The following is a 144,179-nucleotide window of genomic DNA, read 5'->3' as shown; positions in this document are numbered from 1 at the left end:
GAGGAAGAACAACCGACATATTTTCACAACCCCTTGTATCGGCCCAAGAAAATCAATGAGGGGCACGAGTCAACAAGCAAAACCAAGTTTCAGATCCCAGCAGAAGATCCGATATACGAACAACTGAGAGAAGTAGCCTATGCAGTCAAAGACTTACAAGCTCAGGATAAAAGCAAAAAGACCTACACTGGTGCGGACTTTTATGATAGCTTAGAAAGGGATGACAACTGGGAGGATCTTCCTCGCAAATTTATAAAATTTGATGGGACCGACAACCCCAAGGCTCATCTGGCCATATTTTTTGCAGAATGCAACCGGTTCAGAAGAAACAACAGGGCCCTATTTCTATGCTTTCCACGCAGTCTGGAGGGAATTGCAGCAAAATGGTATGCCGACCATATCAACCCGATTAAACTGCGAGACTTTGACAAAGTTATCAATCTATTCATCGAAAGGTTCCTTTTCAATACTGAGGCTTCGCCCACCCTCAACCATCTTTTCAATCTGAAGAAAAATGACGATGAGAAGGCAAAAGATTTCATTCATAGGTGGAGATCCACCTGCAACAGGATGAAGGATCCGATATTAGAGGGGCATGCACTGTCAATAATCTTGAATAATTTCTCTCAACCTCTGAAGAGTCTGATCTCCACTTCTCCATCTAAATCCTTCATCAAGTTAATAGAGCGGGTTGAATGACTTGTAATGGGATTAGAAAGCGGAACCTATGACGGCATCACCTTGGCAGAAGGTAGTCAGGATGTGAAAAAGAAAACCAACTTCACCTTTTTTACTAATTCCCTCAACAACAACAATTGCAAAAACAAAAAGGGTGGCAGAAAGAACTCCACCGACAGATCAAGCAGAGATGATTGCTCCAGTCAAAAGAATGGGATCAGTAGGCAGAATGACAACCCTCCCTCGAGCATCCAATTAGAATCAAAGCCCCAAGGGAGACCGAAGCACGACGGTTGGGGATACGACCGTGAATTTACCTCCTTAGAGCAACCACTTGAGCAAGTTCTTGAGTACATGATAACCAAGGAGATGGTTAAACTCTCCAAGGTAGCAGATCCTCCTGTGACTATGGGAAGGTTTAAGGATCAGTTCTGTAAATTCCATCGGGCGATGGGTCATGACACCAAGCACTGCTTTGTCTTCAAAAATATCTTCCAGGACTGCATTGATAAAAAGCTTCTAGTGAAAGACGAAGAAGAAGATTAACCAACAGTCCTGACCTAGCCTTCCCGAACCATGCCAAAGTTTTTCTGCTTTCTTTCTTTTCAGTCACCTTATAGGGGCAAGTCAGCCTCAGTCTTTTGTGACCTTTGGTCAAAAACTTGTAAATATTTCAATATTTGTTATCAATTCAGCTTATCAATGCAATGTCAATTTTCTTCATATCTTTGATATCAAATACTTTTCTCTTTTGCCACACTGGGGCATTTATTTTTGAAAAATTGAATTTTCATTCCAAAAATCCTCTTTGTCATCAGCTTCTATTAAACCACATTAAATTCCTATTCTTTTCAGGATGAGGGACAATCCCGACATTATTTCGTGAGAGAAATGAAATTACCTATGAGAGATTTTCAAAGAAGTTAGTCCAAGACCATAAAATTAGGTTAGCCACTTGGAACATAGGGTCTTTAACTGGTAAGTTGGTAGAGTTAGTAGATGTTATGTGTAGGAGAAAGATTAGTATTTTATGTCTACAAGAGACCAAATGGGTAGGTGAGAAAGCAAAAGTGATAGAACCTTGGGGATATAAGATTTGGTATACAGGAATAAATAGGAATAGGAATGGAGTAGGGATTGTTATGAGTCGTCAGTTTATAGATAATGTAGTTGAGGTCCGTAGGAAGGGTGATAGAATTTTACTTATTAAATTAGTATTAGGTACGGATATTATTAATATTATTAGTGTTTATGCACCTCAAGTAGGTTTAGATGATTCCATTAAGCATCAATTTTGGGAAGATTTAGATGGAGTAATACAAGGGATATCTTATGGAGAAAAGCTTTTCATCGGGGGTGACCTTAATGGACATGTAGGCATTAGTAGGGATGGATTTGAGAGTATCCATGGAGGCTATGGTCTAGGAGAAAGAAATGAAAGTGGAGAAAGGATTTTAGATTTTTGTTTGTCCTATGATATGATCTTAGCAAACACTTGGTTTAGGAAGAGAGAGTCTCACCTAGTAACATTTAAAAGTGGGGTTAATACGAGTCAGATAGATTTTTTCCTACTTAGAAAGAGAGATAGGGGTTGTTGCATCGATTGTAAGGTTATACTGGGAGAAAGTGTAGCTACACAACATAGACTCTTAATTTTAGATCTTAGAATTAGACAATGCCGCAAAAGGGATAGACATAGGATAGATCCTAGAATTAAGTGGTGGGCATTGAAAGGAGCTAAACAAGGAATGTTTGTAGAGCAGGTAGTTAAAGAAGTTGATTGGTGTCTCAAGGAGGATTCAAAATCAATGTGGAATAAGATAGCGGGTGGCATGAGAAAAGTGGCTAAGGAGGTATTGGGTGAGTCTAAAGGTGGTGCACCACTAGGTAAGGATACATCATGGTGGAACGAGGATGTCAAATTAGCTATTAAGGTTAAAAGAGAGTGTTATAGAAATCTAAGTAAGAGTCGAGATAATGAGAATTTGGAGAAGTATATGATAGCAAAGAAGGGATCTAAAAAAGTAGTTCGAAACGCGAGGGCTAAGGTATATAAGGAGGTATATGACAAGTTGGATACCAAAGAAGGTGAGAAGGATATTTATAGTCTTGTAAAGATGAGAGATAGGAAATCGAGGGATTTGGGTATGGTTAGATGTATCAAAGATGAAACGCAAAGGGTTTTAGTCAAAGATGAGGAGATTAAGGAGAGATGGAAAGATTATTTTGATAAGCTATTTAATGATAGTCATGCTCAAGATCTTAGAGACTTCTCCATGCCTTTTCATGAGATCAATCGTGACTTCATGCGCAAGATTCAAAAGAAAGAAATTGCAGAGACTTTGAAGAAAATGAAATCAAGAAGGGCAGTTGGCCCAGATGGTATACCTATCGAGGCTTGGAAATGCTTGGGAGAGAAAGGTTTAGAATGGTTGACAAATCTTTTTAACTTGATTTGGCGAACAAATAAGATGCCTAATGAGTGGAGGAAGAGTACTTTGGTGCCTTTATATAAGAATAAGGGTGATATACAAGATTGCACAAACTATCGTGGTATAAAACTCATGAGTCATACTATGAAACTTTGGGAGAGGGTGATTGAGTCTAGGTTGAGGAAGGTTGTCATGATATCGGAGAATCAATTTGGTTTTATGCCTGGAAGATCAACTATGGAAGTTATACATCTTCTTAGACAACTTATTGAAAGATATAGAGAGAGGAACAAAGATTTGCATATGGTTTTTATTGATTTAGAGAAGGCATACGATAGAGTACCTAGGGACGTTCTCTGGTGGACAATGATGAAGAAAGGTGTTTCTCTCAAGTACATTAGTATAATTAAAGATATGTATGAAGGAGTAGTAACCAATGTCCGCACTTGTGGAGGGGTGACAACCAATTTTCCGATAACGGTTGGGTTACATCAAGGATCTGCTTTAAGCCCTTTCCTATTTGCGATAGTCATGGATGAGCTTACGAGATCAATTCAAGAAAATGTACCGTGGTGTATGTTGTTTGCTGATGATGTTGTTTTGATTGATGAGTCTAAAGCTGGGGTTAATGCTAAGTTAGAATTATGTAGACAGACATTGGAAGCTAGAGGTTTTAAGTTGAGTAAGAGTAAGACTGAATATATGGAATGTCGGTTTAGTAAGCAACGAAGTAGTGATGGGAGTGTAGTGAAGCTTGGTGAGCAAGAAATACCGGTGAATGATTATTTCAAATATTTGGGATCCATCATTCAAAAGTATGGAGAAATTGATGGAGATGTAAATCATAGGATAAAGGTTGGGTGGATGAAATAAAAAAGTGCAACTGGAGTGTTGTGCGATCGTAGAATGCCATTGCGGTTGAAGGGAAAGTTTTATAGGACAACTATTAGACCCGCTTTACTATATGGTACGGAATGTTGGGCTGCCAAGAGACATCATATTCAAAAAATGAGTGTAGCTGAGATGCGGATGCTTAGATGGATGTGTGGAAATACAATAAAAGATAAGATTCGGAACAAGGAGATACGTAAGAAGGTAGGTGTTGCACCCATTGAAAATAAGATGCGAGAGAATCGTTTACGGTGGTTTGGACATATTCGGCGAAGGCCTAATGATGCTCCAGTTAGAAGGTTGAAGAAATGGGAAAATATATTAGTTAAAAGAGGTCGGGGTAGGCCTAGGAAGACTTGGATGGAGATGATAGGAAAGGATATGAATGCTTTGAACCTCATTGAGGACATGGCATTGGATATAAATGATTGGAGGAAAAGGATTCATGTGGAAGACCCAAAATGAATTTCTTTTTTGGTTCATATCGCTGACCCCAATTGTTTTGGGATGAAAGCGTAGTTGTTGTTGTTGTTGTTGTTGTTGTAGATTTTCAAAATCGTGAAATTTTGAAAATTTCTGCAGAATCTTCGTCATGATCACCAAAAGTTCAATACTTTGGTCCAATCTTTTTTCAAAATCAACCCTCGTGTTGATCTTCTCTTCCAAAATTGGTTTCGAACCATTGTCTTCAAAAATCAACCCTCATGTTGATCTCTCTTTAAAGTCAACCCTCGTGTTGATTCCCCTTTCAAAGATCAGCTCTCGCGCTGATCATTCTTCAAAATCAACCTTGCGGTTGATCTTCTTCCCAAAATGGATTTCTCACTTGTCTTTCAAATGAACATTCTCCTCTCACTTTAAAGATCACATATGCAGGCAGTATCAGACAAACTCTTTTTCCTCAAATCTTATCAATTTTCAGTTAATCTTGTTATCTTTATTAGTTTCAATCATTTTATTCATTTTTCAATTTGATCAAATTTTCATCAATTTACTATCAATTTTATCAAGTTTTATTAATTCTTCATCAATTTTATCAATCTTTTGCAAAACACTTTTTATCAATCTCTCTTTAATTTTATAAATTTCTATCAATTTCTCTTCATTAAGTTTCCCCAAATTCTATTCTTTCTTTTACCCTTTTAGGTTAAGGGATAAACCTGATGCCTCTTTTTCAATGAGGTACTTCTTTATTCTTAGTTCCCGCTCAGGTTAAGAGAAAAACCTGACCCTCATTCTTTGAGGTGTTCCCATTCAGGATAAGGGATAATCCTGAGGCCCCTCATAGGCGCAATAATGCTACCTATGAGAATTCTTTTGCATGAAAAATTTTCATTAAATTTTCTCATTTTTGTAAATTTCTGTCAATTTTTATCCCTTGTCATTTATTCTCCTTAAAATTTTATTCATTTCTCGCTCAGGTTAAGGGATAAACCTGAACCTCGACTTTCGAGGTATTCTTTCCCGACTCAGGTTAAGGGACAAACCTGAATTTTCCTTTCAGGTTAAGGGATAAACCTGAACCTTATCCTTCGAGGTATTATTTCTCCTTCAGGATAAGGGATAATCGTAAAATCTTTTATCATCTTTCAATTTTTCACCAATTTTTATCAATTTTCACCAGACTTTTGTCAGTTTTTATCAATTTTTATTCTTTGTCAATTTTTATCAATTTTATTGATTCGTTATCAATTTTTATCAATTTTATTGATTCTTCATCAATTTTTATCAATTTTTATCAATTTTATTAATTCTTTATCAACTTTTTATCAATTTTTGACATTTTCTATTCATCCCCTTTAAGGTTAAGGGATAAACCTGAACCTCGGCCTTCGAGGTATTCTTTTTCCTTCTCAGGTTAAGGGATAAACCTGAACCTCGGCCTTCGAGGTATTTCCTTCTTTCCCTTCAGGATAAGGGATAATCCTAAAACCCCGACAATCATTTCCGCTTTGATTCCCAAATATCTTGAGAATGTCGGTCTCCTTTTCAACTTCCAGTTGGAAAATTCAGTGCTCGTACTGATACCTTTTCAAAAATCCAATGCTCGTGCTGGTGCATTTCAAAACCCAGTGCTCGCACTGGTACATTTTTAAAATTCAATGCTCATACTGGTGCATTTTCAAAATCCAGTGCTTGTACTGGTACGTCTTTAAAAAATCCAGTGCTTGTACTGGAACATTTTCAAAAATCCAGTGCTCGTACTGGTACATTTTTAAAACTCAATGCTCATACTGGAACATTTTCAAAAATTCAGTGCTCGTGCTGGTGCATTTCAAAACCCAGCACTCGTACTGGTGCATTTTTAAAATCCAGTGCTCGTACTGGTACATTTTCAAAATCCAGTGCTCGTACTGGTATGCCTAGCGCTCATGCTAGAGTTTGACTGATTAATCAGTTGGCCCCCCAGGTTCAGTCTTTGCACTAACTATTCATCAAAATTCAAAGCTCTAATTCCAATTTCGACCTTCGGGTCATCCAATTCTCATTTTTAAGTCTTCGGGTTATAATTTCATCAATGTCTCTCATTTTCAAGCCTTCGGGTTACAATTTCATCAAAGTATATCATTTTCAAGCCTTCAGGTTACAACTCTATCAATGTCAATCATTTTAACTATTTCAACCAAAAAAAATCTTGTTTTCGAGCTGGTCAAACAATAAATCTTGCTTACGAGCTGGTCCTTCCATAAAAAATTCTGCTTTCGAGCTGGTTGAACAACAAATCCTGCTTTCGAGCTGGTCGAACAATCAAAATCCTACTTTCAAGCTGGTCAAATTATCAAAATCCTGCTTTCGAGCTAGTCGAACAAAAAAATCTGCTTTCGAGCTGGTCGAACAAAAAATCCTACTTTCGAGCTGGTCGAACAAAAAAACTCACTTTCGAGTTGGTCGAATAATCAAAATCCTGCTTTTAAGCTGGTCTTTCCATCAAAATCCTACTTTCAAGCTGGTCGGTCAAAAAATCCTGCTTTTGAGCTGGTCAAACAACAAAATCCTGCTTTTGAGCTGGTAAAAAAAAAAATCTAACTTTCGAGCTGCTCGAACAATCAAATCCTGCTTTCGATCTGGTCGAACAACAAAATCCTGTTTTCGAGCTGGTCGGTCAATCAAAATCCTGCTTTCGAGCTGGTCGATCAAACAAAATCCTCCTTTTGAGCTGGTCGAACAAAAAATCCTGCTTTTGAGCTGGTCAAACAACAAATCCTACTTTCGAGTTGGTCAAATAATCAAAATCCTGCTTTCGAGCTGGTCTTTCCATCAAATCCTGTTGGCGATCTGGTCGAACAATAAATCCTGCTTTCGAGCTGGTCGAACAATCAAATCCTGCTTTCGAGTTGGTCGAACAACAAAATTCTGCTTTTGAGCTGGTCGGTCAATTAAAATCCTGCTTTCGAGCTGGTCGAACAACAAATCCTGCTTTCAAGCTGGTTGAACAATCAAAAACTTGCTTTTGAGCTCGTCTTTCAATTAAATCTTACTTTCGAGCTGGTCCTTCCATCAAAATCCTACTTTCAAGTTGGTCGAACAAAAAATCTAGCTTTCGAGCTGGTCGAACAAAAAATCCTGCTTTCGAGCTTGTTGAACAATCAAAATCTTGCTTCTGAGCTGGTCTTTTCATCAAATCCTGCTTTTGAGCTGGTCTTTTAATCAAAATCCCGCTTTCGAGGTGGTCGGTCAAATAAAATCCTGCTTTTGAGCTGGTATTCCAAAAACAAAATCCAGTTTTGCTGGTAGAAAAAAAAATGCCAAAATCTCATTTTCATTTCATTTTCTCAAAATTTCAGCTAAAGGTCCTATCAAAATCTATATTGAGTGGTTATTTCACAAAGGATTCTCGAAAAATTTGCCAATTTGCTAAAAGTATTTGTTGATTTCAATATTTTACTGCACAAAGGAATCACCTCAGACTACCTCTAGTATTCTTTCCAAAAAAGTGAAGCTTTTTGTGAAAAGGGATAAAATTCAAATCTCTCCCCTGTTGATCAACCAAAAGGATGTAAGAAATATCATCGGTATGATTAGCGAAAGAAATATTCAATGATGTTGAAAAGCCAGAAGTGAATCGATATTGATCATAGCTATGGTGCATGTTTAAAGACGACTATCTGACAATCAGGCAGTGGAAATATCCTGAGCTATAAAAAGAATCCACTCAATCCATATCTTCTCAGTCATCTAAGCTGCAATCAATTATCTGCAAAAGGGATCTCTCAATTGTCATCAAGTTGAAGATGAATATGCGAGCTAGACCCCCAGAGCCAAAGAAGATTTGAATCATCTCCAAGATGAAAGAATTTGTGACAGATCCTTCTAGGGAAAGTTCAGATCACCGTCGAGATGAAGGCGAATGTGATGAACCTCCCAATAAACCCTAAAAGATATTTGATTTCTGCTATCATTAAAAGATTTTTGACCAATGAGCCAATATCATCAGTATAATTCTTGAGAAAAAGAAGGATCAGAGCATTCTCCAAGATGAAGGATTTTATGACGTACCCTTCCCAGAAAACAGAAAAGTCAGGACATCTCTAAAATGAAGGATGATGTAATAAACTCCTTCGTCAAAAAACCCAAGAACGCTCGATGACTCAAAAAGAGTGTAAAAAGATCATCATGGGAAAACACCCAGATATCAAACTGCCGAAATTGCTAGAAATCATCTTTTTGTATGCAAAATTCTTTTATCAATACCTTTTGACTACTTGCTTTTATGAAATTAAGAAAATTTCTTCCCTTCTCATATCAGGGAAATAGATAGCTTCCTTGAAGAAAATCATCAGTGCTAAAAATTTGAATTTAACTCTTAAGACCGAGGAGTTAACCTCGTTAGAGGAAATACTCTAGGTAAAAGAGGAAATGTCTTTTGCACATACTTGCACATTTTTTAGCTTTTTGAATCAACTACAATTTTATCTTATTGGCAAAATTTTCTAGCTATTAAAAAATGAAATAAATACCCAATATCCATTTTGATGCAACCTGGCGTTGTTTTAAAAAAGAGTTGCCTCATTCAGGAGAGGTATCTCTTCCTGTCCCATCATAGTTTCCTTGCTCCTCGAGGATTTTGTATCCATTCAAGATAAGGATTAAACCTGCTGCCTCGCTCCTCGAGGTATCACCAGCTCAGGTTAAGGGTCAAACCTGAACTGTTTCTGCGAAAGGTCACCTATTTTAAAAGCTATTTTAGTATCAGCAATGAGACGCCAAAGATCAATCCCTTTTCCAGCTTTATGGAACCCCATTTTTCTCCTTTTGCAAACCCCTCTCGAATTTGTTCGTCTAAACTCCGAAGGTCTCATCATGGTCTCTTCGTTCGAGGATTTTGTATGGTCATCCCTTTCAGGTTAAGGGTTAAGCCTGAACCTTGCTCCTTGAGGTATCGTCCCTTTCAGGTTAAGGGTTAAGCCTGAACCTCGCTCCTCGAGGTATCGTTCCTTTCAGGTGAAGGGTTAAGCCTGAACCTCGCTCCACGAGGTATCTTCTATTCAGGTTTGGGTTAAACCTGAGCCTCATTTCGACAAGGTTCCTCGTTTCGATGAGGTAGTTCTCTCAGTCCCATCATGGTTTTTCCCGTTGTGGAATTCATGTTCTTCACATCCATCCAGAAAGGATCATACTTGAGCTTCATCTCATGAGGCGTTTTTCTCAAAATGTCCCATCAAGGTCTTCGTGTATTCCTTTCCCATTCAGGTAAGGGTAAAACCTGAAATTCATCTTGATATATCTTTGTCCCATCCAGGTTAAGGGTTAAACTTGTGTCATTCAAAAAAGTTGATTTTGTCTCACCCATGAGACTTGATCAAAATTCTTATTTTCTACCATTTTCGGCACCTTCACCGAAAATCCCATCTCGATTTTTTCATTTTCTATTATCTAGTTATATCATCTTTGAGGATTTCGTCTCCTCAGAGCCATTCAGGATAAGGTTTTAAGCCTGAAAAACCATGTTTTCAAAATAATTCTTCCACACCGAGTTCAGATCTGCTGACTGGGGCATTTTTCAAAATTTAGAGTATTTTCTTTGCCACTAAGCTTGGCTTTCAACTGACTTAGTAGCAAAGAGGGGCATCTGTGAACACCTTAAATTTTTCAAATTTGTGTAAATATTCCCCTTTTGCCCCTGACCCCATTTTCTGAGTAAATTGAGTCATTTTTACTAAAATTCTAGTTTATTTATCAAAATTAGTAGAATTAAATCCATTTTCTATACCTGACTCAATTTCAGATCCGAATCTAGTTCAGAACCCAAATCTGAGCCTCATTGTCCAATTTTCAAATTAAATTCAAAAAACAAAATATATACTAAAAATAATTTCTGAAAAAAACTCAGACGGTCCATCCAGTATCTAGTTGGATCTGCGGTTCTATATTTCTCGATTCGAGGTTAAAAACTCAAATATTTCCTAAAAACCTGGATCTGAACCCGTTTTTTGAAGAAATTTCAAAAATTCAAACCCGAATTCTCAGAAAACCCTTATTTTATAAATATTTCTCAAAAATTACAAAATGGTTTTTAAACCCCTTATTTTCCCATAGTTTCATAGTTTTTATGTCAAAAATACAAAAAAATCAAAAAATACATTGAAAAGAACCAAAAAATAAAAATAGAAATACTAAAAAATAGTTGGGAAGCCTCTTTTTATAAAAGTTATTTTTAGTGAAAACACTTTTTAGAATTTTTTTTACGAAAGCGCCATTGTTTTGAAAAAACTTCAAAATAGAGGGGGCCATTTTTATAAATTTTTCTAAACGACTTTCTGTTACAGAAAGCCTCTCTCTCTCTCTCTCTCTCTCTCTCTCTCTCGATCTTTCTCGATTCTTCTCCAAGGGTCTACATAAACAAGCATCGCCTTCACTGAAAGGGCATCCGTTTTCACCATCGCACCCCTCTTCCCTTTCAGGATCACGCTCCACCCCTCCATCCTTCTTGCATCTGCTTCTACACTTCTCTCTCCTTTTTCCCATTACCTTCTCCCTGGAGCATCTCCTTTGGTAAACCAAAGGGTCTTCAGCTATCAGCAAAAGCTGTGGGGAGGTAAGTGATTTCTCCGCTCTCTTTTGCTTTATTTGAGTCTCCTTGGTTTACCTATGCTCCAATTAAGTGGATACACCCTCCATCTAGATCGTTTTTAGCATCTCTTTCTTTTCTCTCATCCTCAATTTTCTTGTTTATAATTTCTTTTGATTTCGTTTTCTGGTTTTCATTACCTTTCTTTCTTTTTTAGATTATTTGGCAGTTCATATTTCCATTTTTTTTATTCCCCATCTTTCAGAGGTTTTCTTAGTTTTCTAAATTTTCTTGTTTACTGCCCCATTAAAAGCACGATAGGTGATATTGAGTTGCTCATATCAACTTCAGTCGATCCTTGTGCAAGATCAACGGAGTGTCACATTAACAATTCCTTTCATGATTATTGAATTCCTCTGGTCTTTCAATTGAATGTTTTGATTTTCATGCTTTATTCTCGATTTCTTATTCACGTTCTCCCATTTTTTTTTCTTCCCTTTCTTTGATGTTCGGTTCATATTTTCTTTCGGGTTATGATTTCTTAAGTCTCACCATGACTCCCTTTTCTCATTTCAATTAGTATATCACACTCAAAATTCTCAATTCTCCTATGCTAATTTGCCAATGTTCTGATCATTCTCATTTTTTTTATTTTTAATTACTGAGTCCTTGTTTTATATTGTCTCGTTGACTATATTTGCATTCACACTGCCTATCGTATTTCACTCATTTTATTCACCTCCCGCTTCATCGCATTTGGTTGTTTCACAGCATGCATTCCTTGACGTTTCATAATAGCGCATATCCATGCTCCCCTACTACATCACCACGCACTTTTGGTATCCATTTCAGTCCTATTACCAAGCACGCCAGAATATGATTGTCTTGGAAGGATCTGGTGCCTGCAGGGGAAGTTTCCAAACTGGCTCTAGGCCTAGCGTCGACCTTCTCTTTTATCTCTTTGTGTATATTCCTGTAAGCGTCCTATTCAATAATAGGAGACACTGCCTCTGTCTATATTGGTCCATTCAGGTACATTGATAAGTGCCTCCTTCTTGTTTCCATTGAGGTGTATGGCAGAGGGTTTCTTGTCATCCTCATTGTTCAATCGGTAGAATTGTTCAAATTGCTGACGGTTAAGAAGCATGTTTGAAGTTAATGATATTCTGTTATGATAAACTAACGAATTTCTCTCAGGTTTATGAATTGTCCTGGCTTGTTATTGTTGTACCTATGCTTATCGCAAACCTGGTGCCCATAGGAAGAAGGAAGTTTGGTACAAATTTCCAATCAATGTGTAGACTACTATAACTCTTGTTATTTGTTGGATTTATAGGATAGGCACTATTACAGATCGCACAAGCATACAAGCCCCTGATGAAGACTCACTCACAAAGGGGGGTGGAGGATCCTCGGTTGCATTCAAGGAATAGGGAGCTAGGATCTTTCCCCTTTTCTCTTTTATAGTAGTATACAATGCTAAGGAAGAATCTATGGTTTTACCAGTACCAGAGCAAGTGGTCAGGCCAATAGCAAGCTTTCATCGCTGATGCCAACTCTCTCAAGGCATCCATGTTTGCTCATGACCCAAAAGCACAGAATTGGGTAAGTTTCAAAAGCTAACTGCCTTACCTGCTAAAGAAAGAGCAACGCCATCAAGAGAAGTCATCTTGCGAGCTCATGTTCAGGAGAATATCATATATGTCGTCATAAGCAGGTAAGTTTTACACCTTTTTGTGCACTTTTACACCCCACCATACAGCGCACTATTGTATCTACAGCATGTGCAACACTTTTCATTTCACGTTGCTTCATTATTTAACATCTGCAAATGGCACTATTCAAGCCCTTGTGCCATCTCTTCATCCAGCAATGCTGCTGGAATTCCTATGTGCCAACCTTCATTACTTACTTGTACACTCCATCCTCTGTGTTCCCTGTACACACATGAGCACAACAGCTCAAGGGTTGTTGTAGCTTACAACACCTTCCTCCACTTAACCCACTCCTTCCCATCATCTATCTGCTACTCAGCACCTGCTATAAGTTCCTATAGCAATATCACTCAGCACCATTTACACCCATCACGCATCTATTGCATTATTCACCTCTGCTACCATTTTCACAGTGTATGTACATCACTACTTACCCATGCATGATGTCTTCATAGCTGCACCTATTAATTCACTGTTCTATTCCCACCACACTAACCTTACAGCATACCTTCACTTGCATTTACCTCACTTACACTTTCACTCATATTCCTCACTATAATTCTTGCACATTACCTGCGTCTTCTTCACCTCACATTGTATTTCTTCAGAAGTCCCATACAGCAACCCTATAACTGCCATGGTAGCAAATACTGCAGTCTCATAACAATAGCTATCCATCCCTTAAACGAGACCATCAGTCACCTTTAGTTGATTCAAGCTCACTACCTAAGGGAACGACATGTTAAATTTTCCTGGTGATATTTCTGCTAAAATTGTAGTAACAGGAGGATATGCAACAACATTTGAAAAGATTAAGATTGATTGTTGTCACAGTGGCTATTCGCTGCCAAACAAGTGGTCACGTAAAAGTTGCGAAATGAGAAGGGATCTATAGAGTCCTACTATGAAATGGACCAAGGAATTCTTTCGTGAAATACAAAGGAGGGGTATCTCTTCTAAGGTGCCAACATACCACTCAGTATTGGTGCAACAGAGATGAAAAGATCAGCCTCATTTACTGCAAGATTCATATTTGAATTCTCAAAGAATTTTCTGCTGCATTTCCTATAGATGTACTTGTATGCACCTCGGCATCAGCCCATTGTTGTGTGTCTTCCTGATCCTATGCACATTGATTTGTTTATCTCCCGGCTGAGACTTGTCTAGGACAGAAAGTCACAACAAAACCTTGCTAGCTTAGTCTCCTGTCTCCCTCATACTTCACCTCTCTTCAACACAGCCAATAGTCTCACAATCATTACTGTCCATTTACAACAAGTACCCTGTGCACCATGTTATAACAACACTCCCTGCACCACTATTAGCACCTACCATCATCAACCTTGCATTTTTCCATCACTATCCACAACACAAAATCACCTGTGCACCTCATAACACCTTCATAGGATTTCACAGCATTCCTTCATTATAAATTATAGTGGTGCATCTTGGCTAAACAACTCATTTACAACATCATTTCATAGCACATATCATCCACCCCTTTATTGCGTCTTCACATGAACATTAGGTTTTGGTTTCCATGTGCATTTAAGCAAATGCATTCTCATGTGCATCAAGATAAATGCATCCTCATTTCCATTTAGACAAGATGCATTTGCATTTAGATAAATACATTCATATGTGCATTTTCCATCTAGTATGAGCATGATATTTAGACTTTGCTTAATATTTTCCATCATCCTCCATATTTGGCAATTTTGTTTTGTGCTAACTCTATTCTTGCAGGAAAGTTGTAAATCGTTGAATTTCTTTTTCTAGATTAGGAATTTGAATGCCAATGCAATTTCAAAGATGTAATAGCTAGCCCATAATGAGAACTTTATATTTCAAGCACTAGATTAGAATGTATGTGCATATAGATCTCAAAATCATGTGTTTCATCTCATTTTTCCTCTTTTATTTCAAAATTCACTATGGTGAAACACGAATGGCACGTGCATCATTCTAATGAGAGGTAATTAATCCTAAGCAAATGACTCACATTGATAGCCATAGTGAAAATGTAGACAATGCTTAGGATTTTTATCTTTTATGGAATAACATTGGATCCACACTAGATCTCTTTCCAAAAATCATCATATTTTTCTAAATATCTTCTTTCTTTATCAAAGTTTAACTTAAAATTAACTCAAAATATATATCAATGGTCATAGTCATAATATATTGAGAGTTAATTTTATTTTAAAATCTATAAAGGCACCAAAATGTATTTTATTCCTCATGTGAATATAAATAAAAATTATTATATAATACATTCAATGACCATAGTCAGAAATGTATTATATCTTCAATCTTGTTTCAATTCACTTAAAAAAGGAAATATGCTTTTTCACTATCCAATTTCAAATTTCTTTTAAATTCATTTATCATTTAGGATAGAATTACATCATATTTTCAAAATTCTTTTCATATCATTTTAAAATGCAAAGTGATTTTGAAATAATTCTTCAAATACCTTCTTCACTTCTCAAATAAATTTTCAAATTCTTATTCATAAATTCAAATTCATCTTCATATTCTCATTTCTATTTTATTTCAAAATCTAAAATTCAATATCTCAATTTCAAAGTTCAATTTAACTTTGAAATTCAAAAATTCAATTTCTAATTCAAATCAAATTTCAGAGTTCAATTCAACTTTGAAATTCCAAATTCATTTCCAGATTCAAGTTTAAATTCAATTTAATTTCAAAGTTCAATTCAACTTTGAAATTTCCAGATTCATCTCCTGATTTCGAAATTCAAGTTTCATTCTCTATCCTTCTTTCCAATTTTCGATCTAGTATCTCTAAAATCTAATTCCAAGTCCCATCTGGATTTCCAAAAATTCAATCCTATCTTCAAATTCTATGTGGATTTCTCAAATCCAATTCAGATTCAATATGGATTCTTAAATTCAATTCTGGATTTCTCAAAATCCAATTTTCCACTTTTAAATTCAACTTGGATATTTTAAAATCCAAATCCAAATCCAAATCCAAATTCAATTTAGATCTTGAAATCCAAATACATGTTCAAAATTCAGATTTCGAATCCAACTCCATTTAGGATTCCAGATTCCGAATTCAACTCCATCTTGGATTCCAGACTTTGGATCCAATTCCATTTAGGATTCCATATTTCAAATCCAATCTCATCTTGGATTCCAGACTTCAGATCTAATTCCATTTAGGATTTCAGATTCAAATCCATCCTGAAATCCAGATCTAAAATCCAATTCTATTTTCAAATTCCACCTAGACCCAAGATTCATTCTAGTTTCAAACTTTAAATCCAGAATTCAATTCCCTTTCAAAATTCCATCTCAAATTCGAATTCTAGATTCAAAATCAAATTCAAAGTTCATTCTGACTTTAAAAATTCATTTTTACTTTAAAAATTCATTTTTACTTTAAAAATTCTATCTCAGTTTCAAAACTCCCATTTTCCTTCATTTCTTTAAATTTAGATTTATTTCCAAGTCTCTGATTATTCTAAGATTTGAAACTTCAAGTCTTCTTCCAGATCTATTTTAAAAATTCTGAGTTAGATTCAAAATCTAACTTCTTAAAATCAAGTTCAACCCTTTGATTCATTTCTCCGAGTATCTCCAAATCTATTTCAGAATCACTTGGGAAATCCCAGAATTTCTATACTATTTTCTCAAAAGCATATATTTCTACATTTGCATTACACAAGCATGATTCTTTGTGCATTTTTTAGACTTAGAATAAATTCTTAGACAATATTTAGGCAAAAGCAAAAGGCATAAATTTGATCCTTGGTTTGATTACCTCTGGTAAAGGTGGCAGGAACAGTCGAACCTCGTATCGACGAGTGAATCCTATCTCTCCATTTTCCCACAAATTTTCAAAATTGAGGCGAGTAATTTCAAATATTTTCAAAATTAAGGTCAAGTGAGACCTTCGCAAAAGAGTTCATCTCTCCTTTTCTTTCTTTTCTCTTCTCTCTTCCTTTTCTATCTTTTATTTTCCCCTTCAAAAAGGGAAATAGAGATTAGAAAAGAAAAGAGAAAGGAAAAGAGAGAGAAACCAAGAGGAAAAATTTTGCGATGATCACAAGATCCCGAAATGGTGAAAATAGGAATTTTGATCATGTCTCATGGGTGAGACAAGATAAGCTTTTTGGAATGATTTCAAGTTTAGCCCTTAACCTGGATGGGACGAAGATATATAAAGATGAATTTCAGGTTCTATCCTTACCTGAATGGCAAAGAAATACATGAAGACTTTGATGGGACATTTTTGTGAAAAATGTCTTGTGAGATGAAGCTCAAATATGATCCTTTCCTGGATGGATATAATGGGCATGGATTTCTCGATGGGGAAAACCATGATGGGACTGGGAGAGACACCTCGTCAAAATGAGGAACCTCGTCGGAATGAGGCTCAAGTTTAACCTAAACCTGAATGGATGATACCTCATAGAAAAATAATGTTTAGGCTTAACCCTTAACCTGAAAGGGATGACACATCGAGGAGTGAGGTTCAAGCTTAACCTCTTAACCTAAAAGAGACAATACCTCGAGGAGCGAGGTTCAGGCTTAACCCTTAATCTGAAAGGGATGACCATACGAAATCCTCGAATGAAGAAATCATGATGGGACCTTCGGAGTTTGGACAACAAATCCAAGAGGGGTTTGCAAAAGGAAGAAAGGGGGTTCCCTAAAGCTTGAAAAGGGATGATCTTCATCCCATCAAAGTCCTTATATATTTCTTTCTCCATTTAGGTTATTTTGATATATCTTCATCCCATCCAGGTTAAGGGCTAAACCTGAGTCATTTCAAAACATTGATCTTGTCTCGCCCACGAGACTTGATCTAAATTCTTATCTTTCATCATTTTGGGATCTTCGCCCAAAGTCCCACCACGATTTCCTCATCTCTATCATTCAATCATATCATTTTCGAGGATTTCGTCCTCCCAAAGCCATTCAAGGATAAAGTTTTAAATCTGAAAAACCATGTCTTTTAAATCAAATTCTTCCACACCCTGTTGAGATCTACTGACTGGGGTATTTTTTTCAAAATTTGAAGTGTTTTCTTTGCCACTAAGCTCGGCTTTCAACCGGCTTAGTAGCAAAGAGGGGCATCTGTGAACACCCCAAATTTTTCAAAATCTTTTAAATATGCCCTTTTTGCCCCTAAATTCATCTTTGAGCAAATGAAGCATTTTAAATCTAAATTCCAGTTCATTTCTCAAGCTTTATTGTAATTAAATTCATTTTATATGTTTAAATTGATTTCAGATCTGGATCCATTGTCCAGATCCAAATATAAGTCTCATTGTCCAAATCCTAAATTAAAATTATAGAAAATACCAAAAATAGTTTTTAAAATAGCTCGGACAATCCATCCGACATCCGTTTGGATCCATCACGTGTATTTCTCGATTCGAGCTTCAAAAACTCGAACATTTTCTAAAAACTCGGGTCCAAACCCACTCTTCTGAAGAAATTTCTCGAAATGGTCTGAAATTCTCAGAAAAATACTTTTGTAAATATTTCTCAGAAAAATACAAAAAAAAGTTAGTGTTTAATCTTTGTTTTCGTGTAAAAACTTAGATTTTTGTTCTAAAAATACAAAAAATGAAAAAATCATGCAAAAAACAAAAAAAAAATAGGAAAAACTACGAGAAAAATAAGTGGTTTTTGAAGATTTTGCCGAAAAACTCACCTTGAACCATTTTACAAAAAAACTTTAGAAAAGGAGCCCCCTATTTGTAAATTTGGGAAAATGGCAAACCGCCATCTCCTGCGCATCCTCCCTCTCGCTTGCCTACCCTCCATCTTCAAACGGCTTCTTCATCCCTCAACCTTCCATCTTCAACCAATTCCTTCCCGAATCCTCCTCCTTCTCTTTAAAAGAATCTCTCCATCCTCTTCTTCAGGATCCGTCCCCCACCCCTCCATTTGCCTCTGACCGGTCTCCTGCCTCTCCATTTCCTTCTCCTTCACAACGCCGCTTCTACAACATCCTTGCTCTTCACACAATCGGCTCTCCTCCTACCTCCTTCAGAGTTTCTGCGAAACTAAGGTAAGGAATCCCTTCTTTCTTATTCTTCTTTTGTGGATCTCTTGGAAGTTTAACGTATATTCAGAATCAGATCCCTCCTGTTTTCAATTTTTCTATGCCATTCCTAAATTCGCATTTTGATTTCTAAATATTTATTTCTATAGATCTTAAATTTCGGGTTGAATCTTTTTCCCATATGTTGATGATCGACGATGCCTCGCAATGGCATCGTCGATCCATCTAGATTTCAGTTCCATCTCCGCATTTGCTTTACTACTTTCTCTTTTTTTTCTTTCCTGTTTTCCCCTCCATTAACGCACCATGGATGAACGATGGGTTGCTTATAGCAACCTCGATCTTCTCCTGTGCAACAGCAAAAGAATCTCTGATTCTGATATTTTTTTTTTACTTTTATGCACATTTTCTTCTTTTATTCTCATTTCAGCATCAGTGTTACATTCAATATTTTCGTCATGTTGCTATAATCGACACCATCTGGGATGTCTACTCTAATGGCGAATTCCCATTTTTGCTTATTCGTCGGTTTTTAGGTTTCTAGTTCCATGTTACATTGTATACATAACGATGCATATGGTTTCATCATGCATCGATTCACCCAAAATCCAGCCCAATCAGCCCTTGCTTTGATTCATTGACCGATAGATTGCCCCAGGTGGGGTTTATAAATCCCTCATGCTGGAAGGGTCTTGATAAATGATATTGAGATGAGCCATAATAGAAACATCATCTGTATAGCTTTAATATACATTGCCCTTGGATTATACTTTGAATTTCAGATTTCTCTGCAACAGGTAAAGCTGATCTGAAGGTAAGTGTTCGATTTATTTCAAATAACATTCTAACATTCAAATATTTTTCACTATGCTTCATATTAGGTTTGCATATTCATGCACCTCAGTTTTGCCCGATCACTCCATTACTTTTCATCTTGACTAATTGCTATTTTTTTTATTTTCAGCATCTATTTCCTATATTTCGTTAGTTCAAAATTCCTTTATACATCACGTCGTAACATCTGTAGATACTAGTCACTCTCCATGTTCCATCATCTGGTCTAAATCTGCTATATCAATAGGCTTTATTTCATTGTTTCATCAAATTGGATGACAATCTTTTAACAGGAGGAATCCAAATGCTAAGTGCTGAAGATGTCAGCCATGTGGCCATGCCTCATGAGCTGAATATCAGCAGTTGACATGGAGGTGCTAATCCATAAAATCTTTGGATAATGGGAGCATCGGTGGCACATACTTTGAATATGATTGATGGGCTCAAAACATCAGCTGCTCCTGCAACAATAGTTGTTGCTGCATCACTTGTGATAATTTTTGCCATTGAATCAATTATCACAATTAATTTTCTGTAACAATTACAATAACTACGGCTAAGAATAATACTCAGAAGGTCTACAGTTAGGCCAAGTCTATGCTATACCATGGGCCTTAGAATCTATATATTCTCTGGAATCATGTATGAATCTGTGTAAAATAATGCATATCTATTTGTTATTTGACAGGTGAAATTTAGAAATACAGATAAGGATGCTTGAGGTAAGTGAAATGGGTTTTGGATGATAGTTGACTTTGAGGCATATAGCTGACATGGGAAAGTCTGTTACTAGCTCTCTAGCCCATGAAAATTTGAGATGATTTATTCAAATCGGAGGTTTCATTTGTTGTCCCTGCCCAAATACCTATGATTGGATCAAGCAAGATTTTGATAGAATGCTGTGAATTGGTTGTTACTGTGCTTCAGTAAAAAAAAAAAATTCTAAGTGAGAGGCATTGTTGTTTAGAATGATCTGCAAAAGTTGTGTTCTATTCTCAAAAACTTTGCAGATCTGTTATCGTCGCAAAATTTTTCCCGTCTTTCCTTCCTTGCGGAAGAGAAAGGAAAATGCTTTCGTGATTCAAACTTGACCGGATTTTGGAAATTATTTTGAAATACTCGCCTCCGTTTTTGAAAATTGCGGGAAAATCCATGGGATGGGGCTCGACCTGTCGGTACGAGGTTCGACTGTTCCTGCCGCCTTTAACAGGGGTAATCAAACCAAGGACCAAAATTGTGCTTGACTTAATTAAATCATCGAAATTCTGTTCTATCCTATATGCACATAGAATTCAGGCATGTGCTATGAGATTTTGGGAAATGCAGCTTGGGAAAACATGATGTATGTTTGGAAAATATTTGGAGTTGAAAAGAATCTCTCAGGAAAAAGATGAAAGTCAATTTCTCAGGAAACTCAGATGAAAAGGGGTTTTTGGAAATCACGAGAAAGTTCATAAAGATGTAGGAAAATCATGAATAGTTGAAAATCCTATGAAAATGGAGGTGATTCTTGAGAAAAGGGTGAACTTTTGAAAAGGGAAACACTTCTTAGGAAAACTTGAACTTTGAGAGTTTTCATAGGAAAATGATGGAAATTCATTGGAAAGCCCTTGTGGAAAAGGAAAATTGAAACTTGGGAAGTTAAAAACCTAAGAATCTTAACCTTGAAATACTTGGAAATCGATTTTGACTTTGAGAAAGGTGAGAGACTTCTCTTGAAAATCTTGGGAAAATGACCTTTTCCCCTGGAAAACTGTGGGAACTTGACTTGAGAAAACCGATTTTGAAAGATTCTTAGAGTTTCTTGAGAAATTGATTTCTTTGAGAATGAAACTTTCTTAAGAAAATCGTAGGAAAACCAATGATTTCATGATGCGAATGACATGAGTAAATGAATGCCCTTTGAAAAGATTTTCTGAGGAATTGGTTGGAAAAATGTGCATTAAGTCCAAATAAATCCTTCACATATCCTGACTGTGGCCATGAATATGTTCAGAACTTAATTGATTTAATGCACAATGCTTTGAAAATATTGGAAATATGATGTGCATTTTAAGATAGCCTAAGAGTATAGGCTCAATGTGACTAATAGAAAGATGATGGATCTGGGTCTCGTCCATATTCCGACTAGGGCCGTAAATATGGATTTCACCGAGTTCATCAACTCCCTAAGAGTTGGTGCACGTGCCATTCGTGAACATCCATAGTGCTTTTGAAATAACAATGCATGAATCATATAAGCAGGATATTGCATAAATTCAAACTATATGATATGCATCCTAGTCTAAGCAGGAAATTAAAATCTTATTCCAAAATTTACATTATTACATCACTAAGTAAATGAAATAAATGGAATTGCAGACTTCAGCTCCTTCTTTTGAAAGTCTCTGCCAATCTTAGAATAAGGTTAGCTTAAATATGTGGGTTTTTCCAAGATTTCCCAATAATATTATGAAATTATTGGATTAAATTGGACATAAACCCTAATCTCATGCTTCCTTGATATTTGAAATGATGTAAATGCAGGAAATTCAGTGGAAAATAGTTTGAAATTCGGAATTGGGGTTAAAATGACCAAAATACCCCTAAAATCAAAGTTATACCTTTAAAATCAGGGTTTTTTGAAGGAAAACTTGGTAAAATTGAGATTTCGAAATTCAAATTGAAACAAATGATGATGAAATGCAGTATGAGGCATAATGACATGCTGCTAAACATATTAAGACTGTAAAATCAGAATTTAACATTTTGCAATTTATACAAAATAACGAATTTTGCTTGTTTTTCACTTGGATTCGGGTCCCGCGGGACCCTGTTTTGGTATTATGGCTAATACGAATCTCAAATGGATTCCAAATTGCACCAAATTCGGTATGAAGCCTCTACCTACTCTGATAAACAGTCTAGCATGCTAAAAATCACGAAATAATATGATTTAAATGCTAGAATTTAAAGAAAGTCCTAAAATGGTGGATTTTGCCTATGGATCCGAACCAAATGCAATGCCTAATATGATAATGCAAGATTTATACCATGAAAACTTCTGATATTTTTCAGACTGCTAAAGGACCCGAAATTGAACATTTTTGGTTTTTACAGCCTCGGTATTTGAGCCTTGATGAGTTCAATAACAGGGATTTATTTCTGACAGAGGTAAACGTCACCCTAATCTGATGTAAAATGCCAAAAAAATAGAAAACGGCTATGGAAATTTATGATATTTAACAGAGCTACTCAAGACATCTATATGAACAACTTTCATGTTTGTGACTGTGGCATTTGATTAACATAAACATGGATAAAAATATAACTTTGTGTTCCTAAATTGATAGAACAGACCAATGTAACCAAACAGGGGACTAAAAAGAAAAATCCGAATAACGTATCAACACTGTTCTAAAAATCACAGGCTTTCCGATTCAAACAGAGGACACCTCGGACATAACTTTCACTTTTTATAGTTTTGGATGTGGAGCAACACACAAAGATAACCCATCGACCTAAGTCGATCCAAACTCTCAGAGGCCCAAATCAGGCTCTGACACGTATCCCGCATTCTCGGATTTTTGTCAGACATTAAAAAAATCATAAAAATCTGAGAAAATCAGGTTAAAAACTATACATTCTCCCAAGTTCCGAACATCTTTCGGATCAAAAATCGGATCTCCCATGAGGGATATCTGGATTTTACAAGTCGGCAAATGATTTTCAAAACGCATCCCGGGTAACAAAACCCGACTTTCCATTTTAAATGTTTACCACAGTAAACAAATTCAAATGCCTACGAGTTTTTGGCACAATTCTAGGGACACCTAAGGGCGCATTCCGTGATTTTTTTGAGATTTTTAATAAAAACTAAATGCATGAAATGACGTGTGGACTGACTGACAAAAACAGAGAACTACTGAAACTGAGCAGAATTGAAATAAATGATAAATTAATCCTAATTAATTCATGAAACGTGCTAAATGAATGAAATAAAATGCAAATTAAATCTAGCTAAATGCGTGAATGTTAAAAATCATCAAAGAAGCATAATTGAATATTTTTATGTATGTCGTTTTATGAGAATAGCTCAATCCATCTCTTGGATGAGCTCTTTCTTCAAACGACTCCCGAATCGAATTATGAAATCAAATCAAGGGGAAAAGAAGTGCACCTTGCTTCGTTACGCAGCGTAGAAGCTCTTGAAAGGGGCGGCTATCACGAGCTTTCTTCGTCCTTCGCTCCGGGCTTCGGATGGTTCACCAAAATCGACCCACTACACCTTCTTCACTGAGCCAAAGGGGCGTGAATTCCAAAGTGCAAAAATTGGATTTTCAGGAAGGCTAGGTCGAATTTTCAAGTTCACAAAAATGGTCTCAAAAGATGGTCCCCCTATGCTGGGCGTGGAGCCTTGTTTTTATAGATTTTCTGAAAAAAAATTGAATTTCAAACAGGCTCAATCTGAGCCCTCCATGTGGCGCCATCTCAGGGGGTGCTATCTAGGGGTTTGAAATTTGAATCTGGATTTTGCAGGGAGCCCTCAGGTGGCGCCACCTCTTGGGGCTATTTTTATAAAAAAAATATATTAAATAAAAGAGAGGAAGCCAAGTGGGTCTCTGGATTGGCGCCACCTCAAAAGTGTTTGACACATGTCAGAAGAACAGAGCAGTGGGCTCAGAAGGTGCCACCTCAGAGGAGTTTGAATTCTACTTTTTCTGATGAAAGGAGATCTGGACATGTGGCGGACAAGCGTCAGCTGTCTAGAGAGGCCTTCTCAAATGGCGCCACCTCAGAGGAGAATTTGAATTTCAAATGGAGGTTGGCTCTGGAGGAATGAAGGATGGACATGTGGCGCCACCTTAGGGTGGCTCCTACAATGCCATGTGGCAAGAGGGAGGAAAAGGGACACGTGGCACCATCTCACACAAAATAGAAAAGGTGAAGTTCAGGATTTGCGCCACCTCAGCCTGGAGTTTGAACATTTGAATTCTAGCTTTCTCTGAAGGAGGCAGAAAGTGACATGTGTCACTTGCTTTTTCTGAAGAAAGCAGAGAGAGACACGTGTCCCTTGCTTTTTCTGAGAAGAGCAGAGGGTGACATGTGTCACTTGCTTTTTCTGAGAAAAGCAGGGAGTGACATGTGTCTTCTACTTTTTCTAAAGGAAGCTGGAGATGACATGTGTCATCTACTTTTCTGAGAAAAATAGGAGAGAGACATGTGTCCTCTGCTTTTTCTGAAAGGAGCAGAGATTGACACGTGTCACTTGCTTTTCCTAAGGAAAGGAGTGAGTGACATGTGTCACCTGCAGGAGACATAATTCAGATGGTGCCACCTCAGGGGAGACAAGTTCTACTTTTTCTGGACAGGACAACACATGACACGTGGCATCTCATGGTGACCTTGGAATGACACTTGGCACAGGGTGAAGATGGTAGACATTGACACGTGGCATAAAATAAAGAGGATGACTAATGACATGTGGCGGCATCTTAAGGTGGTCCCACACTGACACGTGTCAAAGGGTGGCAGAAGAGAAAAGGTGACATGTGGCGCCAACTCTAGGTGAACCCTATGCTGACACATGGCGGGTAAATGGGAGGAGAGAGAAAGGACAAGTGACACCAATCCAGGGGACAAGGCTCCTATATTTTTGGGTTTTTCAAAATTCAAATTTTTAAAAGAAAAGCCTGTGTGACACCACCTCAGTGTGGGTCCCACATTGTTTCTTTATTGAAATAAGGATAAAACAACAACTTCTTTTTGGAATTTTCATAAAATCTGGACTAATTGGTAAAACAGGAATTTTTGGAAAGAGTTGGCCCCTGTAGGGCGATTTTGTAAACGGAAGATATTTGAAATAGCTAACAAAAGGGCAAAATCTGAGTTGAAGTGGCTGAAATCCATATTGAAAACTATCCAAATTATTTTTCTGAGGAAATATTTTGAAATTCAGAGCCCTGGGGGTAAAATGGGAAGAATTGATAATTTTAAAGACCCAGGGTTTTGAAATCAATTTTGAAAAGAGTTGAAACTTGAATTTGGATTGAAAATTTTGAAATCAAGAGTTCTGGACCTCGAAATGACATGCTGTGCAGTGCAGTGATATGAAATGCTCATGCAATGATATGCAATGCCATGTCTTATGAAATGTAATCCCGAACCAAGACTTGGAGATGCCTGTCAATTGTCAGGAATAAAATTTTGAACATCTGAGCTAAAAATAGAGAAATTTTGAGAGCTCTAGATGAAATTTGGACTTTTGCAAGGTCCGGGCTCAGAAAAAGACCATTTTGCCCTCCAGCGATTTCAGAGGCTGGATGATGATGCTTGGTGGAACTGTCGGGGAGGTGAGTGAAAATTTGGGGTGTTTACAGATGCCCCTCTTTGCTACTAAGCCGGCTCATGGCCGAGCTTAGTGGCAAAGAAAAACACACCAAATTTGGGCTATACATAAAAAAAATGTCCCAGTTAGAAGGATCCGACTGGGTGTGGAGAAATTAGCCCGAGGAAGATGGTAGATATGGAACGAAGAATGAAGAGGAAAGATTTGCTCTATGAGAGCGAAGTTCAGGTTTATGCCCTTGACCTGGATGGGACAAAAATACCTCGCATGGAACAAAGCTCAGGTTTTGACCCTTGACCTGATTGGGGATGGAATATCTCATAATCATGAGACTCAGGTTTGTACCCTTATCTTGATCGGGCGGAAAATGAAGTACCTCTTTGAATGAGACTCAGGTTTGTACCCTTATCCTGATCGGGCGGAAAATGAAGTACCTCTTTGAATGAGGCTCAGGTTTGTACCCTTATCCTGATCGGGCGGAAAATGAAGTACCTCTTTGAATGAGGCTCAGGTTTATACCCTTATCCTGATCGGGCGGAAAATGAAGTACCTCTTTGAATGAGGCTCAGGTTTATACCCTTAACCTGATCGGGCGGAAAATGGATGGAATCCTCGAAGGAAGAGACCATGATGGAACCTTTGGATTTTGCACAATAAACCCCATAGGGTTTTTGCAAAAGGAGGGAAAATGGGGTCCCTAAAGCTTGAAAAGGGATTGATTTTGGGCGTCTCATTGCTGAGACTAAAATCAGCTTTTGAAATTGCCTTTTGCGGGAAATGATCGGTGGTTCGACCTTGAACCGAAATGGGATTGTCTATGGTGGGACAGTGGGGACACAGGGAAGTGTGCAAATCTGAGAGTTCATGCTCTCAAAGAAGGGAAGGAATCAAGTCCTTAAGAGGGATTTAAAATTGGTGTCTGGATGTATCAAAGACGGATATCAAGCTCTCACTTCACGTCAGGATAGCTAGAAAATATTGTCAAAATGTTGGAAATCTTGCTGTTGATTTAAAATTTTTGAAAATGTTGCATATTTTTGCAAAGATGTTCTTTCTCTTCTACACAAAGCATTACCTCCAAGCAAGGTTCACTTCGTAGAATCGAGATTTGAAATCCAAATTGCTCGCAATTGACCTTCTTCAAGGAAGCTATCAATTTCCTTGATATGAACAGGAAGGAGAATTTGATATTATGAAAGCAATTGATGAAAGAGTATTGATAATAGAATTTCACAAGATTAAAGAGGATTCTTGATAGATCTGGCCGCTTGATATCCTGAGAGCTTCTCTCTTGATAATCTTTCTGCACTCTTTTGGCTCTTTGGTGTTTTTTTTGGCTATATTCTTCTTCATTTTGGAGATGCTCTTACTTTTTCTCTCTTTCTTTTTCCTCTCTTTCTCTCTTTTGGAAAGGGTACATCACAAACTCCTTCATCTTGGAGATGTTTCGATCCTTCTTGGGCGATGGGTTTGGAGATCTTTGGGTGATAGCTGAAATTAAATATCTTTTAGGGATTGTCGAGAGGTTCATCGCATCTGCCTTCATCTCGACAGTGCTTTGGACTTTCCCTGGAAGGATCCGTCACAAACTCCGTCATCTTGGAGATGTTTCGAATCTTCTTTGGCCCCGGGGGTCTACTCGCCTAATTCGCCTTCATCTTGACGACAGGTGAGAGATCCCTTTTGCGGATATTTAATTGCAGCTTAGGTGACTTTGAGGAGACAGGGCTTGGATAAATGCTCTCTTTTCTAGCACTCAGGATATTTCCACTGCCTCATTTTACAAGAATAGCCTTTAAAAATGTGCCATTGACTGCGATCAATATCAATCATCTATGGCTTTGCAAAACATTGAATTTTCTTTGCTGGCCATATCGAGGATTTATCCTTCATCCTTTTGGTTGGCCAAATAGAATGAATTTGAAGTTTGAATCTCTTTTCGCAAAAGCTTCACTCTTTTGGAAGTAATGCTGAAGGTAAACTGAGGTAAAGATTTATGCGATAAAATTTTGAAATCAACAATTAATTGATTGACACATTGACGAAATGTTCTTGAAATCCTTGGTGAAAGAGAGCATTTAACATCCGGCTTAACACATCCGTGATGAAAATTGAGTCCTGAAAAGACTCAGTAAAAGATCAATTCGACAGTTGAGTTTTGTTTTGACTTACCAGCTCGAAAGCAGGATTTTATCGAAGTACCAGCTCGAAAGCAGGATTTTATTTGTTTGACTAGCTCGAAAGCAGGATTTTGATAGAAGTACCAGCTTGAAAGCAGGATTTTGATAGAAGTACCAGCTTGAAAGCGAGATTTTTGGGAATACCAGCTCGAAAGCAGGATTTTGATTGAAGTACCAGCTCGAAAGCAGGATTTTTGGGAAAAACAGCTCGAAAGCAGGATGTGGGTTGACCGACCAGCTCGAAAGCAGGATTTGTTGACCGACCAGCTCGAAAGCAGGATTTGGGTTGACCGACCAGCTCGGAAGCAGGATTTTGATTGTTCGACCAGCTCGAAAGCAGGATTTGTTGACCGACCAGCTCGAAAGCAGGATTTTGATAGAAGTACTAGCTTTAAAGCAGGATTTTGATTGTTCGACCAGCTCGAAAGCAGGATTTGTTGACCGACCAGCTCGAAAGCAGGATTTGATGACCGACCAGCTCGAAAGCAGGATTTTGATTGTTCGACCAGCTCGAAAGCAAGATTTTGATTGTTCGACCAGCTCGAAAGCGGGATTTTAATTGTTTGACCAGCTCAAAAGCAGGATTTTGATTGTTCGACCAGCTCGAAAGCAGGATTTTTTGACCGACCAGCTCGAAAGCAGGATTTGGGTTGACCGACCAGCTCGAAAGCAGGATTTTGATTAAAAATGATTGTCATAGATAGAGATGTGACCCGAAGGTTTGAAAATGATAGATATTTGATGAATTTGTAACTCGAAGGCCTGGAAAGTTGGAACCTGCAGGCGGGAAAATGACTGATGTTGGCAAGATTGTAACTCGAAGGCTTGAATTGAGAATCTGATAAAGTGGGTGGTCCAGAGGTTGAAATTGGAAATTAAGTGACCCGAAGGTCGAATAGAGAATTGGGTAACCCAAAGGTCAAAATTAGAAATTTAGAATTGGAAATTATAAATTATAAATTATAAATTATAAATTATAAATTGAAAATTGAAAATTGAAAATTGGCTGTTAGAAATTTGGAAATTGGGAATTTGGAAATTGAAAATTGGATGTTGGAAATTGGAAATTGGAAATTGGATGTTGAAAATTGGATGTTGGAATTTGGGTGCAGAATAAATGCAAATGGAATGCAAATGCACATGACAATGAAAATGAAGTGCAAATGAACGCAAATGGGTGCATATATATGCAAAATGAGAGGTTGGTTTATCCTGCCTGCATACAGGATGTTTTGAAGTAAAGATAATTTTTCACAAAAAAATGCCCCAGTGTAACTAGGGAGGAAAATTTTGAATAAAAGAAGGATAATTGGTGAATAAGGCAACAAGCTCCTTGACTGACAGGCGTCCTCAAGATCATTCCTCACAAGAGAGACATTGTGAAAAGGAAGGATAAGCAAATAAGATGGTGCCAAGCTATTGAAAAAAATTCGATGACTTTATTGATGCTTAAAAATCAAGGAAAGAAAATGGGATTACATTATTTTTTTGAAAAGCAAGAGGAGAAATGGAAAAGTGTCGACATGGTCATCTTCTGGAATGATTATAAAAAAAATCTTAGTCGGGATGACTAGTCCTCCTTTTCGTCTTCAACGAGGAGCTTCTTGTCAATGCAGTCTTGAACAATGTTCTTAAGGACGAAACAATGCTCGGTATCATGACCCATTGTTCGATGAAACTTGCAGAACTGATCTTTAAACCTTCCCATGGTCACAGAAGGATCTGCTATCTTGGGGAGTCTAACCATCTCTTTGGCGATCATATATTCCAGAACTTGCTCGAGCGGTTGTTCTAAGGGAGTAAAATTGCGGTCGTATCCCCAACCATCATGCTTTGGCCTCCCATGGGGCCTTAATTCTAGTTGGATGCTAGCGGGAGAGCTGTCATTCTGCTTGTTGATTCTGTTTTCTTGTCCTGTATGATCATCTTTGCTGGAATTTAGACTCCCTGACCCGCCGGTGTGGTTCTTTCTGCCACCCCTTTTGCTTTTGCCATTGTTGTTGCCAGGGGCATTCACGGAGAAAGTGAAGTTTGACTTCTTCTTGATATCTGAATTGCTCTTTGAGAGTGTGAGGCTCTCATATACTCCATTTTTTATTCCCATCTCGAGCCATTCAGCTCATTCTATTAATTCAATAAAAGATCGTGCTGGGGAGGTAGAGATCAGGCCCCTCAAAGGTTGAGAGAAATTATTCAGGATGACCGACAATGCGTGTCCTTCTGATATTGGGTCCTTTATTTTGTTGCAGGTCTCTCTCCATCTGCGAATGAAGTCTCTGGCTTTTTCACTATCTCCCTGCTTCAGATTACAGAGGTGATTTAACGTTGGTAGCGCTTCAGCATTGAACAGAAATCGCTCGATAAATAGATTAACCATCTTATCGAATTCTCGCAGCTCGATTGGATTGATATGCTCGGAGTACCACTTGGCGGCAGTGCCTTCTAGGCTACGAGGAAAACAGAGAAATAGGGCCCTATTGTCTCTCTTGAATTTGGAGCATTCGGCGAAGAACATGGCGAGATGGGCTTTCGGGTCGCCGGAACCATCGAACTTGATGAATTTACGGGGAAGGTTCTCTAGATCTTCATCTCCTTCTAAGCCATCATAAAAATGATCGCTGGTGAAGACTTTATTGCCCTTGTCGCGGGCTTGCAGATCTTTAACCACTTTGGCCATTTCCCTGAACTGTGTCTGCAAAAGCTTTTCTGCAACTTGACCTTTTGATTTGTGACTCCTCCTTTGTTCTCGGCTATGTTTCTGAAATGCTGGAGGCACTTCATATCCTTCATCGGTGTCTTCCTCTAATTCTGATTCATCTGAAATTTCTTCTGGCTGAACTTGCTTCTTGGAAGTCTTCTCATCCTTGTGCCCATGGAACTTCTCTCTGAATGGGTTCTTCTCTGCACTGGTCCCAGCCTGTTCACTCATCATTTTGGTCATCATTTTCTGGAACATGGCATACATCTGCGGGTCTATGCCATCCTCCCCTTGCTGCTGCTCTTGACTCCTCTCGGATCGCGGGGAGACCATCTCTTCTTCTGAGGCTGAGGAGTACTGTGGTGATGTGGTTCTTCTTCCTGACCTTGTTCGAACCATCAAATGTTATGGATGCTCTCTGCAGGATGAAGTCTTGATTAGACTCTGAGGGAATTTTGGATTGGGAGGAAAATGATTATTGACGATATGGTAGACAATTGGAAGAATATCCCATTGCTAGGGATGGAGTCGCCGCTGAAATTACGACAATTGTGTTGTCATTCTTTGAAAGAGAAATAACAACGGAAAATGTGCCTTGTTACCTAGGCGAGGTCGTCAACCACGAGGAAAAACACCATTTTGAAGGAAAGAGATATCTCTTGAAAAAAAACAATCCGCAAACGGATTTAGAAAAAGGAGAAGGCAAGTGGGTAAACAATTTCCACCGCAATAGTCAAGGTATACACAAGGAAAATAAGGTGAAGAATTTTTTGCAAATAGACAAAAGAATTGAAAATCCAATGAGAGAAAACCTATGATTTTGAAAAATTGCAGGCAGGATGAAAATGCAGTTGGAAATTCGAGATCTAGTAGAAAGGGAGAATGGAAAATCACTTGGAGTTTTGAAAGAAATGGGATATTTGAGTAAATCATCCAAGGTTTTAGGAAATAAAGGAAAATGTGAGAAATATGGATATTTTAAAAATATTATGGGAAAATGTAAGGAAATAGAGGTAACATACAAACAATCACATCCTGCACAAACATTTATGCACATACAACACTCCCTAAAAGGCTGACTCTAAATGCATCATTTTGAAAACAGCTGTAGGACCCTAATCCTAACTCTAGGTTCAGATTATCTTTGTCCAATCCAGTTATACTGATATACCCGAACTGAAATTCGAGGTACGTGGCATATAATTTTAACTCCGGTTCTAAGGTAAGGTTTTCCAACATCCTTGAGCGCCTACCGATATACTTCGGACTGTGGCCCGCGGTACGTGGTAGGGGGGTGTTAACCCAAATAATTGGCCCAGTTGTGAGGCTCTATCCCGAACTAGGGTTCTGGAAGAGAGCCCAGCAACGTGAAGACCGGGTAATAGTAGGTAATGGAGATTTTGAAAAATGATAACATGCAAGAAATAGAGGGCTCTAGATCCTAGAGAGATAGATTTTGAAAACTTTTAAGAAGCATACATTGTTTGCATTCAGATCCTAAATTGAGGAGAGTTATATTTAGACCTAAGTCTATGTGAACATGAAAATTTCTCCTCAATCTGGTCCTACCAAACCATGCCTAGTCTATATGCAACCAATGTCAGCTAGGTCAGAATCTAGGCTCCTAGGTTCACATGATATTGAAAGTAAAAGAGCTGACATTTTGGAACATAGTTTCAATAATTGAACTAAGTCAAGCATAATTTAAGTCAGACAAAGACAGGTCCCATCACGGTCGCCAAACCTGTTATCGTCGCAAAATTTTTCCCGTCTTTCCTTCCTTGCGGAAGAGAAAGGAAAATGCTTTCGCGATTCAAACTTGACCGGATTTTGGAAATTATTTTGAAATACTCGCCTCCGTTTTTGAAAATTGCGGGAAAATCCATGGGATGGGGCTCGACCTGTCGGTACGAGGTTCGACCGTTCCTGCCGCCTTTAACAGGGGTAATCAAACCAAGGACCAAAATTGTGCTTGACTTAATTAAATCATCGAAATTCTGTTCTATCCTATATGCACAGAGAATTCAGGCATGTGCTATGAGATTTTGGGAAATGCAGCTTGGGAAAACATGATGTATGTTTGGAAAATATTTGGAGTTGAAAAGAATCTCTCAGGAAAAAGATGAAAGTCAATTTCTCAGGAAACTCAGATGAAAAGGGGTTTTTGGAAATCACGAGAAAGTTCATAAAGATGTAGGAAAATCATGAATAGTTGAAAATCCTGGGAAAATGGAGGTGATTCTTGAGAAAAGGGTGAACTTTTGAAAAGGGAAACACTTCTTAGGAAAACTTGGACTTTGAGAGTTTTCATAGGAAAATGATGGAAATTCATTGGAAAGCCCTTGTGGAAAAGGAAAATTGAAACTTGGGAAGTTAAAAACCTGAGAATCTTAACCTTGAAATACTTGGAAATCGATTTTGACTTTGAGAAAGGTGAGAGACTTCTCTTGAAAATCTTGGGAAAATGACCTTTTCCCCTGGAAAACTGTGGGAACTTGACTTGAGAAAACCGATTTTGAAAGATTCTTAGAGTTTCTTGAGAAATTGATTTCTTTGAGAATGAAACTTTCTTAAGAAAATCGTAGGAAAACCAATGATTTCATGATGCGAATGACATGAGTAAATGAATGCCCTTTGAAAAGATTTTCTGAGGAATTGGTTGGAAAAATGTGCATTAAGTCCAAATAAATCCTTCACATATCCTGACTGTGGCCATGAATATGTTCAGAACTTAATTGATTTAATGCACAATGCTTTGAAAATATTGGAAATATGATGTGCATTTTAAGATAGCCTAAGAGTATAGGCTCAATGTGACTAATAGAAAGATGATGGATCTGGGTCTCGTCCATATTCCGACTAGGGCCGTAAATATGGATTCCACCGAGTTCATCAACTCCCTAAGAGTTGGTGCACGTGCCATTCGTGAACATCCATAGTGCTTTTGAAATAACAATGCATGAATCATATAAGCAGGATATTGCATAAATTCAAACTATATGATATGCATCCTAGTCTAAGCAGGAAATTAAAATCTTATTCCAAAATTTACATTATTACATCACTAAGTAAATGAAATAAATGGAATTGCAGACTTCAGCTCCTTCTTTTGAAAGTCCCTGCCAATCTTAGAATAAGGTTAGCTTAAATATGTGGGTTTTTCCAAGATTTCCCAATAATATTATGAAATTATTGGATTAAATTAGACATAAACCCTAATCTCATGCTTCCTTGATATTTGAAATGATGTAAATGCAGGAAATTCAGTGGAAAATAGTTTGAAATTCGGAATTGGGGTTAAAATAACCAAAATACCCCTAAAATCAAAGTTATACCTTTAAAATCAGGGTTTTTTGAAGGAAAACTTGGTAAAATTGAGATTTCGAAATTCAAATTAAAACAAATGATGATGGAATGCAGTATGAGGCATAATGACATGCTGATAAACATATTAAGACTGTAAAATCAGAATTTGACATTTTGCAATTTATCCAAAATAACGAATTTTGCTTGTTTTTCACTTGGATTCGGGTCCCGCGGGACCCTGTTTTGGTATTATGGCTAATACGAATCTCAAATGGATTCCAAATTGCACCAAATTCGGTATGAAGCCTCTACCTACTCTGATAAACAGCCTAGCATGCTAAAAATCACGAAATAATATGATTTAAATGCTAGAATTTAAAGAAAGTCCTAAAATGGTGGATTTTGCCTATGGATCCGAACCAAATGCAATGCCTAATATGATAATACAAGATTTATACCATGAAAACTTCTGATATTTTTCAGACTGCTAAAGGACCCGAAATTGAACATTTTTGGTTTTTACAGCCTCGGTATTTGAGCCTTGATGAGTTCAATAACAGGGATTTAGTTCTGACAGAGGTAAACGTCACCCTAATCTGATGTAAAATGCCAAAAAAATAGAAAACGGCCATGGAAATTTATGATATTTAACAGAGCTACTCAAGACATCTATATGAACAACTTTCATGTTTGTGACTGTGGCATTTGATTAACAGAAATATGGATAAAAATATAACTTTGTGTTCCTAAATTGACAGAACAGACCAATGTGACCAAACAGGGGACTAACAAGAAAAATCTGAAGAAAGTATCAACACTGTTTTAAAAATCACAGGCTTTCCGATTCAAGCAGAGGACACCTCGGACATAACTTTCACTTTTTACAGTTTTGGATTTGGAGCAACACACAAAGAGAACCCATCGACCTAAGTCGATCCAAACTCTTAGAGGCCCAAATCAGGCTCTGACACGTATCCCGCATTCTCGGATTTTTTTCAGACATTAAAAAAATCATAAAAATCTGAGAAAATCAGGTTAAAAACTATACATTCTCCCAAGTTTCGAACATCTTTTGGATCAAAAATCGGATCTCCCATGAGGGATATCTGGATGTTAAAAGTCGGCAAATGATTTTCAAAACGCATCCCGGGTAACAAAACCCGACTTTCCATTTTAAATGTTTACCACAGTAAACAAATTCAAATGCCTACGAGTTTTTGGCACAATTCTAGGGACACCTAAGGGCGCATTCCGTGATTTTTTTGAGATTTTTATTAAAAACTAAATGCATGAAATGACGTGTGGACTGACTGACAAAAACAGAGAACTACTGAAACTGAGCAGAATTGAAATAAATGATAAATTAATCCTAATTAATTCATGAAACATGCTAAATGAATGAAATAAAATGCAAATTAAATCTAGCTAAATGCGTGAATGTTAAAAATCATCAAAGAAGCATAATTGAATATTTTTATGTATGTCGTTTTATGAGAATAGCTCAATCCATCTCTTGGATGAGATCTTTCTTCAAACGACTCCCGAATCGAATTATGAAATCAAATCAAGGGGAAAAGAAGTGCACCTTGCTTCGTTACACAGCGTAGAAGCTCTTGAAAGGGGCGGCTATCACGAGCTTTCTTCGTCCTTCGCTTTGGGCTTCGGATGGTTCACCAAAATCGACCCACTACACCTTCTTCACTGAGCCAAAGGGGCATGAATTCCAAAGTGCAAAAATTGGATTTTCAGGAAGGCTAGGTCGAATTTTCAAGTTCACAAAAATGGTCTCAAAAGATGGTCCCCCTATGCTAGGCGTGGAGCCTTGTTTTTATAGATTTTCTGAAAAAAAATTGAATTTCAAACAGGCTCAATCTGAGCCCTCCATGTGGCGCCATCTCAGGGGGTGCTATCTGGGGGTTTGAAATTTGAATCTGGCTTTTGCAGGGAGCCCTCATGTGGCGCCACCTCATGGGGCTATTTTTATAAAAAAATATATTAAATAAAAGAGAGGAAGCCAAGTGGGTCTCTGGATTGGCGCCACCTCAAAAGTGTTTGACACATGTCAGAAGAACAGAGCAGTGGGCTCAGAAGGTGCCACCTCAGAGGAGTTTGAATTCTACTTTTTCTGATGAAAGGAGATCTGGACATGTGGCGGACAAGCGTCAGCTGTCTAGAGAGGCCTTCTCAAATGGCGCCACCTCAGAGGAGAATTTGAATTTCAAATGGAGGTTGGCTCTGGAGGAATGAAGGATGGACATGTGGCGCCACCTTAGGGTGGCTCCTACAATGCCATGTGGCAAGAGGGAGGAAAAGGGACACGTGGCACCATCTCACACAAAATAGAAAAGGTGAAGTTCAGGATTTGCGCCACCTCAGCCTGGAGTTTGAACATTTGAATTCTAGCTTTCTCTGAAGGAGGCAGAAAGTGACATGTGTCACTTGCTTTTTCTGAAGAAAGCAGAGAGAGACACGTGTCCCTTGCTTTTTCTGAGAAGAGCAGAGGGTGACATGTGTCACTTGCTTTTTCTGAGAAAAGCAGGGAGTGACATGTGTCTTCTACTTTTTCTAAAGGAAGCTGGAGATGACATGTGTCATCTACTTTTCTGAGAAAAATAGGAGAGAGACATGTGTCCTCTGCTTTTTCTGAAAGGAGCAGAGATTGACACGTGTCGCTTGCTTTTCCTAAGGAAAAGAGAGAGTGACATGTGTCACCTGCAGGAGACATAATTCAGATGGTGCCACCTCAGGGGAGACAAGTTCTACTTTTTCTGAACAGGACAACACATGACACGTGGCATCTCATGGTGACCTTGGAATGACACTTGGCACAGGGTGAAGATGGTAGACATTGACACGTGACATAAAATAAAGAGGATGACTAATGACATGTGGCGGCATCTTAAGGTGGTCCCACACTGACACGTGTCAAAGGGTGGCAGAAGAGAAAAGGTGACATGTGGCGCCAACTCTAGGTGAACCCTATGCTGACACATGGCGGGTAAATGGGAGGAGAGAGAAAGGACAAGTGACACCAATCCAGGGGACAAGGCTCCTATATTTTTGGGTTTTTCAAAATTCAAATTTTCAAAAGAAAAGCCTGTGTGACACCACCTCAGTGTGGGTCCCACATTGTTTTTTTATTGAAATAAGGATAAAACAACAACTTCTTTTTGGAATTTTCATAAAATCTGGACTAATTGGTAAAACAGGAATTTTTGGAAAGAGTTGGCCCCTGTAGGTCGATTTTGTAAATGGAAGATATTTGAAATAGCTAACAAAAGGGCAAAATCTGAGTTGAAGTGGCTGAAATCCATATTGAAAACTATCCAGATTATTTTTCTGAGGAAATATTTTGAAATTCAGAGCCCTGGGGGTAAAATGGGAAGAATTGATAATTTTAAAGACCCAGGGTTTTGAAATCAATTTTGAAAAGAGTTGAAACTTGAATCTGGATTGAAAATTTTGAAATCAAGAGTTCTGGACCTCGAAATGACATGCTGTGCAGTGCAGTGATATGAAATGCTCATGCAATGATATGCAATGCCATGTCTTATGAAATGTAATCCCGAACCAAGACTTGGAGATGCCTGTCAATTGTCAGGAATAAAATTTTGAACATCTGAGCTAAAAATAGAGAAATTTTGAGAGCTCTAGATGAAATTTAGACTTTTGCAAGGCCCGGGCTCAGAAAATGACCATTTTGCCCTCCAGCGATTTCAGAGGCTGGATGATGATGCTTTGTGGAACTGTCGGGGAGGTGAGTGAAAATTTGGGGTGTTTACAAGATCCCCTTTTGACAAGCAGAGAATGTAAATTCATGTGTAGATTATCGTTTTGATCAAAATAAGTTAAAACTAAGGAGAGTGGAAAACCTCCATCACCTGTGATAATTTATTGTAATTAAGTTTCTGGAACCACTGCCACATTGGTTGTACCTTTCCATTCTAGCCATGGCACCCATGGCTGTCACTAACTTTCAGCCCTGCATACACGGTTACCTCAGTAACATTAACTGTTACCCATCACCTACAACCAGTTTCAGCTCCCTCATTTTTTTCCTACAGCAGCCCCTGTTGTTGCTTCACCCACTGCATTAAAACCTCTAGCATACTGCATCAAATCACCTTCCCCTGCACTCACTAACCTGTAGTGTCATCATGTAGTCGTTGCTTCATTTGCTGCCCTTGCAACTCATAGCAGCTGCACCTAGGTACATTTGCTCACCTCCTGTTGTTAATACAGCCCCAACCACCTCTATCTCCCACAAATGTGCACACATGCTGTGTATACACTCCACTCACCACCAGTTTTATCACCAATATACAAGCATGCAAATTGTCTCCAATCACCTCATCTTTTCATCGGCATTGTTACTCCAGCAACACATATCTTCACGTCTTAGCTGCTACCTGGTCATTTACACATCCATAGCCATATCTTTCTTCATTTCACTAACCCTATCCACCAATCCATTGTATTGGCCCATTGGCTGTAGCTTTGTCCTATACACCCCCTTTCTGCACAATTACCCCTGTCATGCTCTTCATAGCAGCCCTCTTGATTTGTTGTTGCCTCTAGGATTCTTACAGATGTTCATTCCAAATGACAGCAACCTCTGCTGCCACTTATACCAATTCATGATAGGCTGCATCCTCTCAAACACCCCTTTGCTGTTGCCATCAACAATACTTCTTCACACCCCTTACCTTCCAGCCTGCACCAGCTACTACTGTAGTTTTCCCAACCCATTGCATACTATTACTACCACCTTCACCCAGCCTCATTACCTACAGTCCACTAGCTCATTATCTCTCTCATGTCATATATATTTATATGTATATATATATGCATATATATACCTATATATATATATATAACATATGAATGTATATATACATATATATAAGCATATATATCATCTTTCCATCATTCATGTCTTGGTATATAAACATTTTTTAGATATTCATGTGATATATGCAATTTCTTTCCATTTTTTTCATTATTAATCAAGTGTTTTGCAGGGAATGTGAGGAGAGCATCATCATTTGAGATTTATATTCTCAAATATAAACCTTGTAATAATTTAGATCTTAATGAGAATCTACATTTCCTACTTTAAGTAGAATGAATGAGCACTGTAAATACCATGAATTACTTGTTTTCATGCTTCTTACCTTTATTTTCCAAAATCTCACAAATGGCAACACGAATGGCACGTGCACCATTTCGTAAGAGGTAAATTAATCCTAAGTTGATGTTTTACATTAACAGCCATAGTCGGGATGTAAACAAGACTTAGTATTTTTATCTTTTACGAAATAACATTGGATCCACACTGGATCCGTTTTCAAAATTCATCATATTTTCCTTAAATATTTTCTTCTTTTATCAGAATTTAACTTAAAATTAATTCAAAATATATACCAATGGCCATAGTCAGGGTATATTGAGAGTTAATTTCATTTTAAATTCTATAAAAGCACCAAATGTGTTTCATTCTTTTCTTGAATTTAAATATAGATTATTATATAATACATTCAATGACCATAGTCAAGGATGTATTATATCTTCAATCTTATTTTAAATTCATTTAAAGAATGAAATAGCTTTTCAAAATCCAATTTCAAAGATTTAAATTCATTCATCATTTAAGATAGAATTGCATCATATTTCCGAAATTTCCTCTTCAAAAACTCTAAGTAATATAAATACTTTCCTCAAATCTATCTTCAATCCTTATCAAATCTAATTCATTCTTTCAATTTTCAAAATTCTATTTCATTTTCAAATCTCAAAGTTCAATTTAACTTCGAGATTTCAAATTCATTTTATATTCAAATTCAAATCAGATTTCAAAGTTCAAATTTGACTTTGAAAATTCCAAATTCATTCAAAACTCCAATCAAACTCAAAGTTCAATTCATCTTCTAAATTCCAAATTCAAACTTCAAAATTCAGGGTCTAATTTGACTTTGAAATTTGTATATTCAAGATTCAAATTCTAAATTTCATTTTTTTTAAAGTTCAAATCAAATTTGGAAGTTCTTGATTCATCTTCTGAATTTAACAACTCCAGTTCTCCTTTAGGATCCAGAATCCAATTTCACCTTGGGTCTCTGACTTCAGATCCAATCCCATTGTAGGATCCAGAACCCAATTCTACTTTGGATCTCAGACTTCCGATCCAAATCCATCTTAGGATCCAGGATTCAACATTCATATTGGATCTCAGGCTTCAGATCCAAATCCATTTTAGGGTCCAGAGTCCAACTCTACATTGGATCTCAAATTTCAGATCCAATTCCCACTTAGGATCCAGAACCCAATCATACTTTGGATCTTAGACTTCAGATCCAAATCCATCTTAGGATCCATAACCCAATTTTACATTGGATCTCAAATCCCAGATCTTAAATCCATTTTAAGATCCGATTCCATTCCCAATTCTAGATTTCAAATCCAAGTCCATTTCCAGATCTCATTTGAACTCCCTAAATCCATTTCTATTCTTAAATACCATTTGATTTTCTCAGACCCATTCTAAAGATTCAAATTCAATATCACTTCAAAACTTCATCTTCTTCTCTTAAATCCATGATTAAATTCAAAGTCCATTTCTGACTTTGAAACTTCATTTTTCAAAGCTTCAAATCATTCTTTCTCAAAGTCAAGATCTATCCTTCCAAACTCTGATTTACTTCAAAAACTTGGAACTTCTATGATCTATCTCAAGTTCTAAGTTAGATTCAATCATTTCTTTACTCCTTTACCAAGTTCATCTCAGAATACTTGGAAATTTCCAAAAACATTCTTTTCAAACGAGCATACATCCTTGCATTGCACAAAGTATGATTCTTTGTGCATTTAGAGTTAGAATAAATTCTTAGATTATATTTAGGCAAAGCAAAAGGCATGGATTTGATCCTTGGTTCGATTACCCCTGGTAAAGGCGTCAGGAACGGTCGAACCTCGTACCGACGAGCGAATCCCGTCTCTCCATTTTCCCGCAATATTTTCAAAACGGAGGCGAGTTAAATTTCTAAATATTTTTCAAATCAAGGTCAAGTGAAACCGCGCAAAAGAGTTCCTCTTCTCTCTCTCTTTCTTTCTTTTCTCTTCTCTCTTTCTTTTTCTTTCTTTTATTCTTCTCCCTTCAAAAAGGAGGAAAATAGAGGTTAGAAAAGGAAAAAGAGAAGGAAGAGAGAGAAACCACAAGAGAGGAGAAATTTTGCGATGATCACAGTACCAAAAAGAAGTTTTACTTGATTTTTTGCAAGCTCTAAAGAAGAAGAACAGATGGATATTAGACAGTGGATGTTCAAAACATATGACGGGACATCTAGATCTTTTTGTTGTTCTTCATCATAAAGAAGGGAGAACCGTCACCTTTGGAGACAACAACAAAGGTTTGATAATTAGTATTGGCAATATTGGTAATATCGATAAACCTCTTATCAAAGATGTTCTCCTTGTTAAAGGTTTAAAACACAATCTCTTAAGCATCAGTCAAATGTGTGACACAGGTTATAATGTTAGCTTCAAACATGATGCATGCCTTATAGCAGACACCAACGAAAATATTATTTTAAAAGGTATTAGAAAAAATAATATATATGAATTATACCTAGAGAATATTACTGAACACTTCTTATAGCTAATAATGACTCTCAAAATTTATGGCATATGAGAATGAGACATGTTAACTCTAAATATATGTCTAAATTAGCTAAGAACAACTTGGTACGTGGGTTACCTAAAATTTCATTTAAAAAGGATTATTTTTGTGATGATTGTCAATTAGAAAAATTGTCAAAATTATCTTTCAAATAAAAAAATATTGTGTCAAGTAAAAGACCTTTAGAGCTTCTCCACCTAGATCTTTTTGGTCCTTCTAGAGTAGCTAGTCTTAATCATAATAAATATGCTTTTGTCATTGTAGATGATTACTCAAGATTTACTTGGGTAATATTTTTGAAAAATAAAAATGATACGTTTTGTGAATTTGAAATTTTATGTAAAAAGTTACAAAATGAAAAATCTTTTACAATTATCAAAATTCGTAGTGACCATGGAGGAAAATTTGATAATGATCTTTTTGTAAATTTTTGTAACTTGCATGGTATCTCTCATAACTTTGCCTTTCCTAGAGCTACACCTCAAAATGGTGTAGTAGAAAGAAAGAATAGAACCCTTCAAGAATCTGCTAGAACTATGCTCCAACATAATAATCTTGCTAAATATTTTTGGGCTGAAGGTGTTAACACTGCATGCTATATCTCAAATAGAGTTCTTATTAGGCCTTTATTGAATAAAACTCCCTATGAACTATTCTATGACAGAACTCCAAGAATAGACTACTTCAAAGTCTTTGGGTGTAAATGCTTTATCCTTAACACAAAAGATAGCCTTGATAAATTTCATGCTAAATCTGTTGAAGGCATATTCTTAAGATATTCAAGTCATAGTAAAGCATACAGAGTTTTTAATAAGAGTATAAATACTATTAAAGAATCTATGCATGTCAGTTTTTGTGAATCTATTGATCAATCTGTTCATAAACAGACTAACGATGATGATCTTGAAAGTACATATTTTTTCTTAGATAACACAGCTAAACCTAATGAAGATGATCTTCAAAGAACATTTGCTGAAATCAGAGATCATCCTCAAAAGCAAATTTTGGGAGACCTGACTAAGGGGGTTCAAACTAGAGCTCAGCTGGAACGTATTTCAAATATGACATTCATTTCTCAACTTGAACCAAAGAAGATTGAGGAAGCCATCATTGACGAGTTCTGGATGCTAGCCATGACTGAAGAACTGAATCAGTTCTAAAGAAATGATGTATGGGATCTTGTACCAAGACCAAAAAATCATCAAATCATTGGGACAAGATGGATCTTCAGAAACAAGCTGGATGAAACAGGTAATGTTATAAGAAACAAGGCAAGGCTAGTGGCTCAAGGATACAATCAGGAGAAAGGTATTGATTTTGATAAAACATTTGCTCCTGTTGCTAGACTTGAATCTATAAGAATGTTTTTGGCATATGCAAGCTATATGGATTTCAAACTATACCAAATGGATGTTAAAAGTGCTTTAATAAATGGTTTTATAAATGAAGAAGTTTATGTAAAACAACCTCCAAGTTTTGAAAATGAATAATTTCCGGATCATGTCTTTAAACTAAAACATGTTTTATATGGTTTAAAACAAGCACCTCGTGCTTGGTATGATAGACTTAAAACTTTTTTATTAAAAACCGGATTTTCTGTAGGCAAAGCAGATTCAACTTTATTTGTAAAAATAGTGAATGATCATACCTTAATCGTTCAAATATATGTGGACGATATCATCTTTGGATCTACTAACAACAATCTTTGTGAAGATTTTTCTAAGTCCATGCAGAAAGAATTCGAAATGAGTATGATGGGAGAACTCACCTACTTTCTTGGACTGCATATTAAGCAAACCAAGGATGGAGTCTTCATCAATCAGTCTAAATATGCTCATAAACTTCTGAAGAGGTTCAACATGAACTCAACTGCTTCAAAGAATACCCCTATGAGTACAACTACTGTATTGGACAGAGATGAAGATGGTAAGGCTGTTGATACAAAGTTATTCAAAGGTATGATAGGATCACTACTTTATTTAACTGCAAGCCATCCAAATATCATATTCAGTGTTTGCTTGTGTGCTAGATATCAATCAACTCCAAAGGAATCACATCTTAAAGCTGTAAAAAGAATAATGAGATATCTAAAAGGAACAGTTGATTTTGGGTTATTTTATTCAAAATCATCTATATTTGATTTAATCTCATACAATGATGTTGACTTTGCTGAAAGTAAATCTGACAGAAAAAGCACAAGTGGAACATGTCATATGCTAGGGCACTCACTAGTTTCATGGTTCAGTAAGAAACAAAATTGCGTATCTTTATCAACTACTGAAGCTGAATATATAGCTGCAAGTCTAGCATGTATACAAGTTATCTGGATGAAACAGACATTAAAAGATTTTGGTTTAAAATTTGAAAATACAACTATTTTGTGTGATAATACAAGTGCCATAAATTTATCTAAAAATCTTGTTCTTCACTCACGAACTAAGCACATTCAATTTCGACACCACTTTTTAAGAGAACAAGTCTTAAACAACATAATCAAACTGGAATTTATACCCACTAATAAACAATTAGCAAATATTTTCACTAAACCTTTAAAAAATGAAGACTTTATAAGAATTAGAAGAGAATTAGGAATCTGTAAACTAAGTGACTTATAATTAATCACACTTATTTATAGTTTTAATTAGATAAAACTTTACAATATCTTATGATTTTTTATTTTAAGTTTTGTTTTAATCCGATTTCTTCTTGTCGATTCTTATTTTTTATCTTTCATCTATTTTTATCATTTTTACTTTTCTTGTCTCATCATCACTTTTACCTCTTTTCAAAGTCAAAAAGAGTCATTCACATATTTATGTACACCACAAACTTTTAATACAAAACAAATGCTTTATGTCACTCTTTTATCTCAAAATGTCATATTTTTCAAAGTATACTCAACTTTATGTCTAATCGCCTCTTTTACACATCTCTACAAGAATCTATACAAAACTCATTTTCGACAATCATGTCTCTCTTCTTATATTTTTTACATAGCAAATCAATTAAGTATTAGTTGTCCTTTTTTGTTTCATTGGCCCCATCCTTCTCTCTTTTTCACAAATTTTAAATTCACCTTTTGTCATCTCAAAACCGTGGATTTGGCCCTATGACAAGATTTTAAAACGTCACTTTTTATTCTCTAAAACAATGGACTCTCCCATGTCAAGTTTCTTTTGTCTCTAAAACTATGTCTTTCAACAATATGTTTGTTATACCTATATGAGCTACAAACATTAATTCAAGACAATCATGAAATTTCTTTATGTCTTTCATCTCATGTCACTCATTAATTATTTTTGTCCTCTTCTCTATCCATGTCTTATTTAAAAATCCATGTATGTCATCACTCTTCTCTTTTATTACTCTTGCTCCTTTCACGCCTATCCATAAAAACCACTTTTACATAAGCAATCATAACTCTTCTCTCATACGTCTCTCTTGTCTCTTTCTCAATGCATCCTTTACGAATATTGAATCTATCCTCTTTAAGTAAAAATCATTTTTTTATATATATCAACTTGTTGTTTGTCTTATTAGGCCATTATTCATCTTCTGTCTCGTTCTTACACACATCCCTTTTCATGATATATTTTTTCTCATTCCAAGGCTCTTCATATCTCATCACCTCTTTAATGGAAATTTTCAAATCCGTGGGTCATTATTTACATCGTGCAACACACTTCCTTGTTTCTATTCATCTCTCCTCTTTTGTCCATCCGTTTTCAATCACACATAATAATTCAAACAAGCACTCCATACTCAAACCATGACTACTCTCACAATACGATGGACTCTCCTATATCAAGGTTTCCTTATAATGAAAAATAATTTTCGAAACTATGTTCCTTTTGTCATCTAACATAATATAATAAATTTTCATCCACACACTCTTCCAAAGAGTGATTTGATCTCTCATTCACGTGTGCTTTAAGATACAAATTGATATTCACGAGTGATCCACTCAACTAAAATCCAAACTTCCTTCACTTCAATTGTCATTCACTTGTTATTATAATAAATCTCATCCTTTTATTTAATAAAATGATTCACTCTTCACGAATTCATTTGAAAACTTCTATCAACCTACATTCTCTCCAAGTTCTTATTCTCTTAAGTTACTTGCCATGACCTCCTCTTCAAAATCTTTCTCGGATGATGTCAACATGATTGAGTCTGCAGAATTGAGATATCCTGATCTCATTCACCACTTCCACTATGTTAACTCTCTTCCAATCCAAACAGGTAGGTTAGTCCACTTTCAAGCATTCACCTTCTTTGATCTTGAAACCTCCCTACAAGACTTTGTTCAAATCTTAGGATTGTCCAACAATATGTCTTATTATCCCCATCTCATCAAAATTTTTTATACCAACCTCTCTGTAAACCATGACCAAACGACTATCACCACCATGGTCCATGGTAAAATAATTTCCTTTGACATTCACTCGTTAGGCTGCATTCTTAACCTTTCATCCTATGGAATCGAACTACCAAACATAGTACCTATTGATCGTACTGTGTTTAAAAAGGTACTTCACTCCACACGATCCACCCACTTTCTGTGGCATATGAGCAATCTGAAACCTCATGCTCTGCTTTTGTCACAAATCCTTTCCCACAATGTCTTTCCCAAACAACCATCCAAGGGATTCGTCTCAAACGAAATCTCTCTTCTAATCTATGCAATTTTTTGTTCCTTCCCAATAAACTGGTCGAGCATCATATTTAACAATATGATTAATTTTTATGCTTTTCGTTCACTACCATTCATATATTTTATCACTCATATTCTTAAGTACTTCAATGTGCCACTTCATAATGATGTCGTCTCTTATTCTTCGCATGCATTTGATGACACCTACTTCCCCGAAGAAGGGTCACCCCCATAACATTCTGACAACGAAGGCCCTGGTGAGGCAGATCTGGCGCCAACATCTGAACTAGACATATTCTCATCTCTTGTCGATGTCCAGAACACTCAGGATCTCCTACTGAAGAATCAAGCTTCTCTGCATCAAGCCTTTCAATCACTGAAGATTGGCCAAGATGCTCTACTTCAGAAATTTCATCACTTATTTGATTCTGAATGAATAATTTTTTGTCTGTAATAATACTTTTTTACTCTGATCCCTCCTATTTGTCTATGACAAAGGGGGAGAAAAACCTATCTCTCCTATGTTGGAGAAATTCGTTTTCTTAAACTTAAACTTTTACTTTTTTTTATGCATTTTTTATGATATCATATTCACATTATTATTATGCATATGGCTTATTGACAGGGGGAGCATATATTGTCATCATAAAAAAGGGGGAGAATGTTGAGAAACTATGTTTTGATGATACATAATATGATATGCTGTCATACATGATAAATATATGATATACTTTAATATGATATGATAAATATAATATTTTTTCATGAATATGTTATATTATGACTGAATATGATTTGTCATGCATTTAACGAGTATTTGATGCAAGGTTATTTCATCTAAGAAGAATGGAGACAACCTGATCAAGTACAACTATTTGATGCAATCATACTCTCTGAAGAAAAAGCTTGATGGGCCATACATTCATAAAGATTATCCAAGAAGATCGGCTACTTCAAGATGAAGACTTTTTTCTTCTTTAGAGTCATATGTAACAGAACCTTCAGAAGCATGCATATTGCATATTTCATGTTACACTATATGCTTTAAATATCATACAAGCCATCTATTTACAAAAAAACTAAGCTTTTCATAAAAGGATACGATATTTCAAAAAACACCTTTTTTGAAACAAATCATTGTACTTTCTTACAAGCATTTATGAAAAAGACATTTTGACAAGATATAATAGCTCATGATTTCAAAAGCATTAATTATACCTTCTAACATGCATTTATGAAAAAGACAACTTGAAAAGATATAAAAGCTAATGATTTCAAATATGAAAGAAAAAGACAAAATGAATTTACTCATAATACACAATCATCTATCTTGAATTGACAATTTGAGAAAACAAATATTGTTTTATATACAAAATTACTTATTGTTTAAAAAGACAATTGAGTTTGGAAAAGACTTTATTTATTTTTTAATACACACTCAAGAATGTCGACTTATACTTAAAGCCATCATTCTTTCTGTAAACATTAAATGCCACCTCAAAAAGCATTTAAGAAATAACCCTTTATAAATAAAGTACTTAACAAAGCATTTATTGTACTTACATACATTTAACCAAAGAAGTGATGATTTGTAAGAAAACTATTAATATACTACAAATCATTAAATTGAGTAAAGACAAAATTACACTTCAATGTTCAATGTACTACAAAGCATTTATTTTGAGAAAAGACTCATTACAAATTAAATATCATTTTTTTATTACAACAACGTATAGTGTACCTCAAATAGTTAATTTATGAATGATGACTTTTTGAAAAAGCAATATAGTACACATATCATTTCACACAAAAGTTGTTTTTGAGATGACCTGACACCTTATATCTCAAAAGGAAAATTATTTCAAAAAGCAACGACTATTTTCTTAAGACTATATATATACAAACAAAATAGTATTTCATAAGACACATGTGAGCTTTCAAAAAGAAAAACTCCTATTCGATATTCTGAAAAAGAGCTTAGAAAAAAAAATAGAAAAGAAAGAGAAAAAGTCAAGAAAAGCTTTTTGACAAAAGAATCAACTGTGTGTGAAAAGAAAAGAACATTATGTTCCTCTAAGAGATTATTCTATCCATTTTTCAAAGAGAGAACATTCTGAGAATCTTCATAAGTGCATTCATATCATTCTGAAGGTTCTTTAGGAAAGTCTTGTAACTTTCTGTTATCTACTGTATCCCTTCTCTGTTGAGAGAAGTAGACCTCTATGAAATAGGGTGTTTTCCTTCTCTGTTGAGAGAAGTAGACCTCTAAGAAAGAGGGTGTTTTCCTTCTTTGTTGAGAGAAGTAGACCTCTAGGAAAGAGGGTGTTTTCCTTCTCTGTTGAGAGAAGTAGACCTCTGGAAAAGAGGGTGTTTCCCTTCTCTGTTGAGAGAAGTAGACCTCTGAGGAAGAGGGTGTTGTACTATTTATCCCGTAACACAGATGTTATAGTGAAATGCTCAAGTGTTTTACTTGGGGACTGGATGTAGGTCAGTAACTCGACCGAACCAGTATAAATCCTGTGTTTATTGTGTTGTGCCTTATTGTCTTTAATTTTATTTTATCGATCTATATCATATTCCACTATTCACCCCCCCCCCCCTCCCTCTAGTGGAATTTCAGGGATGTCCCTGACACACATAGGAACAAATCCTTCTTTGACAGTTTTGCCATTGGACCTATGGTTATATAGGACACAAGGGGTTATCAGACCTCTAATTCTAATAAAGTTAGGCTAACAAGGATTTGACAGACAGACTTATAAAATCTATAAATGGTAGAAACCTAAGTCCTAAAATCCTAAAATTTTGGAAAATGATAGAGGAGTTCATGAGGAACTACTTCTTTTTTGATAGTTGGAGCATCCGACTTACGGATTGGAGTGCCACAGCAGACTAAGGCTGATCTAGACCCTGACAAACATATAACAAGATTTTCACAAGGGTCTGCAAAACCTGAATTTTGAAGGATAGTAAATTTTATTCAAAAAAATACAATAAAATCTAGTAAAATACTAGATTGCATCATGAGTTCACTGTATTTTACAAAGAGTGATTCGGATCTCTCATGAGGGAGATCTCAATTTCACAAGTCTGCTAAAGGGGAATTCCAGGTTTCCACAGGGTTTAAAACCCGATTTTACATTTGATTTATTTAATAGGGTTGGAAAACCTAAATTAATTCAAGATTTTGGCAGGAGATTACAAACAAAAAAATATAACTATCATAAATATTTCAGGATTTATGAACGAAAAATCATGCATGAAATAATGATGGGACTGAATGTCTAAAACCAAGACCTACAAACTAACAACCTGATTTTAATGAAAATAACTAGGTAAATGAAAATTTGGGGTGTTCACGTATAAACTGATAAAGTGTGAACACCCCAAATTTTTCAAAATGTTATAAATATCCCCTTTTTGCCCCTAGCCCCATTTTCTAAGAAAATTGAGTCAATTTCAAAGTAAATTTCAGTTGTTCCTCGAATTTTCTAGAATAAACTCCATTTTATATATCTGACTCAATTTCAGAGCTGGATCCAGTGCCAAAATCTAGATATGAGCCTCGTTATCCAAGTTTTAAACCAAAATTTACAAATATAAATTTTGACAGGCTCAGATCGATCCATCAGATATCCATTTGGATCCGCTATCTCATATTTCTTGATTCGAGATCCAACACTCGAATATCTCCTCAAAATCTGGACCCAAACTCGTTGTCTGAGAAAATTTTAAAAGTTTTTCCCTAGGAAACTCCTATTTTTTTTAAATATTTCTCAAAAATACAAAATAGCTTTTTAATCCCTCATCTTGCCTAGATTTTAGAATTTTATTCCAAAATAACAAAAAAATAGAAAATATGAGGAAAAAGAACAAATTTTTTTTCAAAACATATAGAAAATTACAAAAAAATAAAAATAAATAAATATATAATGAGTTTTAAAACCTTTTTTTAAAAAAAAATTCTTTGTTTTTAGGAAAACCCTGGAAAAACTTACTCTCTCTCTCTCTTGCTCGCTCTAGATTGGATTGGGGCAGAGGTTAAGACTAGGGTTTTTCGGCATCAGACAGTAGGCAGCGCCGGGGGGTTGTTCGATCAAGGGAGGCAATAAGCCGATCTCTGAAGCTCTCCTCGTCGACCCTTGATCCCCAACCGTTTTTCTTCCAGACTCTTCTTCCCCCTCTTTAAAAATGGGCGAAGGGGAAGCCCTCAAGTCATCCGTTTTCCACCCTTCCATTACTTATCACGCTCTCCAGATCCATTTTCCACCTCCGCATCTTCTTCTTCTCGATCAAGTCTCCTCCCTTTTTTTTCTCTTTTCTCCCATTTCTCCTCCTCCCCTGGTCTTTTTCCATCATCGACTGAAGCAAATCGGTTTACCATTGGGCATCAGAAAGAACCATCATCATCCATTGCTCGATTGCTCTCCTTAGCCTTCAACTGAGCTCTCTCCTTTAGAATTCGTGTGAACAAGGTGAGAATCCCCTTTTACTCCCCTTCTTCTTAGATTTTCAGTTTTTCTTTTTTTTTTCCTTTTTTTTCTTTTTTTTTTCTTTTCCTTTTATTGAAGCAATATACTGCAGTATCAGTCTACTTATTGCAACCCTGACTTGCATTTTGCAATAAAATTTCACCCTCATCGGGGTTACATCTCCTTCGTTGTCCAAATTTTTTTTTATTTATTACCTTTCGTTATGAATTTCCATTTCCTATTAGTTGTAACGGGATGTTGGCATTTCGTGGGATTCCAATTTTGGAATCAAGATGTTATGGAATTTCATTCATCGTTGTTTTAGTTTTATTTTTATTTTATTTTAGCAAATGGCATCCGTTTCATTTTCCTTTCATTTTCATCCTTTCAGCATCATAGTATGTGGTGTTATGTCTTCCTTTGCATTAATACGGAATTTCCCCTTTAATTCTCGGTTTAATGGATCCATCCCGCTATGCTTTGATCGGAGGTGGGTTTGCTGAATGGGCGAGAATCATGTTCTGAATGCGCATCAGTAGAGTTTGTTTGTTTGTTTTTTTTTTCTGCACTTCATGTTGTTACATGTATTTGTATGTCTTCGTTTCCCATTCTTATGTATATTAATTCCTGCATCATAGATAAGTTTATAAGGAATTGCATCTTCAGTATCCCACGATGCCTCTCTTTTAATCTGCATTTCGTTTTTAATTCATCATTTGGGCATTTGATTTCGTGCATTGATCTACTTCATCGCTGATCCATCTACTGTGCTAGTTTCAATTTCATGGAATCAATATTTTCCCCTGTTACTCTGTATGCAATCTCAACATTATCCCTGTATTTGCTAGTTTTATTTTGATCTTTTGCATTGATTATTGTTTATTATGCCTTTTGTCTGTTTATATACATTAGCATATGTCCTTCATTAATTTCTGTAGCATCTACTGTGCATCTAAAAGGGTCATGCGCTACATTTTTCTTCTTTTTTTTTTCCTTTTTTTTTTCTTTCTCTCTCTTTTTGTACTTTTATCATGTTGATTTCCTGCATCACCTAAGCAATAAAGAAGCATCCAATCAAATTTAACATTAGATTGGATCTACCCTACAACCATCTTTCATTTCATCTCACATTGGTTGTGGTGGGATCATTGCATCTCGTTGGATCCAATTTTCCACTTGAACCCTTTGCTGTGGAAAATCCTGAGGGTATATTTTGACATCTCTTGGAGGATGTTTTGTGCGCCAAGTATGACAGATCAAGACAAAACAATGGTTATCTGGCCTTCTTAGTCATGAGTATGAGCTGTTAGAAATTGAAATTGAGATCTTATGTATTGCTGGAGAGTTTAGTATTCTCCTTTTGCTGGAGATTTTGTTGGTCACAATATGTCCAAAGCCTTACAAGCAGACATCATTTCTGAAGACCTTGCCATTACAAAGCCATGTTTGGCTATTTTGCAGAACCTTATTTCTGAATTTTGTGTTGGTTTGAGGATTGTAATGCAGACTAATTGGTTCCAGCGCCTTGTTCTTGCTCGGAAGGATAACACCGACATACAAGAAGCAGCAAAAAAAGGTTCATGAAAATATAGTGGGCACAGTGCAGAGAAGCTCCAAATTTTTCCTGAAATGTTGCCCCGAATGCATGAAGGTAAGAACCATTCTCACAATCTGCCTATTGAGGGCATTGGGTAAAAGCGATAGTCTGGATTTGCTTATTGTTCTTTTCTTTTGGATCTTGGTCCAGAAGATGAGCTAATTTTCTTTTTCCCGCTGTAATAATTTCCTCACTCTTGCAAATATCTCACAAGTGTTTTCATGTTTTTTCTGATATGATTTTTGATATCTACATCTATATACCCACCAGTTGAAAAATACCCTTCACCATGAATTTCCTTAATGCACTTGTATTTTAAGTTGCCGTGAAACTCTCTGGTCTACAGTCGAGGGGCATGAGAGAGGCAACATACAAGGCTCCCTCAAGTTCAGCAATACGAGTGTCTGCTGCTAGTTGAACGTCATCAAGAATTCAACTCGGACTTCATAAGTATCACCTACAGTTTCCATTGTTTTGTCAAGAACATTTTCTAATGAAGATGCCTCTCGATCATTTGGGCAACCTCCTATGCACTTGTTAGTGGTAGTCACTGTATTTGAATTCACTCTATATATGCTCGACCCATGGTATTTGCACATTACTTACCAGCACAACATTTTAGCATAATTACCAGTTCAACACATAACTGGTAACACCCACTATATTTCTGTGAACACCCCAAATTTTTCAAAGATTTGTAAAAATGACCTTTTTGCCCCTGACCCCATTTTCTGAGAAAATCAAAGCAATTTCAAAGCTAAATTTTAGTCATTCTTTAGATTTTTTGGATTAAAATCCATATTGATCCATTCAAAATCGATTTCGGGTCCGAACCCAGTGTTTCAAACCCAAATCTGAGCCCCGTTGTCCGATTTCCAAATTAAAATTACAAAAACATCAAAAATAGTCCTAAATGGCTCGGGCAATTCATCTGGCACTCTGTTGGATTCCCAACCCTATATTTCTCAGTTTAAGGTTGTAAACCTCGAATATGTCCTAAAAATCCAGATATAAATCCATTTTCTGAAGAAATTTTTTCAAAAATTGCCTTGAGTTCTCAGAAAAACTCCTTTTTGTAAATATTTTTGCAAAAACACAAAAAATTAGTTTTAATCTTTGTTTTCTCGCAAATCTTAGGATTTTTTATCTAAAAATACAAAAAAATGGAAAAAGAACACAAAAACCAAAAAAAACTGCAAAAATTACGAGAAAAACAAATAAGTTTAAACTTTTAAAAATCAATTTTTGCTAAAAACCTCGGGAGCCCTTTTTTTGTAAAAACTTGAAAATCGAAGGGGGGTCATCTGCAAAACCTCTTTTTAGGGTTCGAAAGCCCTTCGTAAGCAAGGAATGGGCGAAGGAAAACCGCCCCCCTCACTCTCGCCTCTCTCCTCCTCCTCTCTCGTCCATCACCAAGTGCCTCCTCTTCCAGATTTCTCCTCTCCCTCTTTAAAAAGGCACGTAGGGTCGAGTCCCTCTTCATCCGTCTTCACCCTTCCCCTTTCGTTCTTCATCGATTATCTGTCCATCCATTATCGACCGCTTCTTCACTCCTCCACAGCCTTCTTCTCAATCCCTTCTTCCTCTCCTCGATCGTTCTCCTTTCCCCTTTCCTCCACTGCTTTCTCTACAAGAGCTGAACGGATCCTCTTTTGCAAAGCAATATCCCCCTGTCATTCCTTTTTGCATCAACGGGAGGAGATCTACCTCAACAATAAGGCTCCAATCGCTTGAAGGAGAGAATATCTCATGACACCCAGAGGAGTCATCCCTTCCATCTCCACCTCAAATCGACAAGGTAAGAACCCCTCTCTTCTATCATTTATCCCAGACATCCCCTGACCTTTATAGAAATTATTTTTTTTTTCCTTTTGAGCATGTTTTAGAGTTTATTTTCCCCTATTTTCATCTCTGTTATCTATACTTCTTTATCTACATTATAATTTATAGAATTTATCTCTGTTTCAATTTTACAGGGGATTTTTGGTCTTTTCCCCATATATTGATGACCGACGATGCCTCGCAATGGCATCGCCGGTTCATCTGAATTTTGAATTTCAAATTTACTTTTGCCTTCGTTTTCCTTTTTCTCCTTCGTATCCTGATTTCCTTTTTTTTTTTTTTTGCAGAAGCTTAGTCTTATCATTTTTTTTTTCTTCTCTTCTTTTTCTTCTTTTTTTTTCTTTCTCTTTCTTTTGTTTCTTTCTCTTTCTTCCATTCCCTTTTATCTTCATCAAAGGGGCATCGCAGGTAAGATTGACTTGCCCATAGCAGGATCGGTCTATCTCTTGCTACATAAACAGGAATCTTCTGATTCCTACATTCTTTTATATATATATCTTTTTGTAATTGTCTTATTGAATAGAATAAGATCTATCGGTACCTTCTCATTTTATTTAACTCTTAATTTCTGGCAATTCGTTACATTCATCTCCTTCATCTGAGTGTTTTCCTGTAGATTATTATGGATTTACTTTCAGTACCTATTAGCCTCCTTTTCGCATCTGCTTATGGCATCCCCTGTGCCTTGTTTGGTTAACATCTCCTTCTTATAATGTGTTGTCGTGTGATACGAGCATCCCTGTATCTAAGTTTGGTTGGATCCCCCAATAGATCAAAGTTCACCAGGTTCGTATAGAATTCATCTCAACACTCAATTTGGGTATATGGTGCATTCCAGGTGGGGCAAAAGGGTGAAATCCTCACCAGTCACTACCAAGGATGTTTTACTAGGTCATGAGAATCTCATTTGATCTGCTGAAGAACGTCTACTAGCCTAAGCCTCTGATGTCTTATCTTGTGTAATTCAACAATATGCTCGTGATAACAACCACAACCCTTGTTTCAGCTGCTTATCAAAAAGGGCTGATGAAGTTTGATCTGATGCCTCTGTATAGTTGTGGATATTAGTTTCTAACTCTGAGGCCTCAAGGTTATCATTGGTACATTGAGCGTTCATAGCACATGATGGCATCGATTATAGCAATCAACCTCCAACCTTTAGCGTCTGTTACAACAGCAAAACAACTGGAGTTTAATAGCTGCTACAAATGGCATCCACGATCCCTCATGTTATGAGGATTTCAATTTTTTTTCTCTTTTTTTTCTTCTTTTTCTCTCTCTTTTCTGTATATGAATTTTTGTTTTCTTTTTGTTATCACTAATCGCTATTCATGTCCTGCTATCCTCCTATGTACCAACGAGGCATGGTTTCAACTATTGGACCCCTCTCGAAAGTAGTTTGTGAAACATGGGAAATGGTAAGAGAGTGTCATAAAGAGGTTTTTATGAAGATCACTGTAGTTATCTGCTCAAGGACCAACTGTCAAAAACTTCAGAAGATGGTATTGTTGTGTTATTCATTCTGTTCTGGCTCCATCAGATTGAGACATGTCATGGGATTTCACTATCTAAGTTACTTGAAGAAACAGGTTAGTTAAAATTTTCTTCCCACTGAATGCATGCTCACTCATATTCAAGTAGTAACCCCTTTGCTATCCATGTTCACTCTCCTGATGCATACTCTCCATTGTTGCATTTATTTTATTTCATATATAGCTTTTAGGACTTATATTACACATCATCGTCCAATTCAATTCATTGTAGCTCATCTATCACATAGCACTTATCATTACAGCATTTCCACATCATATCATGTTCACCTCATCAGCCCCAACTTTGTCGCTGGTCAATACAGGAGCTACAGGAGAACATCCTGTACCAAAACACAGAAGTTAGAATAGGTAAGCCCAAAGATAATTAACTCAGTTGATTCCAGCTTGGTTACCATTTTGCCCTTAAGGACAATGAGTTACAGTTGTTTCAGAAAATGTCCATCAATGTTGTACACAGCTACCTACCAAGCCACCAACTATGGCTTTATCCACAGTCCCCTCTCTTACATCATTACAGTGTCAATTACTTTCACACACCACCACCATCCAATGTCTTTTGATTTATTTTCTGTACTCATTGTACACCCACTACACTACCTCTAGCATATCACACCCTCATACTGTTGCACAAGTGCTTAGCTAACAAAATTGGCAAGGAATAAGGTAATGGTGATCTATGTTGATGAGAAAAAGGCTTCATTGGGAGTCGATCAAGTCATAGATCATAAAGTCAAAGATGTTAAGGTTGTTCTGAAAAGGGAGTTTCTTAAAGGTGTTGATGTTATCTACGAATTTGTGGGTGAGAATATGCTTTATATGCTTGACTGCATTGGCAATTTATGGGCGCGTGATTGTCATTGGGATGATCTCTCAATATCAGGGAGGATATGGCTGGAAGCCATTGGGTCATGCAGAGTTGTGTGAGAAACTACTTGCCAAAAGGCCAAACTGTGGCTGAAATTTTTCTGGTCCAGCATGGCCATTTGTGTATGGAGCATCGAGAAGATTTACATAAACTCTTTTTGTCTGGAAAGTTGAAGGTATTTGTTAATCAAAAGCAAATTCTTTTTTTTTATCCAATACTGTGGTGGATGCTGTAGAATATCTACATTTTAAGGCCTTGGGAAGGTACTCATGGCTCTACAATCTACACCTTTACTTTCCTTGCATATTGTTGCTGCACCTTTACTTATTTATAGCACTCGTTCATCACTATCTTCATTCATAACCTCATTATTTTTCATTATGCACGGCATCAACAGTGTCATCTGTAAGTCACAACCTCATCACCAACACACATTTTCTGCTAATGACACTATTCATCTGCAACCCTTACATCCACTAGGCATAGCATATATATAGCATTTATGTAATCTCCACCTTAGCACTCATCCATCTTACTGTGTTCACTATACTTCATGTTGTTGCACCTTCACATTCAGCATAATTCTGCCTTCACAAAATCTTCATATCCGCCACTACTGCTGCACCTTGTCTGCCACTGCTGTACTTACAGCATACCATCTCCCATCACTTGCTGCACCCACTTGTTGCCCGACACTCTATCAACGGTACAAGCACCATTTGCATAGTATTTAGTCCACCATTTCGTTGCACTTACATCATAATAGCATATTCATTTTCTGATGTTATAATTATTCATTAAGTTCCTGTCGTGATTTCATTATGTCAGTTTACGATTCCCTGTCATTGTTAATGGTGATTTCTAACTGTTTGGCCTTAGCTGTTAATAGTTGTTAAATGCAAGTAGGTTGACTTAGTCGATTTAAAATAGTTAGTAATTAGGTATTTAGTATTAGTTCTTTGTAATCCTTTACACTAGTGTTTTAGGTTGAGTGCAGTAACGTCTGTGTGTGATTAGTAAGTAGTTGTGTATGTGTGTGTGTTCCGTAATAATCGTGTAGTGCAATTAGTCTAAGCTGTGCTAGTGGTTAGTGTATGCATTAATAGCTAGGACACGTTGGCATCCAAGCAGTGGACAAGTCTGTGTTAGTACTGGTTAACAAAGTGCGTTAAAACCAGGTTGTGTTAGCAGTCCGGTTTAGTACAATATGAGTTGGCACATTGTAATAATTTTTGTTAGCAGTCTTTGTAGTATACAATGTCAATTCATTGCTGCGTATGCTGCATATAATAAATGGATAGTAACACTGAACGTGTGACAGCAGTGAATGAACTCGTGTGAGTGATAAATATTGGGAGTTAAGCACCTTAGCAGTGAATGTATGTTAATAGATTTGAGTTAATGGGGCATGAGCTAAAGTTAACAGTCTGTGACTTAACCTTGTGTGAGTGTTATAATGTGTTAGACAGGAAAACAGTATGTTAGTCTGTGTTATCGTGTTAGCAATATAAGTTAGAATGGATCTTAGCACTGCATGAGTCACCAGCTTGTGTCATCAGTCTCTTAGGTCAAGCGTGTTACATTATGAATGTGTGTCAAATGAAGATCGGGTGAATTGTCTTGTGTGGTTAATAATAGCAGTTTATATATGTTAGCAGTTTATATGAGTTAGTTTTCCAGTTATCATATGTTGCTTATTTGGAGCAAAATATCATATGGATAGTCTATGTTTACAGTATATTAGACAATATAGTTAGCATTGTGTTAGTACGGTGTGTTATCGTTGAGTATCGTTGTGTCTTTGCCTGTTGTCGAGTACTGATTTTCAATACTTATAAGATACACTTTCTCACTAGTTCAATACATCACATGCATATGTTAATATCCATTTAGGTATCCTCACATGCATTCTAGTCTTAATGGAATTTATGAATTTCTCTTTATACTTTGTGTTTTGATAACCTTTTTTCACAGGAATATATGAAAAGCATTGCTTTATCTTTTTCTTTTCTTTAGTTTAAGGATCCTTGATTCTAATTCAATTCAATCCAATGTTATAATAACTAGATATAATGAGAATTCTTTGTATTTCCAGCTTTTAGTTTAGAATGAATGAGCATTGTAAATGTCATAAATTGCTTGTTTTCATACTTTTTGCCTTTATTTTCCAAAAATTCACAAATGGTGAAACACGAATGGCATGTGCATCGTTCCATACGAGGTGATAAAATCCTAAGTTGATGATTTACATCAATGGCCATAGTCAGGATGTGAACAAGACTTAGGATTTTCATCTTTTATGAAATAACATTATATCCATATCGGATCCTTTTCAAAAAATCATCATATTTTCTAAATATTTTCTTCTTTTATCAGGGTTTAACTTAAAATTAACTCAAAATATATATCAATGGCCATAGTCAGGATATATTGAGAGTTAATTTTACTTTAAACTCTATAAAAGCACCAAAATATATTTTATTCTTCACTTGAATTTAAATATGATTATTATATAATACATTCAATGACCATAGTCAGGGATGTATTATATCTTCAATCTTGTTTTAATTCACTTAAAGAATGAAATATGCTTTTCAAATCCAATTTCAAAGTTCTTTTGTCATTTAGGATAGTACAACATCATATTTTCAAAATTCTTTTTTTCAAAATCCAAGTGATTTCGAATATCTTTCTTCAATCTCTATTTCAATTCATTCTTTTATCTTATTTCAAGGATTTAAATTTCGATTTCAAAGTCCAAGTTGACTTTTAAAATTTCAAAATTCAATGTTATATTCAAAATTCCATTTCCAAATTCAAGTCCAATTTCAAAGTTCAATTAACTTTGAAATCTCCGGTTCATTTTCTACATTCCAAAATTCAAGCTTCAAATTCAAAGTCCAATTTGACTTTGAAATACATTTGTATATTCGAAATTTAATTCTCAAACCAACTTTGAAATTCCAAAATTCATTTTCAAGATTCAAATTCAAAATCAATTCAACATCTCAAAAATTCCATTTTTTTCAAAATTCAAAGTTGAAATTTCTGAGTTATCTTCTGATTTCACATTCGAAATCAAGTTCATCTTCAAAATCAAAATCGAAGTTTGAGATTGACTCTGAATCTCAACACTTGACTCTTCCTAAAATTTAAATTCAATCTGAGTTTTCAAGACCCAAATCCGTCTTCAAAGTCCCATTTGGACTTTCAGAATCCAAATCCAAAGTTAGATCCTAATCCCAACTTGGATCCAGATTTCCAAGTACAATCTCTACTTTGGATCTCGAACTTCAGATCCAAATCTATTTTAGGATCTAGAATCCAACTTCACTTTGGATCTCAGATTTTAGATCCAATTCCATTTTAAGATCCAGAATCCAACTTCACTTTGGATCTCAGACTTTAGATCCAAAATCCATCTTAGGGTCCAGAGTCCAACTTTATTTTGGATCTCATACTTCAGATCCAAATTCCATCTTGGATTCCAAATCTTGGATCCAATTTCATTTAAAATTCAGAATCCAATTTCATCTTCGACCCCAGAGTTCAGATCCAATTCCCATTTTCGGATTCTAAATTCAGAATTCAATTTTAATCTCAATTTAGAATCTAGACTTTAGATTCAAATTCCATCTTGAATTCCAAACTTTAAAATCAATCTTACTTCTCAATTCTATTTAGATTTTCCATATTTCATTCTGATTTCAAACTTCAAAGTTAGAACTCATTTCAAACTTCATCTCTATCCTCGTTCAAAATTCTAAACTCAAAGTCCATTTATGACTTTGAAATTTCCTTTCTTCTCCTTTTATCTCAACTTCAGAATCATTCCTTTCAATGTCAAGATTTATTATTTTCAAACTCTGATTATTCTAAAAACTTAGAACTTTAAATCTTAAGTTCTAAGTTAGGAACCATTTCTTTACTCCCTTATCAGATTCATCTCAGAAACACTTGGGAATTTTTTCAAATCATTTTCAAAATGAGCATACATCCTTGCATTGCACAAGCATAATTCCTTGTGCATTTAGACTTAGGATAAGTTCTTAGATAATATTTTAGCAAAGTAAAAGGCATGAATTCGACCCTTGATTCGATTACCCCTGGTAAAGGCGCCAGGAACAATCGAACCTCGTACCGACGAGCAGATCCCGTCTCCCAGTTTTTCCCGCAAATATTTTAAAACGGAGGCGAGTCATTTTCTCAAATATTTTCAAATTAAGGTCAAGTGAGACCCCGCAAAAGAGTTCCTCTTTCTCTTCTTTTCTTTTCTCTTCTCTCTTTCTTTCTGTCTTTTATTTTCTCTCTTCAAAAAGGAGGAAATAGAGGATAGAAAGGAAAAGAGAAGGAAAAGAGAGAATATACGAGAGGAAAATTTTTGCGATGATAACAGTTTTGGCGACCGTGATGGGACTCGTCTTCGTTCGGTCGAATTTAATGCCTTTTCTTTTGCTTTAATATTATCTAAGTCTTTATTCTATAAATGTCAGCTTCATTTTTATGCAAAACTTAGGAGCCTAGACTCTGTCCTAAGCTGACATCATTTCATATAGGATCTAAGTATGGTTCGGTAGGACCATATTGAGGAGATTATTCCATGTTCACATTAGACTTAGGTCTGAAATACAACTCTCCTCAATTTTAGGGATTGCATGAAAACAATGTATGCAAGTGTATGCCTCTCTTCATTTTAATCTATCTCTTTAGGACTTGCATTAAAGCCATCTGATTTCTTGCATGTTGAGCATATTTTTGAAAACCTCCCTACCTATATTGTCCCGGTCTTCACGTTGCTGGGCTGTTTCACTGAACTATAGTTCGGGAGAGAGCCTCATAACTAGACCACTTATTTGGGTTCGCGCCCCCTACCACGTACCTAAGGGCCGTAGTCCGAGGTATATCGGTAGGTGCTCAAGGATGTTGGGAAACCATTACCTTAGAACCAGAGGAATATTTATATGCCACGTACTTCGAGCTTCGGCTTGAGTATATCGGCGTATCTTGATTGAAATCAGATGATCTGAACCTTAGAGTTAGGTTTAAGATCCTGCGAGCCATTTCAAATTATTGCATTTTAGAGTCAGCTTCTAGGGAGTGCTATTTTGTGCACCATTGCTTGTATAAATTGATTCTCTTGTAGATATTATCTTAAAAAAAATTTATTTTTCAAAACCCTGGATATGTATTTCATAAAAATTCTTTTATTTTCTCAAGCCCAGGATTGTATATTTCTCATTTCTTTATTCTTTAATTTCTTAAAAACCTGAACATGTCTTTTCAGTTTTCCTATCTTTCAAAAAGTCCAGGCATATTTCTTTCTTTTTCTTCTAATTTATTTATATCTTTTGATCCTGCCTGCAAATTTTCAAAATAGTCAAGGTCTTGTCATTCATCTTCAAAATACTCCTCTTCGTACATTCTATCTTCTCCATATAAAATCCTTGTCATCTAGAGATCTTTTAAAAATTCTCTTTCACTATCCCTCTTCCTTTCAAAAAATTCTTTGCTCTGAACCCTTCATTTATTTCTTCAGAAAATGTCAAACATTTCATCATGGTTCAAACAAGAGCGGGAAGAAGGGCAGCTCAGCGGCACAATGACAGCGAAGTGGAAGAAATAAACTCTTCCAGATTGTCCCGAAAACATAATTCAGAGGAAGATGATGTTGACCCGACAATGTATAAGATCTTTCAAAAGATGATGGCAAAAATGATGTTTGAGCAAGCTGGGGCAAGTTCAAAGAAGACATCCTCTAAGAGCAAGATCAAGAGAAAGCCAGTAAAGAAGCATGTTAGGATCAACAAAAGGAGGGTCCAGCAGGACAGCACATCTGAGGCACGGAATCAGTAGATGAGGACTCCGAAGAAGAGCAGTTTGTATTCATCCCAAAACATATGCGACAGCCCAAGAAGATGACAGAAGAGCCCGAATCAGTCAACAAGCCTAAAGATGGAGCCCCGGGAGAAGATTCAGTTCAAATATTGACTAAGATGGTCAAAGATCTGCAGATTCGAGATAAGGGAAAGAGGGTATATACCATACAGGACTTCTACCTTGGTTTAGATGGGGACAGCAGCCAGGAAGATCTCCCCCGAAAGTTTATTAAATTCGATGGGTCCGGCAATCCAAAGGCCCATCTCGCGATGTTTTTCGCCGAATGTGCCAGATTCAGTGAAGACAATCGGGCCCTCTTCGTGTGCTTTCCTCGCAGTTTGGAGGGCATAGCAGCTAAGTGGTATGCGAAGCACATCAACCCTGTCGAGCTGCGAGATTTCGATAAAGTTGTCAACCTGTTTGTAGAGAGATTCATGTTCAATACTGACGCACCGTCAACCCTCAATCACTTATGTAATTTGAGGCAGGATGACAAGAAAAAGACCATAGATTTCATCCGTAGGTGGAGAGATACCTGCAACAAGATGAAAACCCCCATCTCAGAGAAGCATGCCCTTCAACTCATCCTCAATAACTTCTCTCAACCCCTGAAAAGCCTCATTTTCCCATACCCTTCCAAGTCATTTATTGAGTTGACTGAGTGAGCTGAATGGCTCGAGATGGGAATAGATAACAGAGTCTATGACGGTACCACCCTGGCAAGGGGCAATCAAGATGCAAAGAAGAAAGCCCATTTCACTCTTTTCGCTGGTCCCTCATCCGACAACATGGGTAACAAGGATGATCATGTCAGCAATTCAGAAGGATTCAGAGGTCAAAAAGGAAGGTCTTCCAACAACAATAAGCCTTCTCAACCCAATTCTCAGCAGCGGGAAAAGAATCAGGAAAAACCAAAGCGCAAAGATTGGAGTTCTGACCACGAATTCACCCCTTTGGAGCAGACACTCGAGGAGGTTCTGGAATATATGCTCACAAAGAATATGATTCGTCTGCCAAAAGTTGTCGATCCTTTAGTAATCTTGGGCAGCTTCAAGGAACAGTTCTGCAAGTATCACCGAGCGGTGGGGCACAACACAGAGCACTGCTTCGTTCTGAAAAATATCGTCCAGGACTGCATCGATAAACACCTTCTGATAGAAGAGAAAACTGAAGAGCAGCCCGTCGTCCGGACATAGCCTTTTCCAGATCATTCAAAAAGCCAATGATACTAGAGTCTTTTCTGTTATCCTCCCTTTTCTTTACCAAACCATCCTGTAAGGGCAAGTCAGCCCAAGTCTTTTGTGACCTTTTGGTCAAAAATACCTGTAAATATTTCAGTCTTTTCTATCAGTTTTGCTTATAAATGAAATGTCAATTTCCTTCCTATCTTTGAGGTTCAATTCTTATTTCTTTTCGCAATATTGGGGCATCTTTTACTGGTTAAATTTTTATTTACACTTCAAATATTCTTTTGCCACCAAATTCCTATTCTTTTCAAAAATACAGGACAATCCTGACATCATTCATGAGAGAAATGATATTACCTATGAAGGTCTTTCAAAAATCATGAAAATTTTTCATATTTTAATCCAACCTTTTTCAAAGATGAACCCTCGCGTTGGTCATCTTTTCCAAAAATTGGTTTTTAACCATTATATTCAAAGATCAACCCTTGTGTTGATCATATTTTCCAAAATTGGTTTTTTAAGCCATCACATTCAAAGATCAACCCTTGTGTTGATCATATTTTCTAAAAATTGATTTCGAACCATTGCATTGAAAGATCAACCCTCGTGTTGATCATATTTTCTAAAAATTAAATTCGAACCATTGCATTAAAAAATCAACCCTTGTGTTGATCATATTTTCTAAAAATTGATTTCAAATCATTGCATTGAAAGATCAACCCTCGTGTTGATCATATTTTCTAAAAATTAAATTCGAATCATTGCATTCAAAAATCAACCCTTGTGTTGATCATATTTTCTAAAAATTAATTTTGAATCATTGTATTCAAAGATCAACCCTCGTGTTGACCATATTTTCTAAAAATTGGTTTTTAAATCATTGCTTCAAAAAAAATTAACCCTCATGATGATCTCTCGTGAATGATTCTCTTTCAGAGATCAGCTCTCGCAGTTAATCTTTCTTTCAAAAAATGATTTTCTCATATTCTTCTCTCATTTTAAAGATCCCACATGCAGGCAGGATCAAACTCTTTTTTTTTCAACTTTTTGTTTATCAATCTTTATCAGTTTTATCAAATTTTTATTCATTTTTATTTTGATTGTTCATCCATTTTATTAATTCTTCTTGATTCTTAAATACCCTTTCAGGTTAAGCGATAAACCTGATGCCTCTTCCCCATGAGGTATTTCTTTTTCCTTCTTTGCCTACCCTTTCAGGTTAAGGGATAAACCTGAAACCTCATCCTACGAGGTCCTTCTTTCTTCAAGTTAAGGGATAGTCCTAAATGACTTTCTCTTTTAAAGCTTCATCAATCTCTGCCAAATCTTTTTCTTTATCCAATTTTATCAATTTTATTTCTTTATCAAATTTTATTTCTTTATCAAATTTTAATTCTTCCAATTCTTTAACAAAGCTTTTTTTTTAATTTTATTCCTTTCTCATTCAAGATAAGGGATAATCCTGAGACCACTCATAGGGGCAACAATGCTACCTGTGAGAATTCTGTTACAAAGATAATTTCCATAAAATTTTCTTGATTCTTCTCTTTTGTCAAATCTTCCATCAATTTCTATCTTTTCTCGCCAGTTCTTCGCAAATCTTATTTCTTCCCCATTCAAGATAAGGGGTTAATCCTGAAAATCAGGCCACATACAGCTTAACTATGATGGTCTATTTTAAATCCACAAGTTGAATCCTTTCTTCTCAAATTGAGATCTTTAGGTTGAATTCCTGTAGAATCAAAAGCCCGTAGGTTGAACCCCTGTCAAACCAATATGGCTCACTGGTTAAATCCCTCCTGAACTGAAATTCCTTCTTAACCCGATCGATCTTTAGGTTGAAATCCTACTGATCAACGAACTTTAGGTTGAAATCCTTTAGGACCATTTCTTTCGATCTTTAGGCTGAACTCCTACTGATCAGCGAACTTTAGGTTGAAATCCTACTAATCCGCAGTCCTTAGGTTGAAATCCTATAGGACCATTTCTTTCGATCTTTAGGCTGAAGCCCTACTGATCAGCGAACTTTAGGTTGAAATCCTACTGATTCGCAGTCCTTAGGTTGAAATCCTTTAGGACCTTTTCTTTCGATCTTTATGCTGAACCCCTACTGATCAGCGAGCTTTAGGTTGAAGTCCTACTAATTCGCAGTCCTTAGGTTGAAATCCTTTAGGACCATTTTTTTCGATCTTTAGGCTGAACCCCTACTGATCAATGAGCTTTAGGTTGAAATCCTACTGATTCGCAATCCTTAGGTTGAAATCCTTTAGGACCATTTCTTTCGATCTTTAGGCTGAACTCCTACTGATCAGCGAACTTTAGGTTGAAATCCTACTAATTCGCAGTCCTTAGGTTGAAATCCTTTAGGACCATTTCTTTCGATCTTTAGGCTGAACTCCTACTGATCAGCGAGTTTTAGGTTGAAATCCTACTGATTCGCATTCCTTAGGTTGAAATCCTTTAGGACCATTTCTTTCATCGATCTTTAGACTGAACTCCTACTGATCAGCGAGCTTTAGGCTGAACTCCTACTGATTCGCAGTCCTTAGGTTGAAATCTTTTAGGACCCTCTTCTTCCATCGATCTTTAGGCTGAACTCCTACTGATCAGCGAGCTTTAGGTTGAAATCCTACTGATTCGCAGCCCTGAGGTTGAAATCTTGTAGGACCCTTTCTTCCATCGATCTTTAGGCTGAACTCCTACTGATCAACGAAGCTTTAGGTTGAAATCCTACTGATTCGCAGCCCTGAGGTTGAAATCCTTTAGGACCCTTTCTTTCATCAATCTTTAGGCTGAACTCCTACTGATCAGCGAACTTTAGGTTGAAATCCTACTGATTCGCAGTCCTTGGGTTGAAATCCTTTAGGACCCTTTCTTCCATCGATCTTTAGGCTGAACTCCTACTGATCAGCAAGCTTTAGGTTGAAATCCTACTGATTCGCAGTCCTTAGGTTGAAATCCTTTAGGATCACTCCTTCCATCGATCTTTAGGCTGAATTCCTACTGATCCGCGAGCTTTAGGTTGCAATCCTACTAATTCGTAGTCCTTAGTTTGAAATCCGTTAGGACCATTCCTTCAGTCGATCTTTAGGTTGAACCCCTACTGATCCGCGATCTTTAGGTCAAACTCCTACTAATTCGCAGTTCTCATTTTGAATCCCCTTCAGGCCATTCATAAGTCAATCTGTAGGCTGAATTCCTACTAATCCATATTCTTGTTACGGTTCTTAGGATGAATTCCTATCGAACCGCATTCATCTTTCAAAAAGTAAACCTGTAGGTTGAAAACCTACCGATCTATATTCTTTGGCAGTTCTTAGGTCGAATTCTTACTGAACCAAAATTCATTTTTCTCCAAAATTTCAGTCTGTGGGTTGAATTCCTGCCAATCCATATTCTTTTTATGGTTCTTAGGTTGAATTCCTATCGAGCCACATTCATTTTTCAAAAAGTAAATCTGTAGGTTGAATTCCTACTAATCCATATTCTTTTTATGGTTCTTAGGTTGAATTCCTATCAAACCACATTCATTTTTCAAAAAGTAAATCTGTAGATTGAATTCCTACTAATCCATATTCTTTTTATGGTTCTTAGGTTGAATTCCTATCGAACCACATTCATTTTTCAAAAAGTAAATCTGTAGTTTGAAATCCTATTAATCTATATTCTTTTACGGTTCTTAGGTTGAACTCCTATTAAACCAAAATTCGTTTTTTAAAATTTAAGTCTGTAGGTTGAATTCCTACCGATCAAATATTCTTTTACGGTTTTAGGTTGAATTCCTATTAAACCAAACTCATTCTTCAAAAATTCAGTCTATAGATAAATTCTTATTAGTCAAAAAATTCTTTTGCAAATTCTTAGGTTGAATTCCTATTAAATTAACTTCATTTTTCAAAAATTTCATCTGTAGGATGAATCCCTACGGATCCAAATATTCTTTGCGGTTCTTAAGCTGAGTCCCTGTTGAGCCAATGTTGTTTGATAAAACCAATATTTTCATATTTATTTCTTCCAAAATTTCAGCTAAAAGGAGGTATCAAAATCTATATTGAGTGATTATTTCACAAAGGATTCTCGAAAACTTTGTCAATCTGCTAAATGTGTGTTGATTCTAATATTTTTACGCAAAAGAATTTCCTCACATTACCTCTAGTATTCTTTCCAAAAAGGTGAAACTTTTTGCGAAAAGAGGTAAAATTTAAAGCTTTTCCTGTTGATCAACCAAAAGGATGTAAGAAATGTCCTCGATATGATCGGTGAAAGAAATCTTCAATAATGTTGGAAAGCCAGAAGCGAATTGATATTGATCATGGCTATGGCGCATGTTTTAAAATGACTTTCTGGCAATCAAGCAGTGGAAATGTCTTGAGCTATAAAAAAGAATCCACTCAATCCATGTCTTCACATTCATTTAAAGTTGCAATCAAATATCCGCAAAAGGGATCTCTCAATTGTCGTCAAGATGAAGACGAATATGCAAGCTAGACCCCCGGGGCCAAAGAAGATTTGAATCATCTCCAAGATGAAGGAGTTTGTGAAGGATCCTTCCAGGGAAAGTTCAGATCATCGTCGAGATGAAGGCGAGTGCAATGAACCTACCGACAAACCCTAAAAGATATTTGATTACAGCTATCATCTAAAGACCTTTTGAGCCAATGTCATCAAATAGAATCCCTGAGATAAAAGAAGGATCAGAACATCTCCAAGATGGAGTTTGTGACGTACCCTTCCCTGAAAAAGAGAGAAAAGTCAGGACACATCCAAATGAAGGATGATGTTAAGAACCCGAGAAAGTTCAGTGACTCAAAAAGAGTGCAAAAGGATCATCATGGGAAAACACCCAGATATCAAATTGCCAAAGTTGCCAGAAGTCATCTTTTCTCATGCAAAATTCTTTTATCAATATCTTCTCACTACTTGCTTTTATGAAATTAAGAATATTTCTTCTATTCTCATATCAAGGAAATGGATAGCTTCCTTGAAGAAAATCATCAGCGCTAAAATTTTGAATTTGACTCTTAGAATTGATGAGTTAACCTCATTGGAGGAAATACTTTAGGTAAAAGAGAGAATATCTTTGCACATACGTGCACATTTTCAATGCATTTGAATCAACTATAAATTTATCTTATTGGCAAAATTTTCTAGCTATTCAAAAATGAAATAAATATTCAATATCCATTTTGATGCAACCTAGCGTTGTTTACATCTTCCAGAAGAGTTGCCTCATTTAGTTGAAGTGTCTCTTCCCGTCCCATCACGGTTTTCTCATTGAGAAATCCCTATGGTAGATTTCCACTCAGGTTAAGGGTCAAACCTGAATTTTCTGCGAGAGGTCATTGATTTCAAAAGCTATTTCAGTCTCAGCAATGTGATGCCCAATTTCTTCCCCTTTTCAAAAGCTTTAGGGAACCCTATTTTCCTCCTTTCGCAAAAACCCCTTTCGGATTTGTTCGTCCAAATTCCGAAGGTCCCATTATGGTTTCTCCATTTGAGAAACCCGTATGGTAGATTTCCTATTCAGGTTAAGAGTTAACCCGGAAGATACCTCGCTTCGCGAGGTATCTTCCTTATAGGTTTGGGTTAAACCTGAGTCTCGTTCCAACGAGATTCCTCGTTCTGACGAGATGTTTCCTTCAAGTCCCATCATGGTTCTTCCCATCAAGGAACCCATGCTTTGTATATCCATCCAGGATAGGATCCTACTTAAGCTGAATTTTACGAGGCATTTTCCAAAAAATGTCCCATCGAGGTCCTCATGTATTCCTTTCCAATACATTTTTGATATATCTTCGTCCCATCAAGGTTAAGGGCTAAACCTGAATCATTCCAAAAAGAGTATCTTGTCTCATCCATGAGACCTGATCAAAATTCTGATTTTTTTCACCATTTCAGGATTTTCACCCAAAGTCCCATCATGATTTCCTCATTTTCTACTCAATCATATCATTTTTGAGGATGTCATCTCTCCAAGACCATTCAGGATAAGGTTTTAAGCCTGAGAAGTTATATTTTCAAATTAATTCTTCCACACCCAATTCAGATCTGCTGACTGAGGCATTTTTCAAAATTTGGAGTGTTATCTTTGCCACTAATCTCGGCTTTCAACCGGCTTAGTAGCAAAGAGGGGCATCTGTGAACATCCCAAATTTGTCAAAGATTTGTAAAAATGACCTTTTTGCCCCTGACCCCATTTTTTGAGAAAATTAAAGCAATTTTAAAGCTAAATTTCAGTCATTCTTCAGATTTTTTGGATTAAAATCCATATTGATCCATTCAAAATCGATTTCGGGTCCGAACCCAGTGTTTTAAACCCAAATCTGAGCCCCGTTGTCCGATTTCCAAATTAAAATTACAAAAATATCAAAAATAGTCCTAAATGGCTCGGGCAATTCATCTGGCACTCTGTTGGATTCCCAACCCTATATTTCTCAGTTCAAGGTTGTAAACCTAGAATATGTCCTAAAAATCCGGATATAAATCCATTTTCTGAAGAAATTTTTTCAAAAATTGCCTTGAGTTCTCAGAAAAACTCCTTTTTGTAAATATTTTTGCAAAAACACAAAAAAATAGTTTTAATCTTTGTTTTCTCGCAAATCTTAGGATTTTTTATCTAAAAATACAAAAAAAATTGAAAAAGAACACAAAAACAAAAAAAAACTACAAAAATTATGAGAAAAACAAATAAGTTTAAACTTTTAAAAATCAATTTTTGCTAAAAACCTCGGGAGCCCTTTTTTTGTAGAAACTTGAAAATCGAAGGGGGGTCCTCTGCAAAACCTCTTTTTAGGGTTCGAAAGCCCTTCGTAAGCAAGGAATGGGCGAAGGAAAACCGCCCCCCTCACTCTCGCCTCTCTCCTCCTCCTCTCTCGTCCATCACCAAGTGCCTCCTCTTCCAGATTTCTCCTCTCCCTCTTTAAAAAGGCACGTAGGGTCGAGTCCCTCTGCATCCGTCTTCACCCTTCCCCTTTCGTTCTTCATCGATTATCTGTCCATCCATTATCGACCGCTTCTTCATCCCTCCACAGTCTTCTTCTCAATCCCTTCTTCCTCTCCTCGATCGTTCTCCTTTCCCCTTTCCTCCAGTGCTTTCTCTACAAGAGCTGAACGGATCCTCTTCTGCAAAGCAATATCCCCCTGTCATTCCTTTTTGCATCAACGGGAGGAGATCTACCTCAACAATAAGGCTCCAATCGCTTGAAGGAGAGAATATCTCATGACACCTAGAGGAGTCATCCCTTCCATCTCCACCTCAAATCGACAAGGTAAGAACCCCTCTCTTCTGTCGTTTATCCCAGACATCCCCTGACCTTTATAGAAATTATTTTTTTTCCTTTTGAGCATGTTTTAGAGTTTATTTTCCCCTATTTTCATCTCTGTTATCTACACTTCTTTATCTACATTATAATTTATAGAATTTATCTCTGTTTAAATTTTACAAGGGATTTTTGGTCTTTTCCCCATATATTGATGACCGACGATGCCTCGCAATGGCATCGCCGGTTCATCTGAATTTTGAATTTCAAATTTACTTTTGCCTTCGTTTTCCTATTTCTCCTTCGTATCCTATTTTTTTTGCAGAAGCTTAGTCTTATCATTTTTTTTTCTTTTTCTTCTCTTCTTTTTCTTCTTTTTTTTTTTTTCTCTTTCTTTTGTTTCTTTCTCTTTCTTCCATTCCCTTTTATCTTCATCAAAGGGGCATAGCAGGATCGGTCTATCTCTTGCTACATCAACAGGAATCTTCTGATTCCTACATTCTTTTATATATATATCTTTTGTAATTGTCTTATTGAATAGAATAAGATCTATCGGTACCTTCTCATTTTATTTAACTCTTAATTTCTGGCAATTCGTTACATTCATCTCCTTCATCTGAGTGTTTTCCTGTAAATTATTATGGATTTACTTTCAGTACCTATTAGCCTCCTTTTTGCATCTGCTTATGGCATCCCCTGTGCCTTGTTTGGTTAACATCTCCTTCTTATAATGTGTTGTCGTGTGATACGAGCATCCCTGTATCTAAGTTTGGTTGGATCCCTCAATAGATCAAAGTTCATCAGGTTCGTATAGAATTCATCTCAATACTCGATTTGGGTATATGGTGCATTCCAGGTGGGGCAAAAGGGTGAAATCCTCACCAGTCACTACCAAGGATGTTTTACTAGGTCATGAGAATCTCATTTGATCTGCTGAAGAACGTCTACTAGCCTAAGCCTCTGATGTCTTATCTTGTGTAATTCAACAATATGCTCGTGATAACAACCACAACCCTTGTTTCAGCTGCTTATCAAAAAGGGCTGATGAAGTTTGATCTGATGCCTCTGTATAGTTGTGGATATTAGTTTCTAACTCTGAGGCCTCAAGGTTATCATTGGTACATTGAGCGTTCATAGCACATGATGGCATCGATTATAGCAATCAACCTCCAACCTTTAGCGTCTGTTACAACAGCAAAACAACTGGAGTTTAATAGCTGCTACAAATGGCATCCACGATCCCTCATGTTATGAGGATTTCAATTTTTTTTCTTCTTTTTCTCTCTCTTTTCTGTATATGAATTTTTGTTTTCTTTTTGTTATCAGTAATCGCTATTCATGTCCTGCTATCCTACTATGTACCAACGAGGCATGGTTTCAACTATTGGACCCCTCTCGAAAGTAGTTTGTGAAACGTGGGAAATGGTAAGAGAGTGTCATAAAGAGGTTTTTATGAAGATCACTGTAGTTATCTGCTCAAGGACCAACTGTCAAAAACTTCAGAAGATGGTATTGTTGTGTTATTCATTCTGTTCTGGCTCCATCAGATTGAGACATGTCATGGGATTTCACTATCTAAGTTACTTGAAGAAACAGGTTAGTTAAAATTTTCTTCCCACTGAATGCATGCTCACTCATATTCAAGTAGTAACCCCTTTGCTATCCATGTTCACTCTCCTGATGCATACTCTCCATTGTTGCATTTATTTTATTTCATATATAGCTTTTAGGACTTATATTACACATCATCGTCCAATTCAATTCATCGTAGCTCATCCATCACATAGCACTTATCATTACAGCATTTCCACATCATATCATGTTCACCTCATCAGCCCCCAACTTTGTCGCTGGTCAATACAGGAGCTACAGGAGAACATCCTGTACCAAAACACAGAAGTTAGAATAGGTAAGCCCAAAGATAATTAACTCAGTTGATTCCAGCTTGGTTACCATTTTGCCCTTAAGGACAATGAGTTACAGTTGTTTCAGAAAATGTCCATCAATGTTGTACACAGCTACCTACCAAGCCACCAACTATGGCTTTATCCACAGTCCCCTCTCTTACATCATTACAGTGTCAATTACTTTCACACACCACCACCATCCAATGTCTTTTGATTTATTTTCTGTACTCATTGTACACCCACTACACTGCCTCTAGTGTATCACACCCTCATACTGTGGCACAAGTGCTTAGCTAACAAAATTGGCAAGGAATAAGGTAATGGTGATCTATGGTGATGAGAAGAAGGCTTCATTGGGAGTCGATCAAGTCATAGATCATAAAGTCAAAGATGTTAAGGTTGTTCCGAAAAGGGAGTTTCTTAAAGGTGTTGATGTTATCTACGAATTTGTGGGTGGGAATATGCTTTATATGCTTGACTGCATTGGCAATTTATGGGTGCGTGATTGTCATTGGGATGATCTCTCAATATCACGGAGGATATGGCCGGAAGCCATTGGGTCATGCAGAGTTGTGTGAGAAACTACTTGCCAAAAGGCCAAACTGCGGCTGAAATTTTTCTGGTCCAGCATGGCCATTTGTGTATGGAGCATCGGGAAGATTTACATAAACTCTTTTTGTCTGGAAAGTTGAAGGTATCTGTTAATCAAAAGCAAATTCTTTTTTTTTTATCCAATACTGTGGTGGATGCTGTAGAATATCCACATTTTAAAGCCTTGGGAAGGTACTCATGGCTCTACAGTCTACACCTTTACTTCCCTGCATATTGTTGTTGCACCTTTACTTATTTACAACACCTGTTCATCACTATCTTCATTCATAACCTCATTCTTTTTCATTATGCACGGCATCATCAGTGTCATCTGTAAGTCACAACTTCATCACCAACACACATTTTCTGCTAAGGACACTATTCATCTGCAGCCCTTACATCCACTAGGCATAGCATATATATAGCATTTATGTAATCTCCACCTTATCACTCATCCATCTTACTGTGTTCACTATACTTCATGTTGTTGCACCTTCACATTCAGCATAATTCTGCCTTCACAAAATCTTCATATCCGCCACTACTGTTGCACCTTGTCTGCCACTGTTGTACTTACAGCATACCATCTCCCATCACTTGCTGCACCCACTTGTTGCCCGACACTCTATCAACGGTACAAGCACCATTTGCATAGTATTTAGTCCACCATTCCATTGCACTTACATCATAATAGCATATTCATTTTCTGATGTTATATTTATTCATTAAGTTTCTGTCGGGATTTCATATTCTCATTTTTTTTTCTTACTTTATTATGTCAGTTTACAATTCCCTGTCATTGTTAATGGTGATTTCTAACTATTTGGCCTTAGCTGTTAATAGTTGTTAAATGCAAGTAGGTTGACTTAGTCGATTTAAAATAGTTAGTAATTAGGTATTTAGTATTAGTTCTTTGTAATCCTTTACACTAGTGTTTAAGGTTGAGTGCAGTAACGTCTGTGTGTGATTAGTAAGTAGTTGTGTATGTGTGTGTGTTCCATAATATGCGTGTAGTGCAATTAGTCTAAGCTGTGCTAGTGGTTAGTGTATGCATTAATAGCTAGGACACGTTGGCATCCAAGCAGTGGACAAGTCTGTGTTAGTATTAGTTAACAAAGTGCGTTAATAACAGGTTGTGTTAGCAGTCCGGGTTAGTACAATATGAGTTGGCACATTGTAATAATTTTTGTTAGCAGGCTTTGTAGTATACAATGTCAATTCATTGCTGCGTATGCTGCATATAATAAATGGATAGTAACAGTGAACGTGTGACAACAGTGAATGAACTCGTGTGAGTGATAAATATTGGGAGTTAAGCACCTTAGCAGTGAATGTATGTTAATAGATTTGAGTTAATGGGGCATGAGCTAAAGTTAACAGTCTGTGAATTAACCTTGTGTGTGTGGTATAATGTGTTAGACAGGAAAATAGTATGTTAGTCTGTGTTATCGTGTTAACAATATAAGTTAGAATGGATCTCAGCACTGCATGAGTCACCAGCCTGTGTCATCAGTCTCTTAGGTCAAGCGTGTTACATTATGAATGTGTGTCAAATGAAGATCGGGTGAATTGTCTTGTGTGGTTAATAATAGCAGTTTATATATGTTAGCAGTTTATATGAGTTAGCTTACCAATTATCATATGTTGCTTATTTGGAGCAGAATATCATATGGATAGTCTATGTTTACAGTATATTAGACAATATAGTTAGCATTGTGTTAGTATGGTGTGTTATAGCTATTGTTTTACATCTGGGTTCTATATCTAAGTCTTGCAAACAAGTTTAAGTTGAGTATCGTTGTGTCTTTGCCTGTTGTCGAGTAGTGATTTTCAATACTTATAAGATACGCTTTCTCACTAGTTCAATACATCACATGCATATGTTAATATCCATTTAGGTATCCTCACATACATTCTAGTCTTAATGGAATTTATGAATTTCTCTTTATACTTTGTGTTTTGATAACCTTGTTTCACAGGAATATATGAAAAGCATTACTTTATCTTTTTCTTTTTTCTTTTCTTTAGTGTAAGGATCCTTGATTCTAATTCAATTCAATCCAATGTTGTAATAACTAGATATAATGAGAATTCTTTGCATTTCTAGCTTTTAGTTTAGAATTAATGAGCATTGTAAATGTCATAAATTGCTTGTTTTCATACTTTTTGCCTTTATTTTCCAAAAATTCACAAATGGTGAAACACGAATGGCACGTGCACTGTTCCATAAGAGGTGATAAAATCCTAAGTTGATGATTTACAATAATGGCCATAGTCAAGATGTGAACAAGACTTAGGATTTTCATCTTTTATGAAATAACATTATATCCATATCGGATCCTTTTCAAAAAATCATCATATTTTCTAAATATTTTCTTCTTTTATCAGGGTTTAACTTAAAATTAACTCAAAATATATATCAATGGTCATAGTCAGGATATACTGAGAGTTAATTTTACTTTAAACTCTATAAAAGCAACAAAATATATTTTATTCTTCACTTGACTTTAAATATGATTATTATATAATACATTAAATGACCATAGTCAAGGATGTATTATATCTTCAATCTTGTTTTAATTCACTTAAAGAATGAAATATGCTTTTCAAATCCAATTTCAAATTTATTTCGTCATTTAGGATAGAACAACATCATATTTTCAAAATTCTTTTTTTCAAAATCCAAGTGATTTCAAATATCTTTCTTCAATCTCTATTTCAATTAATTCTTCTATCTTATTTCAAAGATTTAAATTTCGTTTTCAAAGTCTAGGTTGACTTTTGAAATTTCAAAATTCAATGTTATATTCAAAATTCCATTTCCAAATTCAAGTTCAATTAACTTTGAAATCTCTGGTTCATTTTCTACATTCCAAAATTCAAGCTTCAAATATAAAGTCCAATTTGACTTTGAAAATCATTTGTATATTCGAAATTTAATTCTCAAACCAACTTTGAAATTCCAAAATTCATTTTCAAGATTCAAATTCAAAATCAATTCAACATCTCAAAAATTCCATTTTTTTCAAAATTCAATTTTGAAATTTCTGAGTTATCTTCTGATTTCACATTCGAAATCAAGTTCATCTTCAAAATCAAAATCGAAGTTTGAGATCGACTCTGAATCTCAACACTTGACTCTTCCTAAAATTTAAATTCAATCTGAGTTTTCAAGACCCAGATCCGTCTTCAAAAGTCCCATTTGGACTTTCAGAATCCAAATCCAAAGTTAGATCCTAATCCCAACTTGGATCCAGATTTCCAAGTACAATCTCTACTTTAGATCTCGAACTTCAGATCCAAATCTATTTTATGATCCAGAATCCAACTTCACTTTGGATCTCAGATTTCAGATCCAATTCAATTTTAAGATCCAGAATCCAACTTCACTTTGGATCCCAGACTTTAGATCCAAAATCCATCTTAGGGTCCAGAGTCCAACTTTATTTTGGATCTCATACTTCAGATCCAAATTCCATCTTGGATTCCAAATCTTGGATCCAATTTCATTTAAAATTCAGAATCCAATTTCATCTTCGACCCCAGAGTTCAGATCCAATTCCCATTTTCGGATTCTAAATTCAGAATTCAATTTTAATCTCAATTTAGAATCCAGACTTTGGATTCAAATTCCATCTTGAATTCCAAACTTTAAAATCAATCATACTTCTCAATTCTATTTAGATTTCCCACATTTCATTCTGATTTCAAACTTCAAAGTTAGAACTCATTTCAAACTTCATCTCTATCCTGGTTCAAAATTCTAAACCCAAAGTCCATTTATGACTTTGAAATTTCCTTTCTTCTCCTTTTATCTCAACTTTAGAATCATTCCTTTCAATGTCAAGATTTATTCTTTTCAAACTCTGATTATTCTAAAAACTTAGAACTTTAAATCTTAAGTTCTAAGTTAGGAACCATTTCTTTACTCCCTTATCAGATTCATCTCAGAAACACTTGGGAATTTTTTCAAATCATTTTCAAAATGAGCATACATCCTTGCATTGCACAAGCATAATTCCTTGTGTATTTAGACTTAGGATAAGTTCTTAGATAATATTTTAGCAAAGCAAAAGGCTTGAATTCGACCCTTGGTTCGATTACCCCTGGTAAAGGCACCAGGAAGGTTGAACCTCGTACCGACGAGCGGATCCCGTCTCCCAGTTTTTCCCGCAAATATTTCAAAATGGAGGCGAGTCATTTTCTCAAATATTTTCAAATTAAGGTCAAGTGAGACCCCGCAAAAGTGTTCCTCTTTCTCTTCTTTTCTTTTCTTTTCTCTTCTCTCTTTCTTTCTGTCTTTTATTTTCTCCCTTCAAAAAGGAGGAAATAGAGGATAGAAAGGAAAAGAGAAGGAAGAGAGAGAATATACGAGAGGAAAATTTTTGCAATGATCACAATTTCCCACACATCACTCGGTATCTTAGGTGAGTATGATCTGTGTTGACCTTTTAGTCACAGTCACAACTCCTTAAGCATGCATAGTACCCTATGGGTTGTTGTGTTTACTTAATCGTCACATCCACCTTCCAACAATATCCCATTGCATGGTAACATGCAAAACCCACTATTCACCTTCACCCCTCCTATAGTCATACTCCATCTTCTGTACCCAACCACCACCTTCCCCTTCTCTACTACACAGCAGCACCACCTGCTGCTTCCAGCATCCTTCTCCATCTATCACCCGTACTACACTACTAACCTGAATAGTGGCATATACACCATACCGCTATAACTGCTGCAACACATTGCTCCCCTTTCCAGTTCCATTATATGCCCATCCACTATAAACATTGATTATAGTAACTGTACTCCACTGTCACTCAGTCAGACCCTGCATCTATATCACTATTACATCCCTTCACTCAGCATCCCCTGCTGAAGCATTTGCACCAACCCCTTTATTTATTCCCAGCCATAGCATCCAACTAATCATCACCAGCTACCTACCATTGGCATACACCTATAACTTCATCAATGCCACTACCAACATTTCCACCATACTATGTATATATATATTTTACCTGCACTCCACACCTTTGCATTCATAACTCTCAGTATATCACCCCTTCAGCCCACCTATGCACTATTTGCACCGGTTGGCGCTCCCTTTACAACACATACATGTTGCATTACCCTCCATCGACACCTTAGTCATCTCTTACTATACTTTACACTTCAATCACACCATCATTATTGCATTCATGTTTTATCTTCTCTGCAATTCATATTCATACCTTGACAATGCATTTGCCTAGTTGTTTGATATTTCTCAATTTTGCCTTTGTATAACCTCCTACCTAACATTTCCACATTATGTTTATATCATCATCATGTCTGCATTTCCACGAGTATATACATATCATATGCATCTAGTTTAAGCATAACACCTTAATATTTAGCACATTATTCTATGCTAACCTCATTTTGCAGGAAATGTTATTTCCTGTCTTAGCCTAGAAATTGTAAATTCGATTTTAATCTCAATTTTGTGATAATTAGACATTAATGAGAATTTTATCTTTTCTTGCACTAGATTAGAATGTATGAGCATGTGTATATCTTAAAATTTGCTTGTTTTCATATTATTTTCCCCTTTATTATCTCAAAATTCACAAATGGGAACACGAATGGCATGTGCATCATTTTATAAAAGGTGATTAAATCCTAAGTTGATGATTTGCATCAATGTCCATAGTCAAGGTGTGAACAAAACTTAGGATTTCCATCTTTTATGGAATAACATTGGATCTACACTGGATCCCTTTTCAAAAATCATCATATTTTCAAATATTTTTTTTCCTTTATCAGGGTTTAATTTAAAATTAACTCAAAATATATATCAATGGCTATAGTCAGGATATATTGAGAGTTAATTTCATGTTAAACTCTATAAAGGCACCAAAAATGTATTTTATTCTTCATTTGAATTTAAATATGATTATTATATAATACATTTTATGACCATAGTCAGAGATGTATTATATTTTCAATCTTATTTCAATTCATTCAAAGAATGAAATACACTTTTCAAAATCTAATTTCAGATTCTTTTTAATTCATTCATCATTTAGGATAGAATTGCACCATTCTTTCAAATTATTTCAATTCATCTTTAGAATCCAAGTGATTTTGAGATATATTTTAAAAAATTCTTCTCATTTCTCAAATCAAATCCCCAATTCTTGTCTGTAAATTCAAATTCATCTTTTTTTTTATTCTCAATTCTATCTTATTTCAAAATTCAATTTCAAAGTTCAATTTAACTTTGAAATTCCAAATTCAGTTTCAAGATTCAATTTCAAATTCAAATTCTATATCAAATTTCAAAGTTCAATTTAACTTTGAAAATCCCAGATTCATCATCTGATTCCAAAAATTTGGATTTCAAATTAAGTTTATTCTCTCTTCAAATTCTCAAATTCTTTTTATAATTTTTTGAGTTTAGATCTTCAAAATTCAATTCATTTTGGAAATCAAGAATCAAAGCTTTTGAGGTTGACTCTAAAAATCGATTTTCTCTGAAATTCAAAAATTAAAAATCAAAATTCAATCTGGATTCTCAAATCCCAATCTTCAAGATTTATCTGGATTTCTTGAATCCGATTCCAATTTTCAAAGTTTCACCTTAAATTCTGGGTTTTTTAGATCTAATTCTATCTTGGATTCTAGATCCAATTCTATCTCAGATTCCGAATTTTGGATCCAATTTCTTATTTATCCCCAGGGATCTAACTCGCATATCAGTCTTCAACTTGATGATAGTTGAGAGATCTCTTTTGCAGATAATCAATTATACTCGCTTTATTAGGAAATCTAATGAACTCTTTATTGCTTAGAATACTTCCATTGCTTTTCTTTGCTAGAAGAATCATCTTTTAAAATGCACCATAGCTATAATCAATATCATTTCGCTTCTAGCACTTCGACATCATCGAAATTTCTTCGCTAATCATACCAAGGATATTTCTTTCATCCTTTTGGTTTGATCAACAAGGAAAAAGTTTTGAATTCTGCTCTTTTTCACAAAAAGCTTCACTTTTTTGGAAAGAATACTAGAGGTAATCTAAGGTGATTCTTTTGTGCAGTAAAATATTGGAATCAACAAATGTTTTTAAGCAAATTGGCAGTGTTTAAGAATCCTTTGTGAACTATTTACTCAATATCAAAGTTGATGGGACCTTGGGCTAAAAATTTGGAAGTCCCGACCAGTAAAACTGGATTTTGATTTGAAAAGACCAGCTCGAAAGCAGGATTTTGTTTTGATCGAACAGCTCAAAAGCAGAATTTTGTTTGCCCGACCAGCTCGAAAGCAGGATTTTTTTGTTCGACCAGCTAGAAAGCGGGATTTTATTTTGATGGACCAGCTTAAAAGCAGGATTTCATTTTAATGGACCAGCTCGAAAGCAAGATTTGATTTTGATGGACCAGCTCGAAAGCATGATTTAATTTGAAGGGCTAGCTCGAAAGCAGGATTTGTTTGACCTCACCAGCTTGAAAGCAGGATTTGTTTGACCGACCAGTTCGAAAGCAGGATTTGTTTGACCGACCAACTTGAAAGCAGGATTTGTTTGATCGACCAGCTCAAAAAGCAGGATTTGTTTGACCGACCAGCTCAAAAGCAGGATTTTGTTTGACTGACCAGCTCAAAAGCAATATTTGTTTGATCGACCAGCTCGAAAGCAGGATTTTGATTTTAATGGATCAACTCGAAAGTAGGATTTTGTTTGCTTAACCAACTCGAAAGCAGGATTTTGTTTGACTAACCAGCTCGAAAGCAAGATTTGTTTGACCGACCAGCTCGAAAGCAGGATTTGTTTGACCGACTAGCTCGAAAGCAGGATTTGTTTGACCAACCAGCTCGAAAGCAGGATTTGTTTGATCGACCAGCTCGAAAGCAGGATTTTGATTGACCGACCAGCTCGAAAGCAGGATTTTGTTTGACCGACCAGCTTGAAAGCAGGATTTATTTGATTGACCAGCTCGAAAGCAGAATTTGTTTGACCGACCAGCTCGAAAGCAGGATTTGTTTAAAGGGTCAAATTTGATGGTTTGAAAATGATTGATATTGATAAAGTTATAACCCAAAGGCTGGAAAATGACTGACATTGGTAAGATTGTAACCCGAAGGTTTGAAAATGATTGACATTGATAAAGTCGTAACCTGAAGGCTTGAACATGATAGACATTGATAGAGTTGTAACCCGAAAGGTTTGACAAGATTGGTCAAAATGAGGTCTGTTTGTAAAAATTTGGCATTAAGCATGAGATTAAACCATTATAGAGAACCACATTACTTCTATGAATGGTCTCAGGATTATCCCTTATCCTGAATGGGAAATGAATAAAATTTGAGAAAATTTGATGAAAAGTGATAGAAATTGATGAAAATTAAAAAAAATGGATAAAAATTGATGAAAAATGGATGAAGATTGATGAAAATTTTGAATTCGATAGACCATCATAGTTAGTTGTATGTGGCCGTCTTTCAGGATTATCCCCTTATCCTGAATGGAGAATGAAAGGAATACCTCGTTAGAAGGAGGCTCAAGTTTATCCCTTAATCTGAATGGAAAGCTTGAAAAATTGATGAGAATTTGTGATCATCGCAAAAAAAATTTCCTCTCTTGTGTACTTCTCTCTCTTCCTTCTCTTTTCCTTTTCAACCTCTATTTCCTCTTTTTTGAAGGGAGAAAATAAAAGACGGAAAGAAAGAGAGAAGAGAAAAGAAGAGAAAAGAAGAGAAAAGAAGAAGAACTCTTTTGCGGGTCTCACTTGACCTTAATTTTGAAATTTTTTTAAAATAACTCACCTCCGTTTTTGAAATATTTGCGGGAAAACTGGGAGACGGGATCCGCTCGTCGGTACGAGGTTCGATCGTTCTTGGCGCCTTTACCAGGGGTAATCGAACCAAGGGTCGAATTTTATGCCTTTTGTTTTGCTAAGAACTCATCTAAGAAATTATTCTAAGTCTAAATGCACAAAGAATCATGCTTGTGCGAATGCAAAGATGTATGCTCTTTTTGAAAATGTTTGAAGAATTTCTAAGTGAATCTGATAAAGTGAAGAAATGATTTCTAACTTAGAACTTAAGATTAAAGTTCTAAATTTTTAGAATAATCAAGAGCTTGGGAAAATAAATCTGGATTTTGGAAAATGATTTTGAAGTTTTGAGATAAAAGGAATTTTCAAAGTCATAAATGGACTTTGAATCAGAATAGAAATGGAATTGAATCAGAAGGAAAGATAGAATTAGGAAATTTGAATAAAATTGAGAAATGGAATTGATTTAAAAGTTGGAATTTCAAGATGAAATCTGAATCCAAGATCTGGATTCTGAATAGAGTTCAAAGTTGAATTTTGAATTTAGGATCTGAAATGGAAACTTGATTTGAAATCTGGAATGAAATGGAATTGGTTTTAAGGATTGGAATTAAAGTGTAATTTGGATTTAGAATTTTGAATGGAATTGGATTCAAGATCTGGAATCCGAGGTGGTATTTGGATCTGAAATCTGAGATCCAAGATAGAGCTGGACTCTGGACCCTAAGATGGAATTGGATCTGAAATCTGAGATCCAAAGTAGAATTGGATTCTGGATCCTAAAATGGATTTGGATCTAAAATCTGGGATCCAAAGTGAATTGGGTTCTGGATCCTAAGAATTGGAATTTGGATCTGAATCTGAGATCCAAAGTAGAATGAGGATCTAGATCCTAAATGGAATTTGGATCTGTAATCTAAGATCCAAAGTGGAACTGGGTTCTGGATCCTAGAATAGATTTGGATCTGAAGTCTAAGATCCAAAAGTAGAATTGTATTTAAAAAAACGGATCCAAGTTGATCTAACTTTGGATTTGGGTTTTGAAAGTCCAAATGGGACTTTTGAAGATGGATCTGGGTTTTGAAAACCCAGATTGAGTTTAAAATTTAAGAAGAGTCAAGATTCAAAATCAATCTCAAACTTGTGATTTTGAATTGGAAGATAAACTTGATTTTTGAATTTGAAGATAAATCAGAAACTTCAAAGTCAAATTGAACTTTGAAATTGAATTTTGAATTGAGTTGGAAATTTGAAGTTTGAATATAAAATGATTTTAGAATTTCAAAGTCAAATTGGACTTTGAAATTGAATTTTTAAATCTTGAAATGAGATAGAATTGGATTTGAATAAGATTTGATCTGAGAAATGAAGAAGAAGAATCACCTGGAATTTTGAAAAGGAAATTTTGAAAATATGATACAATTCTACCCTATATGATGAATGAATTTAAATTTTGAAATTGGATTTTAAAAATCGTATTTCATTCCTTACATGAATTGAAATAGGATTGAAAATATAATATATCCTTGACTATGGTCATTGACTGTATTATATAATAATCTTCATTTAAATTCAGGTGAAGAATGAAACATATTTTTGGTGCTTTTATAGAGTTTAAAATGAAATTAACCCTCAATATACCCTGACTATGGCCATTGGTATATATTTTGAGTTAATTCTAAGTTAAATTCCGATAAAAGAAAAAAATATTTTAGGAAAATATGATGAATTTCGAAAATGGATCCAGTGTGGATCCAGTGTTATTTTGTAAAAGATAAAAATGCTAAGTTTTGTCCACACCCTGACTATGGCCATTGATGTGGATCGTCAACTTAGTATCAATTACCTCTTACGAAATGGTGCACGTGCCATTCGTGTTTCCATTTGTGAATTTTCAGAAGTAAAGGAAAATGATGACATAAATGATATTTACATGCTCATCCATTCTAATTTAGAACTGGAATATAAAATTCTTATCATCATCTAGTTATTACAAGTCTGAATTTGAAATTTGAAACTACAAATTTTAAGCTAAAAAAAGGGGAAATAACGTTTTCCATACTTTTCCTGCAAAACATAGTTAGCCAAATACAAAATTTATGAAATATAGATGAGGATGTAAAAAGGCATACCTTTTGTCCTGCTGGTGCGTGAACAAGTTTTTTTTTTACCTAGTGTCTAAATGAAAAGCACAGATTGAGGATGACATATTGAATCACGAACCAGCATCTTTTTTACACAGTTAAGCATCACAAGCACAGGCTGATAAATGGAAAATATTCCTACAGGCATCTTAAATCGCTCTTAAAAAGGTAGTATAAGAAAACAACAGAGACCAACAAAATTCTTGACAGCAGCATCCATGTACCTGCTGAGGAATGAAAAATATTAGGCATATGAATCACTTTCTTTAAGGATGCATGATAGAAAAATAAGGCTATCCAGCATGAGTTTGATGTGGTTGTGGCAGTCTGTCTCTCACTGGAGATATTTCATAATCCAATATGGAAATCATTGACTTCCAAACGCTTGTATCATCCAGCATCCATCAGTCTTTTTTTTTTTGTAATGTGCACCCTTGAATGGCAAAACCACCCATGAGAAATTTCAAATAGCAGAAAACATGAGCAGCATAAAGAGCAACACTGTTTTGACTGGACCAACTAAAAAAAATGCATTGTCATATAGGAGGCCTTGATCATTCTTAAGAGTGCCAGTATAAATTTGTGTAATTGGCTGTGAACACCCCAAATTTTTCAAAATCTTTTAAATATTCCCCTTTTGCCCCTAAATTCATTTTTTGAGTAAATGAGTCATTTTAAATCTAAATTCTAGTTCATTTCTCAAGTTTTATTGAAATTAAAATCATTTCATATGTTTAAATTGATTTTGGATATGAATCCATTGCCCAGATCCAAATCTGAATCTCCTTGTTCAAATTTTAAATTAAAATTATAGAAAATACCAAAAATAGCCTTTAAATAGCTCGGATAGTCCATTCGACATCCGATTGGATCCATCACATTGTATTTCTCGATTCGAGTGTCAAAACTCGAACATTTTCTCAAAACTTGGGTTCAAACCCATTCTTTTGAAGAAACTTTCCCCAAAATAACCCTGATCTTTCAGAAAAACCTTTCTCTTATGAATATTTTGAAATTTTGTAAAATTAGTATTAATTTTCTTAGTTTTAGAGTTTTGTTTTTTTTACAAATATATGTTTAAAAAGAAAAGAACAAAAAAAATAATAAGAAAATCAAAAATCCAAAAATTTTAGAAACTATGCAATTTACCTTCCTTTTTAAACCTTTTTTTTAAAACCCTCTCTTGAAACCCCTTTTTGAAAACAAAACTATTTTTTTAAAAAAAAGGAGACCCCTGTAGGGAATTTTAGAAAAATTACAACGGCCACTCCCATCGCCTCTTCTTCCCCACCGAGTGACCATCCATCTACAACCGAACCCCCATCGACCCTTAATCTCCAACAACTCGAGACGGCTTCTTCTTTAAGAAGGGGTCGCCTGTGCCCCATTTGAGGATCCGTCTCCTGCCTCTCCATTGTCATCCATCTCCTACTCCTCCATGTGTATACTTCCCTCTCCAGAGGCTTTTCTCCTCTGCGGTAAGAAGATCACACTTCGTTCCCTCGTTGCCTTCCCTTGAAATCTCCCTGAAGGAAGTTGAAGACCGACTTCACCCTGCAGCAGGCACGGGAGCAAGGTCTTCTCCCTCCCCAAATTAAAACCAAGATCACAATGAGTCGCCCTTCACCTCTCTCTGATTTCTCCTTCCTTAAATTCTCTTTGAGGTTTCTTTCTGTTAGGGCTTCGTTATGGCATTTCTGGTGGTGTTGAGTTGCCTGTGCAACATCAACCCACCTTTGTGCAACAACAAAGGAATATGTGATTCCTACATCTATATCCCTATGGTTTTTGCTATTTAGCTTTGCTTTAGCATCCCTTTCATTAGCAGCTCCTGTTAGTTGATCAGAGTTCCGTCACAATCCGATCGAGGACCCAGCTTTATGTTATCAGTTTCCATTGTATGTAATCCTTATTTGCATTAAGTTACTATTTCTGTTATCTTCGTTGTGATTTACCGCATAACATTCTTGTTATTTCATTTATTTTTATTTTTATTTTTATTTTTTTTTAAGTTTCATCGGCTAGTTCTGTTCACCAGCCCTGATTCACCACCATCATCTGTCTTACAAATTGGGTTGACTTGGTCTGCTGGATGTGCGTTCCCGGCATCAGATCTGGGTGTATTTGTCCCCATCTTATTGTATGGTCGTAATTGAGATATCTAATTTCATCCTGCACATGCTCTCATCCTTCGTATATTATCCTGAATCACAACGTCAATCCTGTGTTCATCGTAACTTACTGGTCATTCCAGATTGAAAGAGGATTTAGAGTTGGTTTGCTGAAAACCAATAAAATCCAGATTCAATTTCCCTGAGATAAGGTGTTGATCATTCAACATTTGGTTTTGTCGTAAAATGTGAGTATCACTCCTCTGCTAGTGCATAAATATAGTGCTAAGTCACTAAATCTGAAGATTATAGCCACACTGTTATGGTCATTATGCATCATGTTCTTTGCATTCATCATTCATAATACTCTGTTCATCATTCTATTTTGCATTACATTCATGTTTCAGTTTTAATGTCATCTTCATATAAAATTTTCACACCCTTGCATCGCCATAGGCTTTGTTGTTGCGTTACAAATGGGTATTGGTTCAGAACATCCTCGCCCTATATGTTGAATCTGTGCATTTTATCTGTCAAAGGATGTCTTCCCATTATATGCTCTTAATGGATTCCATATAGCTGCATGCCATTATGTTCATCTTCACCACACTGGTATATGCTGAATATATCTTCAGTCTTCACAGTGTAAATGGCTAAATTCTCTTCACCTGTCTCTTCATAAAACAAAAAAAATATATATATGCATGCATGTTACCCAATAACAAGAGACTATGCACGAATGTGTTCTGAATGAAGAAGATAGGTACAATAACCTTATATCCAGAATGGGATGATTTCTGAAGGTAAGACTCTTTATTGCTGTATCTATGAATCCTTGTTGATGTTCTGGACTCCCTTTTTTTTTTTTAAAGCTATGATTAAAAGGGCATTCTGAAGTTCAGGTACATCGGTGACACATCTCAGCTACTTGTTGAACATCTCAAAAGAAACACTATCTTCCGGGGATGCATTGACGTGCGGTTCTGCCCAGCACAGGTTTAGCCCCCTTAGCACTCCCGAATTTCCAGTTCATGACTTGGTGGGGTATTATAGTTCGATAAAATGGAGTTTTGCAGGTAGTTTTGTACATTGAAAACTCTCTGCCCCTTTTCACATGGACATGGGTCCAGCATTTTGCAATGACTCTGCATAGCAGAACGATTCTAGAGAGGAGGCTTTTGAAAGAATTGTCAACAGAAGTTGTTTTAGGTGTCCTAGCAGAAAACTGTGAGGACACGTGTGATAGGAGGCACTAGTACTAATCAATCTCTTGCAGCATCTCTGTGCCACCGAGTTGAGCCTTATTTTTTTTTATCATCTATCTGGGTGTTCTCACATTGTTTCTAAATTTGAGGAACTTCTTCTCATTTAGAAAGTATTGGCTCTATAGCATGTGGTGCTCCTTCTCAGAATTGAGCTTTCATAACCTTTAGACTCACCCTTTCTGCTGTTACTACCTATTACAGCACCATCCCACTGCGTGAGCAATAGCCTTTCTTATTGCCCAAGTAGGTTGTCCATTGCATCTATACAACACGCAGCTCCACCTTCATCCCATTACATGTCATAAGCAACACACCTTTCAGCACTATAGCTTCATGTAAGCTGCCTCCCAACACTTCGTGCACACAGCCCACTTTACACATTTCTCCACCTACATTTTCTGCAAGAGGCACTGTGCATCATAACAGCTCCTTTTGTAATTCATACCGATAGCTACAGCCTACCTTAATATTCATCATCACATTTTTTTTTTTTTACCTGTCATGGTCATTTCACATACAGGTTGCTGTCTGCTTTAAATCATATGTGAGACATATTGTGTGGTATTTTGGATTTTGAGTTAACTGCCAAAAGGAAATCAGGCCATCTTAAGCAAAAGGGTAAAACTGGTCAGAACTTGTTATTACAGATGCGGGGTAAATGCCCTGAAAAGACTTCCATGTGCAGAGGCAGCATTGCCCAGCTTTATAAAGGGCTGTTTAGTTGGAAAGGTTGTTCGACGTATCTCTGATAAGAATGTCACTTTGATGACATCCCGGGTATTGATCGATGTTTGCTGATATATATATATATATATATATATATATATATATGTGTGTGTGTGTGTGTGTGTGTGTGTGTGTATACACATATATGTGTATATATATGTATAGGTATATATATGCATATATCTGTATATATAGATATACATTAATTCGTGGATGTTTTGTTTAGAAGGAATTGGCTATCTGAAGGATATGGTTTTTCATACAGGCACTAATTGCTAAATTATATATGTGACTCTGTTATTGGATATTGCTGATAACCTGATTGAGGAAGCAGGAGGGTCAGTTCTAGTATGACTTTTTGCTACAAAGTGTCTGTCAAATTTGGTGAAATTCGACTCTTTTTCATATATGTACATTTTCAGTCAGCCTGTGCATATACTAATTCCCTGTGTCTTGCATCTTTTATCCTTATAATCATATATTATGCTGCTACAAAATTTTGTTCATCTCATTGCACTTCACTGTCACTAGCACCCCTTGCTTACAGCATTCATCCTCTTCATAGTAATACAAATACAGCTGTAGATTCCCTGTGTCTACACCCTCTCTCACTAATCTGATGTATATAGTCACTTTTCATTTGGTTTAATCATTATAGGAATATATATATATATATATATATATATATATATATATGCATATATGTACGCATGTATACATGTGCATAGGTACATATCATTTTCATCTTTCTATATTTTAGATCTTCAAAGTCTTGGCACATGAGCAATTTTCCATTAACCTCCATATGATATATGCAATGTTCTTCCATTTTTATACTAACCAAGTCGTTTTGCAGGGGATATATAGAAAAGGTCATTACTTGGAATTGAAAATCCAATTTTATGAGTTGTAATATCTTAATGAAAAGTTACATTTTCTGCACTAGATAGAATGAATGAGCATTGTAGATATCATAAATTGTTTATTTTCATGCTTTTTGCCTTTATTTCTCAAAAATCTCATAAATGGGATCATGAATGGCACGTGCATCATTTCGTAAGAGGTAAATTAATCCTAAGTTGATGATTTACATCAATGGCCATAGTCAGGATGTAAACAAAACTTAGGATTTTTATCTTTTATAAAATAACATTGGATCGACACTGGATCCATTTTCAAAATTCATCATATTTTCCTTAAATATCTTCTTCTCTTATCAGAATTTAACTTAGAATTAATTCAAAATATATACAAATGGCCATAGTGAAGGTATATTGAGAGTTAATTTCATTTTAAATTCTATAAAAGCACCAAATGTGTTTCATTCTTCATCTGAATTTAAATATAGATTATTATATAATATATTCAATGACCATAGTCAAGGATGTATTATATCTTCAATCTTATTTTAATTCATTTAAAGAATGGAATAGCTTTTCAAAATCCAATTTCAAAAATTTAAATTCATTCATCATTTAGGATAGAACTGCATCATATTTTCAAAATTCCTTTTTCAAAAATTCCAAGTGATGTAAATATCTTCCTCAATCTATCTTCAATTCTTATCATTTTTAAATTTAATTTCATTTTCAATCTCAAAGTTCAATTTAACTTTGAGATTTCAAATTCATTTTATATTCAAATTCAAATCAGATTTCGAAGTTCAATTTGACTTTGAAATTCCAAAATTCATTTATATTCAAATACTCCAATCAAAATCAAAGTTCAATTTTAACCTTGAGACTCTTGATTCATCTTCTAAATTCCAAATTCAAATACTCCAAATCAAATCCAAAGTTCAATTTAACTTTGAGATTCCCTTCATCTTCTAAATTTTAAATTCAAACTTCAAAATTCAAGGTCTAATTTGACTTTGAAATTCATTTGTATATTCAAGATTCAAATTCTAAATTTCATTTTTTAAAGTTCTTAATTCATCTTCTGAATTTAACAAACTCCAAATTCATTTTAGGGTCCAGGATTTAACACTCAAATTGGATCTCAGATTTCAGATCCAATTCCCCTTTAGGATCCAGAATCCAAATTTCACTTTGGATCTCAGACTTCAGATCCAATTCCCCCTTAGGATCTCGAGTCCAATTCTACTTTGGATCTCATACTTCAGATCCAATTCCCCTTTAGGATCCAGAACCCAATTCTACTTTGGATCTCAGACTCCAGATCCAATTCCATTTTAGGATCTAGAATCCAATTCTACTTTGGATCTCAGATTTCAGATCCAAATCCATTTTAAGGTCCAGACTTCATATTTAAAAATCCAAATTTCAAATCCAATTCTATTTTTCAAATTCTAAACTTTCAAATCCAAACCCACTTCATTTCCAGATTTCAAATCTAAATCCCTTTTTAGATCTCATCCGAACTTCATTTCTATTTTCTTGGATTTCTCAAAGTCCATTCTGATTTCAAAATCGAAATTCAAATTCCATTTCAAATACTCATTTCCTTCCTAAATCCATGATTAAATTCAAAGCCCATTTCTGACTTTGGAACTTCATTTCCTTTTTCTTTATTCTTCTAATCCTGATTTACTTCAAAAAACTTAGAACTCCTCTGATCTATCTCAAGTTCTAAGTTGGATTAAATCATTTCTTCACTCCTTTTACCAAGTTCATTTCAGAATACTTGGAAATTTCCAAAACATTCTTTTCAAAAAAGCATACATCTTTGCATTGCACAAGCATGATTCTTTGTGCATTTAGAGTTAGAATAAATTCTTAGATTATATTTAGGCAAAAGCAAAAGGCACAGATTCGATCCTTGGTTCGATTACCCCTGGTAAAGGCGCCAGGAATGGTCGAACCTCGTACCGACGAGCGAATCCCGTCTCTCCATTTTTCTCGCAAAATTTTCAAAACGGAGGCAAGTTAAATTTCTGAATATTTTCAAATCAAGGTAAAGTGAAAACCCGCAAAAGAGTTCCTCTTCTCTCTTTCTTTCTTTCTTTTTCTCTTCTCTTCTCTCTTTCTTTTCTTTCTTTTGTTCTTCTCCCTTCAAAAAGGAGGAGAATGGAGGTCAGAAAAGGGAAAGAGAAGGAAGAGAGAGAAACAACGAAAGAGGAAAAAGTTTGCGATGATCTCAGTATTTGGCGACCGAGATGAGACTTTGGTCTTCGTCCGGTTGAATCTATGCCTTTGCTTTGCTTTTATATAATCTAAGTCTTTATTCTTCATATGTCAGCTTCATTTCCATGCAAACCTTAGGAGCCTAGACTCTGTCCTAAAGCTGACATCATTGCATATAGGATCTAAGTATGGTTTGGTAGGACCATATTGAGGAGATTACATCCATGTTCACATTATACTTAGGTCTTAAATACAACTCTCCTCAATTTTAGGGATTGAATGCAAAACAATGTATGCAAGTGTATGCTTCTTCTTATTTAAATCTATCTCTTTAGGACTTGCATTAGAGCCTTCTGGTTTTATTTGCATGTTGATCATATTTTGAAAACATCCCTACCTATATTGTCCCAGTCTTCACGTTGCTGGGCTGTCTCACTGAACCATAGTTCGGGAGAGAGCCTCACAACTGGGCCACTTATTTGGGTTCGCGCCCCCCTACCACGTACCTAAGGGCCATAGTCCGAGGTATATCGGTAGGTGCTCAAGGATGTTGGGAAGCCATTACTTTAGAACTGGAGAGATATCTTATATGCCACGTACTTCGAGCTTCGACTTGAGTATATCGGCGTACCTTGATTGGAATCAGATGATCTAAATCTTAGAGTTAGGATTAAGGTCCTATTTGTTATTTCAAATATTGCATATAGAGTCAGCTTTAGGGAGTGCTGTCTGTGTATCCTTGCTTATATATCTGTGATTGTGTGATATTTTATATCTTCCTTATATTTTCTAAAACCCTGGGTATATGTTTCAAAATGTCCTCTTTATTTTTAAAACCCAGGTGTATTTTTCTTTATCCTTTTTCTTCTTCTTCTTCTAAAAAATTCTTCAAAAATTCTTCTGATCCTGCCTGCAAGTTCTTCAAAATTTGAATCTTTACCATTTATCCTCAAATTTCATTTATTCTCTTATCTTCTTCTGATTTTATATTCTTGTTTATATTTTCATAAAAATCTCTTTCCATCAAGAGATATCTTTTTCAAAATGGTATTTTCTTTCATATTTTAGTTGGTTACTCTCCCTCGTAGGGTAAACAACTCAATTGTCACAAATTTTGTGGCGACCCAATCCCTAGTAATAGGATACAATTTTTAGATTTCAACCTAAATCCTTCCTTTCGTCAAAACTTCTCCAAAAGAGTTTCTTTGGTCTAAAAAACCTCCTCTTTCCTCTACAGAGAGAGCACTGATATCCGAAAATGGTTACGACAAGAGCGGGAAAAGAAACAGTTCCTCAACTCAGCGACAGTGAGGCGGAGGAGATAAGCTCTCCTAAATCAGTCAGGGGACAGGGTCAGAGCAAGAAGGATGACATCGACCCCGCTATGTATGACATGTTCCAAAAGATGATGGCAATGATGATGTCGGAACAAGCCGAGGCCAAACTGAAAGAGGCAGTTCCTAAAAGCAAGCTGAGGAAGAAGCCTGTAAAGAAGCAAGTCAGAATCATCAGAAAGAAGGTACAGCCCGACACTACTTCTGAGGAATCTGAGTCAGTCGAGGAAGAATCAGAAGAAGAAGAGCAGATTGTCTACAAGCAGAATCCTCCAAGGCAGTCCATAAAAATAGCTGCAGAAGAGCCTGAATCCGTCAACAAGCCCAAGTCTGGGGCTCCAGCAGAGGACCTGATGAGCAAGCAGATGAAGGAGATGAATCGAGCAATTAAAGACATTCAAGCCAAGGGTAAGGGCAAGCAGACCTATACTGGCGAAGATTTTTACGATGGTTTAGATGGGGATGATAACCTGGAGAATCTTCCTCGCAAGTTTCTCAAATTTGACGGAACTGGCAACCCTAAAGCCCACTTGGCCACATTTTATGCAGAGTGCAGCCGTTTCAGAAAAGATAACAGGGCTCTGTTCATCTGTTTTCCCCGCAGTCTGGAGGGTGTAGCAGCCAGATGGTATGCTGATCATGTGAATCCTATCGAACTACGAGAGTTCGATAAGGTAGTAAATCTGTTCATCGAGCGCTTCTTATTCAACACTGAAGCCTCACCTACATTAAATCATCTTTACAACCTGAAGCAAGGAGAAAATGAAAGGGCAGGTGATTTCATTCACAGGTGGAGAAGCACCTGTAATAAGATGAAGGTACCCATTCCTGAGGAGCACACATTACAGGTAATCCTCAACAATTTCTCTCAGCCCATAAGGAGCCTCATCGCCACTTTCCCGGCGAAATCCTTCATCAAGTTAATTGAGCGAGCCGAATGGCTCGAAGCAAGAATAGAAAGCGGACTTTACGAGGGCACGCCTCTAGTCAAGAATATCCAAGACCAGAAAAAGAAGGCGCAGTTCGCTCATTCAGTTGAAGCCTCCTGCAATAATCTTGGCAGTAGCAGCAAAGGAAACAAGAACAACAATGGCAGTGGTCCGAGATTAGATCAAGACAAGGGGCAGAAGGAGAAATCCTTTAAAAACAATAATAAACCGCTTCCAATCGGCCTTCAGCAAAAGGGTGATCTTCAAGAGAAGCCCAAGTACATTAAGTGGGAGAAAGATCGAGTCTTCACTCCGTTATCTGAGAGTTTAGAAGTGATTATGAATTACCTTTTAAAGCACGGGATGATCAAACTCCCTAAGATCGCAGATCCTCCCGTAATGTTGGGAAAATTCAAGGACCAATTCTGCAAGTTCCATAGAGCAACGGGGCACGACACAGAGCACTGTTTCGTCCTCAAGCACATGATACAAGACTGCATTGACAGAAGTGAGTTGATCGAGGACGAGAAAGAAAAGCAGCCAGCAGTCCTGACAGAACCATTCCCGGACCACTCAAAGAACTGAAAAAGCCAAAGTTCTTGTTTGCTTTCGTCTCTTTTTGTCAATTGTCTTGTAGGGGCTAGTTAGCCCAGTCTTCTATGAGTCTTTTCTTTTTTTCTTGTAAATATTCGGTTGTTATCAAACTTTTGCTTATCAAATGAAATGTCAATTTCCTTTATATCTTTTTGCTTCTTTTTCCTTTGCCATACAGGGGCATTTAAATTCCTGTTCTTTTCAGAATGCGAGACAATTCTGACATCATTCATGAGAGAAATGATATTACCTATGAGGGCTTTTTCAAAAAAATCATGAAATTTTAAAAATCTTCGTTATGACCAAGGAGTTCAAATATTCCTTGGTCCAACCTTTGACAAAAAATCAACCCTCGTGTTGATCATGTCTTCACAAATAAGTTTTTCAAACCATTATATTGAAAGATCAACCCTTGTGTTGGTCTTATCTTCCAAAATGAATTTTAAACTTTTATATTCAAAGATCAACCCTTGTGTTGGTCTTATCTTCCAAAATGAATTTTAAATTTTTATATTCAAAGATCAATCCTTGTGTTGATCTTATCTTTCAAAATAGATTCTAAATCTTTATATTCAAAGATCAACCTTTGTGTTGGTCTTATCTTTCAAAATGGATTTCAAATCTTTATAGATCAACCCTTATCTTTCAAAGTGGATTTCAAAACCTTTATATCCAAAGATCAATCCTTGTATTGATCTTATCTTCCAAAATGGATTTCAAATCTTTTTATTCAAAAGATCAACCCTTGCGTTGGTCTTATCCTCCAAAATTGATCTCAAAACTTTTCAAAGATCAACCCTGACGTTGTTCTTATCTTCTAAAATGGGTTATAAATCATCATCTTCAAAGATCAATCATTGCATTGGTCTTATCTTCCAAAAATGGGTTTTTAAATCATTATATTCAAAGATCGACCCTGTGTTGGTCTTATCTTCCAAGATTGGTTTTTAAGCATTACCTTCAAAGATCAACCCTTGTATTGATCTTATTATCAATTTCGAACTGTTATTTGTAGAAATTAGATCTATTGTTGATCTTCTTCTTCAAAATTAGATTTCAAAACCATTGCCTTCAAAAATTAACCCTCATGATGATCTCTCATGCTTGATTTAAAGGATCAGATCTCGCGCTGATCATTCTTCTTGTGGTGGATTTCCTTCCCCAAAATGATTTTTCACTTATCTTCTAAATAAACATTTTTCAAGATCCCATATGCAGGCATGATCAGAAAAACTCCTTTTTCTCTTAAATCTTATAAAATTTTCAGTTAAGTTTGATATTTTTATCAGTTTCATTCATTTTATTCAAGTTTATATCAAATTTATCAAGTTTTTATCAAGTTTATCAATATTTCCTCAATTCCATTAAAATTTTATCAATATACCTTTTCAGGTTAAGGGATAAACCTGGTGCCTCTTTCCCATGAGGTATTTTTCTAAAATCTATTTCCCTTTCAGGTTAAGGGATAAACCTGACCCTCATTGTCTGAGGTGTACCCTTTCAGGTTAAGGGATAAACCTGACCCTCGTTGTCCGAGGTGTTCCCATTTAGGATAAGGGAAAATCCTGAGACCCCTTGTAGGAGCAACAACGCTACCTATGAGGATTCTTTTGTAAATACAAGTTTTGTTAATCTTTATTGATTTTCTAGGTTTATATCAATTTGCCTTCGCTAAATTTCCTTAAATTCTATTCTTTTTCCCATTCGGGATAAGGGATAATCCTGAAACCCCTCGTAGGAGCCACAACGCTACCTATGAGGATTCTTTTTGTAAATACAAGTTTTGTTAATCTTTGTTGATTTTCTAAATTTATATCAATTTCTCTTCAAATTCTATTCTTTTTCCCATTCAGGATAAGGGAAAATCCTGAGACCCCTTGTAGGAGCAATAACGCCACCTATGAGGACTCTGTTGTAAATACAAGTTTCATCAACCTTTATTGATTTTCTAAAATTATATTAATTTCTCTTCATTTGTTTTCCTTAAATTCTATTCTTTTCCCCATTCAGGATAAGGGATAATCCTGAAACCCCTCGTAGGAGCAATAACGCTACCTATGAGGATTCTTTTGTAAATACAAGTTTTGTCAATCTTTGTTGATTTTCTAGATTTATATCAATTTCCCTTCATTAAACCTTCTTAAAATTCTATTCTTTTCCCCATTCAGGATAAGGGATAACCCTGAGATCACTCATAGGGGCAACCATGCTACCTGTGAGAATTCTTTTTATAAAAATAAAATAAAATTTTCCTCAAGTGTTCCACATTTTTTTCAAAGTTCTATATCCTTTTGCCTTCTCAAAGTTTATTCTTTTATATTCCCCGTCACATACCTGGTCCATCTAAATCATAGATCATAAATTCTAAATCTTGTCATATCCCTTCTAAATTCAAGTCTCAGGTTATCTCTTCATAAAATCTTCTATTTTCCCTTCAGGTTAAGGGATAAACCTGAATCATTCTTTTACTAAATTCTCATCAAATGTATATTCTTTTCCCTTTCAGGTCAAGGAGTAGACCTGAATCATTCCCTCCTAAATTCTCATCAAATGTCTATATAAAGGATAAATCCTGAAACCCCGACCATTCTTCTTGCTTCGATCTCTAAATATCTTAAATAGGCTGATCTTCTTCCCGACTCTCAGTTGGAAAACCTAGTGTTCGCACTGGTTATTTTGCTAAATTTTCAAATCTAAAGATCAAGTTCAGTCCTCGTGTTGTTTGTCGCTCAGAAAGTTTCAATCTTAAATCAAGTCATTAAATGAAATGTCCCAGCTACTTCGCTGGTCATTAAATGAAATGTTCCAGCTACTTTGTTGGTCGTTAAATGATTAAATGAAATGTCCCAGCTACTTCGTTGGTCGTTAAATGATTAAATGAAATGTCCCAACTACTTCGTTGGTCGTTAAATAAAATGTTCCAGCTACTTCGCTGGTCATTAAATGAAATGTTCCAACTCCTTCGTTGGTCGTTAAATGAAATGTCCCAGCCACTTCGTTGGTCGCTAAATGAAAGGTTCCAGCTACTTCGCTGGTCGTTAAATGAAAGGTCCCAGTTTTTATTGGTCATTAAATGAAATGTCTCAGCTACTTCGCTGGTCGTTAAATGAAATGTTCCCGCTACTTCGCTGGTCGTTAAATGAAATGTCCCAACTACTTCGTTGGTCGTTAAATGAAATGTCCCAGCTACTTCGCTGGTCGTTAAATGAAATGTCCCAGCTACTTCGCTGGTCGTTAAATGAAATGCCTCAGCTACTTCGTTGGTCGCTAAATGAAAGGTTCCAGCTACTTCGCTGGTCGTTAAATGAAAGGTACCAGTTTTTACTGATCATTAAATAAAATGTCTCAGCTACTTCGTTGGTCGTTAAATGAAAGGTTCCAGCTCCTTCGCTGGTCGTTAAATGAAAGGTTCCAATTTTACTTATCAGAATGTCCAAAATCATAAATTGCAACTAAAGGTCGCATCAAAATCTATATTGAGTAAATACTTCACATAGAAGTCATGAAAACTTTGCCAATCTGCTAAAAATATCTGTTGATTCCAAATAAATCTTACTGCACAAAAGAATTACCTCGGATTACCTCTGGTATTCTCTTCATAAAAGGTGAAACTCTTTGCAAAAAAGAGGTAAAATTCAAATCTTTTCCTGTTGATCAACCAAAAGGATGAAAGAAATATCCTTGGTATGATTAGTGAAATAAATATTCAATGATGTTGAAAAGCCAGAAACGAATTGATATTGATCATGGCTATGACGCATGTTTAAAGATGATTTTCTGGCAATTAGACAGTGGAAATATCCTGAACCATAAAAGAACCCACTTAATCCATATCACCTTATCCAGTTTAAAGCTGCAATCAAATATCAGCAAAAGGGATCTCTCAATTGTCGTCAAGATGAAGGCGAATTATGCGAGTAGACCCCCGGGGCCAAAGAAGATTTGGATCATCTACCGAGATGAAGGAGTTTGTGAAGGATCCTTCTAGGGAAAGTTTAGATCACCGTCGAGATAAAGGCGAGTGTGAGGGACCTACCGACAAACCCTAAATGATATTTGATTTCAGCTATCATCTAAAGACCTTTGAGCCAATACCATCATATATAATCCCTGAGAAAATGAAGGATCAGAACATCTCCAAGATGAAGAAGTTTGTGACGTACCCTTCCTTGAAAAAGAGAGAAAAGTCAGGACACATCCAAATGAAGGATGATGTAAAAAAGCCCGAAAAAGTCCAATGACTCAAAAAGAGTGCAAAAGATCATCATGAGAAAACACTCAGATATCAAACTGCCTAAATTGCCAGAAGTCATCCTTTCTCATGCAAAATATCTTTTATCAATATCTTTTCACTACTGCCTTTTATGAAATTGAGAATATTTCTTCTCTTCTCATATCAGGGAAATGGATAGCTTCCTTGAAGAAAATCATCAGCGCTAAAATTTTGAATTTGACTCTTAAGACCGAGAAATTAACCTCGTTGGAGGAAATACTCTAGGTAAAAAAGGGAATATCTTTGCACACATGTACACATTTTTCAAGCGTTGAAGTCAACTATAAATTTATCTTATTGGCAAAATTTTCTAGATATTCTAAAGAATAAAATAAATATTCGATATCCATTTTTGGTGCAACCTAGCATTGTTTATATCTTCCAGGAGAGTTACCCCATTCAGTTGAAGTATCTCTCCTGTCCCATCACGGTTTCGAGAAATCCGTATGGTTGTTCCCACTCAGGTTAAGGGTCAAAACCTGTACTCCCTGTGAGAGGTCATTAAATTCAAAAGTTGATTTAGTCTCAGCAATGAGACGTCCAAGTTCATCCCTTTTTTTAAAAGCTTTAGGGAACCCCATTTCCTTCCTCCTTTCGCAAACCCCTTTCGGATTTGTTCGTCCAAACTCCGAAGGTCCCGTCATGGTCTCTTCACTCGAGATTCCATATGGTTGTCCCCTTCAGGTTGTGGTTAAACCTGAATCTCATTCCAATGAGTTTCCCTCGTGTTGACGAGATGTTTTCCTTCCAAGTCCCATCATTGTTCTTCCCATCAAGAAAACCATGCTTTGTATATCCCTCCAGAATAAAATCCTACTTGAGCTTCATCTCGTGAAACATTTGCCAAAATGTCCCATCAAGGTCCTCGGTCCCATCCAGGCTAAGGGCTAAACCTGCGTCATTCTGAAAAGTTGATCTTGTCTCACCCATGAGACTTGATCAAAATTCTTATCTTTCATCATTTTGGGATCTTCGCCCAAAGTCCCATCACGATTTCCTCATCTCTATCATTCAGTCATATCGTTGTCGAGGATTTCGTCTCCCCAAGCCATTCAGGACATAGCTTTAAGCCTGAAACCATGTCTTTCAAATAAATTCTTCCACACCCAGTTCAGATCTGCTGACTGGGGCATTTTTCAAAATTTGGAGTGTTATCTTTACCACTAAGCTCGGCTTTCAACCGGCTTAGTAGCAAAGAGGGGCATCTGTGAACACCCCAAATTTTTTAAAATCTTTTAAATATTCCCCTTTTGCCCCTAAATTCATTTTTTGAGTAAATGAGTCATTTTAAATCGAAATTCTAGTTCATTTCTCAAGTTTTATTGAAATTAAAATCATTTCATATGTTTAAATTGATTTTGGATCTGGATCCATTGCCCAGATTCAAATCTGAATCTCCTTGTTCAAATTTTAAATTAAAATTATAGAAAATACCAAAAATAGCCTTTAAATAGCTCGGATAGTCCATTCGACATCCGTTTGGATCCATCACATTGTATTTCTCGATTCGAGTGTCAAAACTCGAACATTTTCTCAAAACCTGGGTTCAAACCCATTCTTCTGAAGAAACTTTCCCCAAAATAACCCTGATCTTTCAGAAAAACATTTCTCTTATGAATATTTTGAAATTTTGTAAAATTAGTATTAATTTTCTTAGTTTTAGAGCTTTGTTTTTTTTACAAATATATGTTTAAAAAGAAAAGAACAAAAAAAATAATAAGAAAATCAAAAATCCAAAAATTTCAGAAACTATGCAATTTACCTTCCTTTTTAAACCTTTTTTTTTAAAACACTCTCTTGAAACTCCTTTTTGAAAACAAAACCATTTTTTTTAAAAAAAGGAGACCCCTATAGGGAATTTTAGAAAAATTACAACGGCCACTCCCATCGCCTCTTCTTCCCCACCGAGTGACCATCCATCTACAACCGAACCCCCATCGAGCCTTAATCTCCAACAACTCGAGTCGGCTTCTTCTTTAAGAAGGGGTCGCCTGTGCCCCATTTGAGGATCTGTCTCCTGCCTCTCCATTGTCATCCATCTCCTACTCCTCCATGTGTATACTTCCCTCTCCAGAGGCTTTTCTCCTCTGCGGTAAGAAGATCACACTTCGTTCCCTCGTTGCCTTCCCTTGAAATCTCCCTGAAGGAAGTTGAAGACCGACTTCACCCTGCAGCAGGCACGGGAGCAAGGTCTTCTCCCTCCCCAAATTAAAACCAAGATCACGGTGAGTCGCCCTTCACCTCTCTCTGATTTCTCCTTCCTTAAATTCTCTTTGAGGTTTCTTTCTGTTAGGGCTTCGTTATGGCATTTCTGGTGGTGTTGAGTTGCCTGTGCAACATCAACCCACCTTTGTGCAACAACAAAGGAATATGTGATTCCTACATCTATATCCCTATGGTTTTTGCTATTTAGCTTTGCTTTAGCATCCCTTTCATTAGCATCTCCTGTTAGTTGATCAGAGTTCCGTCACAATCCGATCGAGGACCCAGCTTTATGTTATCAGTTTCCATTGTATGTAATCCTTATTTGCATTAAGTTACTATTTCTGTTATCTTCGTTGTGATTTACCGCATAACATTCTTGTTATTTCATTTATTTTTATTTTTATTTTTATTTTTTTTAAGTTTCATCGGCTAGTTTTGTTCACCAGCCCTGATTCACCACCATCATCTGTCTTACAAATTGGGTTGACTTGGTCTGCTGGATGTGCGTTCTCGGCATCAGATCTGGGTGTATTTGTCCCCATCTTATTGTATGGTCGTAATTGAGATATCTAATTTCATCCTGCACATGCTCTCATCCTTCGTATATTATCCTGAATCACAACGTCAATCCTATGTTCATCGTAACTTACTGGTCATTCCAGATTGAAAGAGGATTTAGACTTGGTTTGCTGAAAACCAATAAAATCCAGATTCAATTTCCCTGAGATAAGGTGTTGATCATTCAGCATTTGGTTTTGTCGTAAAATGTGAGTATCACTCCTCTGCTAGTGCATAAATATAGTGCTAAGTCACTAAATCTGAAGATTATAGCCACACTTTTATGGTCATTATGCATCATGTTCTTTGCATTCATCATTCATAATACTCTGTTCATCATTCTATTTTGCATTACATTAATGTTTCAGTTTTAATGTCATCTTCATATAAAATTTTCACACCCTTGCATCGCCATAGGCTTTGTTGTTGCGTTACAGATGGGTATTGGTTCAGAACATCCTCGCCCTATATGTTGAATCTGTGCATTTTATCTGTCAAAGGATGTCTTCCCATTATATGCTCTTAATGGATTCCATATATGTAAACACCCCAAATTTTCACTCACCTCCCCGACATCTTCACCAAACATCATTATTCAATCTTTGAAATCGTCGGAGGGCAAAATGGTCATTTTCTAAGCTCGGATCCTGCAAAAGTCCGAATTTCATCTGCAACTCTCAAAATTTCCCTATTTTTAGCTCAGATGTTCAAAATTTTATTCCTGACAGAAGACAGGAATCTCCAAGTCCCGGTTCAGGATTCCATTTCATAAGACATGGCATTGCATATCATTGCATAAGCATCTCATATCACTGCACTGCACAGCATGTCATTTCGAGGTCCAGAACTCTTGATTTCAAAATTTTCAATCCAGATTAGAATTTCAACTCTTTTCAAAATTGATTTCAAAACCCTAGGTCTTCAAAATTATCAATTCTTCCCATTTTACCCCCAGGACTCTGAATTTCAAAATATTTCCTCAAGAAAACGATCTGGATAGTTTTCAATATGAATTTCAGCCACCTTATTTCAAATTTTGCCCTTTTGTCAGCTTTTTCAACCATCATCCTTTTACAAAATCGCCCTACAAGGGCCAACTCTTTCCAAAAATTCCTGTTTTACCAATTAGTTCAGATTTTATGAAAATTCCAAAAAGAAGTTGTGGTTTTATCCTTATTTCAATAAAGAAGCAATGTGGGACCCACACTGAGGTGGTGTCACACAAGCTTTTCTTTTTGAAAATTTGAATTTTGAAAAAACCCAAAAATATAGGAGCCTAGTCCCCTGGATTGGTGCCACTTGTCATTTCTCTCTCCTTCCATTTACATGCCATGTGTCAGCATAGGGTTCACCTAGAGTCGGTGCCACATGTCACCTTCCCTCTTCTGCCACGTGTCAGTGTGGGGCTACCTTCATAAGCCGCCATGTGTCATCCATCCTGCGCCATGTGTCATTCCAAGATTACCAGGAGATGCCAAGTGTCATAGGCTGTCCTGTCTAGAAAAAGTGGAGCTTGTCTCCTCTGAGGTGGCGCCACTTGGAGTGTGTCTCCTGCAGAGGACACGTGTCAACCCCTCCCTCCTTCTAGAAAAGTAGCCTGACACATGTCTCTCCCTACTTTTCTCAGAAAAGTAGGAGACATGTGTCACTCCTAAATTCCTACAGAAAAGGTAGGCTTGTCTCCTCTGAGGTGGCGCCATCTGGAGTGTGTCTCCTGCAGAGGACACGTGGCAAGCTCTCATTTCCTCAGAAAAAGCAAATGCCATGTGTCATTTTTTGCTTTCTTCAGAAAACTAGAATTCAAACATTCAAACCTCCTCATAGGTGGCGCAGATCCTGAACTCCTACCTTTTTCATCTTGTCTGAGATGGAGCCACATGGCTTGGCCCACCTTCTCTCCCCTCTGCCACGTGTCATTCTCTGCTTCTTTCAGAAAAAGTAGAGGACACATGTCTTCTCCCTACCTCTTTCAGAAAAGTAGGAGACACATGTCACTCCTGGCCTTCTTCAGAAAAAGCAAACCATTTAAAATTCAAACAAGGCACTAGGTGGCGAAAATCCGGAGCTCTGATTTTTCTAGATGGCCTATGAGGGCGCCACATGTCCCTTCCCTCCTTCTCACCCCTCTGCCACGTGTCATCTTCTGCTTCTTTCAGAAAAAGAAGGTGACACATGTCTCCTTCTCACTCCTTCAGAAAAAGTAGAGGACACATGTCCTCTCCCTACTTTTTTCAAGAAAAGTAGGAGACACATGTCACTGCCCTCTTTTTCCTCCCTCTTGCCACATGGCATTGTAGGAGCCACCCTGAGGTGGCGCCACATGTCCATCCTCCATTCCTCCAGGGCCAACCTCCATTTGAAATTCGAATTCTCCTCTGAGGTAGCGCCATCTGAAGAACCACACCAGCAGGCTGACACTTGGAACCATCCTGGACTACCACATGTCCAGATCTCCTTTCACCAGAAAAAGCAAAATTCAAATTCCTCTGAGGTGGCGCCTTCTGAGCCCACTGCTCTGTCCTTCTGACATGTGTCAAACACCTTTTGAGGTGGCACCATTCCAGGACTCCACTTGGCTCCATTTTTATTTTTTATTTTATTTTTAATAAAGGTAGCCCACCATGAGGTGGCGCCACCTGAGGACTCCCTACAAAAAGTGAATTTGAATTTCAAACTCCAAGAGAGCACCCTCTGAGGTGGCGCCTTCTGGGAGTTCCCTGCAGAGAGAATCAAGCAAACTTTTGAAAAATTCCAAATTCCCCCTGCTGAGGTGTCTCACCCACAAAATTTCCATTTTTTATTTTTCTCAAAAAATCAAAACACCTTTTGAGGTGGCACCACCTGAGGGCTCCCTGCAGAAGACAAATTCGAATTTCAAACCCCTCAGATGGCACCCCCTGAGATGGCGCCACATGGAGGGCTCAGATCCAGCCTGTTTGAAATTCAATTTTTTTTCAGAAAATCTATAAAAACAAGGCTCCATGTCCAGCATAGAGGGATTCATTTTTAGCTCTGGTGAACTTGGAAAATCCGACCTAGCCTTCCTACCATCTGATTTTGAACCTTGGAAATCGTGCCCTCTTTGGCGCATTGAAGAAGGTCAAGTAAAGCTCGTGCTGTGGCGAATTCGATTCCAACAGAGGTCGATTTTTGTGAACCATCTGAAACCCGGAGCGAAGAACGAAGGAAGCTCGTGATAGCTGCCCCTTTCAAGAGCTCCTACGCCGCGTAACGAAGCAAGGTGCACTTCTTTTCCCCTTGATGTGATTCTATAATTCGAATCGGGAGTCGTTTGAAGAAAGAGCTCATCCGAGGGATGGATTGAGCTATTCTCATAAAACGACATATATAAAAATGTTTTGTTATGCTTCCTTGATGATTTTTAACATTCATATAGTTAGCTAGGTTTAATTTGCATTTTATTTCACTCATTTAGCATATTTCATGAATTAATTAGGATTAATTTAGCCTTTATTTCAATTCTGCTTATTTTCAGTAGGTCTCTATTTTTGTCAGTCAGTCCACACGTCATTTCATGCACTTGTTTTTTATTAAAAATCCCAAACAAATCACGGAATGCGCCCTTAGATGTCCTTGAAATTTTGCCAAAAATTCGGAGGCATTTGAATTTGTTTACTATGGTAAACATTCAAAATGGCAAGTCGGGTTTTGTTACCCGGGATACGTTTTGAAAATCATTTTCCGACTTGTAAAATTGAGATATCCCTCATGGGAGATCTTATTTTCGATCCGAAAAATGTTATGAATTCGAGAGAATGTCTAGTTTGTAATATGATTTTTTTAGATTTTTATGATTTTTTTTTATCTGAAAAAAATCCGAGAGTTCGGGACACGTGTCAGAGACTAATTCGGGCCTCTAAGATATTGGATCGACTTAGGGCGATGGTTTCTCTTTGTGTGTTGCTCCAAATCCAAAAATGTAAAAAGTGAAAGTTATGTCCGTGGTGTCTTATATTTTCATGGGAAAGCCTGTAATTTTTAGAACAGTGTTGACCCCTGATTCGGATTTTTCTTTTCAGTCCCCTGTTTTGCTACATTTGTCTGATCTGTTAGTTTAGGCAGGAAACATTATATTTTTATCTGTGTTTCAGTTGATCAAATGCCGAAGTCATAAACATTAAAGTTGTTCATGTAGGTGTCGTGAATAACTCTGATTAATTTCATAAATTTCCATGGCTGTTTGATATTTTTTTAGCGTTTTACATCAGATTAGTATGATTTTTACCTCTGTCAGAACTAAATCCCTGTTGCCGAACTCATCATGGCTCAAATCCCGAGGCTGTAAAAACCAAAAATGTTCCATTTCGGGTCTTTTAGCAGTCTGCAAAATATCAGAAGTTTCCATGGTGTAAATATTGCATTATCATATTAGGCATTGCATTTGGTTCGGATCCATAGGCAAAATCCATCATTTTAGGACTTTCTTTGAATTTTGGCATTTAAATCATATCATTTCATGATTTTTAGCATTCTAGGATGTTTATCAGAGTAAGTAGATGCTTCATACCGAATTTGGTGCAATTTGGAATCCATTTGAGGTTCGGATTAGCCACAATACCAAAACAGGGTCCCGCAGGACCCGGATCCAAGTGAAAAACAAGCGAAATTCGCTATTTTGGCTAAATTTCAAAATGTAAAATTCTGATTTTACAGTCATAATATGTTTGGCAGCATGTCATCATGCCTCATACTGCATTTTATCATCATTTGATTCAATTTGAATTTCGAAATCTCAATTTTACCTAGTTTTCCTTCAAAAACCCTGATTTTAAAGATGTAACTTTAATTTTAGGGGTATTTTGGTCATTTTAACCTCAATTCCGAATTTCAAATTGTTTTCTACTGAATTTCTAGCATTTTCATCATTTCAAATATCAAGGAAGCATGAGAATAGGGTTTATATCCAATTAAGTCCAATAATTTCATAATATTATTGGAAAATCTTGGAAAAACCCACATATTTGAGCTAACCTTATTTCAAGTTTGGCAGGGACATTCAAAAGAAGGAGCTGAAGACTGCAAATTTCTTTTATTTCCTTTATTTAGTGATGTAATAATGTAAATTTTGGAATAAGAGAGTTAATTTCCTGCTTAGACTAGGATGCATATCATATAGTTTGAATTTATGCAAATATCCTGCTTATGTGATGCATACATCTTATTTCAAAAGCACTATGGATGTTCACGAATGCACGTGCACCAACTCTTAGGGAGTTGATGAACTCGGTGGAATCCATATTTACGGCCCTAGTCGGAATATGGACGAGACCCAGATCCATCATCTTTCTGCTAGTCACATTGAGCCTACACTCTTAGGCTATCTTAAAATGCACATCATATTTCCGAAGTTTTCAAAATCATGTGCATCAAATCAACTAAGTTCTGAACATATTCATGGCCACAGTCAGAATATGTAAAGGATTTATTTGGACTTAATGCACATTTTCCAACCAATTCCTCAAAAAATCTTCTCAAAGTGCATTCATTCACTCATGTCATTTGCGTCATGAAATCATTGGTCTTCTCAAGATTTTCTCAAGAAAACTTCATTCTCAAGAAATCGATTTCTCAAGAAACTCTAAGGATTTTTCAAAATCGGTTTTCCAAAGACAAGTTTTTCCACAGTTTTCCCTGGAAAATGATATTTTCTTAAGAGATTCAAAAGAGTTTTCCAATCTTTCTCCAAGATCCAAAATCGATTTCCAAGTATTTCAAAAGGTAAAATTCTCAGGATTTCGATTCCCCAAGTTTTGAATTTCCTCCTCCAATGAGTTTTCCTATAAATCTTCCATCATTTTCCTAAGAAAACTCTCAAAGTCCAAGTTTTCCTAAAAAGTATTTCCCTTTTCAAAGGTTCACCTTTTTTTTAAGAATCACTTCCATTTTCCCAGGATTTTCAACTATTCCTGATTTCCTCACATCTTTATAAGCTTTCTCATGTTTTCAAAAACCCTTTTTATCTGAGTTTCCTGAGAAATTGACCCTTTTCCTGAGAGAATCTTTTCAACTCCAAATATTTTCCAAGCATACATCATGTTTTCCCAAGCTGCATTTTCCAAACTCTCATAGCACATGCCTAAATTCTTTGTGCATATAGGGTAGAACACGATTTTGATGATTTAACTAAGTCAAGCACAATTTTGGTCCTTGGTTCGATTACCCCTGTTAAAGGCGGCAGAAACGGTCGAACCTCGTACCGACAGGTCGAGCCCCATCCCATGGATTTTCCCACAATTTTCAAAAACGGAGGCGAGTATTTTAAAACAATTTCAAAAATCCGGTCAAAGTTTGAAGCGCGAAAGCATTTTCCTTCCCTTTTCTCTTCCGCAAGGAAGGGAAGACGGGGGAGAAATTTCGCGACGACAACAGGTTTGGCGACCGTGATGGGACCTATCCTCGTCTGGTCAAAGTAGTGCTTGACTTAGTTCAATTATCAAAATTATGTTCACAAAATGTCAGCTCTTTTATTTTTCTATCATGCGAACCTAGGAGCCTAGATTCCGACCCAGCTGACATTGATTGCATATAGCTTAGGCATGGTTTGGTAGGACCATATTGAGGAGAAATTTTCATGCTCACATAGACTTAGGTCTAAATACAACCCTCCTCAATTTAGGATCTGAATGCAAACAATGTATGCTTCTTCAAAGTTTTCAAAATCTATATCTCTAGGACTTAGAGCCATCTATTTCTTGCATGTGATCATTTTCTCAAAACTCCCTTACCTATCATTACCCGGTCTTCACATTGCTGGGCTCTCTTCCAGAACCATAGTTCGGGACAGAGCCTCACAACTGGGCCAACTATTTGGGTTAACACCCCCCTACCATGTACCGCGGGCCACAGTCTGAAGTATATCGGTAGGCGCTCAAGGATGTTGGAAAACCTTACCTTAGAACCGGAGTTGAAATTCTATGCCACGTACCTTGGATTTCGATTCGGGTATATCGGCATAACTGGATTGGACAAAGATGATCTGAACCTAGAGTTAAGATTAAGGTCCTACAGCTGTTTTTAATTGATGCATCTAGAGTCAGCCTTTTAGGGAGTGCTGAATGTGCATAAATGTTTGTGCAGGATGTGATTGTATGATTTCCTTAATTTTTTATATTTCCCAATGTTTTCCAACTTCTTAGGCCTTTTTTAAAACATCTTTATTTTCCACAAGATGTTTTCTCAAACCCTGGATGATTTCCTCAAATATCCAATTTCTTTCAAAACTCCAGGCGATTTTCCATTCTACCTTTTCTACTGGATCTCGAATTTCTAACTGCATTTTTATCCTGCCTGCAAAATTTTTCAAAATTTCTCACATTTTCCTAAGTCTCATTCTGAGTCTTTCTCTGCTTTCAGTTCGATGGCATCCAGTCAAGTCGATCCTATCTTTCCTGAAGGTCACATCTCCTTCGAGGTGCGACAAGGTCGTCCTGAACATCGAGCCCTTAGCACCGGAACTTTCATTCCCCGGTGGTATTATTCCTGGCTAAAGAGCTTTTCCCGAATGTTCCCGGACCATTTGAGCGAGTGCGGATTAGAACTGGCATCAGCAGTCGGAAAGCAGACCATCAATAGCAACCTGATCCATGCAATGGCAGAGCGATGGAATCCTCGAACGTGTACCTTCTTGTTCCCGTGGGGAGAGATGACTGTTTTAATGGATGAATTTTCAGAAATCATGGGGTTGCCAGAACCAGCTGGTCGACCAAGCGACCCATTAGAGCATCAATTCCTTATCAATGTCAAGGGTTTGGACCCCCGAGACTCCTTAGCTCGTATGACAGGCCGCCGATCTTGGCCCCTAATCCAGTTAGAAGGAAATAAATATGTTGACCTACTTGAGTTGTACCGCCAGTACGGGACCTTCGTCGAAGTCAGCTCGCTTTCAAGAACAGCCAAAGAAAAGATTCAGAATGCAATGGTTCTATGCACTGTAGGACTGTCCCTTTTCCCAGATGGACAGAACTACATGGACATCAGGATAATCCAACTTATGAGAAGATGGGGAAGTCGGCAAACCAATCGCCTCTCCATAGCCATGGCAGCGCTCGCTTTCCTATATCGAGGTCTGACCCGATTCTCACTCGGAGAGTCCATTTTAGTTGAAGGATGCATTTACGCACTTCAGTCCTGGTTTTTCCAGCATGTTCCAGCCCGAGCAAGCTCTTTCAGATACAATGGTCAAGAACTCCTTCCAGTGGCGCAGTACCGGTCCATGATCAACAACATTCAAGAGGATGACGTTGTTTGGGACTATTTTGATCGGCAAATATCTCCTCCCAGATATACCTATGCTTATGGCAAGCGATTCAAGTTGCTGGGACCTTTCTTCTGCACTTATTACCAACCAGAGAGATGTGTTCGGCAGTTTTCTCAAAGGCAGCAGTACGTCGAAGCCCGCTTGTTATCAGGAGTTATGGCAGAGTTTGATCTCACTTCCGCACAATGGTCCGGGGCATATCATTTTGCCCGCTACGGCTGGGATTCCTTTGTCTCTCTCAAAATCTTTCCTGGTCCTAGGGTGTCTGCCGACTATCGTGAATGGTGGCAAATCGTCTGTCCTCCACCACTTTGTCAAGATCAATAAAATCTTATTCTTCTCATTTTAATAAAATTCTCTTTCCTTCTATTGTGGTTTGACGACCTCGCCTAGGTAACAAGGCATATTTTCGTTGTTTATTTCTTTTGCAGAAGGAATGTGTAAACACCCCAAATTTTCACTCACCTCCCCGACATCTCCACCAAACATCATCATCCAGCCTCTGAAATCGCTGGAGGGCAAAATGGTCATTTTCTGAGCCCGGACCTTGCAAAAGTCCAAATTTCATCTGAAACTCTCAAATTTTCTCTATTTTTATCTCAGATGTTCAAGATTTTACTCCTGACAGGAGACAGACATCTCCAGAGTCTTGGTTCAAGATTGCATTGCATAAGACATGTCATTGCATATCATTGCATGAGCATTTCAAATCACTGCACTGCACAGCATGTCATTTCGAGGTCCGGAACTCTTGATTTCAAAATTTTCAATCCAGATTAGAATTTCAACTCTTTTCAAAATTGATTTCAAAACCCTGGGTCTTCAAAATTATCAATTTTTCCCATTTTACCCCCAAGACTCTGAATTTCAAAATATTTCCTCAGGAAAACCATCTGAATAGTTTTCAATATGGATTTCAGTCACTTCACCTCAGATTTTGCCCCTTTTTACAATTTCAAATATCCTCCTTTTACAAAATCGCCCTACAAGGGCCAACTCTTTCCAAAAATTCCTGTTTTACCAATTAGTCCAGATTTTATGAAAATTCCAAAAAGAAATTGTTGTTTTATCCTTATTTCAATAAAGAAGCAATGTGGGACCCACACTGAGGTGGTGTCACACAAGCTTTCCTTTTGAAAAATTTGAATTTTGAGAAAAACCCAAAAATATAGGAGCCTTGTCCCCTGGATTGGTGCCACTCGTCATTTCTCTCTCCTCCCATTTACATGCCATGTGTCAGCATAGGGTTCACCTAGAGTTGGTGCCACATGTCACCTTCCCTCTTCTGCCACGTGTCAGTGTGGGGCTACCTTCAGAAGCCGCCACATGTCATCCCATTTATCTGCCATATGTCACCCTATCCATCCTACGCCATGTGTCATTTCAAAGACTACCAGGAGATGCCAAGTGTCATAGGTTGTCCTGTCTAGAAAAAGTGGAGTTTGTCTCCTCTGAGGTGGCGCCACTTGAAGTGTGTCTCCTGCAGGGGACACGTGTCAACCCCTCCTTCATTCTAGAAAAGTAGCCTGACACATGTCTCTCCCTACTTTTCTCAGAAAAGTAGGAGACATGTGTCACTCCTAAATTCCTACAAAAAAGGTAGGCTTGTCTCCTCTGAGGTGGCGCCATCTGGAGTGTCTCCTGTAGAGGACACATGGCAAGCCCTCATTTCCTCAGAAAAAGGCAAGTGCCATGTGTTATTTTCTGCTTTCTTCAGAAAAGCTAGAATTCAAATATTCAAAAATCCCCATGAGGTGGCGCATTTTGCTTCCTCCCTTCATGTTCTCCTGCCACATGGCATCGTAGGAGCCACTCTGAGGAAATGCCACATGTCAGCCCCTCCTTTCCTGCAGAAAAGCAAAATTTCAAACATTTGAACTCCCCAGAGGTGGCGCCACATGGCATGCCCCTACTGTTCCAACTTTACACCTCAGAACACCTTTTGAGGTGGCACCATTCCAGGACTCCACTTGGCTCCATTTTCATTTTTTATTTTATTTTTAATAAAGGTAGCCCACCTGAGGACTCCCTACAAAAGGTGAGTTTGAATTTCAAATTCCAAGAGAGCACCCTCTGAGGTGGCGCCTTCTGGGAGCTCTCTGCAGAGAGAATCAAGCAAACTTTTGAAAAAATCTAAATCCGCCCCGCTGAGGTGTCTCACCCACAAAATTTCTATTTTTTTATTTTTTTTCAAAAATTAAAACACCTTTTGAGGTGGCGCCACCTGAGGGCTCCCTGCAGAAGGCAAATTCGAATTTCAAACCCCTCAGGTGGCACCCCCTGAGATGGCGACACATGGAGGGCTCAGATCCAACCTGTTTGAATTTCAAAAATTTTCAGAAAATTTATAAAAACAAGGGTTCACGCCCAGCCTGGGAGATCATTTTTTAGCTCTGGTGAACTTGGAAAATCCGACCTAGCCTTCCTAGAATCAGATTTTGAACTGTGGAAATCGTGCCCCCTTTGGCGCATTGAAGAAGGTGGAGTAGAGCTCGTGCTGTGGCCAATTCAATTCCAACAGAGGTCGATTTTGGTGGACCATCCGAAGCTCGGAGCGAAGGACGGAGGAAGCTCGTGATAGCTGCCCCTTTCAAGAGCTCCTACGCTGTGTAACGAAGCAAGGTGCACTTCTTTTCCCATTGATTGGATTCCATAATTCGAATCGGGGGTCGTTTGAAGAAAGAGCTCATCCGAGGGATGGATTGAGCTATTCTCATAAAACGACATACATAAAAATGTTTCATTATGCTTCCTTGATGATTTTTAACATTCATATAGTTAGCTAGGTTTAATTTGCATTTTATTTCATTCATTTAGTACATTTCATGAATTAATTAGGATTAATTTAGCCTTTATTTCAATTCTGCTTATTTTCAGTAGGTCTCTGTTTTTGTCAGTCAGTCCACACGTCATTTCATGCATTTGTTTTTTATTAAAAATCCCAAAAAAATCACGGAATGCGCCCTTAGGTGTCCCTGAAACTTTTCCAAAAATTCGGAGGTATTTGAATTTTTTTACTACGGTAAACATTCAAAATAGCAAGTCGGGTTTTGTTACCCAGGATACGTTTTGAAAATCATTTTCCGACTTGTAAAATCGAGATATCCCTCATGGGAGATCCGATTTTCGATCCGAAAGATGTTTTGAACTCGGGAAGATGTCTAGTTTTTAATATGATTTTTTCAGATGTTTCTGATTTTTTTTTATGTCTGACGAAAATCCGAGAGTTCGGGACACGTGTCAGAGCCTAATTTGGGCCTCTGAGATCTTGGATCGACTTAGGGCTATGGTTTCTCTTTGTGTGTTGCTCCAAATCCGAAACTGTAAAAAGTGAAAGTGGTGTCAGAGATGTCCTCTGTTTGAATCTGAAAGCCTGTAATTTTTAAAACAGTGTTGACCCCTGCTTTGGATTTTTCTTGTCAGCCCCCTGTTTTGCTACATTTGTCTGATCTGTTAGTTTAGGCAGAAAACATTATATTTTTATCTGTGTTTCAGTTGATCAAATGCCGAAGTCATAAACATTAAAGTTGTTCATGTAGGTGTCGTGAATAACTCTGATTAATTTCATAAATTTCCATGGCTGTTTGATATTTTTTTAGCGTTTTACATCAGATTAGTATGATTTTTACCTCTGTCAGAACTAAATCCCTGTTGCCGAACTCATCATGGCTCAAATCCCGAGGCTATAAAAACCAAAAATGTTCCATTTCGGGTCTTTTAGCAGTCTGCAAAATATCATAAGTTTCCATGGTGTAAATCTTGCATTATCATATTAGGCATTGCATTTGGTTCGGATCCATAGGCAAAATCCACCATTTTAGGACTTTCCTTGAATTTTAGCATTTAGATCATATCATTTCGTTATTTTTAGCATTTTAGGTTGTTTATCAGAGTGTTTAGATGCTTCATACCGAATTTGGTGCAATTTGGAATCCATTTGAGGTTCGGATCATCCATAATACAAAACAGGGTCCCGCAGGACCCAGATCCAAGCGAAAAACAAGCGAAAATCGCTATTTTTGATAAATTGCAAAATACCAAATTCTGATTTTACAGTCTTAATGTGTCTAGCAGCATGTCATCATATCTCTTACTGCATTTCATCATCATTTGATTCAATTTGAATTTCAAAATCTCAATTTTACTAAGTTTTCCTTCAAAAAACCCTGATTTTAAAGGTGTAACTTTAATTTTAGGGGTATTGTGGTCATTTTGACCCCAATTCCGAATTTCAAACTGTTTTCCACTGAATTCCCTGCATTTACATCATTTCAAAACATCAAGGAAGCATGAGAATAGGGTTTATATCCAATTAAGTCCAATAATTTCATAATATTATTGGAAAATCTTGGAAAAACCCACATATTTGAGCTAACTTTATTTCAAGCTTGGCAGGGACATTCCAAAGAAGGAGCTGAAGTCTGCAAATTTCTTTTATTTCTTTTATTTAGTGATGTAATAATGTAAATTTTGGAATAAGAGATTTAATTTCCTGCTTAGACTAGGATGCATATCATATAGTTTGATTTTATGCAATATCCTGTTTCTATGATTCATGCATTTTATTTCAAAAACACTATGGATGTTCACGAATGGCACTTGAACCAACTCTTAGGGAGTTGATGGACTCGGTTGGATCCATATTTACGGCCCTAGTCGGAATATGGACGAGACCCAGATCCGTCATCTTTCTACTAGTCACATTGAGCCTACACTCTTAGGCTATCTTAAAATGCACATCATATTTCCAAAGTTTTCAAAATCATGTGCATCAAATCAACTAAATTCTGAACATATTCATGGCCACAGTCAGAATATGTGAAGGATTTATCTTGACTTAATGCACATTTTTCCAACAAATCTCTTAGAAAATCTTTTCAAAGTGCATTCATTCACTTATGTCATTTGCATCATAAAATCATTGATTTTCTCAAGATTTTCTCAAGAAAACTTCATTCTCAAGAAATCGATTTCTCAAGAAATTCTAAGGATTTTTCAAAATTGGTTTTTCCAAGACAAGTTTTTCCACAGTTTTCCCAGGAAAATGATATTTTCTTAAGATATTCAAAAGAGTTTTCCAATCTTTCTTCAAGATCCAAAATCGATTTCCAAGTATTTAAAAAGGTAAAATTCCCAGGTTTTCGATTCCACAAGTTTTGAATTTCCTTCTCCAATGAGCTTTCCTATAAATCTTCCATCATTTTCCTAAGAAAACTCTCAAAGTCCAAGTTTTCCTAAGAAGTGTTTCCCTTTTCAAAAGGTTCATCTTCTCTCAAGAATCACTTCCATTTTCCCAAGATTTTCAACTATTTCTGATTTTTTCTCACATCTTTATAAGCTTTCTCATGTTTTCAAAAAACCCTTTTTATCTGAGTTTCCTGAGAAATTGACCATTTTCCTGAGAGATTCTTTCCAACTCCAAATGTTTTCTAAGCATACATCATGTTTTCCAACTGGCATTTTCCGAAATCTCATAGCACATGCCTGAATTCTCTGTGCATTTAGGATAGAACATAACTTTGATAATTTCGCTAAGTCAAGCATAGTTTTGGTCCTTGGTTCGATTACCCCTGTTAAAGGCGGCAGGAACGGTCGAACCTCGTACCGACAGGTCGAGCCCCATCCCATGGATTTTCCCGCAATTTTCAAAACGGAGGCGAGTATTTCAAAACAATTTCCAAAATCCGGTCAAAGTTTGAATCGCGAAAGCGTTTCTCTCTTTTTCTCTTCCGCAAGGAAGGGAAGGCGGGGGAAAAATTTCGCGACGATAACAGGTTTGGCGACCGTGATGGGACCTGTCCTTGTCTGACCTAAATTATGCTTGACTTAGTTCAATTATCAAAATTATGTTCATAAAATGTCAGCTCTTTTACTTTCAATATCATGTGAGCCTAGGAGCCTAGATTCTGACCTAGCTGACATTGACTGCATATAGCTTAGGCATGGTTTGGTAGGACCAGATTGAGGAGAAATTTTCATGCTCACATAGACTTAGGTCTAAATACAATCCTCCTCAATTTAGGATCTGAATGCAAACAATGTATGCTTCTTCAAAATTTTCAAAGTCTATCTCTCTAGGACTTAAAGCCCTCTATTTCTTGCATGTGATCATTTTTCAAAATCTCCATTACCTACCATTACCCGGTCTTCACGTTGCTGGGCTCTCTTCTAAAACCATAGTTCGGGACAGAGCCCCACAACTGGGCCAACTATTTGGGTTAACACCCCCCTACCACGTACCGCGGGCCACAGTCCGAAGTATATCGGTAGGCGCTCAAGGATGTTGGAAAACCTTACCTTAGAACCGGAGTTGAAATTCTATGCCACGTACCTCGGATTTCGATTCGGGTATATCGGCATAACTGGATTGGACAAAGATGATCTGAACCTAGAGTTAGGATTAGGGTCCTACAGCTGTTTTCAAATTGATGCATCTAGAGTCAGCCTTTTAGGGAGTGCTGAATGTGCATAAATGTTTGTGCAGGATGAGATTGTATGTATGATTTCCTCAATTCTTTATGTTTCCCAATGTTTTTCAACTCATTAGGCCTTTTTCAAAACATCCTTATTTTCCACAAGATGTTTTTCTCAAACCCTGGATGATTTTCTCAAATATCCAATTTCTTTCAAAACTCCAGGCGATTTTACATTCTACCTTTCTACTGGATCTCGAATTTCTAGATGCATTTTATCCTGCCTGCAAAATTTTTCAAAATTTCTCACATTTTCCTAAGTCTCATTCTGAGTCTTTCTCTGTTTTCAGTTCAATGGCATCCAGTCAAGTCGATCCTATCTTTCCTGAAGGTCACATCTCCTTCGAGGTGCGACAAGGTCGTCCTGAACATCGAGCCCTTAGCACCGGAACTTTCATTCCCCGGTGGTATTATTCCTGGCTAAAGAGCTTTTCCCGAATGTTCCCGGACCATTTGAGCGAGTGTGGATTAGAGCTGGCATCAGCAGTCGGAAAGCAGACCATCAATGGAAACCTGATCCATGCAATGGCGGAGCGATGGAATCCTCGAACGTGTACCTTCTGGTTCCCGTGGGGAGAAATGACCGTCTTAATGGATGAATTTTCAGAAATCATGGGGTTGCCAGAACCAGCTGGTCGACCAAGCGACCCATTAGAGCATCAATTCCTTATCAATGTCAAGGGTTTGGACCCCCGAGACTCCTTAGCTCGTATGACAGGCCGCCGATCTTGGCCCCTAATCCAGTTAGAAGGAAATAAATATGTTGACCTACTTGAGTTGTACCGCCAGTACGGGACCTTCGTCGAAGTCAGCTCGCTTTCAAGAACAGCCAAAGAAAAGATTCAGAATGCAATGGTTCTATGCACTGTAGGACTGTCCCTTTTCCCAGATGGACAGAACTACATGGACATCAGGATAATCCAGCTTATGAGAAGATGGGGAAGTCGGCAAACCAATCGCCTCTCTATAGCCATGGCAGCGCTCGCCTTCCTTTATCGAGGTCTGACTCGATTCTCACTTGGAGAATCCATTTTAGTTGAAGGATGCATCTACGCACTTCAGTCCTGGTTTTTCCAACACGTTCCAGCCCGAGCAAGCTCTTTCAGATACAATGGTCAAGAACTCCTTCCGGTGGCGCAATACCGGTTTATGATCAACAACATTCAAGAGGATGACGTAGTCTGGGACTATTTTGATCGGCAAATATCTCCTCCCAGATATACGTACGCTTATGGCAAGCGGTTCAAGTTGCTGGGACCATTCTTCTGCACTTATTATCAACCAGAGAGATGTGTTCGACAGTTCTCTCAAAGGCAGCAGTACGTTGAAGCTCGATTGTTATCAGGAGCTATGGCAGAGTTCGATCTCACCTCCGCGCAATGGTCCGGGGCATATCATTCTGCCCGCTACGGCTGGGATTCCTTTGTCTCTCTTAAAATCTTTCCAGGTCCTAGAGTGTCTGCCGACTATCGTGAATGGTGGCAAATTGTTTGTCCCCCACCTCTTTGTCAAGATCAATAAAATCTTATTCTTCTCATTTTAATAAAATTCTCTCTTTCCATTGTGGTTTGACGACCTCGCCTAGGTAACAAGGCATATTTTTGTTGTTTATTTCTTTTGCAGAAGGAATGACAATGCAATTGTCGTGATTCCCACGACGACTCAGTCCCTAGTAATGGGACATCTTTTCCAAATTGTCTACCATATTTTCAGCAAATATTTCTCCCAAAAGCTAATTCCTTCAAAATCTAATCAGGTCTTTGCCCTGCAGAGAGCATCCATACCATTTGATGGTTGAGACAAGATCAGGCAAAAGAACCACGGCATCCCAATACTCGTCAGCCTCGGAAGAAGAGATGAGTTCCCCTCGATCTGAGAAGAGTCGAGAGCAGCAGCAAGAAGACGATGGCATAGACCCTCAAATGTATGCCATGTTTAGAAAAATGATGAACAAAATGATGAATGAGCAGCCCGGGACCAGCTCAGAAAGAAGCCCATTCAGAGAAAAGTTCCATGGTCACAGGGGTAAGAAGGCTCCCAAGAAGCAGATCCAGCCAGAAGAGATTTTAGATGAATCAGATTCCACTGAAAACACAGATGAAGAATATGAGGTGCCTCCGGCATTTCAGAAGCGTGGCCAAAGTAAAAGCCGCAGGTCACAAAGCAGAGATAAAGAAGAGCCTTTGCAAGCGCAGTTTAAAGAAATGGCCCGAGTTGTCAAGGATCTGCAAGCCCGCGACAAGGGCAAGAAAGTCTTCACCAGTGAGGATTTCTATGACGGCTTAGAAGGGGATGATGATCTGGAAAATCTCCCCCGAAAATTCATCAAATTCGATGGTTCCGGCGACCCAAAAGCGCACCTTGCCACTTTCTTTGCTGAATGTTCTCGGTTTAAGAGGGATAACCGAGCATTGTTTCTATGTTTCCCCCGCAGCTTGGAAGGAGTTGCAGCTAAGTGGTATGCTGAGCATATCAACCCCATCGAGCTCAAGGAGTTCGACAAAGTTGTGAATCTCTTTATTGAACGCTTCTTGTTCAACACAGAAGCGCTGCCTACATTAAGTCATCTCTGCAATTTGAGACAGAACGAGAATGAAAAAGCACGGGACTTCATTCACAGGTGGAGATCAGCCTGTAATAAGATGAGAGATCCTATCTCGGAAAGGCATGCATTGTCCTTAATCCTCAACAATTTCTCGCAGCCGTTAAGAGGATTAATCTCCACAGCGCCATCCAGGACCTTTATTGAGCTGACCGAGCGAGCCGAATGGCTCGAATTGAGTGTGGAAAATGGAGTCTATGAAGGCTTCACCTTTTCCAAGAGCAACTCCCATGGTGAGCAGAAAAAGAAAGCTCACTTCACTTATTCTGCTAACAACAACAACAAAGGCCGTAATCAGCACAAAGGGCAGAAGAAAGATTACTGCTACAGCTCAGGCAGTTCGAACAACAAGGATCAGAAAGCAAAACCTGCTCCTCAGTTCAGCAAGCCTCCTCAGCAAGATCAAGGGCCGAAGCTGCGCGAGAAAGCTAAGCATGAAGGATGAAGCTATGACAGAAAGTTTACTCCCCTTGACCAATCACTCGAAGATGTGCTCGAGTACATGCTATCGAAAGAGATGGTCAAATTGCCCAGATTGGCCGATCCCCCTGTGCCCATGGGGAAATGGAAAGATCAGTTCTGCAAGTTCCACAGGACAGTGGGGCACAACACCGAGAACTGCTTTGTTCTCAAAAACATCATACAAGACCTCATTGAAAAAAATCTTCTAGTGGAAGGAGAAGAAGAAGAGAAAATGGACATTCTCAACCACCCCTTCTCTTCGCACACCACAGCAGTAGTGTCTGCACAACCCTTTCTGCCGCATGAACATATCAAGCCATGTTCTGCGCAAGATCTTCAAGTTCAGCATCAAGTGACGGTGCTACGACAAGCAGCTCCAGATTCTAAGAAGATGGACTTAATTTCAGCATTCGGTAAAATGAAAGTTGCGGAAGCACCTGTGAAGTCAGTTCCCAAATCAAAAGGAACTCCTGACTTCTTCAAGCAAATCGTTAGACCCAAGATGGAGAATTCAAGTCAGAAGCCTCTGACTGCTTTATCCAATGTCTCCATCCTTGACTTGGCCAAGAATTCTAGCAAGCACCGACAAGTACTGGATGATCTGCTCAGGAAAATCAAAGTTAAGCCCAGTACCACTCCAGAAGACATGGCACAGATTGTGAACTCTGCCATGACCAATGCACCAATCACCTTCTCAGATGAGGACCTTCCAAAGCCTCATTCCTTTCATAATAATGCCTTGTACATTGTCGTTCGAGTCAGAGGAATGACGGTTCCCCATGTGCTGGTCGATGGAGGTAGTAGCCTCAACATATGTCCCGAAATGACCGCAAAAGCATTAGGGATCAAGGATGAAGAATATATTCCGGATCCCATCACTATCTATGGGTTTGACAATCATGGTCAAACGGCCAAGGGCAGGATATTCCTGGAGGTGTTCATTAATTATTCAGTGCATTTAGTGCTTTTTCACGTGGTTAACGTACCACCAACCTACAACTTGCTGCTCGGTAGGACGTGGATTCACAATGCTAATGCAGTACCTTCCACCCTACATCAATGTGTGAAGTGGTCAAAAGGTGGAATGATTACCACAATACTGGGAGAAGACCCAGAAGAAAGGCTCCCGCAGCCCATGATTCCTCGGCCATCATTCAATGCAGATATTCCCAGCATCAGGGAAAGTGAAGAGATCAATCTCGGGGAGAATCGAGAAATACTTCAGGCACCATCAGAGCCATCTCTGCACACAGTAGCCACGACACAATGGAAAGGTCCTCAATTCTTCAAGGTTGGAGGTCGAATCGACTACAGCACCATTAAGGATCATCCATTGTTTCCACAATTCATGAAGTCAAAAAAGGGATTTGATTTACTCCTGAAGCATGGCTATCAACCCTTCAAGGGACTCGGCAAGAATGAAGATGGCCGCATCGAGCCAATGATCCAGAAACATCGTCCCCACAGGGCAGGACTGGGGTTCTCCGGAGGAAGCTCATCAAGGAAGACTGTTTTTGTCAAAGGCGCACAATGAAGACCATTTGTTACTTTCTTTCTATTCTTTTCCAAATAAATGTCTCATTTTACCAATGTCATTGATCAATTCAATCAATAAAATTCCAAGTTTCTTTGTCTATCCGGATGCCATCTACTCCCTTTTTGTCTGTCTCATCATTTTATAATTCAATGCCATTTTATGTATTGTTCTCTTCAAATGATTGCTTGTCTTACTATAGGCCAATTTGTCTGAACCAAATTTCTTCTCCAAAATTCCAGAATGACCTCTCGAACAATCAAGAAGCTCGTTCTCAATCCCAAGGCCTTTCAGAAGTCGACAGCAATTCACAGAATCAAAGCAAGCACCGGAAATGATAAGATTGCAAAGCAGTCTGATGATCGTGCAGAATATGATCAGTCTCTTCAGGAATTACCGGAGTTCGCCGCAGTTCAGAAGCAGGACAAACCATCTCCTCTAGTACAAGATCCAACTGAAGGTGTCAATATCGGTTCAGAGGAAGATCCAAAAATTCTCCAGATCGGAACCAGTCTGAGTTTAGAAGAAAAGAAAAGGCTTACAGATTTTCTCAAGCGGCATGAAGAAGTGTTCGCATGGACATATGAAGACATGCCAGGCTTAGACCCCAAATTAGTCGAACACCGTCTTGTCTTAAAGCCGGATGCTAAGCCAGTCAAGCAGAAGCTGAGAAAAATGGATCCCAGAATAGAACAACAAGTCAAGGAAGGACTTGAAGATCTGCTCAAAGCAGGATTTATCCAAGCTATTGACTACCCAGATTGGTTAGCCAATATCGTCATCGTCCCAAAGAAAAGCGGCAAAGTGAGGATCTGCATAGACTTCAGAGACCTCAACAAGGCAACTCCGAAGGATGACTATCCACTTCCAAGCATCGATCTTCTAGTCGATAGCACGGCAGGACATGCCATGTTCTCTTTCATGGACGGATATTCCGGCTACAATCAGATTAAGTTGGCCGCCCGCGACCAATCAAAAACCTCCTTTACTACGCCTTGGGGCACTTTCTGCTACACAGTCATGCCTTTTGGGCTCAAGAATGCTGGAGCAACGTATCAACGGGCAATGGCTGTCATCTTTCACGATCAAATGCGCAAAATCATGGATGCGTATGTTGATGATATTCTCGTGAAATCTAAAGAGGGAGAAGATCACCTCGAAGCACTTGATCAAGTCTTTAAAAGACTTATTCTTTACAAGTTAAGGCTTAACCCGCAAAAGTGTGTCTTTGGAGTCGAATCAGGCAAACTGTTGGGTTTTCTGGTAAGCAAAAAGGGAATTGAAGTTGACCCAGCCAAAGCAAAGGCTATCATTGATATGCCTCCCCCAAAGAATCTCAAAGAATTACGTAGCCTTCAAGGACGTATGCAGTCAATCCGGCAATTCATTTCCAATTTGGCGATGAGATGTGAGCCCTTCAACCACTTACTCAGAAAAGGAGTTAAGTTCGAATGGGGACCAGAGTGCCAGCAATCGTTCGATCGAATCAAGAAGTATCTTCTTAATCCTCCCATCCTAAAGCTGCCAGAATTGGGAAAACCTCTTCTGTTATACATCTCAGTCAATTAAGTCGCATGCGGCGGATTCTTGGCGCAATACAAAGAAGGCAGCCTGATAGAGCACGCCATCTATTATGTGAGTAAGACTTTTATAGATTATGAAAAAAGATACTCTCAAATAGAGAAGACCTGCCTAGCTCTGGTATGGATGTGTCAGAAGCTAAGACACTACCTGCTAGCATCAGAAGTCAAAATCCTGTCTAAACTCAATCCCCTCAAATACATTTTAGAGCAACCTTTCCTAAGCGGACGAGTCGCCAAATGGCAAGTCTTACTGATGCAGTATGACTTAGAATACGTCTCGCAACAATCAATCAAAGGCCAAGCAATTGCAGATCAATTGGCGGATTTTCCTCTGGCCGAAGAAGTGAAAGCCGAAGATGACTTCCCTGATGAGCAAATTTGCAACATCCAACAATTTCCGGTCTGGAATTTATTTTTTGATGGTTCTAAGAACATGGCCGGAATAGGCATCGGAATCTTATTAATCACTCCTGAGAAGGAGATGATTCCATTTTCTCTCAAGTTAGATTTTCAATGCACTCACAATATGGCTGAATACGAAGCCCTGATTCAAGGTCTAAAGATTCTGCTAGACTTCAATGTCAAGAGAGTGCATGCCTACAGCGACTCATTACTTGTTGTCAATCAAGTTCGAGCCGAATGGCAAGTCAAAGATCAGAAGCTATTTCCCTATCAGAAAATTGTTTCAGCTCTTATCAGCGAGTTTGAAGAATTCCAGCTCTTCCATATCAAGAGAGATTTTAATCAAGTGGCCGATAGCCTAGCCAGTTTAGGCTCCATTATGGCATTCAAGAATGGAGAATCTTGTCGCTCTTTTGAAATTGGCAGACTTGACCAACCTGCCTTCATTCCAGCGGAACAGGTAAACCAGGCTGAGCAAAGGAAGAAGCCCTGGTATTACAACATCAAAACTTTCATAGAAACTGGCGAATTTCCTCCAGAACTCTCAAAGAAAGAGCAGCGAGCAGTCCAGCGTATGTCTACTCGATACTTCATTTTGGCCAATGTCCTCTATCGTCGTGGATTCAGTTCAGAGTATTCCAGATGCTTAGATGAAGACGAAGCCAAAGAAGTCGTGCGAGAAGCACACGAAGGCATCTGTGGTGGTCACGTTGGCTACCAAACCCTTGTCAAGCAAATCATAAGAGCAGGGTACTATTGTAAGACTATGCAACAAGACTGTTATCATTATGTGAAGAAGTGTGTGCAGTGTCAGATACACGCACCTTCTATTCATGCTCCGGCAACTTATTTACAGTCTGTTGTCTCTCCATGGCCATTTTCTATGTGGGCCTTCGATGTCGTAGGTCCCATCACTCCTTCAGCTTCAAATGGCCATAAATACTTCCTTGCCACAACAGAATATTTTACCAAGTGGGTAGAAGCCATCAGTCTCCGCACAGTAGAAGGCCGACACGTGGTCTCTTTTATTCACAAGAACATCCTTTGCCGTTTCGGCATCCCACATGACATTGTGTCAGACAATGGCAGTCATTTCAAGAATGAAAAGATGAAGACATTCTGCTCAAAATTCAAGATCTATCACCATTTTTCCGCTCCATATTATCCTCAAGGGAATGGTCAGGCAGAGGCCACCAACAAGATTTTAATTCATATTTTGGAGCGAACTGTGGAAACAGGCCGTGACTGGCATGAGAAGATCCACGATGCACTGTGGGCCTATCGGACCACCATTCGTACACCAACGAATGCTACTCCATCAGAACTGGTCTATGGAACAGAAGTAGTATTGCCGCTACATGTTCAGAAGCCCGCTTTGAAATTTGCTTCACTTCTGCAATTACCTCTTGATCAATACCAGCAGCAGCGACTAGTGCAACTAGACTTACTCGACGAGAGAAGGCTAAAAGCAGCAGAGCATGCTCAATCCTATCGCCAGAGAGTAGCCAGGCAATATGCGAAGTCTATCATCGAAAGAAGATTCAAAGTCAATGATTTAGTACTTCGATCCACAGCTTATCTCAAGCATCGTCCTGGCGGCAAATGGTCGCCAAATTGGGAAGGCCCTTATGTTGTCAAAGAAGCATTACCCCGCAACTCATATCGGCTCATCAATGCCGATGGAGTAGAATTGCCAGATCCTATTAATGCTCGACACTTGAAAAAGTTTTATACTTGAAACATTTATCCTTCTCTTGTAATCCTTCCTGTTTCCTTCAAATAATGATCCAACTTTCTTTCCCAGTTACACTGGGGCATTTTAAAATTTTGTTCTATATGCAGGCAGGATAAACAAATTCCTCATTTCATGCACATGCGCATTCATAGGCATCAACTCATATTCATTGGCATGCAATTGCATTAATAACAATCCGGTCAGTATTGGGATTTCAACAAACAGTCCCATCACGGTCGCCAAACCTGTTATCGTCGCGAAATTTTTCCCCCGCCTTCCCTTCCTTGCGGATCCATTTGAATTTCAAACTCCAAGAGAGCAAAAGAGAGAAAACGCATGAAATGACATTTGAAAATGACCATTTTGCCCTCCAGCGATTTCAGAGGCTGGATGATGATGTTTGGTGGAGATGTCGGGGAGGTGAATGAAAATTTGGGGTGTTTACAGAAAAAACCTGTTATCGTCGTGAAATTTTTCCCCCATCTCCCTTCCTTGCGGAAGAGAAAAAGAGAGAAACGCTTTCGCGATTCAAACTTTGACCGGATTTTGGAAATTGTTTTGAAATACTCGCCTCCGTTTTGAAAATTGCGGGAAAATCCATGGGATGGGGCTCGACCTGTCGGTACGAGGTTCGACCGTTCCTGCCGCCTTTAACAGGGGTAATCAAACCAAGGACCAAAATTGTGCTTGACTTAGTTAAATTATCAAAGTTATGTTCTATCCTAAATGCACAGAGAATTCAGGCATGTGCTATGAGATTTTGGAAAATGCCAGTTGGAAAACATGATGTATGCTTAGAAAAACATTTGGAGTTGGAAAGAATCTCTCAGGAAAAAGCTGAAAGTCAATTTCTCAGGAAACTCAGATGGAAAAGAGGTTTTTGAAAACATGAGAAAGCTTATAAAGATGTGGAAAATTCAGAAATAGTTGAAAATCTTGGGAAAATGGAAGTGATTCTTGAGAAAAGATGGACTTTTTGAAAAGGGAAGCACTTCTTAGGAAAACTTGGGCTTTGAGAATTTTCTTAGGAAAATGATGGAAAATTTATAGGAAAACTCTTTGGAGAAGGAAATTCAAAACTTGGGGAATCGAAATCCTGGGAATTTTACCTTTTGAAATACTTGGAAATCGATTTTGGATCTTGAAGAAAGATTGGAAAACTCTTTTGAATATCTTAAGAAAATATCATTTTCCTGGGAAAACTGTGGAAAAACTTGTCTTTGGAAAGCCGATTTTGAAAAATCCTGAGAATTTCTTGAGAAATCGATTTCTTGAGAATGAAGTTTTCTTGAGAAAATCAATGATTTCATGATGCAAATGACATAAGTGAATGAATGCCCTTTGAAAAGATTTTCTAAGAGATTTATTGGAAAAATGTGCATTAAGTCAAGATAAATCCTTCACATATCCTGACTGTGGCCATGAATATGTTCAGAATTTAGTTGATTTGATGCACATGATTTTGAAAACTTTGGAAATATGATGTGCATTTTCAAGATAGCCTAAGAGTGTAGGCTCTATGTGACTAGTAGAAAGATGATGGATCTGGGTCTCGTCCATATTCCGACTAGGGCCGTAAATATGGATCCCACCGAGTCCATCAACTCCCTAAGAGTTGGTGCACGTGCCATTCGTGAACATCCATAGTGCTTTTGAAATAAAATGCATGAATCATAGAAACAGGATATTGCATAAAATCAAACTATATGATATGCATCCTAGTCTAAGCAGGAAATTAAATCTCTTATTCCAAAATTTACATTATTACATCACTAAATAAAGGAAATAAAAGAAATTTGCAGACTTCAGCTCCTTCTTTGGAATGTCCCTGCCAAGCTTGAAATAAAGTTAGCTCAAATATGTGGGTTTTTCCAAGATTTTCCAATAATATTATGAAATTATTGGATTTAATTGGATATAAACCCTATTCTCATGCTTCCTTGATATTTGAAATAATGAAAATGCTAGAAATTCAGTAGAAAACAATTTGAAATTCGGAATTGGTGGTCAAAATGACCAAAATACCCCTAGTTATAAAGTTATACCTTTAAAATCAGGGTTTTTGAAGGAAAACTTGGTAAAATTGAGATTTTGAAGTTCAAATTGAATCAAATGATGATAAAATGCAGTAAGAGATATGATGACATGCTGCTAGACACATTAAGACTGTAAAATCAGAATTTGACATTTTGAAATTTAGCCAAAATAACGAATTTCGCTTGTTTTTCACTTGGATCCGGGTCCTGCGGGACCCTGTTTTGGTATTGTGGATAATCCGAACCTCAAATGGATTTCAAATTGCACCAAATTCGGTATGAAGCATCTACTTACTCTGATAAACAGCCTAGAATGTTAAAAATCATGGAATGATATGATTTAAATGCCAAAATTCAAAGAAAGTCCTAAAATGGTGGATTTTGCCTATGAATCCGAACCAAATGCAATGCCTAATATGATAATGCAAGATTTACACCATGGAAACTTCTGATATTTTGCAGACTGATAAAAGACCCGAAATGGAACATTTTTGGTTTTTATAGCCTCGGAATTTGAGCCATGGTGAGTTCAATAACAGAGATTTAGTTCTGACAGAGGTGAAAATCACACTAATCTGATGTAAAACGCTAAAAAAATATCAAACAGCCATGGAAATTTATGAAATTAATCAGAGCTATGCAAGACACCTACATGAACAACTTTTATGTTTATGACTTTGGCATTTGATCAACGGAAACACAGCTAAAAATATAACTATTTCTGCCTAAACTAACAGAACAGACAAATGTAGCAAAACAGGGGGCTGACAAGAAAAATCCGAAGCAGGGGTCAACACTGTTCTAAAAATTACAGGCTTTTGGATGCAAACAGAGGACACCACGGACATAACTTTCACTTTTTACAGTTTCGGATTTGGAGCAACACACAAAGAGAAACCATAGCCCTAAGTCGATCCAAGATCTCAGAGGCCCAAATTAGGCTCTGACACGTGTACCGACATCTCGGATTTTTGTCAGACATTAAAAAAAATCAGAAAACTCTGATAAAATCATATTAAAAACTAGACATTCTCCCGAGTTCAAAACATCTTTCGGATCGAAAATCGGATCTCCCATGAGGGATATCTCGATTTTACAAGTCGGAAAATGATTTTCAAAACGTATCCCGGGTAACAAAACCCGACTTGCCATTTTGAATGTTTACCGTAGTAAACAAATTCAAATGCCTCCGAATTTTTGGCAAAATTTCAGGGACACCTAAGGGCGCATTCCGTGATTTGTTTGGGATTTTTAATAAAAAACAAGTGCATGAAATGACGTGTGGACTGACTGACAAAAACAGAGACCTACTGAAAATAAGCAGAATTGAAATAAAGGCTAAATTAATCCTAATTAATTCATGAAATGTACTAAATGAGTGAAATAAAATGCAAATTAAACCTAGCTAACTATATGAATGTTAAAAATCATCAAGGAAGCATAACAAAACATTTTTATATATGTCGTTTTATGAGAATAGCTCAATCCATCCCTCGGATGAGCTCTTTCTTCAAACGACTCCCGATTCGAATTATAGAATCACATCAAGGGGAAAAGAAGTGCACCTTGCTTCGTTACGCGGCGTAGGAGCTCTTGAAAGGGGCAGCTATCACGAGCTTCCTTCGTTCTTCGCTCCGGGTTTCAGATGGTTCACAAAAATCGACCTCTGTTGGAATCGAATTCGCCACAGCACGAGCTTTACTCGACCTTCTTCAATGCGCCAAAGAGGGCACGATTTCCAAGGTTCAAAATCAGATGGTAGGAAGTCTAGGTCGGATTTTCCAAGTTCACCAGAGCTAAAAATGAATCCCTCTATGCTGGACATGGAGCCTTGTTTTTATAGATTTTCTGAAAAAAATTTGAATTTCAAACAGGCTGGATCTGAGCCCTCCATGTGGCGCCATCTCAGGGGGTGCCATCTGAGGGGTTTGAAATTCGAATTTGTCTTCTGCAGGGAGCCCTCAGGTGGTGCCACCTCAAAAGGTGTTTTGATTTTTTGAGAAAAATAAAAAATGGAAATTTTGTGGGTGAGACACCTCAGCAGGGGGAATTTGGAATTTTTCAAAAGTTTGCTTGATTCTCTCTACAGGGAACTCCCAGAAGGCGCCACCTCAGAGGGTGCTCTCTTGGAGTTTGAAATTCAAATTCACTTTTTGTAGGGAGTCCTCAGGTGGCGCCACCTCATGGTGGGCTATCTTTATTAAAAATAAAATAAAAAATAAAAATGGAGCCAAGTGGAGTCCTGGAATGGTGCCACCTCAAAAGGTGTTTGACACATGTCAGAAGGACAGAGCAGTGGGCTCACAAGGCGCCACCTCAGAGGAATTTGAATTTTGCTTTTTCTGGTGAAAGGAGATCTGGACATGTGGCAGTCCAGGATGGTTCCAAGTGTCAGCCTGCTGGTGTGGTTCTTCAGATGGCGCCACCTCAGAGGAGAATTCGAATTTCAAATGGAGGTTGGCCCTGGAGGAATGGAGGATGGACATGTGGCGCCACCTCAGGGTGGCTCCTACAATGCCATGTGGCAAGAGGGAGGAAAAAGAGGGCAGTGACATGTGTCTCCTACTTTTCTGAAAAAAGTAGGGAGAGGACATGTGTCCTCTACTTTTTCTGAAGGAATGAGAAGGAGACATGTGTCACCCTCTTTTCCTGAAAGAAGCAGAAGATGACACGTGGCAGAGAGATGAGAAGGAGGGAAGGGACATGTGGCACCCTCATAGGCCATCTGGAAAAATCAGAGCTCCAGATTTTCGCCACCTAATGCCTTGTTTGAATTTTAAATGGTTTGCTTTTTCTGAAGAAGGCCAGGAGTGACATGTGTCTCCTACTTTTCTGAAAGAGGTAGGGAGAAGACATGTGTCCTCTACTTTTTCTGAAAGAAGCAGAGAATGACACGTGGCAGAGGGGAGAGAAGGTGGGCCAAGCCATGTGGCGCTATCTCAGACAGGATGAAAAAGGTAGAAGTTCAGGATTTTCGCCACCTATGAGGAGTTTTGAACTTTTGAATTCTAGTTTTTCTGAAGAAAGCAGGAAATGACACATGGCACTTGCTTTTTCTGAGGAAATGAGAGCTTGCCATGTGTCCTCTGCAGGAGACACTCCAGATGGCGCCACCTCAGAGGAGACAAGCCTACCTTTTTTGTAGGAATTTAGGAGTGACACATGTTTCCTACTTTTCTGAAAAAAATAGGGAGAGACATGTGTCAGGCTACTTTTCTAGAAGGAAGGAGGGGTTGACACGTGTCCCCTGCAGGAGACACACTTCAAGTGGCGCCACCTCAGAGGAGACAAACTCCACTTTTTCTAGACAGGACAACCTATGACACTTGGCATCTTCTGGTAGTCTTTGAAATGACACATGGCGTAGGATGGATAGGGTGACACATGGCAGATAAATGGGATGACATGTGGCGACTTCTGAAGGTAGCCCCACACTGACACTTGGCATGGAAATGAGAGGAGAGAGAAATGACAAGTGGCACCAATCCAAGGGACAAGGCTCCTATATTTTTGGGTTTTTCGAAATTCAAATTTTCAAAAGGAAAGCTTGTGTGACACCACCTCAGTGTGGATCCCACATTGCTTCTTTATTGAAATAAGGATAAAACCACAACTTCTTTTTGGAATTTTCATAAAATCTGGACTAATGGGCAAAACAGGAATTTTGGATAGAGTTGGCCCTTGTAGGGCGATTTTGTAAAAGGAGAATATTTGAAATTGTAAAAAGGGGCAAAATCTGAGGTGAAGTGACTGAAATCCATATTGAAAACTATCCAGATGGTTTTCCTGAGGAAATATTTTGAAATTCAGAGTCCTGGGGGTAAAATGGGAAAAATTGATAATTTTGAAGACCCAGGGTTTTGAAATTGATTTTGAAAAGAGTTGAAATTCTAATCTGGATTGAAAATTTTGAAATCAAGAGTTCTGGACCTCGAAATGACATGCTGTGCAGTGTAGTGATTTGAAATGCTCATGCAATGATATGCAATGACATGTCTTATGAAATGCAATCTTGAACCAAGACTCTGGAGATGTCTGTCTCCTGTCAGGAGTAAAATTTTGAACATCTGAGCTAAAAATAGAGAAATTTTGAGAGTTTCAAACGAAATTTTGGACTTTTGCAAAGTCCGGGCTCAGAAAATGACCATTTTGCCCTCCAGCGATTTCAGAGGCTGGATGATGGTGTTTGGTGAAAATGTCAGGGAGGTGAGTGAAAATTTGGGGTGTTTACAGATGCCCCTCTTTGCTACTAAGCCGGCTCATGGCCGAGCTTAGTGGCAAAGAAAAACACACCAAATTTGGGCTATACATAAAAATAATGCCCCAGTTAGAAGGATCTGACTGGGTGTGAAGAAATTAGCCCGAGGAAGATGGTAGATATGAAGCGAAGAATGGAGAGAAAAGATTCACTCTATGAGAGTGAAGTTCAGGTTTATGCCCTTAACCTGGATGGGACAGAAATACCTCGCATGGAACGAAGCTCAGGTTTTGACCCTTGACCTGATTGGGGAATGAAATATCTCATCGAAATGAGACTCAGGTTTGTACCCTTAACCTGATCGGGCGGAAGATGAAATACCTCTTTGATTGAGGCTCAGGTTTGTACCCTTATCCTGATCGGGCGGAAAATGGAATACCTCTTTGATCGAGGCTCAGGTTTGTACCCTTATCCTGATCGGGCGGAAAATGAAATACCTCTTTGATTGAGGCTCAGGTTTGTACCCTTATCCTGATCGGGCGGAAAATGAAATACCTCTTTGATTGAGGCTCAGGTTTGTACCCTTATCCTGATCGGGCGGAAAATGAAATACCTCTTTGAGTGAGGCTCAGGTTTGTACCCTTATCCTGATCGGGTGGAAAATGGAATACCTCTTTGATCGAGGCTCAGGTTTGTACCCTTATCCTGATCGGGCGGAAAATGAAATACCTCTTTGATTGAGGCTCAGGTTTGTACCCTTATCCTGATCGGGCGGAAAATGAAATACCTCTTTGATTGAGGCTCAGGTTTGTACCCTTATCCTGATCGGGCGGAAAATGAAATACCTCTTTGAGTGAGGCTCAGGTTTGTACCCTTATCCTGATCGGGTGGAAAATGAATGGAATCCTCGAAGGAAGAGACCATGATGGAACCTTCGGATTTTGCACAGTAAATCCGACAGGGTTTTTTGCAAAAGGAAGGAAAATGGGGTCCCTAAAACTTGAAAAGGGATTGGTTTTGGGCGTCTCATTGCTGAGACTAAAATCAGCTTTTGAAATTGCCTTTTGCGGGAAATGATTGGTGGTTCGACCTCGAACCGAAATGAGACTGTCTATGGTGGGACAGTGGGGACACAGGGAAGTGTGCAAATTTGAGAGTTCATGCTCTCAAAGAAGGGAAGGAATCAAGTCCTTAGGAGGGATTTAAAATTGGTGTCAGGATGCATCTAAGACGGATATCGAGCTCTCACTTCATGTCAGGATAGCTAGAAAATATTGTCAAAATGTTGGAAATTTTGCTGTTGATTCAAAATATTTGAAAATGTTGCACATTGTTGCAAAGATATTCCTTCTTTTCTACCTAAAGCATTACCTCCAAACAAGGTTCACTTTGTAGAATCGAGACTTGAAATCCAAATTGCTTGCAATTGACCTTCTTCAAGGAAGTTATCAATTTCCTTGATATGAGCAGGAAAGAGAATTTGATATTATGAAAGCAATTGATGAAAGAATATTGATAATAGAATTTCACAAAGTTAAAGAGGATTCTTGATAAATTTAGCAGTTTGATATCCTGGGAGCTTCTCTCTTGACAATCTTTCTGCACTCTTTTGGCTCTCTGGGTTTTTGCTACATTCTCCTTCATTTTGGAGATGTTCTGACTTTTTCTCTCTTTCTTTTTCCTCTCTTTCTCTCTTTTGGGAAGGATACGTCACAAACTCCTTCAACTTGGAGATGTTTCGATCCTTCTTGGATGATGGGTTTGGAGATCTTTGGGCGATAGCTGAAATTAAATATCTTTTAGGGATTGTCGAGAGGTTCATCGCATCTGCCTTCATCTCGACAGTGCTTTGGACTTTCCCTGGAAGGATCCGTCACAAACTCTGTCATCTTGGAGATGTTTCGAATCTTCTTTGGCCCCGGAGGTCTACTCGCCTAATTCGCCTTCATCTTGACGACAGGTGAGAGATCCCTTTTGCGGATATTTAATTGCAGCTTAGGTGATTCTGAGGAGACAGGGTTTGGGTGAATTCTCTCTTTTCTAGCACTCAGGATATTTCCACTGTCTCGTCCTTACAAGAATAGCCTTTAACGATGCGCCATTGACTGCGATCAATATCGATCATCTACGGCTTTTCAATAACCTTGAATCTTCTTTTCTGGCCATATTGAGGATTTATCCTTCATCCTTTTGGTTGGCCAATAGAAAGAATTTGAATTTTGAATCCCTTTTCGCAAAAGCTTCGCTCTTTTGGAAGTGATGCTGAGGGTAAACTGACTAGTGCAATAAAGATTCTGAAATCAGCAAATAATTTGACAAATTGACAAAATTTTCTTGAAATCCTTAGTGAAAGTGAGTATTTGAAATCCGGCTCAACGCATCCGTGACGAAAATTCTCCTCTCTTTTTCCCCAAAAAGAGAGACTCAGGCTTAGCCCTTACCTGAATGGGAAATGGGAAATACTCCTCTCTTCCCTGAAGAGGAGGTGTTTGCAAAACAAACTTTCGAAGAGAAATTGAGCTTTCGTCAAAGCTCCCTAATATTAGGCTTCTCTTATGGAAAGGGGGCCGATAATAGTGAGGTCTGAAAATTGGGTCATGAAAGGAACGAGTCCATCACACTCTCCCTGCAAAGAGGGTCTTTCATGACGAAAAATGGCCTAGTATGAAATTGGGGGGGGTCACAAGGAAACGAGTCTCCGTCGAGTCTCTCCCTTAAAAAGGGTTTCTTGTGTGAAATTGGAAATTGTTTTGCAAACGGTTCACAAAGACGCGAGTCCCTTCAAACTCTCCCTGAAAAGGGGCTAAGTGAACGAATTGGATAGCATGCGAAAAGAACGAGCTCCCTCGAACTCTCCCTAAAAGGGTCTCTCGCAAGAGAAAATGATTGAAATTGGATATTGAGATTGATTGACCCAAAGGTCGAAATGGAAAATTGGAAAATTGGTTGCTGGAAATTGAATGACCCGAAGGTCGAAATTGGATGACCTGATGGTCGGAATTGAGAATTGATTTGACCACAAAGGTCGAAATTGAGAATTGGTTGACCGAAAGGTCGAAATTGTGTGACCTGAAGGTCGAAATTGAGAATTGAGTGACCTAAAGGTCGAAATTGTGTGACCCGAAGGTCGAAATTGAGAATCGATTTGACCAGAGGTCGAAATTTGGAAATTGATTGACCCGAAGGTCGAAAATTGGAAATTGGTTGACCCGCAGGTCGAGAATTGGAAATTGGTAATTGAAATTGGAAATCAGAGGTCTAAATTGGAGAATTGCCTAATTTGAGGATTTAAATTGAAATTTAGAGAGCAAAATATCAAATTTGAGCAATTGACAGACCCTGATGATTGAAATGACTTGGATCAATAAAAGAGAATGATGAGTTCGAGTCAGAGCTCGAATAAAATATAGAAATCACGAGTCGGAACCCGAATCAACAGAGGAAAATGGAAGGCTCGAATCAGAGCTCAAATAAGATAATGAAATCACGAGTCGGAACCCGGATCAACAAAGGAAAATGAAGGACTCGAATTAGAGCTTGGATAAGATAAAGAGATCTCGAGTCGGAACCCGGATCAACAAAAGAAAATGAAGAACTCGATTCAGGGTTCGAGTAAGGTAATGAGATCACGAGTCGGAACCCGGATCAACAAAAGAGAATGACAAGCTCGAAAAGATCTCGAGTCGTAACCCGGATCAACAAAGGAAAATGATTTATTCGAGTCAAGGCTCGAGTAAAGTAAAGAGATCACGAGTCGGAACCCGGATCAACAAAGGAAAATGAAGAGTTCGAGTCAAGGCTCGAGTAAAGTAGAGAGATCACGAGTTGGAACCCGGATCAACAAAGGAAAATGAAGAAATCGAGTCAAGGCTCGAATAAAGTAGAGAGATCACGAGTCGGAACCCGGATCAACAAAGGAAAATGAAGAAATCGAGTCAAGGCTCGAATAAAGTAGAGAGATCACGAGTCGGAACCCGGATCAACAAAGGAAGATGAAGAGTTCGAGTCAAGGCTCGAATAAAGTAGAGAGATCACGAGTCGGAACCCGGATCAACAAAGGAAAATGAAGAAATCGAGTCAAGGCTCGAATAAAGTAGAGAGATCACGAGTCGGAACCCGGATCAACAAAGGAAAATGATTTGAAAATAAAACCTGAGTCGAAACTTGGTTTTCTGAAAAATTGGAATTTTGAAAATGTGCCAGTTTGAATACCAGTACGAGCGCTGGGTTTTGGTTCAGTATTGGTGATGACCTTTTGATTTTGAATCATTAGGAATTGTGATGGGACTGTTTGTTGAAATCCCCATACTGACCAGATTGTTGTTAATGCAATTGAATGCAAATGAATATGAATTGATGCATATGAATGCACATGTGCATGAAATGAGGAATTTGTTTATCCTGCCTGCATATAGAACAAAATTTTAAAATGCCCCAGTGTAACTAGGAAAGAAAGTTGGATCATTATTTGAAAGAAACAGGAAGGATTACAAGAGAAGGATAAATGTTTCAAGTATAAAACTTTTTCAAGTGTCGAGCATTAATAGGATCTGGCAATTCTACTCCATCGGCATTGATGAGCCGATATGAGTTGCGGGGTAATGCTTCTTTGACAACATAGGGACCTTCCCAATTTGGCGACCATTTGCCGCCAGGACGATGCTTGAGATAGGCTGTGGATCGAAGTACTAAATCATTGACTTTGAATCTTCTTTCGATGATAGATTTCGCATATTGCCTGGCTACTCTCTGACGATAGGATTGAGCATGCTCTGCTGCTTTTAGCCTTCTCTCGTCGAGTAAGTCTAGCTGCACTAGTCGCTGCTGCTGGTATTGATCAAGAGGTAATTGCAGAAGTGAAGCAAATTTCAAAGCGGGCTTCTGAACATGTAGCGGCAATACTACTTCTGTTCCATAGACCAGTTCTGATGGAGTAGCATTCGTTGGAGTTCGAATGGTGGTCCGATAGGCCCACAATGCATCGTGGATCTTCTCATGCCAGTCACGGCCAGTTTCCACAGTTCGCTCTAAGATACGAATTAAAATCTTGTTGGTGGCCTCTGCCTGACCATTCCCTTGAGGATAATATGGAGCGGAAAAATGGTGATAGATCTTGAATTTTGAGCAGAATGTCTTGATCTTTTCATTCTTGAAATGACTGCCGTTGTCTGACACAATATCATGCGGGATGCCGAAACGGCAAAGGATGTTCTTGTGAATGAAAGAGACCACATGTCGGCCTTCTACTGTGCGGAGACTGATGGCTTCTACCCACTTGGTGAAATATTCTGTTGCGGCAAGGAAGTATTTGTGGCCATTTGAAGCTGAAGGGGTGATGGGACCAACGACATCGAAGGCCCACATGGAAAATGGTCATGGAGAGACAACAGACTGTAAATAAGTTGCCGGAGCATGAATAGAAGGTGCGTGTATCTGACATTGCACACACTTCTTCACATAATGATAACAGTCTTGTTGCATAGTCTTCCAGTAGTAACCTGCTCTGATGATTTGCTTGACAAGGGTTTGGTAGCCGACGTGGCCGCCACAAATGCCTTCATGTGCTTCTCGCACGACTTCTTTGGCTTCGTCTTCATCTAAACATCTGGAATACTCTGAACTGAATCCACGACGATAGAGGACATTGGCCAAAATGAAGTATCGAGTAGACATACGCTGGATTGCTCGTTGCTCTTTCTTTGAGAGTTCTGGAGGAAATTCGCCAGTTTCTATGAAAGTTTTGATGTTGTAATACCAAGGCTTCTTCTTTTGCTCAGCCTGGTTTACTTGCTCCGATGGAAGGAAAGCAGGTTGGTCAAGTCTGCCGATTTCAAAAGAGCGACAAGATTCTCCATTTCTGAATGCCATAATGGAGCCTAAACTGGCTAGGCTATCGGCCACTTGATTAAAATCTCTCTTGACATGGAAGAGCTGGAATTCTTCAAACTTGCTGATAAGAGCTGAAACAATTTTCTGATAGGGAAATAGCTTCTGATCTTTGACCTGCCATTCGGCTTGAACTTGATTGACAACAAGTAATGAGTCACCGTAGGCATGTACTCTCTTGACATTGAAGTCTAGTAGAATTTTTAGACCTTGAATCAAGGCTTCATATTCAGCCATATTGTGGGTACATTGAAAATCTAATTTGAGAGAAAATGAAATCATCTCCTTCTCGGGAGTGATTAATAAAATTCCGATGCCTATTCCCGCCATATTCTTAGAACCATCGAAAAATAAATTCCAGACTGGAAATTGCTGGATATTGCAAATTTGCTCATCAGGGAAGTCATCTTCGACTTTCGCTTCTTCTGCCAAAGGAAAATCCGCCAATTGATATGCGATTGCTTGGCCTTTGATTGATTGCTGCGAGACATATTATAAGTCATACTGCATCAATAAGACTTGCCATTTTGCGACTCGTCCGCTGAGGAAAGGCTGCTCTAAGATGTATTTGAGGGGATTGAGTTTAGACAAGATTTTGACTTCCGATGTCAGCAGATAGTGTCTTAGCTTCTGACACATCCATACCAGAGCTAGGCAGGTCTTCTCTATTTGAGAGTATCTCTTTTCATAATCTATGAAAGTCTTACTCACATAATAGATGGCGTGCTCTATCAGGCTGCCTTCTTTGTATTGCGCCAAGAATCCACCGCATGCGACTTGATTAACTGAGATGTATAATAAAAGAGGTTTTCCCAATTCTAGCGGCCTCAGGATGGGAGGATTAAGAAGATACCTCTTGATTCGATCGAACGATTGCTGACACTCTGGTCCCCATTCGAACTTAACTCCTTTTCTGAGTAAGTGGTTGAAGGGCTCACATCTCATCGCCAAATTGGAAATGAATCGCCGGATTGACTGCATACGTCCTTGAAGGCTACGTAGCTCTTTGAGATTCTTCGGGGGTGGCATATCAATGATAGCCTTTGCTTTGGCTGGGTCAATTTCAATTCCCTTTTTGCTTACTAGAAAACCCAACAGTTTGCCTGATTCGACTCCAAAGACACACTTTTGCGGGTTAAGCCTTAACTTGTAAAGAATGAGTCTCTTAAAGACTTGATCAAGTGCTTCGAGGTGATCTTCTTCCTCTTTAGATTTCACGAGAATATCATCAACATACACATCCATGATTTTGCGCATCTGATCGTGGAAGATGACAGCCATTGCCCATTGATACGTTGCTCCAGCATTCTTGAGCCCAAAAGGCATAACCGTGTAGCAGAAAGTGCCCCAAGGCGTAGTAAAAGAAGTTTTTGATTGGTCGCGGGCGGCCAACTTAATCTGATTGTAGCCGGAGTATCCGTCCATGAAAGAGAACATGGCATGTCCTGCCGTGCTATCGACTAGAAGATCGATGCTTGGAAGTGGATAGTCATCCTTCGGAGTTGCCTTATTGAGGTCTCTGAAGTCTATGCAGATCCTTACTTTGCCACTTTTCTTTGGGACTACGACGATATTGGCTAACCAATCTGGGTAGTCAATAGCTCGAATAAATCCTGCTTTGAGCAGATCTTCAAGTCCTTCTTTGACTTGTTGTTCTATTTTGGGATCCATTTTTCTCAGCTTTTGCTTAACTGGCTTTACATCTGGCTTCAAAACGAGTCGGTGTTCGACCAATTTGGGATCTAAACCCGGCATATCTTCATATGTCCACGCGAACACTTCTTCATGTTGCTTGAGGAACTTTGTAAGCCTTTCTTTCTCTTTCGGACTTAGACTGGTACCGATCTTGAGAATCTTGGGATCTTCCTCTGAGCCGATATTGACATCTTCAGTTGGATCTTGTACTAGAGGAGATGGTTCATCTTGCTTCTGAACTGAGGCGAACTCCGGTAATTCCTGAAGAGACTGATCATATTCAGCACAATCATCAGACTGCTTGTCATTTCCGGTGCTTGCTTTGATTCTGTGAATTGCTGTCGACTTCTGAAAGGCCTTGGGATTGAGAACGAGCTTCTTGATTGTCCGAGAAGTCATTCTGAAATTTTGGAGAAGAAATTTGGTTCAAACAAATTGGCCTATAGTAAGACAAGCAATCATTTGAAGAGAACCATACATAAAATGGCATTGAATTATAAAATGATGAGACAGACAAAAAGGGAGTAGATGGCATCCGGATGGACAAAGAAACTTGGAATTTTATTGATTGAATTGATCAATGACATTGGTAAAATGAGACACTTATTTGGAAAAGAATAGAAAGAAAATAACAAATGGTCTTCATTGTGCCCCTTTGACAAAAACAGTCTTCTTTGACGAGCTTCCTCCGGAGAACCCCAATCCTGCCCTGTGGGGACGATGTTTCTGGATCATTGGCTCGATGCGGCCATCTTCATTCTTGCCGAGTCCCTTGAAGGGTTGATAACCATGCTTCAGGAGTAAATCAAATCCCTTTCTTGACTTCATGAATTGAGGAAACAAGGGATGATCCTTAATGGTGCTGTAGTCGATTCGATCTCCAACCTTGAAGAATTGAGGACCTTTCCATTGTGTCGTGGCTACTGTGTGCAGAGATGGCTCTGATAGTGCCTGAAGTATTTCTCGATTCTCCCCGAGATTGATCTCTTCACTTTCCCTGATGCTGGGAATATCTGCATTGAATGATGGCCGAGGAATCATGGGCTGTGGGAGCCTTTCTTCTGGGTCTTCTCCCAGTATTGTGGTAATCATTCCACCTTTTGACCACTTCACGCATTGATGGAGGGTAGAAGACACTGCATTAGCATTGTGAATCCATGTCCTTCCGAGCAGCAAGTTGTAGGTTGGTGGTACATTAACCACATGGAAAAGCACTGAATGCACTGAATAATTAATGAACACCTCCAGGAATATCTTCCCTTTTGCCGTTTGACCATGGTTGTCAAACCCATAGATGGTGATAGGGTCTGGAATATATTCTTCATCCTTGATCCCTAATGCCTTCACAGTCATTTCGGGACATATGTTGAGGCTACTACCTCCATCGACCAGCACATGGGGAACCGTCATTCCTCTGACTCGAACGACAATGTACAAGGCATTATTATGAAAGGAATGAGGCTTTGGAAGGTCCTCATCAAAAGTGATTGGTGCATTGGTCATGGCGGAGTTCACAATCTGTGCCATGTCTTCAGGAGTAGTGCTGGGCTTAACTTTGATTTTCCTGAGCAGATCATCCAGTACTTGTCGGTGCTTGCTGGAATTCTTGGCCAAGTCAAGGATGGAGACATTGGATAAAGCGGTCAGAGGCTTCTGACTTGAATTCTCCAGCCTGGGTCTAACGATTTGCTTGAAGAAGTCAGGAGTTCCTTTTGATTTGGGAACTGACTTCAAAGGTGCTTCCGCAACTTTCATTTTACCGAATGCTGAAATTAAGTCCATCTTCTTAGAATCTGGAGCTGCTTGTCGTAGCACCGTCACCTGATGCTGAACTTGAAGATCTTGCACAGAACATGGCTTGATATGTTCATGCGGTAGAAAGGGTTGTGCAGACACTACTGCTGTGGTGTGCGAAGGGAAGGGGTGGTTGAGAATGTCCATTTTCTCTTCTTCTTCTCCTTCTACCAATAAATTCTTTTCAATGAGATCTTGCATGATATTTTTGAGAACAAAGCAGTTCTCGGTGTTGTGTCCCACTGTCCTGTGGAACTTGCAGAACTGATCTTTCCATTTCCCCATGGGCATAGGGGGATCGACCAATCTGGGTAATTTGACCATCTCTTTCGATAGCATGTACTCGAGCACGTCCTCGAGTGATTGGTCAAGGGGAGTAAACTTTCTGTCGTAACTCCATCCTTCATGTTTGGTCTTCTCACGCAGTTTTGGCCCTTGATCCTGCTGAGGAGGCTTGTTGTACTGAGGAGCAGGCTTTGCTTTCTGATCCTTGTTGTTTGAACTGCCGGAGCCATAGCAGTAATCTTTCTTCTGCCCTTTGTGCTGATTACGGCCTTTGTTGTTGTTGTTAGCAGAATAAGTGAAGTGAGCTTTCTTTTTCTGCTCACCATGGGAGTTGCTCTTGGAAAAGGTGAAGCCTTCATAGACTCCATTTTCCACACTTAGTTCGAGCCATTCGGCTCGTTCAGTCAGCTCAATGAAGGTCCTGGACGGCGCTGTGGAGATTAATCCTCTTAACGGCTGCGAGAAATTGTTGAGGATTAAGGACAATGCATGCCTTTCCGAGATAGGATCTCTCATCTTATTACAAGCTGATCTCCACCTGTGAATGAAGTCCCGTGCTTTTTCATTCTCATTTTGCCTTAAATTGCAGAGATGACTTAATGTAGGCAGCGCTTCTGTGTTGAACAAGAAGCGTTCAATAAAGAGATTCACAACCTTATCGAACTCCTTGAGCTCGATGGGGTTGATATGCTCAGCATACCACTTGGCTGCAACTCCTTCCAAGCTGCGGGGGAAGCATAGAAACAATGCTCGGTTATCCCTTCTGAACCTTGAGCATTCAGCAAAGAATGTGGCGAGATGAGCTTTTGGGTCGCCAAAACCATCGAACTTGATGAATTTTCGGGGGAGATTCTCCAGATCATCATCCCCTTCTAAGCCGTCATAGAAGTCCTCACTGGTGAAGACTTTCTTGCCCTTGTCGCGGGCTTGCAGATCTTTGACAACTCGGGCCATTTCTTTAAACTGCGCTTGCAAAGGCTCTTCTTTATCTCTGCTCTTTGATCTGCGACTTTTACCTTGACCACGCTTCTGAAATGCCGGAGGCACCTCATATTCATCCATGATTTCTGAAAATTCATCCATTAAAACGGTCATCTCTCCCCACGGGAACCAGAAGGTACACGTTCGAGGATTCCATCGCTCCGCCATTGCATGGATCAAGTTGCCATTGATGGTCTGCTTTCCGACTGCTGATGCCAGCTCTAATCCGCACTCGCTCAAATGGTCCGGGAACATTCGGGAAAAGCTCTTTAGCTAGGAATAGTACCACCGGGGAATGAAAGTTCCGGTGCTAAGGGCTCGATGTTCAGGACGACCTTGTCGCACCTCGAAGGAGATGTGACCTTCAGGAAAGATAGGATCGACTTGACTGGATGCCATTGAACTGAAAACAGAGAAAGACTCAGAATGAGACTTAGGAAAATGTGAGAAATTTTAAAAAATTTTGCAGGCAGGATAAAAATGCAGCTAGAAATTCGAGATCCAGTAGAAAGGTAGAATGTAAAATCGCCTGGAGTTTTGAAGGAAATTGGATATTTGAGAAAATCATCCAGGGTTTGAGGAAAACATCTTGTGGAAAATAAGGATGTTTTAAAAAAGGTCTAATGAGTTAAAACATTGGGAAATAAAGAATTGAGAAAATCATACATACAATCTCACCCTGCACAAACATTTATGCACATTCAGCACTCCCTAAAAGGCTGACTCTAGATGCATCAATTTGAAAACAGCTGTAGGACCCTAATCCTAACTCTAGGTTCAGATCATCTTTGTCCAATCCAGTTATGCCGATATACCCGAATCGAAATCCGAGGTACGTGGCATAGAATTTCAACTCCGGTTCTAAGGTAAGGTTTTCCAACATCCTTGAGCGCCTACCGATATACTTCGGACTGTGGCCCGCAGTACGTGGTAGGGGGGTGTTAACCCAAATAGGTGGCCCAGTTGTGAGGCTCTGTCCCGAACTATGGTTCTGGAAGAGAGCCCAGCAACGTGAAGACCGGGTAGTGATAGGTAATGGAGATTTGAAAAATGATCACATGCAAGAAATAGATGGCTCTAAGTCCTAGAGCGATAGACTTTTGAAAATCTTTGAAGAAGCATACATTGTTTGCATTTAGATCCTAAATTGAGGAGGGTTGTATTTAGACCTAAGTCTATGTGAGCATGAAAATTTCTCCTCAATCTGGTCCTACCAAACCATGCCTAAGCTATATGCAGTCAATGTCAGCTAGGTCAGAATCTAGGCTCCTAGGCTCACATGATATTGAAAGTAAAGAGCTGACATTTAGTGAACATAATTTTGATAATTAAACTAAGTCAAGCATAATTTAGGTCAGACAAGGACAGGTCCCATCACGGTCGCCAAACCTGTTATCTTCGCAAAATTTTTCCCCCGTCTCCCTTCCTTGCGGAAGAGAAAAAGAGAGAAACGCTTTCGCGATTCAAACTTTGACCGGATTTTGGAAATTGTTTTGAAATACTCGCCTCCATTTTGAAAATTGCGGGAAAATCCATGGGATGGGGCTCGACCTGTCGGTACGAGGTTCGACCGTTCCTGCCGCCTTTAACAGGGGTAATCGAACCAAGGACCAAAATTGTGCTTGACTTAGTTAAATTATCAAAGTTATGTTCTATCCTAAATGCACAGAGAATTCAGGCATGTGCTATGAGATTTTGGAAAATGCCAGTTGGAAAACATGATGTATGCTTAGAAAAACATTTGGAGTTGGAAAGAATCTCTCAGGAAAAAGCTAAAAGTCAATTTCTCAGGAAACTCAGATGGAAAAGAGGTTTTTGAAAACATGAGAAAGCTTATAAAGATGTGGAAAATTCAAAAATAGTTGAAATCTTGGGAAAATGGAAGTGATTCTTGAGAAAAGATGGACTTTTTGAAAAGGGAAGCACTTCTTAGGAAAACTTGGGCTTTGAGAATTTTCTTAGGAAAATGATGGAAAATTTATAGGAAAACTCTTTGGAGAAGGAAATTCAAAACTTGGGGAATCGAAATTATGGGAATTTTACCTTTTGAAATACTTGGAAATCGATTTTGGATCTTGAAGAAAGATTGGAAAACTCTTTTGAATATCTTAAGAAAATATCATTTTCCTGGGAAAACTGTGGAAAAACTTGTCTTTGGAAAGCCGATTTTGAAAAATCCTGAGAATTTCTTGAGAAATCGATTTCTTGAGAATGAAGTTTTCTTGAGAAAATCTTGAGAAAATCAATGATTTCATGATGCAAATGACATAAGTGAATGAATGCCCTTTGAAAAGATTTTCTAAGAGATTTATTGGAAAAATGTGCATTAAGTCAAGATAAATCCTTCACATATCCTGACTGTGGCCATGAATATGTTCAGAATTTAGTTGATTTGATGCACATGATTTTGAAAACTTTGGAAATATGATGTGCATTTTCAAGATAGCCTAAGAGTGTAGGCTCTATGTGACTAGTAGAAAGATGATGGATCTGGGTCTCGTCCATATTCCGACTAGGGCCGTAAATATGGATCCCACCGAGTCCATCAACTCCCTAAGAGTTGGTGCACGTGCCATTCGTGA

The sequence above is a fragment of the Nuphar pumila genome, chromosome 12 (assembly GCF_984573655.1).
Source record: "Nuphar pumila chromosome 12, dmNupPumi1.hap1.1, whole genome shotgun sequence".
NCBI classification, from domain to species: domain Eukaryota; kingdom Viridiplantae; phylum Streptophyta; class Magnoliopsida; order Nymphaeales; family Nymphaeaceae; genus Nuphar; species Nuphar pumila.
This window is presented reverse-complemented; position numbering follows the sequence as displayed.